General features: G+C 38.1%; 2 protein-coding genes, 2 long non-coding RNA genes and 1 pseudogene across 10 annotated transcripts; 1 reads left to right on the plus strand and 4 right to left on the minus strand.

Moving 5' to 3' along the window:
* Positions 1-8991: 8991 nt before the first annotated feature.
* TTC33 (tetratricopeptide repeat domain 33) lies at positions 8992-41394 on the minus strand. Of its 3 annotated transcripts, none has more exons than XM_082382480.1 (5): positions 41210-41394; positions 38120-38341; positions 15907-15988; positions 13975-14106; positions 8992-11026 (listed from the first exon to the last, which is right to left on the minus strand). In XM_082382480.1, exons 2-5 carry the CDS (start codon positions 38338-38340, stop codon positions 10673-10675), a joined length of 789 nt encoding a protein of 262 aa, XP_082238606.1. In that variant the 5' UTR covers position 38341; positions 41210-41394; the 3' UTR covers positions 8992-10672. The 3 variants fall into 3 exon arrangements, with proteins under 3 accessions (XP_082238606.1, XP_082238605.1, XP_082238607.1); XM_082382479.1 differs by having other exon boundaries at positions 41124-41392; XM_082382481.1 differs by lacking the exon at positions 41210-41394 and adding an exon at positions 40982-41114.
* A 3606-nt stretch (positions 41395-45000) lies between these two features.
* On the minus strand, positions 45001-89594 carry PRKAA1 (protein kinase AMP-activated catalytic subunit alpha 1). Of its 4 annotated transcripts, none has more exons than XM_082382311.1 (9): positions 89452-89594; positions 62945-63086; positions 61160-61253; positions 57151-57295; positions 55741-55828; positions 53753-53977; positions 50055-50541; positions 49816-49942; positions 45001-47900 (listed from the first exon to the last, which is right to left on the minus strand). In XM_082382311.1, the coding sequence occupies exons 1-9, from the start codon at positions 89576-89578 to the stop codon at positions 47656-47658; spliced, it is 1680 nt and encodes a 559-aa protein (XP_082238437.1). In that variant the 5' UTR covers positions 89579-89594; the 3' UTR covers positions 45001-47655. The 4 variants fall into 4 exon arrangements, with proteins under 4 accessions (XP_082238437.1, XP_082238438.1, XP_082238440.1 ...); XM_082382312.1 differs by lacking the exon at positions 89452-89594 and adding an exon at positions 88122-88245; XM_082382314.1 differs by lacking the exons at positions 61160-61253; positions 89452-89594 and adding an exon at positions 88122-88245.
* LOC309624452 lies at positions 52868-53744 on the minus strand. The gene is made up of 2 exons (XR_014241936.1): positions 53285-53744; positions 52868-52965 (listed from the first exon to the last, which is right to left on the minus strand). It is a non-coding gene; the product is annotated as an uncharacterized lncRNA (long non-coding RNA).
* Positions 71275-75719, minus strand: LOC309624389 (non-histone chromosomal protein HMG-14 pseudogene; annotated as a pseudogene). Its single transcript has one exon. The product of its transcript is annotated as a non-histone chromosomal protein HMG-14 pseudogene (transcript).
* Positions 89595-89802: 208 nt separating the features above from the next.
* LOC309624480 lies at positions 89803-106729 on the plus strand. Its single transcript, XR_014241963.1, has 2 exons — positions 89803-95227; positions 95532-106729. It is a non-coding gene; the product is annotated as an uncharacterized lncRNA (long non-coding RNA).
* The last annotated feature ends 3250 nt before the right edge of the window (positions 106730-109979 follow it).

Consider the following 109979-nt stretch of genomic DNA (forward strand, 5'->3'; position numbering starts at 1 on the left):
GATGGTTGCCTTTTTGCTGTCTTGCCACGTATACACATGCATCCCTGGTGTCTCTTTAAGAGGACACCAGTCAGGAGCTTCCCTGGTGGCGCAGTGGTTAAGAATCCACCTGCCAATGCAGGGGACACGGGTTTGAGCCCTGGGCCGGGAAGATCCCACATGCCGCGGAGCAACTAAGCCCATGTGCCACAACTACTGAGCCTGCGCCCTAGAACCCGTGAGCCACAACTACTGAAGCCCACACGTATAGAGCCTGTGTTCCTCAACAAGAGAAGCCACCGCAATGAGAAGCCCGCACATCTCAACGAAGAGCAGCCCCCGCTCGCCGCAACTAGAGAAAGTCCGTGCACAGCAATGAAGACCCAATGCAGCCATAAATAAATAAATAAATAAATATATTAAAAAAAAAAAAAAAAGAGGACACCGGTCACATTGGATTAAGGCCCACCCTTATGACTTCATTTAACCTTAATTACCTCCTTAAAGGCCCTATCGCCAAATACAGTCACACTGGGGGTTTTAGGGCTTCACCATGTGAATTTCAGGGGGATACAATTCAGCCCATAACACTGTCTTTTTATTGTTGAGTCTGGCTTATTCTAAAAAGAACAACCAAAGGAAGAAAAACTTCAGCATTGTTCACCATCTATTCCACATTTACTTATAAAACTTACCAACTATGTTATGCAAAGACAGTTTTTTTGTTGTGGGAAACTTGTTTCTGATCATTTAGAGTGTCCAACTTTCCATGCAGGACAGTTCTGATTATCTAACTGGCTAGTATTAAATCCTACCTGGTCCCAGTAGGATATAGCAGACAGGAAGATAATTTTAACACCATCTCATAATCTTTAAGACAATCTCATAATCTAACCAACCAGGTCAAGTGTATTAGAAAAGATTGTGATATTGGTACAGCTATTAAAGTGGTACTTTGACTAGAAGACCATGGAATGCAAGAGTCTTTTCCCAAAGTACAGCCACCCCTCTGCACAAGTTTCTTATTGGAGCCACAAACACAAAGGGCCATGGAAAAATCAAGGCATAGTAGTATTCACTGTTAGCTATACCTTTGGCCTGAGACTTTAATGCAGAAATATCCGCACTACATGAAACAGTCATTTTTCCTAAACTACTTGTCATAGTTTCAGAACAAAACAAGCCATGAAGTTTGCTCTCTTTTCACTGCTTCCCCACCTCAGGCCCTTCCTACCACCACCGAACCTGAGTCTAAGATGCTGCAAGTGTGATCTTACGATTGCTCTCAAGGTACACCAGAAGTGGAACCAGAGAAAAATAGACTCAGCTCGAGAGAACATTCGACCCTATTGTTTAGCCTGAGCTGCCCTAGGCCACACATGGGGCTGTAGCCCTAGGTTGGAAGTGCTTTGGAAGAAAAGAAGAGAGAAAGATAGTTGGGCTTCTTGTCTTTGTATCAATATCAGCATCTCTACCATTCATTCACAACCTTATATTTACCCTCCCAGGTCATCCACCCCATTCCACACTACAGAAGAGGAGGACAGAGGAGCACACCAGACATAGCTGTGTCCTAACAACTTTCTACCACAGCAAGTCCATACACTAAAATCTGAACAACTGGGTAAATATTTCTCTTTCTTGAGTTCAATACAAGGAAGAAACAAAGAGAATTCCAAGAACAGTGATGAAAGAGAACTCAAGGCAACAGCTCTGCAGTAGAACACAGTGAAACTAGCCTAAGGCAGGAGAGGGGGTTCTGGATGTCTCTAGGTTAAAAAAAAAAAGAAAGAAAAAGAAAATCAATGGATTATTTTATATTTGGAATACTGAGGGGAGTATTATATTTCTATTAGAGGGGATATTTGTAATATATACATGGAAAACTAAAGAACAAAAAAAAAGGCAATTATTGACTCCATGAAAAACAAAGAGAAGTATAAGAAAGGTAAAATAAAAATAATAGACTAGGTGAGACTAACTATGTGTAATAATTACATAGTCATATTAAACAATGAATATAGATTGAGGCCAAAATTATAATCAACTGTATTGGAAATAGATGCAGAAGTAGTAAGTAAATATATTGAGGAAATGTAAGAGAGCCAAATCATATTCCAAATAGTTCATGTCGTAAATTTCTAAAAAAAAAAAAAAGAAAAAATGAATAAGCAGTGAAATCGTTTAATTATATATACACACACATACGTATCTATGCAGTGAAATCACATGTGTGTATGTGTGTGTGTATATATATATATATATATATATATATATATATATATATATATATATATATTCACACCCTTATACACCAATCATATTTGTAAAAACTTTATAGTATGAAAATACCAAGTATGCTTTAGAAACTCTAATACATTGTTGGTGGGGTATAAAATTAGAACCATTTTGAAAAAATGAACTTGGCGTGATCTACTGAAATTGAGGATGTACACAACATCAATACGAATAATAACTGCAAGGACTGAAACATATATGTCTCAATGCATGACTTCATAATGATACAAAAACGAAACAGAACACCTCACTCATCACCTTTGGAGGGTGCTAGAGAACCAACGTATTATTTTGAAAAGTGCTACATAAAGGGGAAGAACAAAGCCTCCACTACATAAACTGCCTGTACTACATAAATTGTTTCCAAGGTAACAAAATAGTTGATGAGGGGAAGTTTTTCTTCAAAGATGTTTTCTAGCACCAGAATTCTAACAATTATCACCATTTGTAGCCTCTAATGAAACAATGAATCTAGGCAATGATAGTCAACAGCTGCTGACATTACAAAGAGAAAGAAATAGCCAGAAATATTTAACTTCTGGTCTAAATATCCAAAACCACCCATGATGTATTCTTACCAGAAAATTGAAGAATTCTACACATTTTATAGGAAATGTAGGTACAGAATAACATTAATGATGTTAGGTGGGCTGCAAGAGACAAAATACAAAAAGCAGAAAATTCTAAAGGACAAACAACTCAGTTTTGAAAAAAATAAACTGCAAGGAAAAAATGAAAGGGAACCTATAGATTATAAAAGACTAAGAGACATATCAACAATGCAACAAATGGACTTTTTGGGGATCCTAATTTAATCAAATCATACTATCACTCAATGTGACACAACTGACAAGGTCTATGTTGTAGCTATTTTTGACACTTAATTTGTAATTTTAAACTTTCCCAAAAAGGAAATGCTAGGTCTAGGTGACAATGCTTGTTAGTTCTATTAAACACTATTGAACAAAATACCAGATCTGTAGAAATTCTTTGAGAAAAGAGTAGGTGGAAATGCTTTTCAACCTCTATTTTTAACGAGGTCAGCATTACTCTGATTCAAGAGCTAAAAGAGTATTACAAGAAAGCTACAGACCAATATTTTTCATGAACATAGACATAAAAATCCTTAATAAAGTATTACCACATTGAATCAAAAGGATCTAAAAAGGATAATCCATCATAACTAAATAGGGTTTATTTTATCCCAGAAATGCAGTTGATTTGACGTTTGAAAAATACATGTAATTCATCATATTAACAGAATAAAAGAGAAAAATCATATGATCTTCTGATGGATGCAGGAAATACATTTATCAAAATTCAATCCCCACTTGTTATAAAAGGTGTTCAGCAGACTAGAGAAGGAATTTCCTCAATTTAATAAAGGACATATATAAAAACTACAGCTACCATCATACTTAATGGTGAAAGACCAAAAGATTATAAACAAGGCAAGAATGTCCATTCTCACAGCTTCTGTTTAACACTGTGCTGGAGGTTCTAGCTGGTGTAATAAGGCAAGAGATGGAAATAAAAGGCATTCAGTTTGGAAAAGAAGATGGAAAACTGTCTTCATTCACAACATGATAATATATGTAGAACAGCCTAAACAATCTACAAAAAAGTCAATGCAACTAAGAAATGAATTATCAAGGTTGTAGGCTACCAGGTCATTATTCAAAAATCGATTATATTTCTATGTAATAGTATCAAACTGGAAAATGAAAATTTAAAAACACCTCTTAAAAGCATCAAAAAAATATGAAGTACTTAGGGATAAACTTAACAAAAATATAGGCAAGACTTATTCACAGAAAACTAAAAAACATTACTAAGAAATTAAAGATCTAAAACAATGACAATTATGCTGTGATCATGGATTCAAAGATGTGACATTGTTAAGATGGGAATTCTTCCCAAACTGATTTACAGATTCAATACAATTCCAATCAAAATTCCAGCAGACCTGCAGGTAGATAGAGACAAATGATTCTAAAATGTATATAAAAGAAACTAGAATAGTTAAACGATTCTTTCTTTGAGAAAAAAAGAACAAAGTTAGAAAAATCACACTGATTTTTAAGACTGTAGGACAGTGTGATATAGGTATAAGAATAGACATATGGATCAGTGTAACAGAATACAGAACTCAGACAGACCCTCAGATATATGGTGAAGGTATTTCAATGGGAAAGAGCATTTTTTTAAAAATACATAGTACTTGAATAACTGAAAATCAAAAAACGAACCTAGCCCTTCACCTCATACATTACATAAAAATTACCGTGAAATGAATCAGACCTTGATATAAAAGCTAAAACTGTAAAACTTCTACTAGAAAACATAAAATCTTTCTGATCTTGGAGTGAGCACAGATTTCTCAGCACACAAAAAAATACAACCATAAAAGAAATATACTGGACTTCATCAAAATTAGAAACTTCTGCTCTTCAAAAGGTATCATTAAGAAAACAAAAAGGCAAGCCACAGATGGGGACAAAATATTCACAATACATATATCTCAGGATTTTTATCCAGAATATAGAAGAAGTTTTTACAACTCAATAATAAGATAACCCAAACTAAAAAATGGGCAAAATGTTTAAAAAGGTACTTCCCAAACGAAGATATACAAATGTCAAATAAGCATATAAAAGATGCTCAGCATCATCAGGGAAATGCATATTAAAACCACAATGAGATACCATTACATATCCACGGAAGTCACTAAAGTGAAAACGAACAGCAGTACCAAGCACTGACAAGGATACGGCACAACTGAAACTTTTTTAATCCATTGCTGGTCAGAACGCATAATGGTACGGATACTTCGGAAGATTCAGTTTCCTCTAAAGCTCCACATATACTTATCATAAAACTCAGTAACTCCACCCCCAGGTACTTAAACATATATCCACACACAAACTTGTGACATATGTATATAGCAGCTCTATTCATAACAGATCAAAACTTAGATGCTCATCAACAACTTAGATGTCCATCAACAGATATGAATAATTGCAAATCGTGATATCCATACAACAGAGTAAGAGCAATAAAAAGGAACACATTACTGATATACACAATAGCGTGGATGGATCTCAACATGGATGGATTTCAAAAGTATTATGCTGAGCGAAAAAGGTCAGAAAGAGTATATATTGTATGATCTATTTGAAATTCTAGAAAAGTCAAATCAATTTATAGTCACAGAAAGCAAATTAGTAGCTGACTAGTGCTGGTTGCTGGGGTGGAGGAGAACTGGCTATAAATGAGCATTAGAGAACTTTCTGGGTGATGGAAATACTCTACACCTTGATGGTAATGGTGTCAAAGCTCTTACAATGAATGCATTTTATTACACGTAAATTACACTCTTAAAGTTGACAGGGCAGGCAGAGATATTGTTTCATATTCTTCCCTTCAAATTAAATCTAGAGTTGATATTGTGGTCTAGCACAATGCTAAGTCAGCAGACCTTTTAAATACCCTGAACAAATGTTTACATGTTGCCTTGTAATTAACATTACAATAGAACTTCCATGATTAAAAAAAAGTTAATGTAATGAACATTTTCAATAGAACTTCCATGATTAAAAAAAAATCTAACATTAGAAAAAATTTGGTTTTTGTCTCATGCTTACACTGAAATATAATCTGCATTAATCTTTGTTAGGGTCTGAGGGAGCCATAAAATAACACCCTTTTCTCCTCCTGACTTTTTGAGCCGCTTGAGAGACAAAAAGTCATGTAGAGATTTAATATGTCAGATTTAATGCTGAAAAAGTCTAGGTCAGAGGATGTGATTTAGGTTTGTGACAACAATGGCCACCTAATATCAAACCCAGAATTAGACAGACCTGCTCACCAAGGCATGGGCAGTCCTACACAACTACAGGTCTCCCCTCGCAGGGACAGAGAGTCTTCACTGCAAAACCTACAACATTTCTGGCAAGAGACCACAACATAGGCTCTCTGCAGGCATGACGCGTCCAAAAAAAAAAAAAAAAAAAAAAGGCAGAATGGGGCTTGTAGGTCCAGTTCTTTATCTTAAACTCCCTTTACTGGTGAGGTGGAGAGGGGAGGGAAGGGAGAGACTGGAATTCCTTGGTTAATGAATGTCCAAAGCAGCACCATCCCCACCCTCTGCCTTCCCAACAAAATGTAGACCAGCATTTCTCACCCTTTCTTCCACCCTGCACACACAGCAAGTGAGGTTCACACACAACACATATTAAGGCACAATTCATGGTACACTGGCTATAAGGGCCATCCCTTCTCTTCCATTCAAGTGGACATATTTAATTGCATGTGGCAGAAGTGACACATTTCACTTTACTTTGGTAATGAGTAAATCATTTACAAATTTGTGTATTTTATTATTGGTTAAAAAAAGAAAAACCTTACTTTCTCAATCCTAAAATGTCAATTACAAAATACACCATCAGTTTCATAATAACCTCTGAGGAAAAACACACTTAATATACCTATTGATTTGAAGATAATTATAGAACTATGGTTTTTGTGTCAACTCACAGCTCATTTAGATACATGTATGTCATGAAATCAAAGTCCAGAGTCAATTTAGAAGGGCTTCTGACTCAAGAAACCTGAAATTAAAGAAATGACTGACAATTTCCTACTGCTGGGGAAAGGAAGGGAAACAAGCTTCTGACATCATTACATAAAGTATAATTTTCAAACTGGTCAGTTATAATCCTGGAAACTCTAGTTTTCTGAGACAAAGCTTTTTTTAATTTAAAGTCTTCATTATAGTTGTGACATACAACATCAATTTAAAAGCTGATTTCGTACTTGAGTACCATAAAATTTTGTACATAGGCTCCAATTAAAGTAGATCCAACTAATTATTAGAGAAATGCAAATCAAAACTACAATGAGGTATCACCTCACTCCTGTTAGAATGGGCATCATCAGAAAATGTACAAACAACAAATGCTGGAGAGGGTGTGGAGAAAAGGGAACCCTCTTGCACTGTTGGTGGGAATGTAAATTGATACAGCCACTATGGAGAACAGTATAGAGGTTCCTCAAAAAGCTAAAAATTGAATTACCATATGATACAGCAATCCCAGTACTGGGCATATACCCAGAGAAAACCATAATTCAAAAAGACACATGCACCCCAATGTTCACCACAGCACTATTTACAATAGGCAGGTCATGGAAGCAACCTAAATGCCCATCGACAGACGAATGGATAAAGAAGATGTGGTACATATATACAATGGAATATTATTCAGCCATAAAAAGGAACAAAATTGGGTCATTTGTAGAGACGTGGATGGATCTAGAGACTGTCGTACAGAGTGAAGTAAGTCAGAAAGAGAAAAACAAAAATCGTATATTAACGCATATATGTGAAACCTAGAAAAATGGTACAGATGAACCGGTTTGCAGGGCAGAAATTGAGACACAGATGTAGAGAACAAAAGTATGGACACCAAGGGGGGAAAATGGCAGGGGGTGGGGGTGGTGGTGTGATGAATTGGGAGATTGGGATTGACATGTATACACTGATGTGTATAAAACTGATGACTAATAAGAACCTGCTGTATAAAAAAATAAATAAAATTAAATTAAAAAAAAAAAAAGTAGATCCAGGTTCTGTGATCTATACCTTGCATGACTTTTCAACGTTTATGTAGTGTTAGCACATTTAAGATAAATACTCTATAATCTAAGAACCTGTTGTCGGGACTTCCCTGGCGGTCCAGTGGTTAAGATTCTGTGCTCCCACTGCAGGGGGTGCAGGTTCGATCCCTCGTCGGGGAACTAAGATCCCACATGTCACTGGTGCGGCCAAAAAACAACAACAACAACAAAAAGAACCTGTTGTCTAGAGAATAATATATGATTCTCAAATCATCAGGCATGGTCTGGATGTGTACTGTTCCGACTAATGAGTGTCTATGCCAATACAATTTTCAAACAAGAATACTACAAATTATGTTCAATATAATATTAGTGTTTAGTGCTGTTTCAGAAAGTATATTAAATATCTTTAATTATATCTTTATCATGAACATCAATTGTTTTTCTCTCAGATTCAAAAGCATTTGCTATTATAGTTACCAAGCTTGGTAAAGATCTATCGGTATTCACATCCTTATAAAATAATGTATGCATTCTTCTCTTCACACACAGAAGAGTGTTAGCTAAGTATCTTTTGGGGCCTGAAGAAATGAGCTGCCTTCCTTCTGCATAATTCACTATTTCTTTCTCTCCTCCATCCTGCATCTAAACCATCTTATGTCTTATCTCTGTGTAAGGAAGAGACAAACCTGGCCTACTGATGTCAATAAAGAGGAAACGCTAGGTTCATAAACAGAATTTAGTGGCTACATGCACTCCATCCTGGGTCTTGCTTCTTTTGGGTTGAGGTATAGACCTTACACCAAGAAGAGTCCTCGACTGAAAGCCATCTGTCCTACAGTATCAGAAGTAGTGACTTCTCACTTTCACAAAAGGAAAAGATTACAAAGTAGTTCTCCTCCTTTCTTAAAATCAGAAGAAAGTGAGGTTAAATAAAACCAATTCAAGTTCTTCATAGAAATAGCTAGCATTTACTGAGTACTTCATACACAAGACACCATACAAGGTGCCTTACATATTTTATTTTCATATAAGAAATGAATTAAATAAATCAATCTAATTTTTCAAAAGCTAACAACACAAAATAATAGGCAAACCTTTAAATGCAGAAAAAACCTATTTATTCACAAATTATACAATAAACATCCATTACTCGAAACAACGTACGAAATAGTAAGTGCTCACTTCTCTCGATACCCAACTATCTGCCTTTTGAGAATATGCCTTATTAAACAAAATAAAATATAATTAATATTTGTTTTTTGGATCTTTCTAAAACTAACTTCTTTAACCGAGCTAACTTTCTGATACAACTTTGGGGAAAAAATATAATACTTTTCAAGGCAAGTGCTGGCTTCTCCAACTCTGAAAAAAAGAGGTAAGCATTCCACTAAAAGAAATGTTTTTAAATCATCTCAGAAAAATGTACACTATTACATGTACATGCCCTCAGAGGGTAAGATTCTTTAAAATAACTTACTTCCTCTCTAACAAGGATAAAATTAATTTTAAACCAATAATAGCTTCCTGAGTTTCAGAAGTTAACAGTACACAGCAGTTCTACTGTACTAACATATATGTGGCATAAAAATAACAATTAACATTAGCAATGACAGTATTGACTTGTGGATGTGACTGTGGCCTTTCAATGAAATATATTCTGCAATATATCCTTTCTACTCATGGGACTGAACCATAAATCACATTTCAGTTTCTATGTATGTTGTGCCTAAGGTATTCACTCATTGGCACTTTAATAAATCTCTACTTTTTTTTTTTTTTTTTCCAATTTTTAGAAAGGTATAATTTAGCTATTTAAAACTGTGATTGTTTCTCATTTCACTGAGTAGTTCCAGAAAAGTTAACTAGAAAAGGAATTCCAAACCATCAGCTGGAAAGTTATATCAAGAGATAAGTTATTTTCAAGGTTTTTAATCTTGTAAAAGTAAGGAAAAGAAAATAACTGCTTTTGACTGGGACAAAAGCAGTGCAATTTGTTATGATGTATCTATAAGAGCCATTCGTTTTAAAAAATGCACATCTTAAAAATGACTCACTTGGTGCTAAGGACTACTCTATCTACTTTAATAATTTAAAAAATAAAACCATGATTCTGACATTTATCAGTATTTCACACATCTAACAAATACTGAAACTAGCAACTACCATTGTTATAAATAGAGTCAAAACAAAAGCACAAATCAGAATTAAGAGAAACTTCAGAAAGTATTCAGAATGTACACATTTGCATGCATTTTCAGTCAAACTTTCAAGGATCCCACATATAACCAAATGACAACTTTGAATCAGAATGAATGTCAAAAAGATTCAAGCTTTGTGACAGACTTACTCTAATGAAAGAAGAGAAAAAGAAGAGTGAATAGTAACAGCAGTGTATTTCTAGCAGGGAAAGAAGCCTACTTCCTTTATCATAAAAGCCAACAAGTCAATATTTTAATAACACTGGCCATCAACTTATTCACTCTTTGAGAATTTATTTTTCAAGTTGTATCTTTAAAATGCATTCACTTATGTATTTGGATTAAATTAAGCTTATTAATCAAAAAACCAATGTACCCAGAATTTTAATCTTAAGAAGCTGAAATCATAGCTTATCAAAGTAGAGTCCAAACGCTACACAATAATTCTTCCATTTAGTTTTTATATGCCTCATCTGAAAAACTTATTTTACAAACAGGAGTTTTGCCCTGTTTCTCTAAACGCCCCCACGGCTAAAATTTAGGTGGCAAAGATAGATTCAAATGATTCCTGCTAAGCTTCATCGGGCTTTGATAAAAATAGAGCCATCTGGTGGAGCAGCACCATCTTCCTTCTCAGTCACAGTCTCTACAGTCCCAGAAGCCGACACAATAACCATTGTTTTATCTGCTGCAACTGTCTTCTGTTTTTCAGCAATAGCTGCACAAACAGCTACAATCTCCTCACTTTCAAAGTCATACTCAGGAATTGACTTTGGTGAGAAATGTGTTACCTCTGCTGGTGCTTCACTTTTTTTAATCCTCTGTGCTACCTTCTGCTGCTCCTGGAGCGTTCTTGCCCAAGAAAGGTCTTCTTTCCATATTTCAGGGTTCATTGGATAGATGTGAAGGGCTACTTGAAAACTTCGAATTGCCTAGGGAGGAGAAAAGGTCAGACTTTTTTGTTTGCTTAGTTTTAATAAAGGAGTGTATTTAATATAATCCACAATATCCATCTCTCTCTCTTTTTTTTCCTCAGTGTATTAGAATGTAAAGATGAAAGTTAGAGCTGTTCTCTACCCACTAGATGATGGTTACGGTAAAAAAAAAAAAAAAAAAAAAAAAAGAGTCAGAGTGTAAAAGAAAGTGGCTGACAAATTGTTGATGAGGACTAAAAGTCTATTAAAACAGAGGTACTGATATTATGGCTCAAAACAAGGCAAATGCATTGGTCAGCTTCTGCAGATCAGCAAATATATAAATCTGGTGATTTCCTGGGCTAACCTATGATCAGAAAGGTATCAGGAATGCATATCTTTGAAGCCAAGAGTTTAGATCATAATAATGATAACATGTCTTGAGTGTCACAGGAGACAAAGAAGGACATTATATAATGATAAAGTGTCAATTCACCAGAAAAATATAATGATTATAAATATATATGCACCCAACAGCAGAACATTTAAGTATATAAAGTAAACACTGACAGAACTGAAGGGAGAAATAGACAGCAATAAAGTATTAGTAGGAGACTTCAACACCCCACTTTCATTAATGGATAGAACATTCAGACAGAAGATCAATAAGGAAACAGAAGATTTGAACAACACTATAGACCAAAGGGACCTAACAGACGTATATAGAATGATTCATACAACAGCAGCAGAATACACATTATTCTCAAGAACACACAGAACACTTCCAGGATAGATCACATCTTAGGTCACAAAACAAGTCTTAAATTTAAGAAGACATACCAAGTATCTTTTCTGACTACAATGGAATAAAACTAGAAATCAACAGCAGAAGGAAACTGGAAAAACTTACAAATACATGGAAATAAAACAGCACACTCTTGAACAACCAGTGAGTCAAAGAAGAAATCAAAAGAGAAATTAAAACATATCTTGAGACAAAAATTAAAATGTAACATCCTGATACTATAGGATACAGCAAAAGCAAAACTAAGTGGAAGTTTATAATGATAAATGCCTATGTTAAAAAAAAAAAAGATCTCAAGGAAAAAAACCTAACTTTATACCTCAAAGAATTAGAAAATGAAAAACAAACTAAGCCTATGAACATTTTCCAACATACACATCCAGCTCCGCATAAAAATCTAAATACTCATAGATGTATATACAACTATTGACTTTTAATTTACTGCCTGTTCTATTTACCTATGTATTTTCTTATGTTTTTGTCCATATGTATATGTAGAAAGAATTGTGAGATGTTAGAAATTTTAGCTTGTTTTCAATATATTTTTTACAGTATTCCCTTCATTATGACAATGAGTAAAGTTATTTTTTTAACCATTCTAGTATTTCAAAAGAACAGCTTAAGTTTACATAAAAATTACAAATTTAGATTTTTTTCAAGTAGAGCCCTAAAACTGTATTAAATGGGGGAAAAAACACTTTTAATTCCATGAATTTCACAATATAAATAGAAAGAAGTGTATCAAGGGGAAAAAATAACAGTTGAACAACTGGTACTCCTATTTTGAAAACTTAAAATATTGAATAATTTTACTTTTATTGGTTTACTCAAAGTATCTCTGTTGTCTCACCTGCAGTTTATTTTCTTTCTTTATAGGACAATCTTTGCTAAACATTATGTCCTAGAGATTTTTCCCATTACCATAGGTACTTATAAGCAAAACAGATAATGATTTGTAAGTTTTTAATAAAGGAGAAATGGGTAAAAAGTATCATAGAATAGACTTTTGTTTTGCTGTTAACCTGTTAGAAAACTAAATTCCTTGAATTTCTTTTTCCAACTCTGATATGATTTAAGTCTTCAGATAAAAAAGAGGAAAGATGACTATGTTAAATGGCAAGGAAAGAAAACAACCTTTGATTTAACTTGTTTCCATCACTGTGAATTTTATTTCAGATTATCATTTTTAAGTTACCTTACTTTAAGCAATCCTTTTCTCATCAAAATTCCTTATGATTTTTGAGAATCTGATAAATACCTTTTTTGGTAATTAGAAATAATGATATATTTACAAGAGTACCAGAAAATCTAAGTTATCTACAACTGACTAAAGCCATTATTAGTAATGTTAAATTCAGGATTTACCAATAATTTTAGCCTTTAAAGAAACTTCTTTGGGATTTTTTGCTTGTTTTGTTTTTTAACTGTAAAAAGCTAATAAAAGCATGAAAAATCTTAATTTTTGATGACAAAGAGCAAATCTGGCACCACTATATTAGATTTACAGAAGTCTTTTAGGAAATTAGCTGTCAGGTATATCTAGTTCAGTCAAAAGAAAAACAAAAACAGGACAATGCTCACAGCCGACTCTGACCTACCAAGCCTTTGCTACCTACAAGGTATAGTCCAGACAAGGTGAGAAATGCATCAAGTACCAGTTTAGAGTAAACTTTACACAATGAGTATTTCATTTTCATAAGCTTCTACCCTTCCCTATTTCTCCCCTCACTAAGCCTAGCAATTTTTCAGTCTGAATATTTATCACCATTATTCTCCCGTATTTCACTTTCTTCCTTCCTCAACATAATCTTTTAGTGGTTTTTGTCTCCATGGTGATACTAATACCACTTTATAATGTGGTAAATTTAATGATGCAAGGAACTAACCTAAAAGTTGTTTTATATTTAAATAAGGTTTACCAAATGCCTACATTTCACGTTAATATTTTTTTAATTCCCATGAGGCCAAATACCTGAAAAATATTCTGATCCTGATATAATTGATATCTGTAACGGAAAAAGATGTTCAGTAATAACTGATCTGTGTTTATGGGTTAATACCTTTAAAAGGTTATTTGCTATTTACTATTTACTTTTTGGTTCAGCTGATGAAAAGCATGTCAAAATAAAATGTCATCACTGTAATAATCGGACGTACTTACCAAGACTATCTCTCCTAATCCAAGCTGAGCACGTCCCAAAGTTTGCCAAGATTCCCATGAATGTGGATTTCTCTGGACAGCCATTTCCGCAGCATGAACTGCTGGGAATGTTTCATGAAGAGACATTAGGACCTATAGCCAAAAAAGAAGAAACAAAACCCATCAGTAATATTCATAAATTAGCAAACTAAACACTAGCCAAAAAGAAAAAAATGGATAATTGCATGTAAACAACTCTTTTCATTTTTAAAAATATATTTTTAGTCTGGAAAATATAACATTTTAGTGGGTTTGACCGCCTTCTCTGCTATTCAGGGTGAGAAATTATATTCTTCCTACTCCTGAAATAACTATGAAAAATATAAAGCATTCCCTTTTCAACTGCTCAACCCTACTGCCCATCTGGTCAACACCAGGTGGGCATATTCTGGCCATGGTGGCGCACAGCTATTTGAACCCCAATTCTCCTTCTATTTATTCTACTTACAATGTGTTTTTTTACGGAACTCCAGGTCCTGCTGTCAAACTAGGTAAATTTAAATTTGTTCAACTACCCATCCTGTTCCTAGTGAACATCTTTCTGCTCTAAAAATCATTTAAACACTCCACCAGCCTCCCCACAACTGGGTTCTTCAAATCATACACGTCAGAAAAATCAGGGAGTTCCAGAACCCTCTACCTCAATTTATGGGAAAGGGCTGGCTTTGATCTATAATATTTTGACCATCTGCATTTTACAAGATTTGTGACACCATCATTATCAGGTTCCAAATAAAACAACTCATTTCATATAGCTTGCCACAAATCCTATCTTTAATATATACATATTTAAGATTAAAAATTAAAGACTTATCCAAATGAAGGTCCTCATGGCACTCCATTCAGTGGAAATAATTTATTTGGGTTTTTCCTGGATAAACTACAATCAAAGCTGAAAAAGGATGTGCCCTATGTTTGGGATCATCATCTGAAAGATATGCTAGGTGTGTGGATCAAGGCTGAACTGCAACCATTCCCTGCCAGAAGTATGTTTAATTCTCTCTTGGAGATTTTAAACATCTTTTGGATAATCTAATACAAGTGCTCAGAGGTTTTCTTTATGAACTTTCCCACAAAATATTAAAACTGTATTTTTAAGTAGAAATGTTATTTTTATACTAATAAATTGAGTCTATTCTGACCTTTTGCTATGGACTAGGCCATTTTTAGAGAAATATCATCATCTAGAATCCAATCCATCCTCATTCTGAAGAGACTGAGTTATTGCTAAGCCCACTACAATTAACTTCCAAGGAAAGCTAACACATTTCATTCATTTAAGGGATCACCAGTGACTTTTTAAAAGACATCCACCTGCTCATATCTTAAGCAGTTAGGTTGAAATGAAAGTTAGCTTCATTGTGAAGTGTTTTAAACAAACTTCTAATCTGATGCATGAGGAAGAGCCATAAATAATATGGTGACATATGTTTTTCCCAAATAAACTATATTTTTAAAAAAAGAAAATGGGGCTTCCCTGGTGGCGCAGCAGTTAAGAATCCACCTGCCAAGGCAAGGGACACGGGTTCGAGTCCTGGTCCGGGAAGATCCCACATGCCGCGGAGCAACTAAGCCCGTGTGCCACAACTACTGAGCCTGTGCTCTAGAACCTGAAAGCCACAACTACTGAAGCCTGCGCGCCTAGAGCCTGTGCTCCGCTACAAGAAAAGCCACCGCAATGAGAAGCCCGCGCACTGCAACAAAGAGTAGCCCCCGCTTGCTGCAACTAGAGAAAGCCTGTGCGAAGCAATGAAGACCCAATGCAGCCAAAAATAAATAAATTTATAAAAAAAAGAAAGAAAATGGGAGGAAATGCTCTTTTGGCTCATCACCGCTCACCAGACATAGTGAGTGCAATTTCATAATGAAAGGGAAATTCTTCATAATTATTACCTGTGATTTCATCTCATACAGGGTAGCATCATTTGGGGTTAACTGCAGTGCTTCATCCCACTTCTGAATCGCCTCTTGGTATCTATGGTTGTTAAAGTTACATTAATATTATATTTTCAGTATGTCTTTGAGAGTACATGACCAAATTTAAAAATCAGAAAATAAGGAATAATTGTTTACCAAGAAATATCTCTATTCAAGAACTGATAATGGTGATGTTACAAAAGCAGGAAAATTTAAGACACGAAGGGAAAGGACAGCAAAAGAGAAAAAAGCAAAACCTAAATAAAAAAGACTTTTGAAATTTTTCAAGATTTTATTTTCTGGCCTAAGAAATCACCACCAGAATTTCTTTTTTTCACCAACCTCAATGTCTGCATGTGTTGTCACTCATTTCAGATGTATTACAAAGGATTTCTCTCAAGAACTTACAATCTAATTACAACCCTTGGCTCTACTGCAGCAATCTAGCTGACAGAGATGACAATTTAAGATGTTGCCAGGTCATTCTGTAAAGATTCTTCAGTTTTAAGATTTTTTGTCTATAAGCTCCAAGAGCACAGGGACCATGTCTTATTTATCACTATCAATAAATGGTAAGTTTATAAGATATGGGTCACATGAATGAAAAACAGTATGAAGACAGTGATTTCCACTATGACCTTTTCACTGATGTTCTCCCAGTCACAACTCTCTTCTGAGCTAACATCTCTACCTAGGTTCCCTATAGACACCTCAAACTGAATATGCCCCAAACTGATCTTAGCATACTCCATGCCAAATCTGCAGAAGCACAGTAGCACTTTCTTTTTTTTTTTTTTAATAAAATTAAGGAATGATTAAGTCCTGCACATTATCCAAAGCAGTCACCTTCACAGCATCCTTCCCAAGCAGTTAACTCATGTATACCTGATTATTTCTAGGAGGACAAAGTTCAAATTACTAGAATATTCTTCACTATAATGAGCTGAAGCTTTCTATCCTGTACCTTCCCCTCAATGCTACTCATTCTCCTTTCTAGAGCTAAACAGAAAATATATAATCCACCAGTTTTCATTCCTGGCTACATACAGATGATCTAGGGAGGTTTTGGAGGGGAAAAAAATACACGTGCGTGCACCCACACACACATATGCTGGTCCCTGTCTCAGATCAATGAAAACAAATTCTTGGAGTAGGGCCCAGGCATCTGTATTTTTTTAAAGTTCCCCAAGTTATGCTAATAAAAACCAGAGTTCAGAACCACTGATAGGATCTCTCTTGGGATATTAAGCCCTATCATGTACTGTCTTCTCTTAAATCTCTTCTTGCTACCCTTCCTTTCCTCTATGTATTCTAGTGTATAATTTCCTACCTTCTATGTGAAGATCCAAACCAATCATAACAACCAAAATGTGGGCTAACCTGCACTGATTATTACTTAAGCAGGGAGCAGAAAACTAAAGAAATAAAGGCAGAATTTGGTAGAAAATACAAAGCTGAAAAACATAAAAAAGTACATTCTCTGTCTCTGCTTCCACCTTGCTACAGCACTCCTTTACTAGTAAATAATACAAATGGCAATACCATTTCCAGGGTCCTGTGCCACCGTGGCCACAGCAAAAGGGCGGCAGCTATCTTAGAAGAATTTTGCCACACTGCCAACTCCACGGCTAGCAGCAGGGGTGAGGGTGGGCAGGGCGCAAGTGCACTACAGAAAGCCTGCCTTAACTGCCACAGGGGTTGTAGCAATGGCTACTGTTATTCTGTAGCAGCAGGCTAATGTATCAATGTAACAATAAGCTGAAGATTCACCCCACAATGGCTGGCAGTCTTTGTTTCTAGACAAACCACATCTGAATATGCAGAAATGATTATCAGAACCACTGTTAATATCTTCTTCCCTAACAGCGGTCCCAGCTGAGCCCCGAGGAGATATTTGTTTGAAGACTGTTAAACTCTGGGTGAAAGACTACTCAAATTTTAGGAACTACCAATGACCTGAAGACAGAGCGACCATTATTCACCTCATTTTTATGATGTGTTACCACGATGCTGTATGTTTTCCCCTGTCTCTGCCTGCAACAGACCTATTCTTAGGACACAAATCAAATCTTTAAGAGCTTCACTAAGTGAAAATTACTTCTCTATCAAGGATTTTGCCAAACTCAAGCACCTGTCTAGAGCCAGGGTCCCCCAAGTGGGAAGTAATAGTGGAGACATGCCGTCTCACTGGCCGCTGTCCTTCAATGCTCCTCCTTCCGTCTCACTCAGAGATCCCTTTGGAGTGCTCCATGCATTGCTCTGCTTTCCACGGGCCCTGGCACGTCCGTGCAGAGTCAGGCTATGCCCACTAGCCTGGCCTGCACAGGCCTGAGTGGCTGGCACACAATTCTCCACACAAACTGTGCTTAGCACGTGGTATACACACGTTGGCTAAACCACTGTGTCCCACCGTTACTTTCTAGTTACCCTGAATGGGAACCTGAGGCTCACAATTATTTTAAAATAATTGTCATGTCAGTGTTAGCTTAGACCCACCAAATGCACTTCAAAGTAAGACATTTAAGTATCTTTTCAGGTACCATTAAAATTCTTTATTTATGAATTCCAATTATTCTATTAAAATACTATCAACTCTACAGAATTAATTAACTAGCTCCTTCTGTAGCATCACCACCTATCAGGTCGCACTGCTTGGATTCATATACTAATGCCTAAAGGGGCCCATTCTTAGTCTTTCCTTTCCCAGCCCCTTCAGATAAAGCAGCTTCCTTTAAGTCAAAAGTCCCTCTAAAAAGGATGGACTTTAAAGGATATACAAGGATTTCACCTGGTATTGCACTTAGCAAAAAAAAAAGAAACACACAGAAAAGGAAAGAGAAAGTCTGAACTTTACTGGCAGACTCTTAAACAGGGATAAAAACCACAGCTTGCAGAGAGGAGGAAAAGGGAAGGAGAAGGAAGACAGGGCCTGCAGATTCCAATGGACCTCTTCCTTTCTTCATCTGCACATGTACATCTTTTAAGGCAACTAAGACAGCAAATCTGTGCTGGCAACTATAAATTGCACTGGTGGCTTATATTGGGTATTCAGTATTTTTTTAAACAAAAAATATTCTTAAATCAGGTCTTCCTTATATTCTTTACCTGAGTAAATGATACCTATTTTGATATAAAAAATTTTTCCCTGGGTATACAAATAGAGAAGAACCAGATAACAGAGGAAAGTGGGCATGGGTACGTGCGCACACGCACACACACACACAGAGAAATTAAAGACACAATTTCACCACCCAAAGATCATAACCATAGTTAATATAGTTAACATTTTATTGTATACCCTTCCAGTATATTTTAATATAATATATATAACACACACACAAAACATCTTCTCAGGTCCTGAAATCATCAAATGCTTCCCTCTACAGCATAATACTTAAAGACCGATTACTACTGTTCCAAATGGATCCTCCCTTGTTAGATATTAAAAGTAACCCTTTGGTACAAACTTCCAGTTATAAGATGAATAAGTTCTAGAGACATAATGCACAGCATGGTGTGGTGACTAGTTCACAGTACTGTATCACATACTTGAAAGTTGCTAAGAGAGTAGATCTTAAATGTTCTCACCACACACAAAGTAATTTTATGAGGTGATGGATGTGTTAACTAACCTTATTGTGGGAATCATTTTGAAATATATACATGTTCAAATCATCACACTGTATACCTTAAACTTACACAGTGTTATATATCAATTATATCTCAATAAAGCTGGAAAAAAGTTACCCTTCGGCCATTACAATTCTCTTTTGGAAGAAAGTGTGCCACGAATAATAATTATTAAAGAAGAAAAAATGTATTTTGGAGGTCAAACAGAATGCACAGACTATATCTGATGTAAAACTGACTGGAAATGAGATCACCTTAGAAGGAAGGTTGTATAACTCAAGATATCACTCACATTGATTTCTTTTAATTAAGAAAAAAAGCCACTGAGGGAAAAATAAGTATTATATTTACTTGTCTATACAACTCCCCTTCAGATTTTCTATTAATATGCCAGACGTACAAGGGACAGTTCCAGGTTGGTTTAGTTATCAGAATTAGCAATCTCTAAACTAATCAAAAATTCAAATGACACTAGTACTTTTTAAGTATAATAAGATTATATCTAAAATACAAATCATATTCAGGTTGTTTAATCCTCTGAAACTAGCCTAGGTGTTTAACAATTAGAATTATAATTTTAAAATTTTGGTCTTAGAGAAAAAAGAGGAAATCCTTATAGTGAAAAACAAATACAGCAGCAGCCTCTCATATCTTCTCTCCTCAATCTAGTATCCAAAATACACGCAGGTGCATGCACGCACACACAAACATACACTTAAAAGCTCTGCTTCAAATGAACAACTACTTTTAAACTACTGTAAACAATAGGAGGACATGTACAGGAACACTATTTTCAAAACCTTTGTAAGGGACAAAAAACTTTTTTCCTTCAACAACTTAAACATAAAAATAAACCTCTAAACAAATGCTGATGAAGGCAAGTTCTTAACGGGGGAAAAAAACAGCTAATAAATGCAGGAGAAATATTAGAATTTTAAAAATCATCACTTATGAAATAATGGATCTAGATGGATCTAAACGAAGACCATCAGTGGATGCTAAAACCATTAGGGAAAAGATGGATGCGGAACTGTACGATGGAAGATAAGGCTGATATTCCCCTGAATGCTGTAACTGATCTTAGCATCACTAAAGGGACACTCAGATATTATATATGTCATGATGTGATGCAACAGAAAGTAAACAACACCATGAATATTCTAGCAAAAAAAACCTGAACTTCAATTGAAGCTGCTTGACTTAACTTCCAGTTTACAGAAAATACAAGAGATGGAGGGAAAAAAATTAAATGATCCAGAGGGAAATAATCAGGCAAATCCAGAGTGTGAGACAGTCTACTAAGCAATTTGCCTAGTTAATTCAAAAAGTCAATGCCATGGGAAAAACTTTTAAAGGTCAGAGAATTGTTCTAATGTTCTAAATAAGGGTCCACAGACTTTTTTCTGTAAAGGGCCAAACTGTAAATACTTTAGGCTTTGGAGACAAGACAGTCTCTGTTCCAACTACCTGACTCTGCTGCTCTAATGTGAAAGCAACCACAGACAACACAAATGAGTGGTGCTGTGTATCAACAAAACTTTATTTAGAAAAACAGATGGCATACAAAGTTTGATCCACTAACTGTATGTAGTCTTAGACCCGGCTCTAAATTGAAAGAGACTAAAAACACCTAACAACCGGTAACGATGTATGAGTCTTGATTGGATCTTCAGCCAAAAAATCAGCTATAAAAAACATTTTATGGACAACTGCAAAACTAAATACGTATGAGATACTAACATATATTAGGAAATTACTGTTGTCTTACATGCTAGTTATATTATGGTTATTTTGGAAATGTCCTTATTGATAGAAAATTCATATAGAAGTTTTCAGGGATAAGCTTTCATGATGTCTGCAACTTATTATCAAATGGTTCATAAAACATATACAGAGAAAGCAAATATGGCAAGATAACAACTGCTGAATCTAGGTGGTGGGTAAACAGATGTTCACTGTAATTTTCAACTTTTTTGTATGTTTCAAAATTTTTACAATAAAAAGTTAGAAAACAGTTTTTAATGGAAAGTTATAAGCATGTCCCCTATCTTTCTACATACACACATGCACACAATCATTAAAAGCCAAGTTTGCTGCTTGATAACAATATACTCAAAAACAAAAAGGGAAAAAAAGTAAACTATGTTTTTTTAAATGCACATCCAGTTTGATCTAGCAATTCCATTTCTATAAACCTTTCTTGGACTGACCTGTATGTGTGCACACTTATATCTTTGAAAGGATACCCACTATATCATTTGTAAAAATTAAAGATGAAAATGTTCTTTTTCAAAAGAGGTAAGGTTAAATACATTTTAGAACATCATATAATGAAATACAAGTATACCTTCATATCCAAATCTTTCCGGTTCCTGATTTCAGATAGTAAGAGTCTGGATAGTAAATGACCTATGACACAGCCATTAAAAAAAAAAAAGGACTTTCCCTATGGCACAGTGGTTGAGAATCCGCCTGCCAATGCAGGGGACATGGGTTCGAGCCCTGGTCCAGGAAGATCCCACATGCCGCGGAGCAACTAAGCCCGTGCGCCACAACTACTGAGCCTGCACTCTACAGCCCGTGCACCACAACTACTGAAGCCCACACGCCCTAGAGCCCGCGTGCCCCAACAACTGAGCCCACGCACTGCAACCACTGAAGCCCATGCACTCTAGGGCCCATGTGTCACAACTACTGAACCCGCGTGCTGCAACTACTGAAGCCTGCGTGCCTAGAGCCCGTGCTCTGCAACAAGAGAAGCCACCGCAATGAGAAGCTTGCGCACGGCAACGAAGAGTAGCCCTGCTCGCCACAACTAGAGAAAGCCCGTGTGCAGCAACGAAGACCCAACACAGCCCCCCCAAAAAAAAGATCTCTAAGATGTATTAAGTTAAAAAGACAAGGGAGAGAATGGTATATAGATTATATTTAGAATGCTACCATTAATGATGTTTTAAAAGCTCTATAGACCCACAAGCTTATAAATATAAAGATGATCTTGGCAGGATATCAAGAAACTGGTGACTGTGGCTGCCTCTGGGAAAGTGAAATAAGAGGCTAGGGGACAGGAGTAAGGGCAAGCCTCTTCACTGTGCATCCTCTGTTATTACTGCATTTGCTTTTTAAGAATCATGAGTATGTTTCATTGCCTTTTTCTTTTCATTAAAAATTTTAAGAATAAATTAAATAAACCATGGATCTGGGAAAGATCACATACAGAAGAGAGTAGATAAGAAAGAGAAAAGATACCACGGCTGGAGTTTTCACAATCTGGAGGTCAAGCAAAGAAGGAAGGACCAGCAAAGATGACTGAGAAGCAGAGAAAGAAAGGAAGGAGAAAATTCAGGAGTGTGTGTGATTTTATAGAAACCAAGAGAGAAGTCTGTCATGGAGAGAGTGACGAGTTGTACTGAATACTTCAGAAAGCTCTAATATCATGCAGGGCATTGGGGACACTGACCAAAACAGTATTGTTGGAATGGTGGGAATGGAAGCCAGACTGAATAGTGAAGTGGAAGTAAAAAGGTAGGGACAGTGAATGACTCACTTGGGAAGTTTTCCTGTGAATATCAAAGAGAGAAATGAGAAGATTACGCATATAAGAATATAAGATCAAGAGGTGATTTATAGGGACTTCCCTGGTGAAACAGTGGTTAAGAATCCACCTGCCAATGCAGGGGACCTGGATTCGAGCCCTGGTCCGGGAAGATCCCACATGCCACGGAGCAACTAAGCCCGTGCGCCACAACTACTGAGCCTGTGCTCTAAAGCCCGCAAGCCACAACTACTGAGCCCACGTGCCACAACTACTGAAGCCTGTGCACCTAGAGCCGGTGCTCTGCAACAAGAGAAGCCACCGCAGTGAGAAGCCTGAGCCACAGTGAAGAGCCCCCGCTCGCCACAACTAGAGAAAGCCCGCACGCAGCGACGAAGACCCAACACAGCCAAAAATAAATAAATAAATTTATTTATTTATTTAAAAAAAAAAAAGAGGTGATTGACATATCTCAAACACAACGTGTTCAAACTGAACTCACCATCATCTCCTACTCCAAATTTACTCTACCCGTATATCCCTGACTTAAAGAACAGCACCACCGAGTCATTAAGAAAATCCTGAAGCCATTCTTGACTATACTTTTCCCTGCTCTAGGTCACATTAGTCTTCAATTCTCTAATTCAATTCCTTTAATCCACTGTCACTGCTACTAGTGTAGGTCCTCAGCCTTCCAGGGTGGTCAAAAATTCAATAAACCAGTCTTCCTGAGACCAGTCTTGCCTGACTCCAATCCATTTTCTACTCTATCTCAGAAAAAAATTTCCAAAACATAGTTTTAATGAGTTCACCTACTGATAAAAACATTTCAATAGCTCCTGGTTACCTTCAAGACACTCAAGTTCAGGCCTCTTACATTTAACTAGATATCCAATAGACATGTCTTGGCTCCAAATCCCCATTCTCCTCTAGACACTCCTTTCACTGACGTTGTACATTATGCTCCTTCCAGTTCTACTGAACTATTGTTGATACTCCAAAGGGAGAGATTTTCTCTGGCCTCTTCTTGGCTTTGCACATGCAGATTCCTACGACTGGAACATTGTTCTGCCCCTTCTTCAGCTAATTTCCATTTATCTTTTATGACTGTTCTGATGCTATCTCCTCCCAAAAATCTTGTAAAACAGGCTTTAATTCTTCCATTCCCCCATTTAGTTAAACACCCCCCTTTTATATTATCCAAGGAACTCTCTAAAACAGTACTCTTTACTCCATATCAAAACAGCTTCCCTCTTTGTGTTGTCCCCCAAAAGATGCTTATCTAATATTTTCTTTGTGGCATCAATGCCTAACAAAAGCACTAAATAAATGAGTAAAAATAGATACAAGACATTAATATACTAAGTTAATTTGAGCGAAGGGAGAAGAATATGAAACAACAAATGACAAATGATGTTGAACATAATTTTATCTTTGCTGAATCACACTGCTAGATTTTATGCAGCTTTAAAGTAAATTTTAATTACTTGTCCTGATTAAATTCTTGACAAAAGAAAAGATGCATACATGAAAACACTGCTAAACTCCAAAGCTTTATTCTAGATATAACTGATTCCCATTCCCAGTGGTTTTGTTCTATAAAGTCACCATAAAGACTGAATTAATGAATACTGAATCATTGGTTCTAAGGTTAAGTTCCAGCAAGCCTCTGGTCACATTTTTATCAACTGATTAACATATAACCCTGTTTATGTCCGTTTCTGTTTAAAGACATCTTTAATACACATTGCTGATTCACTAACACTGAACTCGTGGCCAGCAGCACTGTAGCTCAGGCCTGGATGAAGCTTACCTAACACGCGTATTTTCTCCACATGGCACATCACAGCCTTCTTGGGCTTAACAACACTAGACAGCACTTCTGCGCTACACTTGGGGGCCTTTTTAAACAGCAAAATCACCAAGAAAAGGCAAAAAAAAAAAAAGTGCAAAACATAACACTCAATAGACCACAGAGAGCACGCTTGTTTTCACTATGAGAGATAAAACACAAAGGCAGAGGGAGCATTGCCTTGTTTGACTCAGCTGGGAACTCAGATGGGAAAGCACCATGAGTATTGATTTTGGTGTTGCAAATACATTGTACTGAGTAAGTGAACTCACAAATCCAAAATCCATGAATGAGGACTGACTGTATTTAAGAAGAAATCTTAGAGCATTTTTGTCAATGTCAAATAAATTGTAACTAAACACATTGATCACCACTTTCCACTAATATCATGACAGACTTCTATCATACAATTTTATGTGCTCATGTGGAAATACCAAAACAAATTGAAAAGCTATTCCTATACAGCTACATTTCAGTAAATCAGCAGCTAATATGTGATTCATCATTTTATTTCCTTACTAAAAACTATATCATCAAGAACGTTAAAGGGGACTTCCCTAGTGGTCCAGTGGTAAAGAATCCGCCTTACAATGCAGGGGACGCAGGTTCGACCCCTGGTCAGGGAACTAGGATTCCACATGCTGCGGAGCAACTAAGCCTGCGTGCCACAACTGAGCTCGCGCCCCTCAATTAGAGCCTGCGTGCCGCAAACTACAGAGCCCACGCGCCCTGGAACCTGCATGCCACAGTTACAGAGCCCAGGCACCCTGGAGTCCGCACACCACAACTAGAGAGAAGCCGGAGCACCACAACGAGGAGCCCCCGCACCACAACGAAAGATGCTGCATGCCTCAACGAAGATCCTGCGTGCTGCAACTAAGACCCGACGAAGCCAAAAATAAATAAATTAATTAATAAATAATAAATAAATCTTTTTTAAAATTTTAAAAAAGAATATTAAAGTTTTCACCTTATTTTATATTGTTTTCTAATATTTATAATCATTGTTTCCCCAAAATGTTTAACGATAGAAATAACTTTTCTGGCTTAGTTTAGATTTTGTTATTGGAAGTTCAGTATATAATATTTGAAATTAAAGTTTAGTTTGCTTCCTTGATTTTGTGGGAGCTTTCATAGAGAAATTATAATGATGTTGAGATTTGACTGAAAATCGTGCGATTTCCAATGTAGGTAGATCAGGTTCCAAGTTTTAGACAAAGGTCAATTCCCTGAATTAAACCACACACCCACAAAAAAACCCTCCATAAATTACTTTGAGTTTTTCTGTCTAGAATTTAGAATAACATTCTGAAGAAAGCAAGGAGAAAATAATGTGCAGTTCCATACAATGAGCATTCAGCATAAGGAACTTAACTTCTCGCAACTTCAGATAGGCTCAGAAAGGAAGAAAAAAAGAAGCAAAAACAAAGAAAGAAAAAAATATACTGCCTAATTGCATATTCTCTCAAGACAGTCATATTGAAGGAAAGGGGATCTAAAACAGGAAGAAGTATTGAGATGATGCTCAGACTGGAGTCCCAGTATGTTTTACGAGGCAAGAGCAAGAGACACGATATAAATATACTTTAAAAATAGGGCTTCCCTGGTGGCGCAGTGGTTGAGAATCTGCCTGCTAATGCAGGGGACACGGGTTCGAGCCCTGGTCTGGGAAGATCTCACATGCCACGGAGCAACTGGGCCCGTGAGCCACAACTACTGAGCCTGCGCATCTGGAGCTTGTGCTCCGCAACAAGAGAGGCCGCGATAGTGAGAGGCCCGCGCACCGCGATGAAGAGTGGCCCCCGCTTGCCGCAACTAGAGAAAGCCCTCTCACAGAAACGAAGACCAAACACAGCCAAAAATAAATAAATAAATAATAAAAATAAAGGAATTCCTTTTAAAAAAAAAATAAATAAATACTAAACTGCTCTGAATTTTAGTCACTATCAATTAATGAAATTATGTGGACACAGGATTAGGTTAAGTCATAAAGTCTACTCTCACTAATAATTTAAACAATTTACCTACACAAAAGAACAAACATGTCTTTAAAAGTTTCTAATTTATTATAGACAAGAACAAACAATTTACGGCAGATCAATTCACTCTGGAAACAGTAGGAAGGTCCTCTGAAATTACATGGAAGTGCACACACACGGAATAAAGGTCATTTTCCAAAGCAAACTGAAACAACAATGCCAACGTCTAACTAGTACAGGATGTTTCTTAGTTGTTACTGTATTGAAAGCAATTACCCTGTTCTACTCCTTGCTACACTAGGCAATGAGAATTTTCTGAAAAATTTCTAAAAAGTCATCATTTTACTATCCCAATTTTTACTTTAGATACAAAAATCATTTGAAATATTTTACCACCTATATTACTCATTCGTTTAGCATACACATACATGTCACAAAATAAAATTCACCAGAAATTAATTCTAGTATAATTTGGATTAAATAAAAACATTTAGAAATAAATCAGTAGTTCCCTTATTTTAATGATAAATATGATAAAATCACAATAAAGGCAAAACAATAAGTAGAACTCCCTTCGCCTGGATGAACTCAATCATTTGTCTTCTTGCTTCCTTGGAGAAGCCTTCTGTGACCCCTTATCTAAATCACTCTGGCTCATGGTACCCGGTTATTTATCTTTGTAAAACTATTTGGAACTTTATATTTATCTCTGTGCTTATTAAACTAAAAGCTCTATGTAGACAGTGCAAGAGGTATTTTGCTCACCAAAGTATATGCAGCTGTATCAACTAACACAGGACGAACTGGGACAATATGGGAGGGGCCCTGACTGGAAAATAGCAGCCTCTGCCTAATCCAAAATTTTAAATTCCACAATTAGAAATGTAGTCTTAAGAGTCCTAATGCATTTCAGCATATTTGGAGAATCTAGCAATAAAAATAGAGTACACTTTTGTCCTAAGAAAGATACATTATTTGAGAAATGAGAATTAATCCTAGTGATCACTGAAGAATTTTTAGTCCATAAGATAAATGTAAAAATCCTAAATAAAGGATTAGCAATTAAATCCAGCAACTTGCTAAAGTACAAAATCTACATGACCATGTAGGGTACACCTCAGAAAAACATTAGAAAAGGTTTCATATGTAATAGATAATGGAGAAAAAAAAGTATATGACACTCAACAATGCTTACTATAATTCAATACCCATTTTTTATTATTCATAGCTATCACCTATAATGTTTTAACAAAATGTATATACAACATTAAAGAAATTTAGTTCCCTGGTGCTATTATCCACTAAGTATTAATGGTATTACCTCTAAAAGCATTAACTGTGTCACCTAAAAAAACGCATTTGTACTTCTTAGGCATATTACAGGTGATTATAAACTTGTCTCTAAATAATATTTCCAAATGTTACTATAGACACAACATGAAAAACTTTGGAAGTATGTTATGTTCTACCTTCTTTCTCTGGAAAATTAAATTGTTGCTTCATAATAATCTTTATACTCATAATTTTCTAACTAATAGCATAGTAGTAAATTCCACAGGATTTAACAGTAGCAAGTCTATGTCTCCCAGTCTTAGCCTATCTGTCCAGTCTTTTTTCTCCCCACCACACCTCTGCTTCACTTAGCTGTGTCTTTGCCCTGTCTCTACCTACATATCACTCCTTTGTTCGTGTGGGTTCCTCAGTGTACAAACATGTGAACATTTAGGTTCCTGTTCCTCCCCCTCCTCACCTAGTCAAAGGCTCTCTCTCCTCTAAGACCAAGTGAAAATCCGCTTTTCTCATGAAGACCATGAGTACCACTTAACTGACCACACAGTCACACTTATATTTCTAAAGTAATTTATGTTTTACAAAGCAGTTTCCATACAATTACTTTACAATTATTTTCGTAAAAAGTTAATTCACTCAGTGCTCACAAAAAGTCCTATAAGATTGGCATTACTTGTTTTCATTTTACTGATGGAAGAAACAAAAGTAGAGAGCAACTACAGGACTACTTCAAAGGCACATGGTACTAAGCCTACACAAACCAGGATTTGAAGCTAGCTCTTATAACTACATGACCAATGCTTTCTCTAACCACCCCAATATTGTTTTCGTTTAATTTTTCTCTAATTCTTCCATGTATTTCTATCTTCTCTTTACTAATGAGTTCAGGGACCAAAGGGTGGGTTTGCTTGTATTCTCTACAACACCCAGAACATGAGCGGGCACACAGAAGGTGCTAATATCACAGATTCTACCTATCTCATTTGTCCTACCTTCTCCAAGAGAAATCTTGGAAAGCAGCAGAGAGAAGCATGGAAGACATGAAAAGAGGACAGAAGCTAGCATGCTTACAATACATTAAAAAAAAAAAGATGGAAAGACGTAAAAACAAATTCTACCCTAAGACAAAAGTAGCAAACACCTTAATTCTTACTTTGTTTCACCTCACCATTCCATGCACAGAAATTACAAGAAATTCCGAAGACTAGCGGAATAGAAATATGGGTAGAAAGAATCAAGAGATTAGAATTATAGGTACCTTAAGACCCTGGGATGTCTGAGGTTTCAGGCATCTTTGTGGCTTTTGAGGAAGGGCCTAAAGCCAAGGTCAGCATAGTAATGGTCCATACAATGAATATTTTAGGCTTTGTGGGCCATATTGTCTCTGACACAACTACTCAATTCTGTTGTAGCACAAAATCAGCCACAGACAATACACAAACAAAAGTACATGTTTGTGTCCCAGTAAAACTTTATTTATAAAAATAGACTAAGGTTTGCCAACACTTACTCTACTTGGGCCAACTACTGTTAAACTGCCACATTTGTCAAATGTCCTTTTTTCTTTCAGTCCTATTTTCTGCCTACCTCAAGCAGGGGCAGTTATCACCCCATGGAGGGCATGTATGGCAATTTATAGAGGACTTTTTGGTTGTCACTAAGACTTGGAGGCACTAGTGGCAGGGGTTCAGGGATGTTAACATCCTGCAAGGCAAAAGGCAATCCTGCACAAGACACTGTCCTGCCCAAAATGCCAAGAGCGTTATTCCTAAGAATCAGGCCGGCTCATCCCACCCACTGCCACAAAGCTGCTTATGCACCTAAGTTTAAGTTGTCCCAAAGTACAAAATAAACTAAGAAGTTCAAGATGACACTGACCATCCCTAGTTCTGTTTTCTCTTTTCATTAGGCAGGCATGCAAACTTGAGGCAAAAAGAAAAATGTCCTCTTCCCGTTGCACTGCTTTGGTTTTGAAAACATAGCCACTGCTGTTAGCAGAGGCACTGCCAAATGAAACGTGCTTTGTTCACCAAGGCATACAAAGGTTTAAAGGAACAAGCGAGCTGCTTTCCACTGGCTAAAGAGAAGCAAGAACTGGTGGGCATTTACTTCACTACTGTGGGCTTGGTGAATTCCCTCCCCTCCCTCATTTCTCATTTCCTCTTTGATTTACTTCTCCTGGCCTACAAATAAAAGGTGGCACCATCTAGTTCCTCCACTTCTGGATCACAGGAAATTTGGCACCTAATAAATCAATGGTCTCTCGTAAGCTCCACAGCATATCTCTTAATTCAACTTTGGTTTGGAACAGACCGAACAGGCACAGCCCTACTGCAGCTGCTGGATAGGAAACATTAAAAGATAAAAACTTGGTTTAAAGTCACTCTGGTTAATAAGTGACCAAAGTCTGATTCAGCCAGTTTAAAGACAACCTTAACAGTATGCAACCGAACTAGCACAAAGAAGGAAGCAGAGTGAATAGTTCCAGGGACTGCCCAAGGGTGGGGTGAGATAATACCCTACACTGAGGTAAAGAACAGCTGGTCACAAAGCACCGAGCTGACTTTGTGACCACCTAGAGGGGTGGGATAGGGAGGGTTGGAGGGAGACGCAAGAGAGAGGAGATATGGTGATATATGTATATGTATAGCTGATTCACTTTGGTATAAAGCAGAAACTAACACACCACTGTAAAGCAATTATACTCCAACAAAGATGTTAAAAAAAATTTTTTTAATAAATTAAAAAAAAAAAAGAACAGCTGGTGACCAAGCCAAATAAGTCAGCACGCTTATCACCAGATAGAAATATCAAAGTGTTTAGCTACTTTGCTCCCAATTATATTTGTAATTTACTGTAGCATCAAGTTTAATGAGCTATATAGTTACCAGCTTATTTATTTAATAAACGTTTATTGAGCACCAGAGCAGAATACTACTCTGGGTCAGGTAGTATTCTAGGTACTGAGGGTGCAGCATTCAATAAGACATAAAAGGACCCTACTACTCTTCTAGAGCTTACATTCTAGACTGTATATGTGTGTGAAGAATGCACAGAAAGACAACAAACGTAAGTTAAAACATGGTTAAGTGCCATGATGAAAAACACATGGACGGATGTGACGGGGGTGAATGCATGGTCAGAAAAGGTCTCTCTGGGAAGGCATCTGAGCTGAGAGCTGAATGACAAAAAGCGGCCAGCCAATGGAAAATCTGGAGAAGTTCATTCCAGACAAAGGAAGAGCCCAAGGCAGGATCAAACACCCCATTTTTTGAGGCAAGAAAAGAAAACGAGCATGGCTATAGAAGAAGGAGGAAGGGGATTGCGAGGCCAGAGAGGTAGTCCAAAGCCATGATCATGAAACTAGTAGTCCATAGTTGTGAGTGTGGATTTCACTGTATGAGGGATGAATCCATAAAGTTTCCATGCAACACAGAGACATGAATTGCTTTACATTTTGAAAAGATCAGTCAGGCCCAGGGAAGGAGAATGAACTGTAGGGGTACAAGAATGAGCACAGGGAGGCCTGTTAGTTAGGAGACTACCAGAGTAATCTAGGTAAGAGCTGACAGTAGATTAGACTAGGATGACAGCCATGAAAACAGAAGGGAGGATAAAAGTGATTTAGAATATATTAAAAAGTAAAATCATCTCAACTTGGATTGGATATGAGGAGTGAAGAAAAGAAAGGAATCCAGGATGATATCTTAGCTTGGGTTACCTGGGAAATAAAGCCTGAGGCCTAAGCTATATTATAGGCTAACGCTGTGTTGGGAGTAGGATCCAAGGGAAGCAAGAGTAAGGGGAAAAAAAAAAGAAAGAAAAGTGAGGCAGGAAGGAGGGAGAATAAATATAAGGCATATGTTAAGCTGACAAGAGCTTCAAAACAAACACAGATGATTGTTAATCTTGTAGAACTTCTTCAGAGACAGTATGAAACCTCTTTGTATTGGAAACAGTCCAGTGGGGAAAGGAGGAAAAAGAATTTATCTGCAGCCTCCCTCCCATATCCTGTCTCCCCTAGATCAAAGTCAGCCCCACAAGTCTTTAACCCACTCACACTTGTGGGTGTGTGACCCAGTCCCTCTAAAGCACCTATAGGTCCAACCTGGCCAGTGTCAAGGTGTGATGGTCTTTCATTATCAGTTAGCACCGTACATAGGGGCTCTCTGGTCTGTGCTGACAGCAGCAGCTGCCAGGACTTTATGGTAATAAGAATATTTGTAAGAACCTATAATGAAAAATAATCTGAAAAAATATATATATATATAAACTGAATAACTTTGCTGTATTCCTGAAACTAACACAACATTGCAAATCAACTGCACTTCAATTTTTAAAAAACATAAAAAAAAAAGAATACCATGAGCTGTCTCAAGGGCAGGGTTTTGGAGGTGAGTGGGGCTGATTAGCTCTGGAATGGCACATAAACCAGCAGAGATGACTCCTGGCTTTTGGGCTTCAGTAATTGGGTAAATGGTGGCACCTTTTATTACTGACATGGGCAAGACTGGAAAGGACCAGATGTTGGGGAGAAAATTCAAGAGTTCTGCTCGGTACATGTTAAGTTTGAGATACTAATCTGACATCCAAGGGGGTATAAAGCAAGCATGGGAGACAAAGAGTCTGGAATTGAGGTGGGAGGACAGCACTGCAGGCTGTAGTGATTGGCATAGAGATGGTACTGAAAGTAAGAGACTACACAGGTTCAAGAAGGACAAGAACGTATACGGAAAAGAAAAAAGGTATTGTCTAAATACTGTGGCCCACTAATATTTAGAAAATGAAAATGAGCAAAAGAAAACAGCAAGCAAAGAAGATTAACAAGCAGTGGACACTGAGACAAAAGGAAACTCATGAAGAGTGTGGTGTTGCAGATTAGAGGGCAGTATATTTAAGAAGGGAGTGCTCAGCTGCGTTGAATACCAAGAGGCACACTAAATGAGAACCAAGACATGATGACCGGATTTGACCATGGAGGTCATCAACAACCTTTAGAAGGGTGGTTTCAGTGGATTAGTGGGGACAGCAACTTGCCTGGAATGGACTGAGACGATGACTCATCAAGAAATGGAGTCTGTTGTGAAGGGGGAGCAAAGAAATGGTAGAGTGTGTGGAGTCAAGGGAAGGTTTTTAAATGGATGCTATCAGGGTATGTTTGTGTACCAGTGAGAGGGAGCCGGGGGGCGGGGGGGAGGGGCAATAAGGGGTAGGGGAATAGAAGGTACAAACTGTTATGCATACCACACAGGGAATACAGCCATTATTTTATAATAACAAATGGAGTACAACCTTCAAAACTTGTGAATCACTATATTGTACACCTGTAACTTATGTAATATTGTACATCAACTATAATTCAGTAAAAAAAAAAAAATAGGGTAAAAAAAGAGAGAGACAGAAGACAGCAGATGACATGAAAATGAAAGGGGGTTTTAGGAACAGTATTCCTGAAAAGGCAAGAGAGATGAAGTGTAGTGCACAAGTGGAGGGGTGGGCCTTTGATAAAAGAAGGGGCACTTCATTACAACACAGTGAACGCAGATGGCTTGGATGCAGACGCACTCAGATTGGGAGATGTGGTGGTGAGAAAATAAAGGCATTCTACGCTGACTCCATCTATTCTCTTCCAAAGAATAAGAGGCAAGATCACAGTAATTAAATATATTCAGGTTGGCACTCAACAGACTGCGTTTCACACAGCCAGGTCACCTTCAAGTTCACTCTGGTAAGTATGCTTTTCTAGACAAGGAACAAAATTCATGGTAAATTCTAATTATATGCTAGCTTCACACACATACACACTAATACTCAAAAGAAAAAAAATGAAACCATTTAGCTACACAATCAAATATCACCATCTAGTGGTTGAAACCTTAAAATCCAACATATCAAAGCTGGGACCCACACTGTGATTCTTGAGAAGATATATCCTAGTTAGAATTAATTCAAGAAAAAGCTGTTTGAACAAAATAACTTATAAAAAAAACTTTAATACTGCATGAAATATACCAATCACATATAAAATCTTAAAATAAATTACCTAAAGTATATTTACTGAGTGCTTACTAGGTGCTAGGTGGCATGCTAAGCTCTTTTACATGGACTTGCTCCTTAATACCCCAATAGTCTATGAGATAAGTGTCACCATTTTCATATAAGGAAACTAGAAATTGACCCTTGAAAGGTTAAGAATGTGCCCCAAGTTTATACAGATAGAAATGATAAAACTAGGATCTGAATGGAGTTAAACTAACTTCAAAATCCACACTCGTAACCACTAGACTTACTATACTGTCTCTATAAGGCACCAACATTACTTAGGGCTTGCGTAGAAAAGTAAACTAGTCTTCTGTTACAAAGAATCATGAATACTACAAGGTAGAACTTCAGAACTTAAAAACCAATCCACTGCAAACCGAATTTTTCTAAGAGCAGTTATAGTTTGTTACTAACGAAATAAACTGGACAACAGGAGACTCTGATGCTCAAGAACTATGCCTCCTTTGGAGGAAGACTGACATTAACACACTTGGATCATGCATATTCAATGCGTTCAGAAAACTCTCTCTGTGCTAAATAAAACTAAATAAGAGAATCTTGAGGGCAAAAATGAAGAAAATCACAAGGAGGCAAAAGGATGTATCCCAGGAAATAGAAGGTGCTCCCTCCTCCCTCTCTCCTTCTGTAGCAATTCCTCCAGGGGCATTCCCTACTTCTCTACCATTCTAAGGATTATTACTCATTCCAAGTTCAAAGGTGTTCCATATTTTGTTACTTAATCCTTACCATCATAGGTTATAGGGAAAGGAATAAGACTCAGAAAAGAACAGTAATTTTCAAGTGTCATATTCTCATACAGATAGGAAAATTCTATTCCCAAAGGTCCTTTGTGGTTGGGATATGAAATAAAATATGTTCTCAGAATACTGTGTTCTAATCTGGAGTTTAAAATATATATTCCTATAGTACAATGCAATATATGGTAGTTAATCCACAAAAACCTATTTAGCCATAATATAGCAAAACACAGCAGCCTTATAAATATTCAATAAATATTTACTGAGGGCCTGGGAAGTGCCACAAATTGGTCCAAGAGCTGAAGGTAGAGGACAAAAGTCTGTCTAGACAAAGTCCCTACATTCCTGGAGCTTACATTTCTACAGAAGAAAGACAACTAAATATAAACAACTAAATAAGTGTATAAGGTAACTTCAAAAAGGGAGAAATACTATAAGAAAATTTAATATGCTGATGTGACTGTGGTTTTTCATTACTTTGTTAAAGTCATAAAATTACTTTTCACCATTGCCAATAGAATATAATGAAAAGGGTCTTACTGTTGCATATAAAGAGATCAGTCTAGTTTTTTTTCTTCAGCAGTATTTACTGCAAACTTATTTGTATTTCTTTGCTCCAGCAATACCAAGTTGGTAGAATTTTCCTAAACATGTAAAACAATTTCTTTTACATGTTTAGGAAAATTCTTTGCATTTCCATATTCTGTTCCCACTTTCTTGAAATGCTTCCCGCCGCTACTGGTTTGGCAAAATACTACTCCTTCTTTGAAACCCAGCTGAAGATTGAACTTATCTGTCAGAATTTCCTTGATATACCAGACAGAACTGGTGGCTCTATTCCCTGTGATTCTAAAATATTCTGTATGAACTAACCTGTCTTACTGCATACACTACTCTGCAATGTATTGATAATTATCTGTATTCTGTGCATCTTACCAAAGGCTGAGCTCCTTAACGTTTGATAATATATCTTACCTCTCTTTGAATGTATTTTTTAAAGAAGGATGGATGGATGAATGGATATTTGATGTTATATTTTAATGATGACATTACACATTTCTTAAAAGTTGACTAATTTTATAGAAATTGGTACATCAATAAATGTCTAATACTGTTCCTGAACCAATAACTGCCACCCTAGCAACTAAATAACTTCCTGATCTGTCACCATAGGTGAGATCAACTTAATGATATCCTTTGAAACACAGATTTAGAAACATACACGTAAGTCATGAGTAAAGAATTTTATTTTTCATTCATTTGTAAGGTTTATTTGACTAGTATTCCTTTCACCTAATCACAAAATAGAAGTTTAAAATTCGTTTTTGTTTTTTTTCTTGGCCACACCGTACGGCATGTGTGATCTTAGTTCCCTGACCAGGGATCGAACCAGTACCCCCTGCAGTGGAAGAGCAGAGTCTTAACCATTGGACCACCAGGGAAGTCCTAGAAGTTTAAAAATCTTTAAAAAACAACAACAAAACCATGACTTCCCTGGTGGTCCAGTGGTTAAGAATCTGCCTTCCAATACAAGGGACACATGTTCGATCTCTGGTCAGGGAACTAAGATCCCACATGCCGCGGGTCAACTAAGCCCACACGCCACAACTAGAGAGAAGCCCACGCGACACAACTAGGGAAGCCCACGAGCCGCAACTAAGACCCAATACAGCCAAATCAATAAATAAATATTTAAGAAACAATAAAAAAGGCTGATATAACGGAGGAAGAGGGAGTATGGGGTTGCTGGGTAGTCAGAGAGGGGTTCGCTGAGAAGAAGACATGTGAGCAGAGATCTGAAGGACAAGACGACAGACATCAGAACACAGGAAATAAGAGCTTTTCAGACGGAGTCATAAGACAAAGTTGTATTAAGAACTGTGTTCAAAAACACAGGGAAGGCCAATGTGGCTAAAAATGTAGTGAAAATGATGGTGGTTTAAGATAAAGTTGAAATAAAGTTTGGAAGACAGGGACTGAGTTTTATTTTTCTTAATTTAACTTCACTATTCTTCCTTATATTACTTCCTATTCCTTATATTACTTTCAATCAAGTTGAATATTCTCTTAGATATTTTTAAACCGTTATTTCTATTTATTTTTGGCTTAGAGTAGCCGAACGACTCATTTCTACCAGATTCCTTTAATTCTGTTATCTTTTAAAGTTGTGTATACATTACTCCAAAAACAAATGCTAAATAGCTAAAAAACTTAATCATCTCACAGTGTTCTCCATTCAAAATAAAGCATCCAATCCAGCTGATTTCAGTGAAATGACTCAGTGTTTTGACATGCAGGAAAAAAAAAAAATGAGTTATTTTGTTTATACACAAAGTTGGTATCTCTCATCTACCACAGGAAATTCAGAGGGAATCCCATGGCAATAACTGAATAGCTTTTCCCTTCTACACACTAGTGTGGTCTAGAGAAAAAGATAAAAACAACAAAGTTAATGAACTTTTAACAGGCATTTACAGGAATTTCTAAAGATGTTTTATGGATATTCTGAAAATGATTTCATAAATGTGGAAAATTTATAGTTGGTTTTCTTCTGACTAAGACAGAATGGCCAATCTTGCAAAGTTCTACAAGAGAAAAATCTTTGCCTAAAACACTGCAAATGAGAATTCACAATCTAACATTAGGCCATTAAGCTGTTAGTTGTCCTTGATTTATTGTCTACCCTTCACTCCCAATTTGAGGCGCTAATATACTATAGCTTAAGCATTATTTTATGTTTTACATTAAAATGCATTAATAAGATTACTCCCAGAATCAAAAATAATAACATGCCTAGAAACGAAAATGCTGGTTCCTCAACTTTGACTCAATCATGACAAAAATGATAAATAAGGAATCTTATAACCATCCTTACCAATAGAAAAAAAAAAAAAGAAAAAAGAAGATAAAGAACAAAGAAAAGAATTTTTAAAAAGTGCTTCTTGTTCAGCACTACTTTTAATTTCTCAAACTCTTCAGCACCACAAGGGAGATACCAGTCAAAGGCACAAAGGCCTGACTGTAGATCTCTGGATGATCTGAGGAGTATTCTGTCCTACCAAAGACCAAAACTGCTCTTGAGAAGAAAACTCTAAAAACATACCTTTTATTTTCAGCCAAAGTGGCTCCTTCGTCCTTCAGCTGTTTACTTTTCTCAGCACAGCCTTCAAGGAGAATTTCTTTCCTCCGCTTAATGGCATGAAGCCAGTTCCCTTCATCGTTCTCAACTGCATCCTTCTCATCAGCAGCTTCAGCTTCAAACTGCTGGGAAGTGACCTTTGAGACCTTCTCTCCAATCTTCCTTTTCCATCCAAAGGAAGCCATTCTGGAAAAATTACAAGGAAAGAGCTTTAAATTTCAAACTTGGCCTTTTATAGAAGTATTCCAACAAATAGGTAAAGAAAGGATAATAGGATTAGACTGTCACCATTTTTTGACCCCTAATTAAAATAGTGGATCTAGGCAATAATCACTGAAGGCTGCTAACATCATAAAGAAAGACAAGTCCACAATTGTATCTCCTGAAGGAAGTGACACAGCATCCAGGAAGTACTTCTGCCAAAAATTAAAGCTAAATCAGATCAAACCTCTACCAGTTTACAAGAAATATGGGATACAGATGAGCATGCCAGATAAGATGTCAGAGATGCAGACAGCAAGAAACAGAAACTAAAGAAAAAACTGGCTTCTTCAAGAAATGAACTGCCAGGTTTCTTCAAGAGGAAAAGAAAAGTGAGACTTAAGAAACACACAGTCTGGAGCCTGTGCTCCGCAACAAGAGAGGCCGCGATAGTGAGAGGCCCGCGCACCGCGATGAAGAGTGGCTCCCGCTTGCCACAACTAGAGAAAGCCCTCGCACAGAAACGAAAAGCCAACACAACAATAAATAAATAAATAAATAATCCCCATTTAAAAAAAAACAAAAAACAAAAAACAAACAAACAAACAAAAAAAAGAAACATACAAATCAAATATAATGTGTGGAGCTTGCTTAGCTACAGGTTCAAAGAAGCCAATAGGGAGGAAACCTTTATGAAATAATAGGGGAAATCAGAACAATGATTTCATATTTGATGATATTAAGAAGTTCCTGCTTTTTTTTTTTTTTGGTATAACAGTACTGTGATTATGTTGACAAAAAGAGTGCTTATCTTTTAGGAATACATATTAAAATATTTTACATGAAACTACACGGTATCTAGGAATTGCTTCAAAGTAATCAGCGGGAGTGGGGAGTGCAATAGAAGAGAGATATAGATAAAAAGATTGCTTTGAGCTGATAAGTGATGAAGTCAGGTGATGAGTACACAGGATTCTTTGTACTTTCCTCTCTCCCTTCATATAAGTTTGAAATTTTCCATAAAAAAAGTTTCTGAAAGATTCAAACTTGGGAAATGACTTAATTCACAGAACTATAAGGTTAATCAGAATGATAAGAAATGGTAAACTGCTTTGTAAATCTGCAATAATATACAAATGTAAGGGCTAAGCGAGACAGCATAACTGATGGAACAAAGTTAAAGGAAACCCTGGAAGAACTGAACAAATATTTATTTAGAGAAGGGATTTGCTGAGGGATCAAGAGCTCTTGCTAGTTACATGGATGGGTTTAAAGATACTGAGAAACCCTTGGAATTCTATATAAATTTTTATATGCTTGTGTGCTATCTGCACAAGAGTCTCTAAGCTTTCATTCCATTCTTAAAGGAGCCTATAACCCCAAGAAGATTATGATCAACTGACTGATCAACTATCGAGATAAGGAAAAGCAATGAACCAGAGGTCTCCATAAAACTATCAAAGAATGGGCATTGTGGGAGTAAGGGAGGGAGAGAAATGAAATAGCAAGTAAGTTCTAGCAGATATCAAGATCTTTATCACTAATGCACATGCTGAAGTAAAGTATAAGCAACCACTAGAATGAAGGAGACAAAAAAAGTGAGGTTGGCCACTAACATGGAAAGGCCCAAGATAATGGCAGATTTTGGAGGCGTAAGAAAATTGTGGGTCATGTGCCTAAGTTCTTAATGAATATGACAAAGTGCCAATAAATTACAGCAACCAAGAAATGTACAGGTTGATACGGGTAAACCACATGCTTTCCACAGGAGCAGAGATTTCTAGAAAAGCCTGTAGGAGTAATGGATTATAAGCTATACTAGGGAATCAGGACAACGCCAAACTCTCTCCCCAGACCCATTATAAGAGAGGAGAATGAGTTTCCTCTGTTTGAGGATGACTGCAAGTAACTTAGGGAAAGAACCAAGAAATGGCTGAAAATATAAGTGTGGTTACTAAGGAACAGAAGTCCGGAGGCCCAGAAGGAGAACAACATGAGAGAATGGATCGTTAGGAAGGTCTCACGAGATAACAGAATAAATCAAGATAAGAAAGAAGTCTTGTATTTATGACTGTCCCTAAAGGTGACAAGGATGAGGATGATTAAGTTTTCTGGCTTCAAGTTTCCAAGTTGGCAATGTGAGGGACCAACCAAGTGTGGGAACTCTAATAATACAGACATTATACCCTGCCACAAGCTAGAGAATGCTTCTCTTCCCTGCGACGTAAAATGCAGTACCCAAGACGAGAAACCTGATGAACACAAACAGGTAATCACAACAGCATCCTTCCGGGTATAGGGATGTAGTCGGAGGTGAGGAATTCAAGAACCGATTTACCCGAAAATGTTACCGCAAAAGAGAAACCAGCATTAGCGATTTCCCCTCGTTTTGCACAACAGTAAAGAAGAGCGAAGTTCATAAAGGCTGCCCAGGACTTCACCCGCGAGTTCACAGCCCCGCCCGCGGCCGCGGGCCCCTGCCACGCTGGGGGCAAAGCCAGCTCGCTTCCGCTCCTCCCGCCGCTCAGGGCGGGTCAAAGCCGACCCGCCCGCCTCGGAAGCCGCCCCGGGCGCGGGCGCCAGGGAGGGCCCGATCCCCAGACTTGCTGGTCCCTAGAGACCAACCTTAGCGTCCTGGCTCTGCCACACCCGCGGTAGGCCTCAACTCCGACTTCTGAAGCTCCTGTCTCTCGTTACCCCAAGACCCACCAGCCTCGCTTCCCTCAACTTCCTCCAGCTTCCACCACAGCCCCGTAGCCCCTCTTACCTGATGACCACTCCCCGGGTGCCGTGTTTACATTCCGCTTGCCCTTTGCCCACCGGAAACGGAAATTACCGCGCCCGACCTCCTACCTGCTTGCCGTAGGTGCAGGGTCTCCCAAGATAGGGGGTTGCCCGATCTGGGGCGTGCGAACAGTCCAGAGAAGCTGGCAGGGAAGAGGCGACTCTTAGCGCTTTTCTCTTCCGCAATCCTTTCCCCGGGACCACAAATCCCAGAAGTCACTGCGGCCGCCCCCACCCCATTATTACCCTCCGAGGCTGGTAGTCCTGGCCGCCCGGGCCGGGAGCGCCCTCTATCGGCAGACGAGAGCGTCGGCGCGCGGGCGCCCACAGCTCGGGAGCGCGGGAAACTGCGGCTGCGCGGGCTGAGTGCGCGTGGAGAGGACAGCCCTGGCGGTAGCACGAGGTCCATCCGGTCAGCAGGTAAAGCAGAAGAGGCGCGGGAAAACGATTTGGGGGGAATCCAGAGCATCGACTCACGACTCTCCCTAAAGGAGTTTACAACCTAGTTGATGAGGTCGTCCAGACGCTGAAGACAGAGGCAAACCCGACTGAAAAGGGGTACGGCCGTGGCTCAACTGTCGGGGAAAAAAAAAACCCAAAACAGTTGGACTCAATTTCTCTAAAGAAGAAAGAATTATGGCCCGAAAGTAGCTGTCTTGAAAATAAAAAAAAAGTGGGGACATGTAATACAGGGAAGTGTTTAGGAAATTGAAAAATTAAGATCGTTTTGATTTCTCAATGTCGTTGTGGCTCATTTTCGTAGACCAGTTTTTCTCAACCTCAAGGCTGTAACATTTCCAACGGGATGATTCTTTGTTGGGAGAAGGGGGCCTCTCCTGTGCGAGGCAGGGTGTTTAGCGGCACCCCTGGGCTCTACCCACTGGATGCCATTAGCATCCACTCCCACCCCACCAGCTGTGACAAGCAAAAATGTCTCCAGACATGAGAAAATGTCCCTGCAAAAAAGATGGATCCCCCACCCCTACCCCATTGAGAACCACTGATGGGGAGCAAGGATTCTCCAAAGGTGATCCTCAGACCCCCTGAGGGTCGTCAAGATCCTTTCAAAGTCAAAACTATCCTTATTTTCATACTAACATGAAGACATCATTTACCTTTTTCACAATGTTGACATTTGCGCTGAGAGTGCAAAAGCAATGGTGGCTAAAACCACTGGCACCTCAGCCCGAATCAGGGCAATGCTACCAAGCTGTACTAGTAGTCATTGTATTCTCCACCACTGTACACACTCATTGTAAGGAAAAAAAGATGCAGTCCCTCAATGTCCTTGAAGAAGCAGTAAAAATTATTTTATTAAAATGACCCTTGAGTACACACATTTTTTTTTAATATTGTGACAAAAATGGGAGGGGGGCTTCCCTGGTGGCGCAGTGGTTGAGACTCCGCCTGCCAATGCAGGGGACACGGGTTCGAGCCCTGGTCTGGGAAGATCCCACGTGCCGCGGAGCAACTGGGCCCGTGAGCCACAACTACTGAGCCTGCGCGTCTGGAGCCTGTGCTCCGCAACAAGAGAGGCTGCGATAGTGAGAGGCCCGCGCACCGCGATGAAGAGTGGCCCCCGCTTGCCGCAACTAGAGAAAGCCCTCGCACAGAAACGAAGACCCAACACAGCCATAAATAAATAAATTAATTAATTTAATTTAATTTAATTTAATTTTAAAAAATGGGAGGTACAAAGTACTTTTGCTGTATATTGAAGTATGATGTCTCAAGATAAAAGCACTCGTGAAATTGCGTTATAAACTGAAGTAGATGCTTTTTTTGTGGAATACAACTTTTACTTAGAAGGGCTGACACCCCTGCTGGTTATCCAGGCTTGGGTCTGACAGGCCTTTTCGTGAAAATGAACAAAGGGAGCCTGTTACATCAAGGAAAACAATCGAGAGTTACCAATGATAAAATTCAAGAATTTAAGCAAAAATCATCATTCTGGAAAACATATATTTGCCACAGTGATCTTGCCAGCTTCCCAGTACTTTCAGATTTTTCCGATGAGATCAGTGGTGGTATCAGATGCGATTTTTATTTATAATATATTGTTGGATTAAATGTTTCAACATTGGTAAGAACTGTGGAAGTGAACCAATTTTTTCAAAATGAGCAATACGCAATTGTGGTAGCCAACCTCCAAGATAGCCACCTATGATCCCTACCTGGCATTCATACTCTTGTGTAGTTCCTTCCCACATCATACCAGGATTGTTCTGTGTTGCCTGTAGGATAGGGCAGAAGTGATAGTATACCACTTCTGATATTATATCACTTCTGATATTAATAAAAAAGACACTACTAAGGTGGTGGCAATGTTACTTCCTCTGGGTTAGAGGTTTACATGGCCATGTTCATTGCAAACCTAAAACACTGAAAATACATCAAGCCAAATATTTTATGATTTGTGCACTTTTCTGTATATGTTATACCTCTATAAAACTCTTTAAAATATATGTATCTCCCTAACAAGGCATTCAGAGCAGGATTTATGCCTTATGGTCACATTCGTAGTGCTTGGTTCATAGTTGCCTTATGAGGGGATATAGTTTGCAGAGTAAAATAATTAAACGGTGCTTGAAGCTGTACCCCTTTCTAAAAAGAGTCTTTCCTAAATCTCTCAAATAACTTAATCTTGATCCACTCTACCCTAGTAAAGGCGACCTCCAACACTAAGTTTTCACACTTCACCCACCACTTTCCTACTTACTTTGGTCTATGATCATATGCATCTATTTATATAATTTCCCATGCTGTCTGTATAGACAACATGATCATCTTCCAAGCTGCTAGAAATCCTCTACATTTGTCATAGTTAACGTTTATTGTCATCCACAATAAATAGAGCAGCCTACTTGTTTACAATAAATAAAACAGTTCAATAACTATTTTTCAGACAAGAGAATTTCTTGTACAATTTTGTTCAGTCAGGGTACTTAGAGTAATTTATAAGTTCCCTAAAAGAACAATCTATGTGCTGTTCATAACAGTCTAGTACTGTGTTCTGTTAAAATTATCAAGCTATTTTAAGGATTCAGAATGTCAGCAATCTAACACAAGCCCTGCCAACAATGCCATATAAGATTTCATACTGATTGAATTCTAACAGTAGTGGAATTCTAACCAAATCTAATGTTAGCAGCCAAAGATAACTGCTCTGATTTTTATTGTATATAACTTAATATTTTGTTCAGGTGGTTAATTTTTAGATGAGACAAAAACTCACTAATTTAGATGAGACAACAATCACCACGTTCAAGTGCTAAAATTTGTTCAAGCACTATACTTTAGGCACATTGTTTAAAAAGTGCACAGATGGTCGGCCATAACAAGTGCCTTTTTTTTTCCATGTAGTTTTCCCAGAAGTTAAAAAAGTTAAGCACATTGTAAGCCGATGAAAAATGATGTTTTTCTTTATTATCCATTTTCCAAATCAAAGTATTTGAAATTGTATCCTTAAATATACTCTGGTCAAGACATACATGAACAAGTCTCAGAAATATTGTACCACAAAGATTGATTTCTACCATACTACCAATTTATAGTTATGTTTTATGTGGACTTTCATTCATCTAGTGAAGAGAACTCACGATGAAAATATGATTTCTCTTGTGGATGGGGGAGATGGAAGGAGTTAAGGGGAAAAGATTTAAATACATTTTTTTCTTTCATTCCAAAGGTTCATGGAGTTCTACATCCACCCATAGTCCACCAGTCATTAATTCAGTGTGAATGGTATCACTACAAGGTCAAAAAGTGGGGGGGGGGGGGGGGGCAGGGTGAGAGGGCAGGACTTTTTGTACAAAATCATTTAAAACTCTGAAAAACTACAGAACCATCCAAAGAAAAAATATAATCAAAGTAAAAGCAATGGAGTTTATTTCAGTGAAATTATTTTAAATTAGATATGATATATTAAGCTCCCATATCCCCCAACCTGGTAGAAAAGTTCCTCTCAGTGAGAAATCATTTATTTTAATGGCAAAAATTTTACATATCAGTAAAATCTGTTATATTTAAAACTATGTATACAGTACATTTCTGGCAAAAACCTTATACATCTTTCAGTTGTCAAGACAAAGTAAAAATATGGTTGCATAAAATCACAAAAAATATAAATTGCTGAAAAGATAATAAAAAAAGATTAAAAATCATTTGCATTGACTCCCTTACATCTTCAATTAGTAAGAATTTGCAAACAACAGTAAATTTCTGAAAATTCTGATGCAACCTTGATATACTCAACCAAAAGTTGTCATTTCAAATATCCCAGCTTAAAAAAAGAATTTACTGCAATAGTCTGTGCATTTATTATACTATTTGTACAAGTGCAATATTTAAATATCTTCAAAATAAAACTCAGTAACTAAAAGGAACCACAATAACTTAAAAGAAGCAGTTTACAAAATTAACAGTTTTTAGAAGGTCCTATTTAATTGGTTCCTCTTTTTGTTCCCTGCTCCCCACAACAGGTTATAGAGACATTACAACGATGTCTTAGTTCTATATACAAATCTGTAGCTTTAAAAATACAGCCTTCTGTTCTTAACATTAGGAACATTATGCTGCATTTAGAGCCTACACGAAGTCAATATCCTCAAAACAGAGGGCCACATACAAGTTATAAATACAGTTTGAACTTATATTTAAATGGAACTCCTATAATTTTATACAGCTTTCAGATTCTAAGTTGAATAGAATAAGCCCTGGACAAAAGGAAGCAAGGTTTTTCTTTTGAATTCAGTGCATGTTTCTAGGGGTACTGGAGCCAAATCTACAACTACAGTAACTATGCAAGCTATCATGACATTTGAGTACATTATCATCTGGTTACAGAGGAGCCAAAAACAATACTACAATACAAAGAGTCTTAAAAGAGAAAAAAAGATAGTTCCATTGCAATGGAAAAATAATTAATACCAAAAAATTTTTCTTGAAGTTAAAATATAGTATAAGGCAATTATGGGTGACACAGTAATTTTTTATTACCATACACATGATACGAATTTTATCTGAGGTGACCCTAAATTTTTTTCTTACACCTATTATGTAATGCATTATACTAAGAGCAAGAAAAAGAAAATATAAATCAGAGCTCTTAGGAAGATTAAGCAACTTTAGGCAGTTTCAATAATGCTACTTTTTAAAAAGTAATTAAAATCCAAAGCAAATGTGACTATTTAGAAGAACTGATCTGTTCCATATTTTATCGAAACAATAATAAAGTAATAGCTGATGAAGGAGACACCAAATGCAATGTATAAACTTTAATTGGAGCCTGGTTTGAAATAAATTTGTAGGACAACGGGGGAAATCTAAATATGCATGATTAGATGGCATTAGAGAATTATTAATTTTTAATGGTATTATGGGGTTTTTTAGGAGAATGTCATCATTTTTTAGGAGATGCTTGCAGTGTTGAGGGGTGATCAATATGTCTGCGAAATCCAAATGGTTCAGGGGAAAAAAGCATATACACACACACACACATATATATATAACTGTATCTATATACAGATATAAAGCATATATGGCAAAATGTTAACAAATGTTGAATCTAAGTGGTAGATACACATGTGATCACCTTACAGCCTTTCAATTTTTCTTTTAAAAAATGTCCATAATGAAGCCTAGGAAAAAAAAGTCATATCTTTTTTCAAATAGTTGGTAAGATATGTTCTATGCACTGAATCAATTTAAAAGATACATGATTGAATGACTAGAACTTTTTGCATACATTTAATACTGACTGACATGATGAGCAGAGGACTTTGTGATATTGGCAAAACCAGCATGATTTATTTACAGTATATGCAACGCAGCTCTTGTGACAAAAAGAGCAATTTATGTACAGAATATAGTGGGACAAATTGTAAAATTAAACTTAGTGCTTAGAGTATCTGAATATATAAGTTCTGGACTTACCAAACGAAAGAAAAAAATTTAAATGTGTCCAATATCTTTAAGGTGACTTACCATATACTACAGAATATTAAGAATATTAAGGAGGGGATATGGAAGAATCATCCAGGCTGTCCCTACTGTTGAAGATACTTGCTATTTAAGAAGCCCAGAAAACAAAATCACGTATAAAGTTCTCTGGGGATTCTAGGCAAATATTTATTGAATAAATTTATAAAGCAAATATATAACACATCAACACATAATTAATATATGAAGGCCTTTATGGTAAATTAATATTTGACAAAGCCCTGTATACACTAAATATAAAATAGCCAAAAATCAAGTGAGCCTGAGAGAACTATAATTCATTGTGTATATTATATTATTCTATATGCCTACTGAACAATGAACAAAATTATCTTAATTCATTTCTGCACATTATGCTTTTAACGATTAATCATGTTCCAGTCCCTGTGCAAACTGCATTCCGAAAGGCCAACCCTCAGTTATAATTATGTATAACTTGATTATAAATGGAAGCATTTGGCTATGATTTATTATGCATGCTTATTGCTATCAAAGAAATAAGCAAAGTTTTAGGTTTACTGTGCAAGAATTTTAATTAGATTTGCACACATCTCAAAAAATTCTATTGTGTGACTTCCAGGTCTTGGAGTTAAGTCAACAGGCGAAGAGTCAAGTGAGGTTACAGATGAGGTAAGAGAAGCTTCTGAGGATTTTCCTTGAGCCTCAGCATCTGAATCATTCCTCTGGCAAGCTCGATAGCTGCTAACTGAGCCCGATCTCTGTGGAGTAGCAGTCCCTGATTTGGCTTCAGTAATTTCATCTGGGTAAAAAAAAAAATTCAATTTATTATAATCCATGACACCCTGCCCAAAATTTTAATAGTATTTAATTTGCTTCTTTAAGTGACATCACTGACCAGCTATCAAGAGCATGTTTATTTTGAATACCTCCTAAAATAGAGGCAATGAATCTGTATTATGCCACTTGCCTTTTTCACACACAGCAATGTATGCCCCTAATGACTTACTAAGACTGGGTACATATTTGGCTACTCATCAGTCTTGCAATCCAGGATTAAGAGAGCCCAATAAACTAATAATGAGGCTTAATAAACATCATTCCCTAGCAATAAAAGTCAATCTTTCTATATTAAAATCATAGAATAAATGCACTTAAAATTTGAATCCTGGAAATCATCTCATCTAACTCCTCGTTTTATTGATAAGAAAACATAAACCCCTTTAGAGTTAAGTGACAAATGAACAGAGAGGTAAATCTAGAACCCAAGTCTCCTAACTCTCATCTTGGTGCTCTTCATTCTCCCACTTTGTCTTCATATTTGATTTAAGATCTTATAAAAGAACAACAATTCCAATGAACAAAAATCAAGGAAAACCTAAGTTGGGAACATAATATAAAAACAGTAAATGTCCGTTCAGTTGGTAAACCCAGGTACTAATAAACCTAAGGTTCATGAATTTAATCCAAATACAATGGAAAAAAATAAAACCCATTCTGTATCTCAGACTGCGTTAGTAAGTGTTAGAAGAAAAATACCATCTAGACATAGACAAACAGGTTTAGCCAACATATCATAGCTCAAAACTGTGTCTTTCTGATACTATGTGGGTACTATCTTTGAGTTTACAAAGAAGACAAAAAATTCACAGGTAAATCTCATCTAATAATTCCATATAATCTTAAATGAACAAAAGTGGCAACACGTCTTAATTCAATTGATTTGGCCAATGAAGAAGTGCCATAAACTTCTACTTAATTAAAGTTCTGGGGGGCTTTCCTGGTGGCGCGGTGGTTGAGAACCCACCTGCCAATGCAGGGGACACAGGTTTGAGCCCTAGTCCGGGAAGATCCCACATGCTGCGGAGCAACTAAGCCCGTGCGCCACAACTACTGAGCCTGCTCTCTAGAGCCCACGAGCCACAACTACTGAGCCCGTGTGCCACAACTACTGAAGCCCGCACACCTAGAGCCTGTGCTCTGCAACAAGAGAAGCCACCGTAGTGAGAAGCCCGCGCACCACAATGAAGAGTAGCCCCTGCTCGCTGCAGCTAGAGAAAGCCCGCGCACAGCAACAAAGACCCAATGCAGCCAAAAATAATTAATTAATTAATTAATTAATTTTTAGAAAAAGGTTCTGTTTGTGAGAGAACATTTATATATATATATATATATATATATATATATATATACACACATACATACACAGCTATAGCCTTTCATAATGCTGGGGTAGAATTATTATTGATACTTATTTGAATTATGAGTCAAATGTGTTCCATCAGGCTTTTTAATAGATGAGGTAAATTAGTTTTAAGAGTGTATATGCATGGGAGATCTGAATTAATGTACATTTCAAACCATGGTATGATTTTGCACCATTTACTAGAAGTCAACATTTATTCTAAATAAAACATTTTATCTTACCAAAATGAACTACAAAAAACAGAAATGTAGCAGAAACTAGTACTTTAGGATCAGGCTGTATCAGGCTTTAAGGATTTTAGAAGATAATCTTAAAAGGACAATAAACTATTCACAAGATACACAAATGTTCACGTCAACAAAGGCACAAAATCTTATATTCTGTGTTCTTTTGCTATTGAATTACTAGGAACAATTCAAAAAGCTTCAAAAGAATCAAAGATTTACTAAAATGCCAAATTAGGTAACAAGGTCTAATATGTCATCTATGTTGTTCTGTTTGATGTACATACCATCAATACTACGGAAATCCAATAAGTATGTTCTACTGTCCACTTGGTACAACTGTAGACTCATTTTGGAGAATGTACTTGTCACAGGATTCTTCCTTCGAACACGCAAATAATATGGGTTTACAACCTAGCATATGGTATGGAGAAAAACAAAGTCAAAAGGAATTCTTCTATAAAACATTATACAGACTACAGGTTTGTCAAATGTGCTAATAATCAGAATGCTCTTTCTTTCTTACCTTCCATTCATAATCCAGTTGTTTAATGGCTCTACAAACTTCTGCCATGATATCATTTGGTCGACTTTGACTTCTAATTCCCAAATGCCATTTTGCTTTCCTTACACCTTGGTGTTTGGATTTCTGTGGATTTAATTCATCGAGGGTATGGCGTGCCCTTGGTGTTTCAGCAACCAAGAATGGTACTCTTTCAGGATGGGGCCGGGTCAAGTGGTGATCATCGAGAAAAGAATCAGGTGGGCTTGTTGCCAAGTAAAAATCTTTGGCCTCATTCATTATTCTCCTGTTATCTATTATGAGGTGGTAGGCAACTGCCAAAGGGTCCTGGTGATTTCTGTTATAAAGGCAGCTGAGAACCTCCTCTTCTGAGCATTCAAATTTTTCACATACTTCTTTTAAGGCTTCATCATCAATCATGGTTGAACTATATGATGGATCCTCAGGAAAGAGATATTTTGGAAGGTCCTGTTTAAACCATTCATGTTCCCTGAGAGAAAACGGCAGGGGTCAGAAGGACTTCGAGGAGAGATGAGACTGAAAGTAACAGTTTGGGGGAATTTAGGATATGAATTCATTTATATTTATACTCATACTGTATTATCATTTTTTTAAAACTGAGATTTTCCTCTTCTGGCTCACATTTCATGGTATATGTTAAAGGAAATTCTCCAGCCTTCCTCTGATTTTAAGAGGGAGAAAACACTGCTGGAGCAACCAGAAACAAAGTGTCTACACTTTAAGGTTTTGGAACAAATAGCAATGACAAACAAATGGCAAAGACCATGTTATTTCCAGCTCAGAAAGAGAACAAAATTAGTCTGTGGATTCATTATAATACTCTTTGGATATAATGTTAAGTGAAAAAATATATAACAACAACAAAAATAGACAACTATTATTCATTGAGTGCTTACTATGTGGTAGGTTTTAGGCTAAACACTTCTTATATATTATCTCACCTCATTTTCAAACAACTCTGTGAAGATAATACCCCTTATTTTAATGAAGGAACTGAGGATTTCCTAACTTCATATATAAAAGGATATTTTTGACTTGAACTATGTAAAAAAAAATATGCTAAAACTAAAAACATTAAAAGAGGAAAACACCCAAAAGAACAATGATTATATTCTGGGTAATGGAACTAAAGATCACTTTAATTCTCTTCTCTAATTTTTTTGGTGTTTTCTAAGTCTTTTCCAATTGTCACATATTTCATTTAAATTGGAAAAAACATGTAAAACACAAGAAAAAGCATCTCTCACTAAGATATTCTGAAATATAAATTTTACAGAATGACTAGTCCTTCTCCTCTAGTGGTAAAGTCATGCCCTGCCACTCACAGTCTGTTTTTTAGCTAGTCTGCAACATATGGAGTAAATGGAAAGGAATGAAGCTTTTTTTTCTTTTTTTTTTTAAATTGGAATATAGTTGATTTATAATGTTTTGTTACTTTCTGCTGCACAGCACAGTGAATCCAGTTATACATATACATATATACACTCTTTTTTAGATTCTTTTCCCATATAAGTCGTTACATAGTATTGAATAGAGTTCCCTGTGCTATACAGTAGGTCCTTATTAGTTATCTATTTTAGGAATCAAGCTTGAAGTTCTACATATGATCTTTCTTTCTTCTTCATTACCCTAATGCTTTCTTCTTTACTATTCCCAGATATACATCTGACTTCTTTCTTCCTTCTCCCTCCATCTCAGAGAAGTGTGCTGTCTAGCCACTGGAAGACCAAAAGAGAAATTTCCATAAGGGAAAAAAAGGAAAGAAAAATGATGGTAGAAGAAACAAAATTTGCAGTTTTTAAAAAAATGTTCATCAGAGGGCTTCCCTGGTGGCGCAGTGGTTGAGAATCTGCCTGCCAATGCAGGGGACACGGGTTCGAGCCCTGGTCTGGGACGATCCCACATGCTGCGGAGCAACTGGGCCCGTGAGCCACAATTGCTGAGCCTGCGCGTCTGGAGCCTGTGCTCCGCAACAAGAGAGGCCGCGATAATGAGAGGCCCGTGCACCGCGATGAAGAGTGGCCCCCCTTGCCACAACTAGAGAAAGCCCTCGCACAGAAACGAAGACCCAACACAGCCATAAATAAATAAATAAATAAATAAATAAATAAATATTAAAAAAAAAAAATCTTCATCAGAAATGACCTGCCCAAATTTGAGAAGGAGATTTGTTATCATCACTTTTGCCTTATTTAAACTATTCCGTGGAACCATATGCAACTGGCAAAATTGATGGACTTTTTTACCTACAATACAGTAATTTCATATGTAATTCAATGTATACTACTACAAAAACAAACATGTCATTGATTGAATTAAAATTTTCTCATTCCTTGAGATGAACAAAAGGAAAAAATACAATAATTTATAAGATCAGAACTCAAATAGCAACACACAAATTTACTACGAAAAAATATTAGTCCCCATGAGAATATGTAAAAGTCAAACATGAAGCATACTATAGAAAATCTTAAAGAATCACTACCAAATCTAATACCCAAACAGGGTCCTTTTTATTTTTTATTAGCTCTTTTTTTAAATTAAAAAGTAATACACTGACAAGTACAGCTTTCTGGTAACTGACTATACTGTTGAACTGAATGAATAAGCATTTTCAGAACTCTAATGGAAAACTGATGAATTCATAAAAGTGCTAACAAAAGATCAAGATGAAAAAAAATATTAATTACATGGGACTGAGTGAACTGATGAGGATGATTATAATTTTTGTGACTTCCTGTTTGAATTAAAAAAAAAAAAAAGTTAAAAAAAATGTTAAAAAAAAAAGTACTTACTGGTGTCCTAAGAACTAGTGAGGAGTGACAAAACTGACAGCTCAAAGCACCCTTCCTCCACTTCTGACTTTAACTCCTCCACTTTATTTTATAAGCACCTATTTTTCTTTTTTTTTTTTTTAATTATTTTATTTATTTATTTATTTTTGGCTGTGTTGGGTCTTTGTTTCTGTGCGAGGGCTTTCTCTACTTGCTGTGAGCGGGGGCCACTCTTCATCGCGGTGCGTGGGCCTCTCACTGTCATGGCCTCTCTTGTAGCGGAGCACCAGCTCCAGATGCACAGGCTCGGTAGTTGTGGCTCACGGGTCCAGTTGCTCCGTGGCATGTGGGATCTTCCCAGACCAGGGCTCGAACCTACGTCCCCAGCATTGGCAGGCAGATTCTCAACCACTGCGCCACCAGGGAAGCCCCCAGCACCTATTTTTCTGATCAGATATTATCCTGTTTGAAATGCCTAAAAGAGATTATATTTTCCTTACTGAACCCCAAGTATATTATTACAATACTTAGCTAAGAGTGAATTCCCCTCTATTTTAGTTACAATATACACATTTACTTTAATAAGAAATATTGTATTCAGAATTTCATTAAAGCAACTTCGTAGATGTATGGAATAAAAAAAAAAAGTAATATAATGTTCACTGCTACAATTTCAAAACAAATAAAGAAACAAAAGCAAAAAAGTGAAAGCCCTTCCTCCTACCAATCTTACTTCCCTAAAGCAGCCAGGTTAGTATGTGTTCTTAAATATCAAAATAAAATAAATGAGTCTATACACTATTTTTAACATAAAAACAGGATTACATTGTACATACTGTTCTGCAAAATTTTCTTTCACTTATATCACTGATACTATTAGATCTGATAATCAAGTTGCTTTATCACCTGATATCTTTGATTGTGGCTCTCTTCATGGGATCCACCTGCAGCATATGTTTCAAAAGGCTAATCACAGAAGGGTTTAAATACTGAGGGGTATAAAAGATCCCATCACATATCTTCTTAAAAAGAGTTGGCACATGATCGTCATCGAATGGAAGTGTTCCACATAATAAAGCATAGAGAATAACCCCACTGCTCCATATATCTACCTCTGGGCCAGCATACAATCTGTAACAGGAAGTACCAATTGGATTAAACACTCATTAGTAACTTAAAGAGCAAATCAATTTATCATTTTAAATATAGATACTTCATAAAGAATTATTAGTCAGAATATGGTTTCTGTAAGTCACTGCTGTGAACTACACGTACAGATTCTATACTAATTCTATCAGTATTACCTTTGAAAACAAAAATTAAGAATTTTTTTAAGTTACAGACTATAGCTAAAATTCTCTCCATGCTACCTCACAAGGTTCCTCATGATATCCAATCAATAGGGCCAAACTTTGAACAAACATATCATTACTGAATTTAAAATCATTGTTTTTTGGTTACAGAGGAGAGGTTAAGCGATCTTTCATCAAGTGAGAATGTTCTTTAGTGATGGACTCTAAACCCACTCTCCGCAATAACCCAAGACCTCATACCAAGGTAAAAGGGGCCTGAGGCTGTAGAATGAAGCCCAGCTAACTAATTCACAGAAGATTTTAAACTCTTATTTGCAATACACTGTAACCTACTGACTTTACCAGCTACTGACTAATTAGATAACCCATTCAAAGTCTGGCTTCAGGGAAAGGATTTCTTTAAATTGGTCAAATAAATTACTGAACTGATCAATAAATACTATTTTGAAAGTAAAAGTTTCCATACATCTAGACCTCACAGAAAGACCTTATCCAAACTGGGAAAATTAGACTTCAGTAATGGCCCATTACATATATGCACAATTACGTTTCTTTTTGTTTATTTAATTAACACTGCCCCCAGTATCCAGGTCCTAAATTGTTTTCTTCCCAAAATAATTAGACAACCCACATGAAATAATAAACATTAAGTTAATATAAAAAGGTAATGATGAACCTTGATAAATCTAAAATTAGATATTTCTGCCTTACTCATAACCATGCCTTAACACAAATATAATTTCTCTGAGCAGTCTAGGCAAGCAAGCTTATGCAAATAGAAAGAAAATACTACTCTATTTCTGCATTCTAAATTAATCAGGATGTAAGACATTCAAACAAAGAAACATGGTTTGAATGAAAAGTTATTAAAAGTTAATTATAAAAACTAGTAAACAAACTTTAGCTTCTTTGTGTTCCATTTCAGTAGTATAGTGAAGAACAGTTACTCTTCAAAAAATTAAATTTTCCTGTTATCTAAACTATTCGAAAAGCTGCCCTATACTAAGATCCTCATGTTCTCAATGCTGGTGGTTAGTAAATTGAGAGATTAGAATTCTTAAAATATTTCAGTCGCCAGAAGATTTAAAGGATGAAAATTAAATAAAATCTGAGGACTTTATCAATACTTCAGTCCAATTCCCCAAGGTACTTTATCATAAAAGCTAAAGCTAATTTGAAAAATTAAAGCTACACATTACACTTTTAATTCTTCATCTAAGCAAATAGTACACTATTTCTTACTACTAGATATTTCTGTATTATTCAAGTTTTTAATGTCTCACCTTTAAAACTTGCTAGGTTTAAACCTTCAGTTTCTTCCACCAGGGGAAAAAATGAAAGTACTCTCATCTAACTAATATAATTTTGACTTGCAAACCAACATCCTCCTCGATAAATGGAGTCCTTAATCCTTATTCACTTATAATGTTTTATTCTTAAAATAGAATACTTTCTGGATAAGAAAAGAATAAGCTTTAAATTCCTTTCACTAGAATTGAATATTACGCTATAGACTAACAAAGTCTAGGAAAAAAAGACAATTACAAATATATTGGGCGGGGAGGAGGTGGCAAACACTACCTTCCTGAAATTACTTCTGGTGCAGCATAGTTGGGTGAGCCACAACTTGTTCTTAAAAATTCACCATCTGACATCATGTTTGAAAGACCTGAAAATGCACAAAATCCACTGCTCAAGATTTCCCAAGAACAAAAATAAAAACAAAACTCCATTAAACAATAAAATTGAGTTTGCATTAAAGTGATAAATCATCATTTTGTTCTTTGCTTCAACAGAAGCCTACAGTCTTTATTGTTCCCAAATATTTTGCCTTTATGCCATAAAATCTGTAATCTGTTTCAACATATAAAGTTAGTGCATTGTTGGAGTTTAATGAGTACATATTAAGCTATTGGTTATTTTGCTTAACAGAATAAACTGGGCATGTTTAAGTTTTATTAATATAGAAATTACTAGAAAAAATGTAGAACAGAATTAAAATTCAAAGTTTCTATTAACCTCCATTCTGATTCTTTAAAAAAAATAATAATAATTTTTAATATCAAAGTTCCTTCATAGTTCTACTACAAAAAGAAAACTCGGGAATTCCCTGGTGGTCCAGTGGTTAGGACTCGGTGCTTTCACTGCTGTGGCCCGGGTTCAATCCCTGGTGGGGGAACTAAGATCCCGCAAGCTGCGCAGTGCGGCCAAAAAAAGAAAAAAGAAAAAAAGAAAACTCTGCCTCCTCAAAAATACAATGTATAAAAAATAATGACAACTAAAGAATAAGAAAGTCAAATAATTTAGTCAGTTACAAAAAAACCCAGTAGCTCAGAGCTGTTGGGCACGATTTAGTGAATCTCTATAGATTAAAATATATAAACATATACAAAACTGAAGAAAATCTAAGTATCTCCTCTGATTTGAAATGAAACTAAAAAAAGAGACTTGTAGATATTCATTTTTATCTTAGGTTTAATAATGTCAATGGCAATTTATATAAGAAATAAAGGAAAAATAAATTCATTAAATTTCCCTCAAGCTGAAACTATGCTTTTCTATTTAAGATATTTTACTTTCTTTTTTTAAAAATAATTTTGTTCATATGGTTTGCCTTCTGGCTTTCAAAGTTTGAACAACTCCAGCCCAGTCTCTTTCCTCTTGCTCTATACTTGATCAGAAGAACACACTGGAAATAGTGTGTTCTATTGATAACACTATTTAGCAAATAGTTAAATAATGGTCTCTTTTCAAGTGATGTCGCTAATGCTGCCAATTTAAATTGTTTGCCTATGTCATAAAAGTCAATTTTAAAGACATAAAGCTAAGAGAATTCCTTATTTTTACTCCTTTTTGTAGCTCATAGACAAATGGTGAGGATATGCTACTTTGGGATACTCAGTCTATTATATAAAAGCAAAAGTTATCTGAAGAATCCTACTGACGTTTGTTAAACATAATGAATATATGAAACTATAAAAATCTCCTTACCAAAATCCGCAATCTTTGCATTCATGTGTGCATCAAGCAGGACATTTTCAGGTTTCAAATCTCTGTGGACCACCATATGCCTGTGACAATAATCCACACCAGAAAGGATTTGTTGGAACAGACGCCGACTTTCTTTTTCATCCAGCTAAGAAAAGTAGAGAGGCAACTTAAACGTGTGTCTTTCAAAAGAAATTATTCTACCTATAATTCTCCAACCTATAAAACTGTGAAAATGGAAGAAACCTTCCAAATGAACCTCACTCATGAGATACTTTTGAAACGGGGAGGAGATATAGGCAGCACAAAACAGAAATGCTAGGAGGATCTTAGAACCCAAATCAGTAACTCAGCTTCCTAATATTATCACTCTCTTGACTACACTCTAATAACTTGCTTTCACTTAATCTCATGCACTATTTCAAATAATTTCAATTTCTACCTGAAAGTAGGCATGTTTTCTCCTGTAAATTACAAATATTTAATCCTTGATTCCTTTAACAAATATTTATTGAATACCTTCAATGTGCCATGCACTGTTTTAGACACTCAAGATATAGCAATGATTTTAAAAAAGGCCCTAATCTAGTTAAAGAAAATAGACAATAAACATATAAATATCAATATAAGGAGTAAGAGTGTTTTGAAGAAAAACAAAGCAGGATAAGGGCACAAAGAGTTATGCTGGGGTGGGGAATACTGTTGTGGACTATATGAGAAAGCAACATTTAAGCAGTGTTAATGAATTAGCAAGCAACCATGTTATCATATCTCCTGAAATAAAAGATGTTTTAATTTTAACAAAAGAAAAACCTGAATTCATTTGTTTTATAAAATATAACAGCATTTATCTTTACTCTGCTTACTGAAAAAATTATACCTTATGCTGTAATTACATTTTAAAAAATATTCTTTAAAAACTTCTCTGTCCATTTATCCATATTTTCTTATTTTATGATGTTTTTTCCATAAATGAAAACCATTACTTGGGTATGCCTGCTCCCAAGAAGTCATATTTAATAAATAACGTATTAATTCTCTACGCAAAGGACTCTAATATGCAGTTCTCTAACACAGGTCACAAATTAGCATTCTAAAACCAGGTTCCTACACCTTAAATGGTATGGATAATCTGGAATATGAACCAGTAATTTCTTTTGAAAGCAAAACTAAAACTCTCGAAGTATTCAGAGATACCCTTCCTCTAGAGAAAGTAATAATGCGTTAGCAATCTAATACCTTTATTTCTAGAATATAGGTTCATTTTTTAATATGACTTCATATCAAATACACTAAATGAAAAAAAGAATGTGTTCTAAATGTGAAAGAGAAGAAAATTTAATTGGTTAAGCAAAATACAAGAGATAAAATAACTGGATAGGCTACAAAAATGAAAATTATACTCTATTAATAATAAATAGAGTACAAAGGATCAAGGAGGGGAAGTCTACAAAGAAAGATTAGAAAAGTCAAAGCATATTTCCATTTAAGCATGGCAGATGGAACCTTTTGTCTCCACTCCTTGAAACATCACTAAGGTGACAGCATATAAAGACAAAAGAGCAAGAGAAGAGACAGCAGTAATCAAGAGGAGTCACTAAGCTAGAGAGTAGATGAACAGTGATAAAGACTTGGCCAACCACAGAAAGCTGAAATCTAATAAGCCTTTAGGGGTGGAAATCAATGATAAACTCATCTGCACACAGACTCCTGGAAGGGCTTAGATATTGGAAGTGTTGGGAATTTCTGAAGGTAGAAGGGAGAAATGGACTGAAAACAGAACAACTGATGGAAGAAAGAAGTTTTAAGCTCACCCTTACTGGGGAATAAGACCCACGACTTACTCTTTAATAAGGCTGAACCAGCTGTTCTCAAGGACACCAGAGTAGGAATGAGGCACCAGAAGGAAAACATGGGGATAAAATGAAAGTCAACATACTAACCAGTGAGGCTTGTGGGCCTTTCCCCATTTAGCTCGCAGAGCACTGGCAGCTAAGCTAACACGCTCAAGGAAACTGGAAGGTTTCTTCTGGAGCAACTTTCTGATCCAAGGAAAAATATTTGTAATTGTTAACATTTGGTGTTTCCTAGTAAAACAAACAGGTCCGTACCTATTCAACCTATGGGAAGCCCCACCAATTAATAAGTTCCATCCTCATGAGCCTGGCTTTTAGAATCTCACTCTCAAATATGAGTGGACAACCCAGAATCACCAGGTATCTGAGCAAGGGTCATGCACAAAAGACAAAGACCAATAAAATGAATAGAAAAAAAACAGGGAGCAGGGAGCACAGAAGGTACAGAAGCAATCCAGGGAAGAGAAGAAGAAAATATTTTGAAACTAATTGTCATCCTCAGACAGATACATTTATTATCTCTGTGGAACAACAAAAAAAAATAGTCTATTTAAAGAAAGACAACTTCAGAAAACAAGAAAGAAATAAAAAATGACAGCTGGAATTTTAATATGCAACAGATAAAATTGAGGAAAATTCCCATAATGTAAAGCAAAATGATCAAGACATGAAAAACAAAAGATAAGAAAGCAAGATACCAATTCAATTTGTGTCTGTTTCCATTTTTCTAGGCAGAATATTTGTGCGGGATTGCGGGGGGTGGGGAGTGGGGAGTGAAAAGACAAGTGGAATACCTGAAATCGAAATGAACCATGTTAAGAAATGGTAAAATCAAAATTAATTTGGTTAATGATTTTGATTTTGATGAAAGTAAAGAGATATGCTACATAGAACAAATGAGTGAATGATATAAAGAATGTTAGATTGGGAGGGAAAAAAATTGGCTTCTCAGTGCTTGATGTGGCTCTTCCAGAAATAGGTTTTTGCATACCACATACCCTGGGTGTAAGAAAAAGTATGGGCGGGGGGCAATGTTCAGTTTTTGTATCTGTAACTTAAGACACTGTTCAAAATGTCTTCTAAAGTTCCTTCCAACTCTAAATTCTTTAAGTCTAATTCCTCTAATTCCTACCTCCTTCATGGAGCCTGTTCTTACTATTCCAGGTACATCAGATTTCTGAAACCAAAAAATGAATGCAATTTAAATGTGACTAGGGTTGACTAGCAAGGCCTAGATCTTTAAGTATTTAATAATATATTTTTTAAGGATTACATACATAATTTAAGATATATATTTAAAGGATTTGTATGCCCCAGAAGCAAAGTCTGAAGATCGTTAGTTCTGGAGTCTCAATCCAACTCTGTCATTAATAAATTACGTGACCTTGAGCATATATATAAACTGTGAGTCTCGGACTTCCCTGGTGGTCCAGTGGTTAAGACTCTGCACTTCCAATGCAGGGGGCACGGGTTCGATCCCTGGTCAGGGAACTAAGATCCCACATGCTGCAGAGTTTGACCAAAATATAAAAAGTAAATAAATAAAAATAAATAAACTGTGAGGGACTTCCCTGGTGGAGCAGTGGTTAAGAATCTGCCTGCCAATGCAGGGGACACGGGTTCGAGCCCTGGTCCAGGAAGATCCCACATGCCACGGAGCAACTAAGCCTGTGCACCACAACTACTGAGCCTGCGCTCTAGAGCCCACGAGCCACAACTACTGAGCCCGCGTGTCACAACTACAGAAGCCCATGCACCTAGAACCCATGCTCTGCAACAAAAGGAGCCACCGCAATGAGAAGCCCATGCACCACAACGAAGGGTAGCCCCCGTTCGCCGCAACTAGAGAAAGCCCACGCGCAGCAATGAAGACCCAATGCAGCCAAAAATAAATAAATAAATAAATAAAATAAATTTTTAAAAAAATAAATAAATAAACTGTGAGTCTTGGTTTCCATATCTGTGTAAGTAGGCTAAGGAGATAATCTTTAAGATCTTTCTTAGCTCTAAATAGTCCATGATTCTAGGCAAATACATGACTAAGGGAGCTGGTTATTAAATAGACCTCTTAACAGAATTGCTTTCTGATATTTTGATGCTAGTAAGGGATCAGGGGAATTACAAAACATATACAGGATTAAAACAGAACTGCTTACCCTTCCATTTTTACAGATATAATCAAATAGCTCTCCTCCTGAGACATATTCCATCACCATGAAAATATCAGATGGTGTACTGATGACCTGGTACCTGGTGAGAGAAAACATTATCTACCGGTATTAAAACATGTATATTCATTCATTCAATAAATGTTTACTAAGCACCTATAATACACCAGGCACTGTACTAAACGCTGGGAAAACTGTAGGGAACAAAACAAATTATCTGCTCTCATGGAGTTTATTTTCCAGAAGCCAGGAAACAGACACTAAATAAAAAACAGTATCTCAGGTGGTGGAACATGCTATGAAGAGAATCAAAGCAAAACTAAGGGAAATCTTTCATACAGGGTATTCAAGGAAGGCCTCTCTGATAAAGTAACATTTAAGCAGAGCGTAATGGAAATCAGGGAACAAACTATGCCAATATCTAGGAAGAAGGTGACCCAGGCAGAGGGAACAGCAAGTGCAAAGGCCCCCAGGGGGAAACCTGCCTGGCGCATTTGAGCAATGGTAAGAAGGCTAGAGCAGAGTGAGCTAGGAGCGAGAAACAGGATGTGGGGTCAAAGAGGTAACTGGACAGCAGAGGACACAGAACCTTAAAAGCCATGATGAGGCTTTGGCTTTTACTCTATGGGAGAAAGAAAGCTATTGAAGGTTTTAAGCAAAGCAGTCACATGATCTGGCCAAGTAAAAGGGTAACTTTAATTGATGGCAGCAATGTGAAGAACTGACTGGGCAGTAGGGTGGAAGCAGGTGGCTACTGCAGTAGTCCATGAGAAAGATGAAGGGGGCCCACGCTGGGTTGATGATAATGAAGGAACTAGAATGAGATCTTAAATATATTTTTGAAGGAAGAGATGGAATGGAGGTTGGGAAGTGAGAGAAATAGGAAAGTTAAGGATAGTTCCTAAGTTTCTGCCCTGAGGAACTGATATTAACTGAGATGGTGAAAAGACCAGGAAGACCAGGCACGGGAGGGTAATAAAGGGTTCAGTTTGGGCCATGTCGAGTTTCACATGCCTCATGGTCACCCAAATGGAGATGTAAAATAGGCAGTGTGCATATTCAGGGAACAGGTTTCAAAGCAGGAGATGTATATTAAGGGTTGTCAGCATAAGGATGGTATTTAAAACCATGGCACCTCAACAAATGAGAAGAGGTGAGAGTGAAACATATTCTGAGTCACCAGTTCAATACAAAAGCCTAAATGGTTTTAATTTATAGCCTGCATAATAAAGCTGAGTAGTAAATAAGTTAACTGTAGATCCTACAGTTGTCAGCTGTAAAACAACAGTAATATTACTGCCTTTTGAAATTTGGATTCCTGAAATTCTGTTATTTGGATTTGGATTTGGATTCCTGAAAATCTATTATTTGTTATTTGTTTTATCAGATATAAGCAGTGTGGGGGAGTGGAGACCCTACTGCATTGTCTCTAGTGAGGCTAGCTGATATCATCTGGAAATTTGGAGGGCAGGAGTTTTTACTAGCAAATCATTGTTGGTTCTACAGCTGTAGGGGCACTGAAACTTATCTATCAGAAGGGCATCAGTCCCGAGAATGAGAAAGATAACATCTGATCATCACAAGGGCAAAATGTGAACTTAGGCTTAAGTGACCGTGAATGGGGTTAGATAAATACATGAACAGGAAGAAATTTTAAAACCCTCAGGAACAGACCAAAGCAATGTCACTCATCTTTCTCACTTGTCAGATTAAGAAGGTTAACAACAATGATGCAAAAATGATATGACTATATTTAATATAATCAGATCTTACAGTTTAATTATATGAGGATGCCTGAAAAGCTTGAGGTTCTGAATTTCTCTGCGGATTTTTCCTACTACATCAAGGCTTCGAATCTTCTGTCGATTGAGTATCTTCACAGCAACTTTATGCCCAGTCAATTCATGTTTGCCAACTGTAGGAGAAATAATTTTAATAAATTAGTGCCAGGTTTGATTAATAACATATTTAGAACTATTTGAAGAGTAATAATCTTAGCATTCTCCAAAAGTACTTGAGCAGTTCCAATTTCCTTTTTAAATTTTTACTGGTGTATAGCTGCTTTACAATGTTGTGCTAGTTTCTGCTGTACATTAAAGTGAATCAGCTATAGGTATACATATATCCCGTTTTTTGCATTTCCTTCCCATTTAGGTCACCACAAAACACTGAATACTATTCCCTATGCTATACAGTAGGTTCTCATCAGTTATCTATTTTATACATAGTAGTGAATATATGCCAAGTTCCTTTCAATTCTGCCTGATTTACCCCTGAACGTTTAGATGTTTAAAGCTGGAAGGCTAAGGGAGAGAGAAAGAAAGAAACTTCTTTTTGCTCTCTACCTTTTTGTACTTTTATATTCTCTTAATTTACTTTTCATTTTTTAAACTATCATACATACAAATTGAACTTTTTTCTTTTGGTGTGCAGTTCTATAGATTTTAAGACATGTAGAAGTTGGTGTAATCACCATTATAATCAGATACAGAACAGTTGAATCATACCAAAAACCACCCTCATGTTAGACACACTTTCTCTATAATCTCTTGAACCTTTACAATTTTGGTTCATGAGCATGTAGTTTCTGTTTTTAAAAATAAGAAAAACATTTTAAGTGATTACCCTTCAATTTTGAATGCTATACCCAGATAATCAATGGTTATAATACAATTTAGACATTTTTTAACAGAGACAAAGTCTCCAAAAATTTAGCTTCTATTCACGCTTTCTTAAGGACCTAGTGGAGAATTAATATTCCATCAAAATCAGGAAAGAAACCAAGATGGTAAGAGGGCAGACGGCAGAAGCAAGAAGAACTACAATTCTGCAGCCCGTGGAAGGAAAACCACATTCACAGAAAGATAGACAAAATGAAAAGGCAGAGGGCTTGGTACAAGACGAAAAAACAAGATAAAACCCCCCAGAAAAACAATAAAGTGGAGATAGACAACTTTCCAGAAAAAGAATTCAGAATAATGATAGTGAAGATGATCCAGGACCTCGGAAAAAAAACGGAGGCAAAGATCGAGAAGATGCAAGAAATGTTTAACAAAGATCTAGAAGAATTAAAGAACAAACACCTAGAAGAATTAAAGAACAAACAAACAGAGATGACCAATACAATAACTGAAATGAAAAATACACTAGAAGGAATCAATAGCAGAATAACTGAGGCAGAAGAACAGATAAGTGACCTGGAAGACAGAATGGTGGAATTCACTGCCGAGGAACAGAATACAGAAAAAAGAATGAAAAGAAAAGAAGACAGCCTAAGAGACCTCTGGGACAACATTAAACACAACAACATTTGCATTATAGGGGTCCCAGAAGGAGAAGAAACAGAGAAAGGACCCGAGAAAATATTTGAAGAAATTATAGTCGAAAACTTCCCTAACATAGAAAAGGAAATAGCCACCCAAGTCCAGGAAGCGCAGAGAGTCCCAGGTAGCATAAACTGAAGGAGAAACACGCCGAGACAAACAGTAATCAAATTGACAAAAATTAAAGACAAAGAAAAATTACTGAAAGCAAAAAGGGAAAAACGACAAATAACATACAAGGGAAACTCTAAAAGCCAGAAGCGAGTGGCATGATATATTTAAACCGATGAAAGGGAAGAACCTACAACCAATATTACTCTACCCCGCAAGGATCTCATTCAGATTTGACGGAGAAATCAAAAGCTTTACAGACAAGCAAAAGCTAAGAGAATTTAGCACCATGAAACCAGCTCTACAACAAACACTAAAGGAACTTCTCTAAGTGGGAAACACAAGAGAAGAAAAGGACCTACAAAAACAAACCCATAACAATTAAGAAAATGGTAATGGGAACATACATATTGATAATTACCTTAAACGTGAATGGAATAAATGCTCCAACCAAAAGACACAGGCTCACTGAATGGATACAAAAATAAGACCCACGGCTTCCCTGGTGGTGCAGTGGTTAAGAATCCACCTGCCAACGCAGGGGACACGGGTTCGAGCCTTGGTCCAGGAAGATCCCACATGCCACAGAGCAACTAAGCCCATGCGCCACAACTGCTGAGCCTGCGCTCTAGAGCCCGAGTGTCATGACTACTGAAGCCCGTGGGCCTAGAGCCCGTGCTCTGCAACAAGAGAAGCCACTGCAATGAGAAGACCATGCACAGCAACGAACAGTAGCCCCCGCTCACCACAACTAGAGAAAGCCCGCATGCAGCAACGAAGACCCAATGCAGCAAAAAATATATAAATAAAATAAATAAATTTAAAAAACAAAAAAAAACAAGACCCATATATATGCCGTCTACAAAAGACCCACTTCAAACCTAGGGACATGTAGAGACTGAAAGTGAGGGGATGGAAAAACATATTCCATGCAAATGAAAATGAAAAGAAAGCTGGAGTAGCAATACTCATATGATATAAAATGGACTTTAAAACAAAGAATGTTACAAGAGACAAGGAATGACACTACATAATGATCAAGGGATCAATCCAAGAAGAAGATATAACAATTATACATATATATGCACCCAACATAGGAACGCCTCAATACATAAGGCAACTGCTAACAGCTATAAAACAGGAAATTAACAGTAACACAGTAATAGTAGGGGATTTTAACACCTCACTTACACCAATGGACAGATCATCCAGACAGAAAATTAATAAGGAAACACAAGCTTTAAATGACACAATAGACCAGATAGATTTAATTGATATTTATAGGACATTCCATCCAAAAACAGCAGATTACACTTTCTTCTCAAGTGCACACAGAACATTCTCCAGGATAGATCACATCTTGGGTCAGAAATCAAGCCTTGGTAAATTTAAGAAAACTGAAATCATATCAAGCATCTTTTCCGACCACAACACTATGAGATTAGAAATCAATTACGGGGAAAAAAATGTAAAAAACACAAACACATGGAGGCTAAACAATACGTTACTAAATAACCAAGAGATCACTGAAGAAATCAAAGAGGAAATAAGAAAATACCTAGAGACAAATTGCAATGAAAACACGATGATCCAAAACTTATGGGATGCAGCAAAAGCAGTTCTAAGAGGGAAGTTTATAGCAATACAAGCCTACCACAAGAAACAAGAAAAATCTCAAATAAACCATCTAACCTTACACCTAAAGGAACTAGAGAAAGAAGAACAAACAAAACCCAAAGTTAGTAGAAGGAAAGAAATCATAAAGATCAGAGCAGAAATAAGTGAAACAGAAACAAAGAAAACAATAGCAAAGATCAATAAAACTAAAAGCTGGTTCTTTGAGAAGATAAACAAAATTGATAAACCATTAGCCAGGCTCATCAAGAAAAAGAGGGAGAGGACTCAGATCAATAAAATTAGAAATGAAAAAGGAGAAGTTACAACGGACACTGCAGAAATACAAAGCATCATAAGAGACTACTACAAACAACTCTGTGCCAATAAAATAGACAACCTGGATGAAACAGACAAATTCTTAGAAAGGTATAACATTCCAAGACTGAACCAGGAAGAAATAGAAAATATGAACAGACCAATCACAAGTAATGAAATTGAAACTGTGGTTAAAAATCTTCCAACAAACAAAAGTCCAGGACCAGATGGCTTCACAGGTGAATTCTATCAAACATTTAGAGAAGAGCTAACACCCATCCTTCTCAAACTCTTCCAAAAAATTGCAGAGGAAGGAAAACTCCCAAAGTCCTTCTATGAGGCCACCATCACCATGATACCAGAAGCAGACAAAGATACTACAAAAAGAGAAAATTACAGACCAATATCACTGATGAACATAGATGCAAAAATCCTCAACAAAATACTAGCAAACAGAATCCAACAGTACATTAAAAGGATCATACACCATGATCAAGTGGGATTTATCCCATGGATGCAAGGATTCTTCAAGATACGCAAATCAATCAATGTGATACACCATATTAACAAACTGAAGAAGAAAAACCATATGATCATCTCAATAGATGCAGAAAAAGATTTTGACAAAATTCAACACCATTTAGGATAAAAACTCTCCAGAAAGAGGGCATAGAGGGAACCTACCTCAACATAATAAAGGCCATATACGACAAACCCATAGCAAACATCATTCTCAATGGTGAAAAACTGAAAGCATTTCCTCTAAGATCAGGAACAAGACAAGGATGTCCACTCTCACCGCTATTATTCAACATAGTTTTGGAAGTCCTAGCCATGGCAATCAGAGAAGAAAAAGAAATAAAAGGAATACAAATTGGAAAAGAAGTAAAACTGTCACTGTTTGCAGATGACATGATACTATACATAGAGAATGCTAAAGACTCTACCAGAAAACTACTAGAGCTAATCAATGAATTTGGTAAAGTAGCAGGATACAAAATTAATGCACAGAAATCTCTTGCGTTCCTATACACTAACAACGAAAGATCAGAAAGAGAAATTAAGGAAACACTCCCATTTACCATTGCAACAAAAAGAATAAAATACCTAGGAATCAACCTACCTTAGGAGACAAAAGACCTGTATGCAGAAAATTATAAGACACTGATGAAAGAAATCAAAGACAACACAAACAGATGGAGAGATATACCATGTTTTTGGACTGGAAGAATCAATATTGTGAAAATGACTATACTACCCAAAGCAATCTACAGATTCAATGCAATCCTATCAAATTACCAGTGGCATTTTTCACAGAACTAGAACAAGAAATCTTAAAATTGGTATGGAGACACAAAAGACCCTGAATAGCCAAAGAAATCTTGAGAAAGAAAAATGGAGCTGGAACAAGCAGACTCCCTGACTTCAGACTATACTACAAAGCTACAGTAATCAAGACAATATGGTACTGGGACAAAAACAGAAATATAGATCAATGGAACAGTGCAGAAAGCCCAGAGATAAACCCATGCACCTATGGTCAACTAATCTATGACAAAGGAGAAAAGGATATACAATGGAGAAAAGACAGTCTCTTGAATAAGTGGTGCTGGGAAAACTGGACAGCTACATGTAAAAGAATGAAATTAGAATACTCCCTAACACCATACACAAAAATAAACTGAAAATGGATTAGAGACCTAAATGTAAGACCGGACACTATAAAACTCTTGGAGGACAACATAGGAAAAACAATCTTTGACATAAGTCACAGCAAGATCTTTTTTGATCCACCTCCTAGATTAATGGAAATAAAAACAAATATAAACAAATGGGACCTAATGAAACTTAAAAGCTTTTGCAAAGTAAAGGAAACTACAAACGATGAAGAGACAACCCTCAGAATGGGAGAAAATATTTGCAAATGGGGCTTCCCTGGTGGCGCAGTGGTTGAGAATCTGCCTGCCAATGCAGGGGACACGGGTTCGAGCCCTGGTCTGGGAAGATCCCACATGCCGCGGAGCAACTAAGCCCATGCGCCACAACTACTGAGCCTGCGCTCTAGAGCCTGCGAGCCACAAATACCAAAGCCCGCGTGCCACAACTACTGAGCCCATGTGCCTAGAGCCTATGCTCCACAACAAGGAAAGCCACTGCAATAAGAAGCCCGCACATTGCAGTGAAGAGTAGCCCCCACTCAACGCAGTTCGAGAAAGCTCGTGCGCAGCAACAAAGACCCAACACAGCCATAAATAAATAAATAAATAGGCAGAAGACCTAAATAGACATTTCTCCAAAGAAGACATACAGATGGCCAAGAAGCACATGAAAAGCTGCTCAACACCACTAATTATTAGAGAAATGCAAATCAAAACTACAGTGAGGTATCACCTCACACCACTTAGAATGGGCATCATCAGAAAATCTACAAACAACAAATGCTGGAGAGGGTGTGGAGAAAAGGGAACCCTCTTGCACTGTTGGTGGGAATGTAAATTGATACAGCCACTATGGAGAACAGTAGGGATGTTCCTTAAAAAACTAAAAATAGAATTACCATATGACCCAGCAATCCCACTACTGGGCATATACCCAGAGAAAACCAAAATTCAAAAAGACAGATGCACCCCAATATTCATTGCAGCACTATTTACAACAGCCAGGTCATGGAAGCAACCTAAATGCCCATCGACAGACGAATGGATAAAGAAGATGTGGCACATATATACAATGGAATACTACTCAGCCATAAAAAGGAATGAAATTGGGTCATTTGTAGAGACGTGGATGGATCTAGAGACAGTCTTACACAGTGAAGTAAGTCAGAAAGAGAAAAACAAACATCGTATATTAACGCATATATGTGGAACTTAGAAAAATGGTACAGATGAACCGGTTTGCAGGGCAGAAATTGAGACACAGATGTTGAGAACAAATGTATGAACACCAAGGGGGGAAAGTGGTGGGGAGGGGGTGGTGTGATGAATTGGGAGATTGGGATTGACATAGATACACTAATATGTATAAAATAGATAATAAGAACCTGCTGTATAAAAAATAAAATAAAATTCAAAAATTCAAAAAAAAATTAAAAATAAAAAAATTTTTCTTTAAATAATAAATAAATAAAAAGAAACCAAGATGGTATTCAGTAAGAAGGGATCCAATGTAGGAGAAAAAGAAGAGAATCCCCAATAAGGTAATGAAGCAAAGTCCTAGGTAACAGCTGTGTAGAAGGCTGGAAGGCAACAAATCCAGACAGAAATGTTGCAGAGGAGCTAGGACGGTTATTTCTAGGGAGAAAAAAGAATAGACAAATAAATTATCTTACAGGTTTGAAAGTACGAAATGTTACATTGAGAAAGATCTTACAAAAGCATTTGAAGATGTGGAGAATTTAGCCTTAGGTTAGAAGAAAACTAAGCAAATGAAAAAATGAGGTAAATTAATAACTCCAGGAAAAATGAAAAGTTCTATAAGTAAATATAGTCATAGTATTGGCTTAGCAGATAGTTTTTACACAGTCACAATTATGAAAACACCAAATATGGATTTTTTTTAAAGTATGACATAATTATATTAGGAGAATGAGGGTGTAGAGGAAAAGGTACAAAAGAACTAAAATCTTTGACATGGAGGTTATTATACTTAGTGAAGTAAGCCAGACACACAGCCTCCTCAGCAAGTGGTGTTGGGAAAGCCAGACAGCCTCATGTAAATCAATGAAGTTCAAACACTCCCTCACACCATACACAAAAGTAAACTCTAAATGGCTTAAAGACTTAAATATAAGACATAATACCATAAAACTCCCTAGCAAAGAACATAGGCAAAATATTCTTTGACATAAATCATAGCAATATTTTCTTAGATCAGCCCAAAGCAAAAGAAATAAAAGCAAAAATAAACAAATGGGACCTAATCAAACTTATACACTTTTGCACAGCAAAGGAAACCATAAACAAAACAAAAAGACAACCTATGCACTGGGAGAAAATATCTGCAAATGATGAGACCAATAAGGGCTTAATTTCCAAAATACACAAACAGCTCTCTCAATATCAAAAATATAAACAAGCCAATCAAACAATGGCGGAAGACCTAAATAGAAATTTCTCCAAAGAGGACACAGATGGCCAATAGGCACATGAAAAGATGTTCAACATCTCTAATTGTTAGAGTAATGCAAATCAAAACTGCAATGAGGTATCACCTCACACCAGTCAGAATGGCCATCATCAAAACATCTACAAATAATAAATTCAGGAGAGGGTGTGGAGAAAAGGGAACCCTCCTACACTGTTGGTGGGACTGTAGATCAGTGCAGCCACCATGGAAAATATAAGGGTCCTAAAACAACTAAAAATAGAACTACCATATGATCCAGCAATCCCACTCCTAGGCATGTATCCAGAGAAGATGAAAACTCTAATTCAAAAAGATACATGCAGACTTCCCTGGTGGCACAGGGGTTAAGAATCCGCCTGCCAATGCAGGGGACACAGGTTCGAACACTGGTCTGGGAAGATCCCACATGCTGCAGAGCAGCTAAGCCCATGCACCACAACTACTGAAGCCCGCATGCCTAGAGCCCATGAGCCACAACAAGAGAAGCCACTGCAATGAGAAGCCTGTGCACCACAATGAAGAACAGCCCCCACTCGCTGCAACTAGAGAAAGCCCACACACAGCAACAAAGACCCAATGCAGCCAAAAATAAATAAATTTATTTAAAAAAAAAAAAAGCATAAGAGGAGAAAGGCAAGTTCCTCCTAAGATGACATTGTTCCCAAAAGGCCAGAAAAAAATTTAAAAAAAGAAAAGAAAAGATACATGCCCCCCAATGTTCATAGCAGCACTATTTACAATAGCCAAGACATGGAAGCAAGCTAAGTGTCCATCAACAGATGAATGGATAAAGAAGATGTGATACACACACACACACACACACACAAAACAATATTACTCAGCCATAAAAAAGAATGAAATAATGCCATTTGCAGCAACATGGATGGACTTAGAGATTATCATATTGAATGAAGTCAGACAAAGAAAGACAAATATTATACGATATCACTTGTATGTGGAATCGAAAAATAATAATAAAAATGAACTTTTTTACAAAACAGAAACAGATTCACAGACATAGAAAACAAACTTATGGTTACCCAAGGGGAAAGGGTGGGAAGGGATAAATTAGGAGTATGGGATTAACAGATACCACTATATATAAAATAGATAAACAATAAGGATTTACTGTACAGCACAGGGAACTATACTCAATAGCTTATAATAACTTACAATGGAAAAGAATCTGAAAAAGAACATAATATGTATATATATCCACAACACTTTGCTATATGCCTAAAACTAACACAGTATTGTAAATCAACTATACTTCAATAAAATTTTTTTTTAAAAATTTAATAAAATAAAACTAGTGAATATAACAAAAAAGAAACAAACTCACAGATAAAGAGAACAAACCAGTGGTTACCAGTGAGGAGAGGGAATTGGGTAAGGGCAAGATAGGGATAGGGGATAAAGAGGTACAAACTACTATGTATAAAATAAATAAGCTACAAGGATATGTTGTACAGCACAGGGAATATGACCAATATTTTATAATATCTATAAATGAAGTAAAATCTATAAAAATTTTGAATCACTATGTTGTACATTGGAAACTAATATAATACTGTAAATCAACTATACCTCAATATAAAAATAAAATAATTTAAGAAAGAACTAAAATCCTCATCAACCATAATAAGAATTTAACAAAAAGTCTGTCAACAAGAATTAAGATAACTTTTATGCATGCATTATCAATTAGAAATGTGGAAGTTTAAAAAAAAAAACAGATAGGGCTTCCCTGGTGGCACAGTGGTTAAGAATCCACCTGCCAATGCAGGGGACACAGGGTCAAGACCTCGTCTAGGAAGATCCCACATGCCGCGGAGCAACTAAGCCCGTGCACCACAACTACTGAGCCTGTGCTCTACTGCCCGCGAGCCACAACTACTGAGCCCACGTGCTACAACTACTGAAGCCTGCATGCCTAGAGCCCGTGCTCTGCAACAAGAGAAGCCACCGCACTGCAATGAAGAGTAGCCCCCGCTCGCCGCAACTAGAGAAAGGCCGTGCGCAGCAATGAAGACCCAATGCAGCCAAAAATAAAATGAATAAAATAAATTTTAAAAAAATAAAATAAAATAAATAAAAAATTAAAAAAAAATTTTTTAAAGATAAATACAAGAAGAAACAGCTAAGAGTTGAAAGTGGGGGTAGGAAATTCTGTTTTATAAATAGACCTCTTAGCACTATTTGACATTTTAAAATATACATGTATTACTTTTCAAAAACATTTTTTTTTCAATTTTTAAATAAGTGATTTAGAGTTTTAGTTTTTCAGGAAGAAAATGTTCTCTTCTAAATTAGAACACAGTTTGTAAGACCAATATCAAAGAGCTTTCCCTGGCAATCTTCATAGTTACCAGCTGAAAATCAAGGATAATGATAACAAGAAATCCCTTATGGGCTGAATTGTGTCTCCCCCCAAGTTGAAGTCCTAATCCCTAGTACCTCAGAATGTGATAGATAGTATTTGGAAATAAGGCCTTTAAAGAGATGACTAAGTTAAAATGAAACAGTTGGGGTACGTCCTGATCCAACCTGACAAGTGTGCCTTTAGGAGGAAATATGGATACACAGAGAAAGAGAAGAGGTACACAGAGAAAGAGCAGAGGTACACAGAGAAAGAGCAGAGGTACACACAGGAAACCATGTGAGGACAGTGAGAGAAGGCAGCCATCTGCACGCTAAGGAGAGAGGCCTCAGAAGAAACCAAACCTTGATCTCAGACTTTTAGCCTCTAGACTGTGAGAAAATAAATTTCTGTTGTCAAAGCCATTCGGTCTGCAATATTTTTGTTATGGCAGATTAATACAATATTTTTTACTATTTCCAAATTGAAAACTCAGCATTGATATTTTAAACTCCTTGTATTTAAAACATTATTTTAAACAAAGAATTTTTCTCATTATTCCAATCTAAATAGACTTTCCTGCTTGATCTGGGACTTGGGATGGAGCCGAGCCTGACCATCCTTTAAAAATCCCCAAGGATTAGGAACCACTGCTGGTTTTTAATCACGGGAGCAATGAGATTATTATTTTTTCTAAAAGAAAAAAAAAAAAAAGCATTGTTTGCTCCTCACTAAATATGTGCTCTTGACGATTTAACAATAAGAAGTTTAGAATTTTAGAACTAAAGAGAACCTTACAGATCATCAGGTCCAATGGTTTTCAACAATTTAACATTTTTTCCCCCACCAAGCTAACAAAGACAATGAGTGAAGGGATCTTCTGCCCCATGAAACCCCCTGCAATTGAGAGGGGTGGAACAGGGGATGGGATGGTTCCTCATTATTTTGAATTTTTTAAGCATTTGCTACTTTGCTTAAATATTTTAGTTAATTATACTAAATTTAAGGTTAGGTTACACAGATATTTCACAATGGAAGAAAAAGTCTTTGTTAAATAAGACTCAAAGAAAAGTGTTCATATCAGAGTCCTAACTCAGTCCCTTTCAAGAATGTAATTTACCACCTAAGTTCACCTTCCATTTTGTCCAGATCCTTTCTTTTTTTTTTTCATAAAAAAAAATTGAGATTTTACTGGTTGTTTTGAGGATCAGCACAGACATTTAAATTGTATACAATTCTTTTTTTTTTTCTTGGCTGTGTTGGATCTTTGCTGCTGGGCGCGGGCTTTCTCTAGTTGCGGCGAGCGGGGGCTACTCTTCGTTGCAGTGCACAGGCTTCTCACTGCGGTGGCTTCTCTTGTTGCGGAGCACAGGCTCTAGGTGTGCGGGCTCCAGTAGTTGTGGCACATGGGCTCAGCAGTTGTGGCTCACGGCCTCTAGAGCCCAGGCTAAGTAGTTGTGGTGCATGGGATTAGTTGCTCCAAGGCACATGGGATCTTCCTGGACCAGGGCTTGAACCTGTGTCCCCTGCATTGGCAGGCAGATTCTTAACCACTGTGCCACTAGGGAAGTTCCTAAATTGTATACAATTCTTAACATACGTACCAAAAATCTAAAAAATCATGTAGTTGTGATTCTTTTCTGAACAGTTATTCCAGTGACTTTCCAGCTTAAAATTTGGAGGCAAATTTTCCTTGACAGGATATCAAGTACCAATATCTTCAAATACTGAGATGCTGTTACATTGTAACACATAATTCACAATTTAATATCATATACACTACATACTCAAATTGTCAGTCGTTCACAGCACATTAACAAAGTTGCGAGAAGAACTGGACTACCACAACCAAAGACGTTACAGAGTACACAAAATTCTGACCAGGAGAGCCAAGATCAAGGAGTGAGTGGTTTGCTTTAGGAAACAATTCAACCAAAAACAACATGGGAAAAGAAGTAATTTAAAGTGTTTAAGACATTAAATGCACAACTGACTCCAAACTGCCATTTAGTATGCTTTGTATTATAGGATATAAAAGCTACCCCTCATCTATGGAATGTTAAGCTGACACCTAAGATAATCAAAGCCTTCCATATTCAATATCCCACTATTTTCTGGTTGTACCAAAAAATAAACAACCAGCAAATGATTTCACCTCTTAAAAAAAAAACGCATTTACACTTAAAAAATGGGATAAGGTGGGATTCCCTTTTTAAAAATGTTTCTAGAGCTACTAAAACACTTGCATTTACAAAATAGTTGATAAAAATATTCCTCTGGATTGTACAAGAAGGGAGACAGGGACCACTGATAGGACCGGATGTGTGATATTAATCAGAGTTGCTTCTTTATCTCTTGCTTCATCAGAGGCTGGGCTCTTCTCATTTTTAGTTTCTCTGTTTTCTGCAGGTAAGTCTTCTTTAGTCTCTTGGTTAGCCACTTCAGCCTGTTTTCCCTTTGCTCCCCTTTTCCCTTTTGTCTGCACTTTTTTGGCTAAAGATTTATCTTTTCCTGCTGCCTTTTTTGGCTTCGTTTCCACTTTTGCGGGAGCCGGTTTAGCTGACAACCTCACCGATCTCCTCTCGGGCTCCTCCTTGGCTGCCCCCTCCTTGGCGGAGCTGACCGTCCTCTTGGGCATTGTGGCGGCGGGGCGGGCGTGTGCCGGGTGCCTGTGGGCCGCAGCGCGCCGAGAGCCTTCGCGAAGCTGGGCTGCCTGGCCACTGCCGCTCTTCGCGCTGCCCGAGCTGCTGGGACCCGCCCAGATCCTTTCTTAACCTTCACAATACTCCCACAATACAAATCTTCCCAGCAAATGAGCGAATGTTCAACTGCAACATAGTCTAACCCGAAGGATTATCAGGGAATCATAAAGTAAAAGTGCCATTTTTTAAAAACATCTTTGGAGTATAATGCTTTACAATGGTGTGTTAGTTTCTGCTGTATAACAAGTGAATCAGCTATATGTATATACATATATCCCCATATCTCCTCCCTCTTGAGATTCCCTCCCACCCTCCCTATCCCACCCCTCTAGGCGGTCACAAAGCACCAAGCTGATCTCCCTGTGCTATGCGGTTGTCTCCCACTAGCTATCTATTTTACATTTGTTAGTGTATATATGTCCATGCCACTCTCTCACTTTGTCCCAGCTTACCCTCCCCCCTTCCCATGTCCTCAAGTCCATTCTCTATGACTGCGTCTTTATTCCTGTCCTGCCCCTAGGTTCTTCAGAACCATTTTTTTCTTATATTCCATATATATGTGTTAGCATACAGTATTTTTCTCTTTCTGACTTAATTCACTCTGTATGACAGACTCTAGGTCCACCCACCTCACTACAAATAACTCAATTTCGTTTCTTTTTATGGCTGAGTAATATTCCATTATATATATGTGCCACTTCTTCTTTATCCATTCATCTGTCAATGGACACTTAGGTTGCTTCCATATCCTGGCTACTGTAAATAGTGCTGCAATGAACATTGTGGTATATGACTCATTTTGCATTATGGTTTTCTCCGGGTATATGCCCAGTAGTGGGACTGCTGGGTCATATGGTAGTTCTCTTTTTCGTTTTTTAAGGAACCTCCATACTGTTCTCCATAGTGGCTGCATCAATTTACGTTCCCACCAACAGTGCAAGAGGGTTCCCTTTTCTCCACACCCTCTCCAGCATTTACTGTTTGTAGATTTTCTGATGATGGCCATTCTGACCGGTGTGAGGTGATACCTCATTGCAGTTTTGATTTGCATTTCTCTAATGATTAGTGACGTTGAGCATCCTTTCATGTGTTTGTTGGCAATCTGTGAAACACAAAAGACTCCGAATAGCCAAAGCAATCTTGAGAAAGAAAAACGGACCTGGAGGAATCAGGCTCCCTGACTTCAGACTATACTACAAAGCTACAGTAATCAAGACAGTATGGTACTGGCACAAAAACAGAAATATAGATCAATGGAACAGGATAGAAAGCCCAGATATAAACCCACACACATATGGTCACCTTATCTTTGATAAAGGAGGCAAGAATATACAGCCTCTTCAATAGTGAAAAGACAGCCTCTTCAATAAGTGGTGCTGGGAAAACTGGACAGCTACATGTAAAAGAATGAAATTAGAACGCTCCCTAACACCATATACAAAAATAAACTCAAAATGGATTAAAGACCTAAATGTAAAAAAAAAAAAAATCCTAAATATAAGGCCAGACACTATAAATCTCTTAGAGGAAAACATAAGCAGAACACTCTATGACATAAATCACAGCAAGATCCTTTTTGACCCACCTCCTAGAGAAAGGGAAATAAAAACAAAAATAAACAAATGGGACCTAATGAAAAACTTAAAAGCTTTTGCACAGCAAAGGAAACCATAAACAAGACGAAAAGACAACCCTCAGAATGGGAGAAAATATTTGCAAACGAAGCAACTGACAAAGGATTAATCTCCAAAAAGTGCCATTTTTAAACTACTACAATGTAAAGGGAATCTCTAACTTTTCTTGTAAGTACCATTTATATAGTTCAACTAATCTCAAAACCATCCATGGCTGGCCAATAGGCACATGAAAAGATGCTCAACATTGCTAATCATCAGAGAAATACAAATCAAAACCACAATGAGATATCACATCACATCTGTCAGAATGGCTATCATCAAAAAGTCTACAAATAACAAATGTTGGCAAGGATGTGGAGAAAGGGGAAGCCTTGTACACTGCTGGTGGGAATGCAAATTGGTGCAGCCACTATGGAAAATAGTATGGAGGTTCCTCAGAAAACTAAAAGTAGAACTACCATATGATCCAGCAATCCCACTCCTGGGGTATATATCTGAAGAAAACAAAAACACTAATTCGAAAAGATACATGCACCCCAATGTTCATAGCAGCACTATTTACAGTAGCCAAGACATGGAAGCAACCTAAGTGTCCATCAACAGATGAATGAATAAATAAGATGTGGTATAGATATATAGATATATATATATATAGATATAGATATAGATATATATATATCTCCAAATACACACAATGGAATATTACTCAGCCATAAAAAATGACATTTTGCCATTTACAACAACATGGATGCACCTGGAGGGTATTCTGCTATGAAATAAGTCAGACAGAAAGACAAATACTGTATATCATCACTTATACATGGAATCTAAAAAATAAAACAAACTAGTGAATATAACAAAACAGAAACAGACTCACAGATATAGAGAACAAACTAGTGGTTACCAGTGGGGAGAGGGAAGTGGGGAGGGGCAAGATAGAGGTAGGGGATGAAGAGGTACAAACTGTGTATCAATATGAAATAAATAATCTACAAGGATATATTGTACAGCACAGGGAATATAGCTAACATTTTATATTAACTTTAAATGGAGTATAAATCTATAAAAATTTTGAATCACTGTTGTATACCTGAAATGAATATAATACTGTAAATCAACTATACCTCAATTAAAAAAAAAAAAAAAAGAACCATTCATAGCTAAGAAATTATAGAAGCTTCCTGAAAGATGGCACGGTAACAGAATACACTGGATATATTTCCATCAAAACATCATTAAAATATATATGAAATCAGTGAGGAAGAAAAACCTATAGTCACAGCTGAAATGAACTGTAGAAATCAAGCACATTCTAATTTCTGATAAGGTTTTCTCCAGTCTCCAGTACCAATCAGATGTGATTAAGTGGAGTCAACTTGACTGTTAAACCCAAATTCAGGAAGTATCTTCTTTCTGAGACCTAATTTATTTATTTATTTATTATTATTTTTTTTTTTTAAATTATTTTTTATTTTTTAATGCTATTCTTGTCTGCTTACATTCTTTTTATTTATGTATGTATGTATGTATGGTATGGCTGTGTTGGGTCTTCGTTTCTGTGCGAGGGCTTTCTCTAGTTGCGGCAAGCAGGGGCCACTCCTCATCGCGGTGTGCGGGCCTCTCACTATCGCGGCCTCTCGCTGCCGAGCACAGGCTCCAGACGCGCAGGCTCAGCAATTGTGGCTCACGGGCCGAGTTGCTCCGCGGCATGTGGGATCTTCCCAGACCAGGGCTCGAACCCACGTCCCCTGCATTGGCAGGCAGATTCTCAACCACTGCGCCACCAGGGAAGCCCCGACCTAATTTATTGATACCGAGTAAGTACTCATCTCATCTGTCCCAACTACCCCCCAAAACTCCAAGCATGGCTTGGTAGGAACCTTTTCCCATTAACTGCACAACTGAAACAGAACTGGGAAACAGCAACAATACCAGTTAATATTGGCAGAATCCATTTGGGTCTAAACTCCAATTCATCACCCAATTCATCAACTGGTTGATGAAACTCAAATTCATTGACCACTCTCCTCTTATACCATACTCTGCTTAACTTATTTTCAACCCCAATTAACTTTAATAAACAATCAGGGCTTATCTGAAACTCTTGATGTACATTCTGTCATTAAATAAGGACCTGGAATAGGAGATTCAAAGCATTCTCTCAAATTCATTCATTTGGCCTTATATATGGAGCATCTTCTATACGCCAGTTAACGCTGCCAGGGAAAGTACCAATGGAAAGCAGTCTGGGTCCCTGGGACCTTCCTGGCCTCTGAAGAGGACCAAAGTAACTGTAAGGTAAGAAACACCAAAACGAGTACAAAAGAATTAAACAAGCAAACAAAAAGAATGGACATTAATAATGCTCACTTGAGAAATATGTGAATGTTTTAGGAAAATTATTAACTATTTCATGGTGATAAGAAAATAAAGAAGTTATGAAATAAGAGAGTGCAAGACAAACTACAACAGAACAACTAAAATCATTTAGAAAGCAGTAAGTTGCAGCAGATATGTGACAGAAAATTTTATGGAGCACATACCAAAAAGTTAGGAAGAAATTAGCAAGAGTAGGAGGGAAGGTGATGGACAAGGCATAGGGAATCAAGTAAAATTCAACTCATGAGTAATAAGGAGTAGAATATCATTCCACCTATAAATAACAGACGTCCCCCCAAAGAAAAATAAAGGCAGAATAAACAGAATGAAATCAATCACAAGATAATCAAGGTATAGCTCAACTTTTTTCTAAAACTTGAGCATTTCATCAAATTATAAATTAATTAGAAGTATAGAGGCATAACTTCTTCACTTTTGAAACAGTGGAAGAAATCACAAAAGTGTGATTGCATAAATATTCAAACAAAAATTAAGACAATGTCAGGGAGGGGGAAGGTGTCACGACAACAACTGTAAAGATATCATTCAAATTCTCACACGTACACAGACATTCCAAACTAAGTCAGTAGGCAGAGTACATGATCAGTTTGGTTTTTTTTGTTTTTGTTTTAATATTTATTTATTTATTTGGTTGCACTGGGTCTTAGTTGTGGCAGGCAGGCTCCTTAGTTGCGGCATGCAAACTCCCAGTTGCTGCATGCATGTGGGATCTAGTTCCCTGACCAGGGATAGAACCCAGGCCCCCTGCGCTGGGAGTGCAAAGTCTTAACCACTGCACCACCAGGGAAGTCCCAACAGTTTGGTTCTTTTAATGGAATGTTAGTATAATAATTCCTTTTTCATGGCTGTGTAAACCAACAGTACATTTTAGGGCAATAAAAGGGCAATTAATGTCCTAGAATAGCATTAAGGGTGCTATTTCATTTTTTTTTTAATTTGTTGTTCCTCTACTTGTAATTTAACTTAGAATTAAGTAAATGAAAAAATGTGCATAAATATGTTTATTACAGTGTCTTATGTAAGAACAAATACTGCAATTAACCTAAATGACCAATTTCAGAGAACGGTTTAATATATTGTCATTCCAACATAACAGACTCTCATAGAAAAACTACATGAAGTGCTCTCATAAACATGAAGAGAACAAACAAAAATTGTATATGTATTCTACATTTTCCAGCTATACAAAAATATTTACATAAAAATGATAATGTATCATAATTAAAAGTTATTCTACACTGATCTTTTTTTCAATTTTTACTTACTTTTTAATATTCTTTTCAATTAAGAAAAATTTCAAAGAGAAGGAAAAAACAATGATAGGTATTAACAGATTCATCTTTTTCAGGAGTAGGGCTAAGCACCCAATTCCACTTCCACATGAGAAGGCAACCTGCGTACAGAGCATGGGCTTTGCCGTCACAAAGACCTGGGCTTTGGTCCTGCATGAAGGTATTTACTAAATGTTTGACTTGAACAAGTTAAATTACTTCAACCTTCTATTCAAAATCAGAATACCACATACTCCATAAGGGTGACATGAAGTAGGCTTTGTAAAGAACTTTCCATAGTGACCGACACAGTTAAGTGCTCAATAAAGCAAAGGATGGCTATTGCTATTTAGGGTTATTTGTTTTCCATTGCTCCCAAACCTGTCCCCCATTCCTAGCTAATCAGTCCTAAATTTTCTGTTTTAATCCTATATAGCCAATCTTATCTCAGCTCTTTGATTTGTCCCTTTTATCCACTTAGATCCAGGTATATAATAAGTACTAAATAAATAATAGTTGTAATTTCTATGCATCTAGTTTCCATCCCCGTAAGCTTCAATTTCACTAACCTGCTCCATCCTCCTCCATCCCATCAATACCAGAGATTTCTAGCTTCCAAAGTTCAACCCATTTCCTAACTTTGGTTAATTTTCAACATAATATTGCTAGACATATATATACATAGTGCCAAGTCCTTGACAGGGATTTCACCTACTACACAAAAACTATAGAAACACTTATTCTGTCATAGAAGAGCACAGAGGTGAAAACAGGTTCATTTGACTTAAGTTGAAATCAGATTTTTTTAAATTACTACTTTTTAAAATATAAATCTAGTTGATTTATAATTAAGGTATACAACTCACTAGTTAATATTCATGACATACCCACTTTGTACCCAAACATACTGACTCTAACTCTCAACAACCCTGGAAGACTAGTATTATTAGCAACACTTTACAAGTAACTGAGGCACAGGAAGATGAAATAACTTGCCCAAAGTTACACAGCTAGTGACTGACAAAGCAAAAATACAAAGCCAGATCTGTCTCAAAAACTTGTGCTTTTTCCAAAAAGGGTAAGTGAAATGTGATATTTTTTAAAAGATAATCCTCAAAAGAATATTAAATAGTATAATAATACTAAATATCCTTTTAATAAAACATAAATAGTAGAAGTTGAACATATAAGCAGAACCCTTAATTTACAGTCTTATAGTTTTGAAAAGAATAATAGACTGAATTCCCCGTACTAATAAGACTTATTCTAAAAATTCATTCATATATTTAAGAAATAGTTATTGAGCACCTGCACCTACTATGTGCCAGACACTGCTACTATGACCTTTTTCTTGTATAAGAAAAATAAATCCAGTCTAATAAAAACCTGCTTCCTATTGATTTCAATGTTTTAAAACAAGATATCAAAGAAGACATTTTATTCATTCTATTAAACCAGTTTGAAAGTTACTCAGAAAGTACAATTGATCCTTGAACAACACGGGTTTGAACTGCAAGAGTCCATTTATACTAGGATTTCTTTCAGTAAATAAACATTCAGCCTCCCTATCCCTGTATGCAGAACCTGAGGGTATGGAGGGCCGACTGTACTATGTCACTTAATATAAGGGACTTGAGCATCCACAGAAATTGGTATCCTCAGGGACTCCTGGAACCAATCCCTCACAGATACTGAGGGATGACTGCATCATAAGGGAGAAATTAAGAACATAAAACTAAAAGCACATAGGGATTTCCCTGGCGGTCCAGTGGTTAGTACTCAGGGCTTTCACTGCCAGGCCCTGGGTTCAGGCCCTGGGTTCATACCCTGGTCAGGGAACTAAGATCCCACAAGCTGTGCACCACGGCCAAATAAATAAATAAATAAATAAAAGCACATAAACTGTAATGGCAAGTGCAGTGGGTTGAAAAGTGTCCCCCTCCCCACAAACTCACATCTACTATAACCACAGAATGGGATCTTATTTGGAAATAGGGTCTTTGGGGGTGTACTTAGTTAAGGATCTCAGGATGAAATCATCCTAGATGTAGGGTGGGCTCTATGTCTAATGACTGGTGTCCTTATAAGAAAAGGAGAGAACACAGGCACACACACACAAACGGGGCCATGTGAAGACGAGCAGAGAATGGAGTTTTGCTACCACAAGCCAAGGAACACCAGGAGCCACCAGAAGCTGGAAGAGGCAAGAAACAGATTCTCCCCTAAAGCCTTCAGAGGGAGTGTAACCCTACTAAACCCTTGATTTCGGACTTATGGCCTCCAGAACTCCAAAACAACTTCTGTTGTTTTAAGCCACCCAGTTTGTGGTAGTTTGTTACTGCAGCCCTAGGAAACTGATAGGTTTATGATATTCAACATTAAAATCAACAAGTTAACAAAAGTAATCTTTTTTGAAAACAGGTTTTCTAAACTGAACTACACATGTCCAAGAATTCTTTTTTTTTTAAATAAATTTATTTATTTTTGGCTGCGTTGGGTCTTCATTGCTGTGCGCAGACTTTCTCAAGTTGCGGCGAGCGGGGGCTACTCTTCATTGCAGTGCGTGGGCTTCTCATTGTGGTGGCTTCTCTTGTTGCAGAGTACGGGCTCTAGGCGCGTGGGCTTCAGTAGTTGTGGCTCACAGGCTCAGTAGTTGTGGCTCACAGGCTCTAGAGTGCAGGCTCAGTAGTTGTGGCACACAGGCTTTGTTGCTCCGCGGCATGTGGGATCTTCCTGGACCAGGGATTGAACCCATGTCCCCTGCATTGGCAGGCGGATTCCTTTTTTTTTTTAAAATAAATTTTTTTATTTTATTTATTTATTTTTGGCTGTGTTGGGTCTTTGTTGCTGCACATGGGCTTTCTCTAGTTGTAGCGAGCAGGGGCTACTCTTCATTGCAGTGAGCGAGCTTCTCATTGCGGTGCACGTGTTGCGGAGCACGGGCTCTAGGCGCATGGGCTTCAGTAGTTGCAGCACACAGGCTCAGTAGTTGTGGCTCGCGGGCTCTAGAGCACAGGCTCAGTAGTTGTGGAGCATGGGCTTAGTTGCTCGGCAGGCGGATTCTTAACCACTGTGCCGCCAGGGAAGTCCCATCCAAGAATTCTTAAATGGAACACAGTGATGACGGGGAACCAAGCAAATGTTCACCTTGTATGAGCATCAGTTACTCCCTATGCCCTCACACAGTGACATCCATGGGAGTTACTTCTTGCTCCCAGGCTATTATGTTCCAGCTCCTAGGGTTTTCTGCTTTTTGAAGTTGTGTCTCATCCTTCACAGCCTATCAGGAGTCAACTCACAGCCTCCTCTCCAATGTTCTAAGTTCAGGATTCTAAGTTTCTATGGGCTAGAAAAAAATCATAAAACTAAAATTATTAGAATAGACTTTCTAAAGTATGCTCTACAAAACACTAGGACTGGAGACTCTCCACAGAAAAAGAGTTCATAATCAAGGAGTCTGGGAAAGGATGTCTGCTCTCCGTTTTGGAAACTCATTATACATATTAACACAGTAATGGCTCTAAAGAGCCCTGCCATAAAGAAACCTATCAAACGTTTAACCTGGTATTTCCCAGTCTTAATTGGATACAGGTTTTTCCCTCCAAAGTTTTAAAATATGTCCCAACACTGATGACTCTAAGTATTTTCTCTTTCAGAGTAGGCAGTATCTCTTATTATTTTTCTCCCTTTTTCTTCCCAGCAAAATCTTACTAATTTAAGGCCATAAGATATGTCATGTTTTCCTTACTTGTAGGAACACAGATATCTGCCTTGAACCCAACTGCCAATATACTTCAGCATTAGAATTTCAGTAGCATAATATTTTTGAAAATATAGTTACCTTATTTTAGCTTAGGAAACACATTATCACATTCGATCCTCACGATAAACCTAGGATGCAGGTAATATGAGGCTCTGGGAGATTAATTTGTTGAAGTAAAGCTATTAACTGATCAAGTTGGAACAGGTCTTCTAATTAGGAATATTCCAAGCCTTGCACCTCTCCGCTCTACCCCACCATCAAAGTGCAGTGGGAAGGGAAAAAAAGCCTTGGCACAATATCAAAACCTGAACTGTTTTCTCAAAAGTAGGCTAAAGATCCTCCAGTGACTTAACTCAGTTGCAGCCAAATTAACTGCTGCTCCGTAAGTCAATCAGTGCAGTAAATGGACTTTGTCAGGAGTATGCGTTACTAAGATATTTCTCCCCTTTTCCAAAGCTCAAAAAACGTGACTCTTCAGACTGTCACTGTTTTACAGTAATGTTAAGATGTCGCTTTTGAGTGAAATGGAAGACAGGTATTTCTGCCATGGAAGACTTGAGTCATTCACAGCAAAGGTTACCAGAACTCACAATGTCTCCCGCACAACAACAGCAGCAGATGAGTCAACTAAATATTAGCTAACAACCCGTTATCGCTTTCTAAAGGGAACTTTGTCTAACTGTAGAACAGTGTAACAGATGCTCTTCTAATCAGATATGTAATCCTGAAGTAAAACAAGATCATACTTTGAAAGAGAGAATTTTAAATACTGATAAAGAGATGCCACAAAGATGGAAATATTCACTAAAGATATTCTAATCACCCAACCATTTCATTCTCACTCTAAAATTGAAAAAAATAAAAATCTCACTGCTAAAAGTAGCAGGGAAATAACTTAATCCTAGAGAGGGATGAATTTTAAAAGCTATAGGTGGAAATGTGAGAAAGGTACCTTTTCTTAACCAAACATTTCAGGCATCCCAAAAGGCAAACCAAATACCCATGTTCCACCCAACAGCAGCTTAAGCAGTAAAACATTACAGATGCAACTGAAGCCCAATCTGACTCCTCCCAGATTCCTTTCTCCTTTCTCTCTCCCTAGAGGTTACCACTATCTTGAATGTGGTGTTTGTCTTTCCCACAGGTATGAAGCCATAAATGATACAGTAACAATGTTTTTCATACGGTTATTTTACAAATTTAATTTTATATATTCTTTTGAATACATAATACCTGCACTACACAATTCAAAACTATAAAAAGATATACAGTGACATGTCCCCCTGCTACCTAGTTCCCCTCCCCTGAACAATTAATGTAACAGTTTCGTGTGTATCTTTAAAGAGACACTCTATACATATGCAAGTAGTTACACTTACTTTAATTTGTTCCTGCTCTTTATACACAAATGGTAGGAATACTATATACTTTGTTCTACTATCCCCTTATTTTTTCTAACAGTAATGCATGAGTGTTTTTGCATGTTTTTAAATTTTATATGAATAACATGACTGTATATATTCTTCAACCTCTTGTTTTTGTGGCCTGACCTTATACACTTGAAATTCACCCATGCTGATATATATAGCTCTAATTCACATATCGATTTTTTACTTAAAGAAGCTTTTAAGTAACTTCTTTGATTCATTAGAAGAGTCACCTATTTATCTGAAATTGCAGTTTTATATAGAAATACTCACCAAATTAATAAATCCATTGTATGTATAAACAACTCATTTGCCAAAGGCTACCCACCCTACTAAAGAGGCATCTTCTTTTGGAAAACTAACAAAAACTGTCATTTAAATTTACTGCAATAGTAACATGACTCTGTTCATCCATGCTTTTATAATTGTTCTACCTGGGAGGAAAGGAGAGTAGACACCACAAGGGAGTGGAGACTAACACCCTGACAACCGGAGGGGGTGGGCGGGGAAGTATCTTGGAAATAATAAGATAATTCAAGCATAATCCCAAACTAACCCTAGTTGTCTATTTAAAGTTTCCCCTCAAAATGTTACCATTAAATTACCAAAGGATTTTTTTTAAACCTGTAACAAGAAACAAAATAATTCATATGAATTTAAAGTCCTCTCTGCCCCCCCAATAAGTTTCCTATAAGATGGAATACCATATCGGGAATTTTTCTGCATATCTGTATCACATCCTCCATTAGACTCCTTTTCTATGTTAAATTTAGCAATGTGTATGACTAATTTTAAAACCTCTATCTAATCCAAATTGTTTCCATTGAAATATGTAGCTAATCATATAATTTATAAGAATTCTTGTCAAATTCTTGGCTACTGTAAGTTACCATCGTCACCACTACAGTGGCTATTTTTGCTTGCTCACTGGGCAGCTATGTCCCCCTTCCTCTCTTCTAAAAAAAAAACCATTTCTGTGTAGGTATCTACTCTGTCCCCCCATACTATTCAAGTACTTCAGAAGAAGATGTCCCCCACACACAACACACGCCCAAGAGTGGGCCATATTCCTCTAAGGGTAATACCATCTCCCCTGCTAGTGCCTACTTATAGGAACACAAACCTAAGCCAGTTAGCACATGGTATCCCTGGCCAGAGGGACTGATTGAGCCAATGAGACTCATGAGGGCTATGCTGGGGCTTCCTGGCTCTGGACAGAGAACCACAGAAAGAGATGTTCTTGGCTAGGCTGAGTTGCATTTTCTTATTCGGGGCAGAAAGCATCCCAACTGTTTAACAACTTTAAAAAATACACTGGTTGAAGATTTTGACCACCATCAATTAATGTATTTATGAACAAATGAACCATATCTGTAAAACCTATGATCCTTTGACTAATACTGGCCTTTCTATATTTGGAGAGATTGTTGACTTTGACAGTGTGTGGTATTTCAAGAGAAGCACATGTGGAGGAGTGAAGGTTAAGGAATAGCAGTCGCTGGAGGGATTCAAGGCACAGCCACATCACAGATCAAACCCAGGAAATGAGAAATATCCTCTTGCTTTCCTATCTGCCAGGCCAAAAGCCACCTAGCCAATAAGAAAGTGAGACCTGACTCTGCTCAGGTCTATATTGGGAAAACAATGAGTATCCTAATCCAAACAGAACTCTGGGAGGGGTGAAGGCATCAAAACTGTCATTACTATTTGGGTGGCGTTAATGAGTATTTCTTACAAATACTTATAAACTGAAAGTTTGTAATTGCTAACAAGTAAAGAGACAACATCGCCAAAAATAAATAACTTCAAAAGCACAGAAACATCTTACTGGCCTAATACAGACCCACCCTAATGGCTGTTATTACCCTATTCTGGCATTTGCTTCTTACTTTCTTACATTGTTGGCCTTGCTGATTTTCTTAAGAAGGTTTAGGCAGTTGCTTCCCTGTGGGCTATACAGCAATTTTCCAGTTCTATGACTCAGAAAGAGCAAGAGAAGGAAGGGCTCTCCTCTTCCATCCCTAGATAAAATCAGAAAATGTTTATTTAGCTCCGATAGAGCAAGGCTCAGTTAGTTAATTCACTGTACAGACTTTCACAAACTTTTTTCCCTTTCAAGTCAAATATTTACCAAGAGCTTAGTATATTCAAGTCACAGGCTATTTATCCAAAGCCAATGCATGAATTATTTCTATCAGTTCCATACTTCCTTCCTCTACATCCCTAATAACAACGTCAAATATTTTGAAGAAAAAATATTTATGCCTCACAAAATTTGCAATCAAACTTTTTGTGCCAGCATTGGTGGACTGGAGAGCAAGTTTGTTATTTCCAGAATACTGTATTGAAACAAGGGTAAGCGATTCCACTTTTCTTTAAAAAAAATTTTTTTTTCAAGTAATGTACATAAAACTCTTTATTAAAATATAGATATCCTGTGAAAATAAATGGAAACTAACTGCATCAATGAATTAAGAAACACTATCTGGAAGCAAAATCTGCACTGCCTACCAGGTTTGGTAATTCAGAAACACTGAAGGCACGGCGTCTGCATTCAGACCATAAACCAAGGATCGCAAATACATGGAGGAACAGTTACATTCATTAACTGCTCCGAAAAAAATTAGTGATCCTTTCCGACGAGATGGCCTTTTTTTTTTTTTTTTTTTTTAAACTCTGTAAACTACTCCCCAAAGCAACCTTACTTCGGGGGAGCACATTTCACACTTGAGAATCAGCCAGGGCAGGTAAGTCAACAGCCTTCTGAAGAGGACGGAAATATGGACAATGCCGAGGACGGCCAGGGAACCGATGGGCTGGCCCTGAGCCGAGGGATCACAGCTAGGACGAACGGCGGGCCGCCTCGCCGGGGTTCCCGGCCAAGACCCCGGCGCCCCCACCCGGCTAAGGGAGCGGGTAGTGCAGCCCCCGACCATCCGGCCTGGGAAAGTTCGCACCTCTGCATCCCCGCCCCTCGCACGGACGAGCCCCTCTGGCCGTCGCACCGTCGCCATGGCGACCAGTCCCCACCCCACCCCCGCCCGCCCTGGGGGCGCCGCTCCGCAGTCCCGCCGTGGCCTCCGGCTCTACTCCGGCAGGAGCCAGGACAGGGACTGCCGAGCCCGGGGGACGAGGAACGCAAGGGGCGGGGGAGGATGAAGAGATGCGAAAGGCGGAAGTCACCCGGATCCCGGGCTGGGGCCGAGCCTTGCCCCAGAGGTCCTCACCCTTCACTTTGCCGAACGTCCCGACCCCCAGCGTGTCTCCCAGGATGTAGTGGCCGATCTTCACCCGCCCGTCGTGTTTCTGCTTCTCGGCTGTCGCCATCTTTCTCCAGGAACTGAGTCTGCGCATGGCGTCGCGGGAGGGGGCGGAGGGGGCGGGCAGGGCCGCGCCGGGGGCGGGCGGGGAGAGGGTGGGGACGCGGGAGGGGAGCCGCGCCGCCGAGCCGCCGCCCTGCGCCGTCCGCCGTGTCCCCGCAGCCGGCCGTCGGGCGCAGACGCTCCCCCTGGCGGGGCTGGCGGGGGTCTCTGGGAGGGGCCCCGGTACCCCGCTCCATGCCCTGCATCCTTGCGGCATGGGACGCCCGCCCACCTGCGCGCGGGAGGGGGCTTCCTGGATTGCAGAGAAGGGCCGCAGCCCGTCGGTTCCTTTCCTCTGGCGGAGTCTCTGCAGGCAGTGGTCTCCCCTAATTATTACTCCGGAGTCGTGGGGACCGCTGCCCTTCCTGTTCCAAGGTGGGGAGATGGGCACTGGGGAAGTTGCTTGGGTAAGGCAGATATGTGGCTTGTTATCAGTGCAGCGTGAATTGAAACATGGCTGGAGACACCACCCTGCCACTGTTTTCTAACCTTTTCGTTTTTCCTGTTCGGATGGAATCTATAAGCCCCTGGGAGTTGTCCCTTGCATCTTTGATGAAGTTTCCTTTTCCTCCACCCCACCCGCCACCCGCGCTGCTCTTTTTTACTTTGAGCCACTAAGTTGCTATTGGGCACCTCGACAGCTCAAGAAGCGAGAGATGTTGGTCTTTCCTCCTGCTGGATGCCCTCCTGAAATGTCCTCCCCACGACAAGCTCTGTTGGAAGGAGCAGGTTGGGGTTAAGGGTGAATGTGTGTGTGTTCGGGAAGCAGGATGCTACCCAGACATTTGAATGTATAGGAATTAATATTTTTAGATTATCAGTAAAATGTAGACTTTGAAAACAAGGCTTACAGTTGCATCAACCAAATCAATCGACAAATATTTATTGTACTTTCAGTGAGTAAAAGTCTATACAGATGGGATCATGGCATATCACAGGGGGAGTAAAGAAAGTATGCTTATTTGTAATAGAATTTTAAGTGAGTGTGTTACTCAATTATATTCCTTTAACATGGGCAAAATCAAGTGTCCAAAAAAAGTTTATGTGATCTCAGTTTTGCAGTGTCATAGCATTTGGACAGGTGTCAATGGGCAAAGAGTTAGACTCTTCATGAAAATAATATAAAAGAGAAAAAGACTAAAAATGTTCTTTTTCCTTCCCAGTGAAAGTTACTCAACTCTTCTGGTTTTTATATACTTTATATTTATGAAATAAAAGTAATATGCATTAAGCACAGCTTTGTTCCAAGCAAGGTACTGCAGGAGAGGCAAAAGCCTTTGAGCTTAGAATTACATCAGATAATCAGAGGACATTTACAACTAGCCTTGGATAGATAATCAGTTCCTACTGTATTATGGACTGCACATATTTTGAAGAGCCAAAAAGTTAAGAAATATTTGATTACTGAGATATTTGGGCGGCAGGCAGTGGTTACTGTTGTAATTTTTGCTCTGTTGTTTCTTCACCTTTACTGTTTGTCATGTGAGTTTCTGCAGTTTTTTTTCTTTATTTATTTTGGGGCTGTGTTGGGTCTTCCTTGCTGCGCGCAGGCTCTCTCCAGCTGCGGCGAGCTGGGGGCCACTCCCCGCCGCGGCGCACGTGCTTCTCATTGCGGTGGCTTCTCCTGCTGTGGAGCACGGGCTCTGGGCGCACGGGCTTCAGCAGTCGTGGCAGGAGGGCTCAGTAGTTGTGGCTCGCGGGCTCTAGAGCGCAGGCTCAGTAGCTGTGGCGGACGGGCTTAGTTGCTTTGCAGCATGTGGGATCTTCCTGGACCAGGGCTCGAACCCGTGTGCCCTGCATTGGCAGGCAGATTCTTAACCACTGCACCACCAGGGAAGTCCCTAAGCAGCTTTTATTGCTGGGTTTTTTTTTGGTTTCTTATGTTGAGTTAAAAATGGAATTCAATTAACAATTTCTAAGAAAGTAAATGATAAACCTCCTTTATTCCTTTGCTTTTTCTCTTTCCTTCAGTCCTTTTTAAAAGTTTTTGTCACATTTTCTTCCACCCAGACACTATGGGTAGACACAAAATGAAAAGTCATGGTCCCTACCCTGGAGGAGCTCATAATCTAGGAGGGCAGTTCTCTGTATCCCCCCAGCCCCACAATAGATAACATTCACATGTTCAGCATTCTTCCGGGGGGGGGGGAAAGTAAAGATAAGGTAAACTGTGACTTATACCCAGTTTCCGGACCCATCAGTTGTACCCCTATCTCAACAAAGTATATTGGAATAGAAGTGGGCAGGAGTGACTTTGTAGAAGTAACCTTGAATCCAGTCTAGTTTAGGAGGGGGGAAAAGTAAATTGTTTTCAAATTTCAGTACTTTAACTTTTATTAGCGCAGATAAGTTACAATACATCTCAGCACTGATGAAGACAAACCAAGATGACCCAACACTGTTGTGGAGAACCTCTGGTCTCATGGGGAAACTCACTAGTTTGTTGTCAGCTGCTTCCTCTTTAGCCCTTCAGAGATTCTAAGGGAGCTGTGCACCCTCTTAGTCTTTTCTTGTTAAGGCCATCACAGTGTTTAGTAAACCATACATTGTCAGGGAGATGCTATACTTCCTCAACATCTATCTGTATATGTGGTGGCCAGAACTAAAAATTTTAAGTACTGTGTTGCTATTAATGCAGCCTAATATATCCTTAGTAGTAGTTACATTGTAACTAATATTCAATATTTATTCAACAACAACTAGGTATTAGGCAGATTGCTAAACTCTGAGGACTCAAAAAACAAAGGAACATACTACTGCCTTTGACATGGCCAAGCAATGTGATAGGTGCTATAATAAAAATATATATACATATGGTCCTAAAAGGGCTTCATGAGACAAGGGCATAACCTTTATCTGCAGAGGTCCACAAAGTCTTTTAAAATTGAACATATTTAGAGGAGTATTAAGAGTACTTTGTACTCAAAGAAAAGGGTGGCATGGGGGATGAAGGAACTTGGGGAAGGCATCCCAGGTGAGAGAAACAGCATATACAAAATCACAGAGGGAAGGAAGCCTTAGGCTTTTTAGGGAAGAGCAAAATGCTTACAGCAGACAAAATCTGGATGGATAGAGGGACTGACTAGAAGAAATGAGAGAGAAACAGGACAAAACCCTGAGAAGCCTCATATGTGCTTCTCAGTTTCACCATTTTCTTACAGACAGTGGTGAGCCATGGGAAGATGTGAAGTAGATGCCTTTTAGAAATGCAATCTTGGGCTTCCCTGGTGGCGCAGTGGTTGAGAATCTGCCTGCCAATGCAGGGGACACGGGTTCGAGCCCTGGTCTGGGAAGATCCCACATGCCGCGGAGCAACTTGACCCGTGAGCCACAACTACTGAGCCTGCGCGTCTGGAGCCTGTGCTCCGTAACAAGAGAGGCCGCGATGGTGAGAGGCCCGCGCACCGCGATGAAGAGTGGCCCCCACTTGCCACAACTAGAGAAAGCCATCGCACAGAAACGAAGACCCAACACAGCCAAAAATAAATAAATAAATAAATAAATAGAAATACAATCTTTACCAAGGGAATTGATAGCTATGGTGCCTTTGGGAAGGCAAACTGGGTGACTGAGAGGTGCAAAGTGCAGACTTTTCCCTATGTACTCTTTTGTAACATTTTGGTTTTAAACTTTATGCATATATTACAGAGTTGAAAAAATTAACTGTTAGAAAAAAAATTTTTTTAACTCTGACTTTAGTGTGGAGGATAGTTTGGAGAAGAGCAAGACCAATGTGTGTAACAGGAGACTTGCAATCGCCTAGTGAAGGAATGATGAGGCAGGCACGATGTATAAAAAGGAAAAACTCAAGACCTATTTAGATATGAAATTAGTGAGGTACAGAGATTGGTGTGGACAGAGGGGGAAAGGAAGGAATCCTAATTACCTCCCAGGTTTCTGGAGAGATTGTCAGGAGGATGAGGAATGGAGGTTCAACAGAAATAATGAATTCTATCTGTAACATTAAGGCATCTGAGAGACCTTCAGGAAAGATATCCAGGAATGTACGGGTAATACAGGTCTATTAGCCCAAAAAAATGTCAGTGTAGAGATACAGATTGGGTGTCCTCACCAAACAAATGGCAGAGTAGGGCGGTGAATTTGGGTGAGATCTCCCCAGGTTGTAGCATTAAGGGACCCAAGGACAGAATGCTCACTTAGAGAATATGGATAATTAAGAAGATGCAGAAGCAATGTGAGCCTATGAAAGAAACAGGAAAAAAAAGCCGATTTATGTTAGACATTCTCTAGGAAGTTACAGTGATTAAAATCAGTTTGTGGATAGTTTCCCCCTATTTATCTAGGGTAGATGATTCCCAACTCCTGGTTTGAAATATTTTTAGGTTAAAACTTTTGCAACCCCCTCATGATGATGAATTTTAAGCTTCAATTACCCTTGTAAAAATAGGCCCAGAGCTGTTTTCTAGGGAAAATCTTAGCACTGTTCACAAGGACTCCCTCGGTCCATCTCTAGGTAAATGTGGTTGGTCAGTCCTGGTTGGGTTCCTTGCTTTTAATAAGAAAATATCAACCCTGCCCACCTCTCAGTTGATTCACTGAGTATCAGGCACGTGAATCTGTCCGTGATCAGCAGCACGAAGAATAGTCATTCACCAAAAAAAATGTAACTCCAAACTCTTTGCTGCCCTATTCTTATCAGTTAAGGGAAATAATGTCCTTGGATGGTTGCCTGAAGGGTAGGCTGATCGTCTAAATTGTGCCCTTGGATCATCTGAGACTATCAGAGAGAGAGGTCGTTGGACTGTCCGGCTCTGGTTACTGTTAGATTCGTTTTTACTCAGTTTGGTAATACAAGGGGCTGATGACATGTGGATGCCTTGAATAGGCTAATAATTGTGCTCTCTGTTCCAACTAGTAATTCGGTTCCCTTCAAAACTGTATTCTTGAAAAATTTATTCAACGTTTATTTAAGTGGAAAGGCAGAGAAAGAGGATGTCTGGAGCCGTGTCCCGAGAAGCAAAGACCCTGCGGTTCCCAGACCCTAACTTCTTAGGCAGCAGCCCACAGGCCATCTGAGCATGCATTTTGTGGCGTGAGGAGGTCTTATCCCACCCCAAGTGACTTACCAAAGTAGTTCTTTTTAGCTGCATCCTTCCAAGAAGAACTCAGGTAAATAAAGATTAGAGTGACGTTTTGGCGCCCCAGAGATGTGCAGTATCCTTTATAGACTGGCTTCCGGGCCGCAGGCCAACTCAGCTCCCTCTGCTCTACGGCTGCTGTCTCTGTCCTCAGTGCAGGAGCGTGCTGAGGGCTGCTATGAGACACAGACATGCAAAGCTTCTTTACTTCTGCGGACCCAAATGTACAGCCTACCTCTAACCAAGCACATCGTTGCTAAAGGCATGCATGTTAGTATTCTAACCTCATCCCTGGATTAACGTATTTTCCTTCCCCTCAGTTCCTTATTTATTTATTATTTACTTTGCTGGATATTATCACTCTCTAGGCTTCCCAGATGCTTTTTTTAAAGTAAACTTTATTTTTAGAGCAGCTTTAGATTTACAGAAAAAATTGTAAAGATAGTACAGAGTTCTCATATACTCATGCCCAGCTTCCCCTATTATTAACACCTTACATTATATGGTACATTTGTTACAATTAATGAAAAAAATAAACCAGTGTTGATATTATATTATTTTTTTTAATTAATTAATTTATTTATTTATTTTTGGCTGTGTTGGGTCCCCGTTTCTGTGCGAGGGCTTTCTCTAGTTGCAGCGAGCGGAAGCCACTCTTCATCACGGTGCGCGGGCCTCTCACCGTCGTGACCTCTCTTGTTACGGAGCACAAGCTCCAGACGCACAGGCTCAGTAATTGTGGCGCATGGGCCCTGTTTCTCCGTGGCATGTGGGATCCTCCCAGACCAGGGCTCGAACCCGTGTCCCCTGCATTGGCAGGCAGATTCTCAACCACTGCGCCACCAGGGAAGCCCTATATTATTGTTAACTAAAGTCCATACTGTATTCCAATTTCTTTAGTTTTTACCTAATGTGCTTTTTCTGTTCCAGGATCCCGTTCAGGACACCACATTACATTTAATTGTCATGTCTCCTTAGGCTCCTCTTGGCTGTGACAATTTCTCAGATATCTTGGTTTTTGTTTTTTATGACTTGGACAGTATTGAGGTGTATTAGTCAGATATTTGCTGGAATGCCCCTCTATTGGAATTGGGTGTTTTTCTCATGGCTAGATTGGCGTTACAGGGTTTGGGGAGGAAGAACACAAACAATGGTCTATCTTAATCACATTACATCAAAGGTTTATTCGGGTTTCTCTGTAGTAATGTCACTCGTTTTTTCCTCCTTTCCATCCTGCACTCTTTGGAAGGAAATCACTAAGCACAGCCCACACTCAAGGACTGGGGAGTTATGCTTCCTCTCCTTTGAGGTGGGATATTTATTTAAATTATTTGGAATTCTTCACAGGAGATTTCTCTCTTCTCTCCCATTTATTTATTTGATCATTTATTTATAGCAGTATAGACTCATGAGTATTTACTTTATACACTGAGTTATAATCCAATACTCCTTCATTGTATTGCTCAGATTGTTCCGGCTTTGGTCATTGGGTGCTCTTTCAGTTGGCTCTTGTATCCCTTTGACATGCCTCCATCAATGTTGTTTTTGTTGTTTGTTTGTCTGTCGCTTACTTACTGACACTACAAGATGCTCAACTTGTATATTTCCTGTCCTGGTCCTAGGATCAGCCATTTCTCAAAGATGTCCTTGTTACTTTTATTGGAGAGTGGTATTAGAAACCAAGATTTGGTATTTGGAGTGTAATTGCTTCTAGACCCTCTCAGCTGACAGAGCAAGGAAATATATGTGTGTATTCTAACTAATAAATATACCCATATCTCTATTTCTCTATGTGGAACCACCCCTGTCTATATTAAGCTAAGCATGACTTCATACTGATCCATACAACCAACTCTAATTCATTGCCGCATAGATTATTCTAGCCATTCCCATTGCTTATCTGTAAATTCCTGCTCCAACAGTGAGACACCTAGCTTCCATCATCTAACATCCATTTACCTAATTGCTCAATTTGAGTGTACATTTATGGAAGTATCAGAATTATTAACCCTACTCCTGTGGATAAGTTTTATCAACTTGAGTCCAGTGCTTGTGTGCAGTTGCTTTTGTCTTTAGTTTTACCGACTTCACTCACTTCCAAGTGGTAATCTTGAATGCCACCATTTCCTTAGGTAATCACCTATTTCCTCCACCCTCTTCAGTGAGGTGGTTTCATATATGTACAATACAGACAGATTATGTTGTCACAATCTGCATTCCATCCTCAGGTCCCCCAACCTCTGTTTTAACTGCCTCCTAGTCACCCTGCTGGTGAGGGAAGAGTTCCCTCCCTAGGGTTTTGGGAATAGCCAAACACACAACACCCGACACAGGACAGATGACATCAACAGCAGTCTGTTGGCCACATATACTCACAGTCTCTCGGGCAGGAGGGTACCACATAGAGAAGGCACTGCCACACGGAGGTCGCACTCAGGAACAGAAGGAACAACCAGAGGCTGTGGGAGAGAGTTTTGTAGTACCAAGAGGATGAGGTGCCCTCTGGTTCCTGTGAAGAATTTGATTAGTTGTTTGAATAATTCCACAAGTTGGCAGGGAACTGAAACTAACTACTCAGGGATCAGCACTGACTGTGCCTGGTCCGTTCAGTACGGAGAGTTAGAGGTTTAGCTAGAGGAACTTATCTATGGGAAGAGTGGGGAGAGGGACATACAGTTAGGCCACTGTAGGCCCTCCCAGTTTTCCCCGGTAATAAACATGACTGTTAAGGCAACACATAATATTGAGACTTTATATTAGCCCTTATACTACGACTTCCCATATGATTTTTAAAAATTTGCATACATTAAGCTTCACTCTGTGCTGTAAATTTTTGTGGGTTTCGACAATGTCATGTATCCACTATTTTTTTTTTTTGTATCCACTATTATGGTATCATACAGAATAGTGTCACTACCGTAAAAAATCTCCTGTTGCTTCACACGTTCAACCATTCTCCTCTTTTTCCTGTCTCTATAATTTTGTCTTTTTCAGAATATCATATAATTGGACTCATACAGCATGTAGTATTTTCAGACTGGCTTCTTTCCCTTAGCAATTTCCATTCAGGTTCATCTATATCTTTTCTGTCACACTTAAAGTCTTTTGAAACAAGGAAAATGTAAACTATTTAAAAAATTTTAAAAAGATTGGTCTCCATTCTAAAATATTTTCTTCAAATATTTTGAAATATTTTATACTTTCTAAAAGAATCTTACTAGGATAGAGATTTATTAAAAGTTATGTAAGGGACTTACCGCTTCCACTGCAGGGGGCATGGGTTTGATCCCTGGTCAGGAAACTAAGATCCCGCATGCCATGCAGCACAGCCAAAAAAAAAAAAAGAAAAAAAAGTTGTGTTAAATGTGTTGAGGATATACTCTGAAGAACTGAGCTGTAATATAGCTTTGGTGGATTTTTTTTTTAATATTTATTTATTTATTTGTTTGCGCCAGGTCTTGGTTGCGGCTCACTGGCTCCTTAGTTGCAGCATGTGGGCTTCTTAGTTGTGGCAGGTGGGCTCCTTAGTTGTGGCACATGGGCTCCTTAGTTGTGGCATGTGAACTCTTAGTTGTGGCATGCATGTGGGATCTAGTTCCCTGATCTGGGATCAAACCCAGGCCCCCTGCATTGGAAGCACGGAGTCTTAACCACTGCACCACAAGGGAAGCCCCTGGTGGATTCCTTAAAACTAATAAATTATATAAGAAAGAAAAGAGAGTTAAAGACCTGATTTTTTTTAGTAAAGAATATTATTCCTTACCTATGTGACCATCATGTGAAATTACTATTGTAATTCTCATATTCTCTATCTCTATTATTTCTCTTACATAAAATAAAGCACAATTAAAGTACATTGTAACATGTGTAGAGTGTTTAATTTCAAAAATTAAGTTGGTTTTATATGGGAATTCAGGAGTTTTTAATATGTTAGGAATTTGTTCTAAGTCTAGTATATTTTATTTTTACTGAAATGCTTCTAGCTTGCTTGACTCTGAAATTTTAACATGGAGAATGTTCTAGGTGCCTTACTGGATTATGTACATTATAATTGACCTTTATAAAAGGCTTTTTGTTTTGCCTGGAATTAATGCTTTGTCATGGTTTTTACTTGCTTAGATTTCTAAGTACTTATTGATTCAACCCGAACTTCCACCAATTGTCTAAAATCTCTCAAAGACATGGAACATGTGATGTGTATTATCAGTCTAAGGTTCTTGAACTCTCCTAGAGCTTTCTTACCTGCTTCAGTTGTTTACCTTCTATACCTGTCTCAGAGTTCTCATCTGAGAATCCCCTTCAATATTGTCCTGGAGAGTCCCTTCCCTTTCTCCTATGTTGGGTTTATTGTTTCCTAATGCCGTGGTTTCCGTTTTTGTTGTTTGTTTTTGTCCTTTCTCCCTGGTTTTGGTGGAACAATCTCACCAGTAGTTTTATGAGAAAGCCTCAGGGAAGTAAAATTTTCTGAGAGCTTATGTGTTTGAAAATGTCTTTATTCTACCCTTATACCTTATGGTTTGGTTTGACATAGGGTTTTAAGTTGTAAAGAATTTCCTTGAGGGTTTTGAAGTCATTGCTCCATTGTCTTCTAACTTCCCTTCTTTTTTTTTAGACAAGTTTTTTGAAGTGTAATTGACATAAAATAAATCTCACTCTTTTTAGGTGTAGGTTTCAATGTTTTGAAAAATGTATACTATTGTGTAAGCATCACCACTATCAAGATTTAGAATAATTGCATCACCTGCCAGAATTCCCTTTTGACCTTTTAATTTCTGTAACTATAATTTTGCAGTGGCTTCTCTTGTTGCAGAGCATGGGCTCTAGGCACACGGGCTTCAGTAGTTGTGAAATGTGGGCTCAGTAGTTGTGGCACACGGGCTTAGTTGCTCCGTGGCATGTGGGATCTTCCCAGACCAGGGCTCGAACCCATGTCCCCTGCATTGGCAGGCAAATTCTTAACCACTGTGCCACCAGGGAAGTCCCAATACTACACTACCTTGACTACTGTAGCTTTATAGTAAAGCCTTTTTTTTTTTTGGTTTGTTCTGTTTTTAAGCAGTTGTATTGCTCTTCCATTGTAAAGATGTACAGTAATTTGTTTAACTCAGCCTCTACTTAGGGGATTTAGTTGTTTCTATTTTTTATATTACAGATAATGCAACAAATGCCCATGGGCATATAACTCTGTGCCCTTGTGATAGTGCTTGTGTGGGGTACGTGTTTAGAATTGGGAATGCTGGATCAGTGTTTGCCCACATTTTCCCCTAGTAATTGGGTCTAGTTTCAGGTATAGATCCATTTGGGTAAGACTTATAGTGTAATTAACTAGGCTGTGCTTGGCTGTGTTCTAAGACACTATCTGATCTTGAGCAGTGCCTTGTGGCCTATGTATTAAAGCAAAGATTTCCTGCTTTCCTCTTTGGTCAGTTCATGTGAGCTATAGAAAGATGCTTCCTCGAGAACACAAAAATAAGAGTGCTGTCAGAGTTAGAGAGTGTCAGAACATCAGGGGCATTCTGCCTGTTTGACAGTTATACTTTTGATCAATTGGCAAGCCTATTTTCAAACAATTATTAATTTAATCTGGGAGTGGATTAGTCAGTTTGCTGATCAACCACAGAGGCGGGTGAAGTGCATGGTGTGGTGGAGAAGTTGAGTAGATGGAGAAATTAAGGCCTTGAGGTTGAAACTGAGCTCAAGTGGTAGGCATCTCAGGACCATGCTTTCTCTGCTCCCTCTGCCTTTCAACCTAATGCACAAGTAGCTTCTGAACCTCAATCAAAGATAATCCCCCAGTGGTTAACCCACCCTACCTGAATAATGAGTTGACTGTAACTTTATTTTAAACATGACTTGGGCTTATGCATGACCACTCTCCCCTCTTCCTACCCTTCTTGGTTCACTGATATATTCCCAATGCCTAGATCAGTGGCTGGCACATAGTGTACAGTTTACATTTGTAGATAGAATGTTGTTAAAAATTAGTTTATTGAATATACATTTATCTTGATGATTTGGTTAACAAGAGCTTCCCCTGAGAGATAAGCCACCCTCATTGTTCTGATCAAATCAAATTTCTGAGCCTACAGTGCTGTAGAGTCTCTAGCATATAGCAGACACCACTGACCACGGTGAATTCACGAAGATACATGTTGTCTTATAGGGTTTTGTCTTCCTGCTATTATCAGTGATACCCATTATCCAGGAGTATTACCTATATAGTAATAATTATGATCACTAACATTTATCAGACTCTTACCCTGTGCCAGGCACCATGCTGAACACTTCATATGCACCATCCCATTTTATTCTCACAGCAACACTTCACAACGAACGTTATGAAGTAGGTACAACTGTAACCGAAAGTGGGGTCCGGCTGCTCGCCACTCAAAAGCAATAAAGAGGTAAGGTTGGTGGAAAGGAAACTTTGCTTTATTTTGGACGCCGGCAACCCGGGTGGGGGGGTGGTGCGGATACCTGTCCAAAGGCCGACTCCCCCCCCCAGCTGATAATCAGGGGGCAAGAGCTTTTATAGGCTGAGGGAGGGGGCTACGTGCAGAAACAATACAGTCAGCTCTGACAGTCATCGGTGGTCTGACCAGCGTCATATCGATTGTTTTAAGTACGATTAATCTTCAGTTCCAGGGTTGGTTTGTTCCCATTTCCTTGAGGCCAATTCTCGGAATTGTGGCAGCTTATGTCATGGCTACAGTCTGGCCATCACGTAGTTAACTTCTTCCTCCTGGTGAGGGTTTCAGTATCTATACGACAGCTCACAGGACATGGCTCAGAATATTATCTATAGCCCTTGAGGGGGAACTAAAGGTCCTTGACTTTGCTTAATGACTGAACTATTATTATTTAGTCTTGTTGGACTGTCTTTGTTTCTGCATTTTCTCACTTCTCTGATTAAACTTATTCTTTGGCTAAAGTTTTTCACAGACCAAAGGCAGGCTGAGGACATGGGGGGCAAGGACCACAGGGTCCTGCTCCGTTTCACAACTTTTGTACCATTTTACAGGTAAAAATCTTGGCTTAAGTTAATTGACCTAAAAGCTAGTAACTTTGTTTTGATTTTACCTATATACTTACATGGTGAATGCAGCATTATTTTACTTTTTAAAAAATATTTATTTTTTTATTATTTGTTGCACCGGCTCCTTAGTTGCAGCATGCGGGCTCCTTTAGTTGTGGCATGCAAACTCTTAGTTGCAGCATGCATGTGGGATCTAGTTCCCTGACCAGGGATCAAACCCAGGCCCCCTGCATTGTGAGCATGGAGTCTTAACCACTGCGCCATGAGGGAAGTCCCGGCATTATTTTAGATGAAGACAACTTTACCAAATGATGACTCAACCCCAAAACACTAAACTTGTTATTGTTTAGGTTTGGGCTACCCAGTAGGATAGCCACCACCACACGCAGCTATTGAACATTTGAAATGCAACTAGTCCAAACTGAGATGTGTTGAAAGTATAAAATACACACTATATTTTGAAGACTTAGTATGAAAAAAAATATATAAAATATCTCAATTTTTTATACTGATTACAAGATAAATAATACTATGCTGGGCATAACTTTAAATAAAACATACTATTAAAATTAGCTTTACCTCTTTTACATTTTTAAATGAGGCTGTTAGAAAATTTACAACTACATATGTGGTTTGCATTTGTGGCTCGTGTTATATTTCTACTAGACAATGCTTGTCTAGCACATTTTAGACATTTATATTGGCCAGTTCAGCACAGATTTTACTCAGATTGAATCTGACAAAGAGCTCTAAGCTGTATCAAAATGATTCTTGGTGATTCAGAAAGAGGCCTACGGTTTCTCCAGGACCAAGCTCCCAGAGTATGGGGGCTTTCCCAATGCCAGGCCCCTGCAGTGTTGGTGGCTTCTCCAGTGCCAGGTTCCTGCCCTGTGCACTGGCTAGGTGCCCCTAACGACCAGAAGCTTTCCCTGGACCCCCTTCAGGCAGCTTCAAAACAGAACATTGTTGGGCAAGGCACCTCCCCATGAATGGCTTCCCCGCCATCATCCTTCTGGTGGCTTCCCAGCAAGTCCCAGAAACAAAACACTTCAACATCCAGTGAGCTATGCTGCATCTTCTCAGACATCTGGATCTCGACTCTGGGGGTGGGGAGGCCTCTTTCCTGGGTGCTCTATCTCTGCTCTAGTAGTGGCTGCTTATTTCTGCTCTTCCTCAAGAGTTCACTTCAGTTTTTCCTAGCCAATCCCTTATTACCCTAATCCCTTAATCTTTTCCTGTTCAAGTTACTATGTGACTTCTGTCTCCTCATTGAACCCTCACTGGTATACCAGCTATTTTAATTGGATGTTTGTATTTTTATACTCTACATGTTATTTGTTTATATATGTATATAATTACCATGTTTTGAGCAATAACTGAAGTTTTCTTATTTTGCAAATACTAAATGACTTTCTGTGCTTGCATCTGCACAGATTTTAGCATTGGTCTAAATTCAAATAATTGAAAAATACCAGAAGGCATCATGTGATAGTCTTTATTTTTTTTATTTTTACTTTTTGGCTGTATTGGGTCTTCGTTGCTCTGTGTGGGCTTTCTCTAGTTGTGCAGAGCGGGGGGCTACTCTTCGTTGTGGTGTGCGGGCTTCACATTGCGGTGGCTTCTCTTGTTGCAGAGAACGGGCTCTAGGCGCGAGGGCTCAGTAGCTGTGGCTCACGGGCTTAGTTACTCCGCGGCATGTTGGATCTTCCCAGACCAGGGATTGAACCCGTATCCCCTGCACTGGAATTCTTATCCACTGCGCCACTAGGGAAGTCCCATGTGATAGTCTTTAAATCTGCCTATAGTTCATCTACTTAGATTCTAAGAGTTGTCTCTGATGAATGTGAAATTTATTCAAAATTTAGCTGTTCAAAATTTTAAACTATTGATGATTTTACTCTGTAGTATATTCTCATAGGACTTTTTCTGGGGGGAGAGGGCAGGAATCAGGAAACGGCAGATTTGCTCTGATCAAGATGACCGGAAAATGGCTTGCTATTACCTTTAAAGAGTTAATCCAGTGCTAAAATTACATGTTAATGAGATGTCTGTACTATATGATGTATGACTAGCACTGTGGTTCCACACCTAGGCCATAGATGAGTAAGTATTCTATTTAATAAAGACAAATTTTCTACAAAAGGAATCTTACATTGTACAATGTCTGTATTAATTAAATGCATTCCAACAACACTTGTCAGAATCCTTATTACCAGAAAAAGAAAATATATACCTTTCACAATCTCTCTGTGCGTTAGTTTGCTCCTCTCCAAAATAAAGTTTTATTACACCATCTCAAGTCTCTTGCAAATTTAAAAGCACTGCGCCATGCTGTGCTACCTCAGAGGTGTATGTTCCCAGAGGTTTCTCTCTCCAGAGTCATCCTAATTGAACAGTACTTCTCTCTGAGGCTTCCTGCTTCCTGCCTCTCTCCTGCCTTGGGGAGCTGCTGCTTCTCTGAGGGCTGCTCCCCTGCAAAACAGGGACCATAAACAGTTTCTGCTCTGACTACGCCCTCTCCACTCCTGAGGTGGCTGAGCCATTTACTGACAGGCCATCCTTCCTCCCATTTGCCCAAGATGGTCATGTTTCTGAAACAGTACTATTGGCCACCTGGTATTAATCCCATTTGCTTCTTCCTCAGCCACGTCTACCACTTGCCGTAACTTAAGGAAGCTGGACCTTTCTCCAATACCGTTTTACCAGTTGTCTTTTTTTACAAAAGACCTTTCCTCTAAAGGCCTTAATTTCCTCCACATAATAACTCTAGAGTTCAAATCATTTTAAACATTTTTGAGGGCAAATCACACACTTTCTACATGTGCTAGATGTTTATTTGCAGAGCTATATAAATGTAACACTATTAGATTAGGTCTCTGAATTCCCTGGTGGTCCAGTGGTTAGGACTTGGCACTTTCACTGCAGTGGGCCCAAAGTACCAAATTAGACAGATACACGCACACACACACACTGGAAATGTATACAAGAACCATTTTTTTTTAAATTGAAGTATAGTTGTTTTACAATGTTGTGCTAATTTTTGCTGTACAGCAAAGTGATTCAGTTATACATACATATGCATTCTTTAATATTCTTTTCCATTATGGTTTATCAGAGGATATTGAATATAGTTCCCCGAGCTATACAGTAGGACCTTGTTGTTTATCCATTCTGTAAGTTTACATCTGGTCACAGCTTTTAGAATCCTCAGCCAGATCAAGGATATAGGGGGGTCCAAGGTAAAGACTGATAAAGAAATTTAAGAGTTAAGTATTCAACTCAACCTTCTTGGAAAAGGGGGTTACTACCTTCTAGCTCTAAACCTAGGGAAGGAAACTTCAAAGGAACCACTCAGAGAGCTTGGAAATTTGCTTCCTGCCACTGTTTTGCTGGGGGGCCAGGAGAGCTGCTGCCATGCGATCTCCCTGCACTTAAGAACTTGTTCAGGCCAGGGAGGTGGGAATGTTTCCTGTGGACTAGATGTGGGCCACTCAGGAGAGAGGGAAAGCATGGGATAATTTTGAACCCTGTCCATAGGGCCCTCAGAGGTAGAGAAAACCTCAGGAGAAAGAGGTTGGAGCCTAGGGGCTAGGAAGGAATCACAAAAGACTATTCTGAATTAAGATGGGAACTACAGGAAAGGTCATACAAATGCCCAAGAGAGGAAAAGTTTAATAATCTGCAGGGTCCAGACATTGTTTACCCACCCAACCAAGGCAGAACCAGCCCCCATCCCCCCACCTCTCCTTCCTCCTCCTGTCTACTCTTTAACCCCACTGAGGAGTGAAATTGCAGCTCACAAGCCCCAGAGAATGTATACAGGGAGAAGGCTGAGATCAGAGGGACCATGCCCCCTTCTCCACTGCTGGCTCCAACCCAAAGGAGGCCCAAGCTGGAAGATGTGAGATAAGGTTAAGTCAACTTTGAAGTTTGACTATAACATAGGACTGGAAATTTTATTTGAAATAAAAAAATAACTTACTGAAATAAAACTGTTTTTACAACTAATCATGACTGGAGGGTATTTTTTGTTATCTGTGAATAATCCAAAAAAACAAGGGTCAGACCAAGTCTTCATCCTGGGGCACAGGAACGTATTTCCACTGTATAAAGATGAGGACACAAAAATAAAACTGTGTTTTTACCTCAATCCATACTATGCCTGTGGTAATCTACATGCCACCTGCATACATGAGAACCATTTTTATTCACTGGTATTTTCTTTGAACAAGACATACCATACCATACAAGGAAGCTTTTGCTTCAGATTCCATTCTTGGTTCCTGAGGTTGATAGCCTCTGCCCTGTGCTTCTCTTAGATTATGATCCGAACTACCTTTTGTTTTGAGGAAAAAAAACAACAAAAATATGAAATCCACACGTAGTATGAATGAGAAAGAGAAAGCTCCTTATCATTTAACTTGGTAAGAGTTAGGGTTGGGATCTTAGTTCCCTGACCAAGGATTGAAGCCGGGCCCTCAGCAGTGAAAACAGAGTCCTAACCACTGGACTGCCACAGAATTCCCATAATTTAACTTTCTTAACCACCTTTCTAAAGGTTCCTCCACTCCCAATCTATCACACTCTTTATATCTTTGTCTTCACAGCACTTATCACTACCCGAAATTGCTTACCTGTTCTAGGTCTGTCAACCCCCAACACACACACACACATGCTATCGAAATCTTAGTCAGACAAGGACCCTTGTCTGCCTTGTTTTCCACTTGTATCTCCTTGGCCTAGAACTGCTTCTGGCACATAGAGGTCACTAGATCTGGTTCATAAGGGGCACTGTATCAATAGAAATGAAAGGGAATCATAGAACATCTAGGTTCTTCCAAAAGTGTCTGTTTAATTTTAAACTCTTGGTTTCTCACTGCCCAATCTCCCTGAACCTCTAGCAGGTTGGCTTTGTTCTTGATGCTCTATTGAAACAAGGTTTATGGAAGTAAACACTAACCTAAATTTTGCAAATCCCGGAAGTCTTTTTTTTTTTTTTTTTTTTTTTTTTAATTTTAAAATATTTTTCTCCTTGGCCTCAGCCACATACAATACTTGGTTTGTGTGACTCAACCCTCTCCTTGGTCCTGGGCTATTTCTGCAACCACTAGAGTCAACTGTTAACTTCAACCATGTCGGTTGTTGCTCCCACTGCATCTCTAACATTGCCTAGCACATAGTAGCAACATATGTATTATGTTGAACAAATTAATGAACCACTCTCTCTCGTGTCTCCTATGGACATCTCCCCAAATCGTTCCTTGAGCCTCTCCAAATTGTCTTTTCTTTCTAGAGTATCTGTATTTTCAAATGGTTTCAACCATTACTGAGTCAAGGATGGTTTACTGAAGTTCATCAGTCAAGAAACTGAATCCTTAAAAAAAGAGAAAAAGAAAAGTTCCCTTTCACAACTCTCTGGTCATTACTTCCAAATGCAGACCTCCAGCCCAGGCTTCCCACTTGAATAGCCACCAGGCTTACTCACTTCTTCCAATGAACTTCCTCTTGGTATCCCACAGGCAACAAAACCTAACTTTAATATTTTCCCCCTTGTTGCCTCCACCCTATATTCCCTCAGTGAATGCACCACCTCCTTGCCCCCTAGTCCAAAACATCCAAGACTCCTACCTCCAATATTTCTGAGGCCTACCGCACTAGACACAATGCTATGTTTTTTAAGTTATTATTATTATCTTATTCATTTTTGACTGCACTGGGTCTCCGCTGCGGCTCTCGGGCTTAGTTGCAGTATGTGGGATCTTAGTTCCCTGACCAGGGATTGAACCCGGGCCCCCGGCATTGGGAGCATGGAGTCTTAACCACTGGACCACCAGGGAAATCCCGCTATATTTTTATATATGTGATCTCATGGAAGCCTCACACAGCCTATGATACAGAAGGAAGAGGGGGCTTGGAAGCTACTCCCTTTGATTCAAGTTTTACATGTTCTCAGTAGACACATCCCCCCTACAGCCAGCCCCACTGCTACCTTAGTCCACGACCTCATGATTTTCAGACTATTTAAGAACCTGTTGCCTGGTTTTCCAGCTTCAAAACTTATCACATCCATACCATCACCTTCATATTAATCTTGCCAATGATAACTAATCATGCCATTGTGTATGCTTGAAACCTTCCAATGATTTATCATTGCTTCAAGCTAAAGTCCAAACTCCTTAGTATAATACTCAAGACCTTCCACAATCTGATCATCCTCACCCCTCTAGATTCTTCTTACCAACCCCCTCACATTCTCTCGACCTGCCAAACCACAGATACTGTGATTGAAAGGCCAAGTAGACACACAAAACATTAAGACATGTTCCTCGGTCTCACTTCAGATACCCTTTGGCGACACCCATCTGGTCCTGAGTATCCTCTGCCCAAGAAACACAAACTCCTTAGTTGTGGCATTGGCCCCAGGCATCTTCTGTCAGATTGAGGTCCACTGTCCAAACCAACTTTGACCCTCAGGACATGATGAGATACGTCAGATGTGAACTTCCTGCAAACTAGTATTCAATGAACCTTAATCCACCTGCTTGCATTCTATACTGAATGTGTTAACCCAGCTCCATCTCTCTCCCACTGCTGCTCCCTGAGTCTTAAAATTAATTTTAACTGTGATCGGAGCAGCTTCAATTGGTCTGTGAGCCACCTATGATCTATGGAGATAATTACCATTGCATCAGACAATTTCCCACTGAAACCCAACCTATTTGTCAAGGGTCATAGGCACTGGCAAACAAGAGATAAGCTCACCTTACACTCAAACACACTTTCTTAATGCATCACTGCCCACCTCTCTCACAACCCCTTTGTGCCAACTGTTTTCTGGCCCAGGATTTAGAAATTCCACGTCTTCAGGTCAGTGCCCACTCACCTCAAGGCCTAATATTTATTCCATCCTGGGCATTACCTATCTTAATGGGCCTCTCCATCACTCAGGAACCAACCATTAGTAACACTGGAAGATTTCAGAAAGATCTTAATACCAAGTCAGATTATTTCAGTACTCTGAAGCCAAAGTATATTAAAACCACTATTTTTGTAGGTCAAAAGCAATTTCATAAACTTGAACCTACCATACCAACTTCAGGCCGCAGCCACTGTAGAAGCACCTTCACTCACTTAACTCGGAAGCCCATAATGTTAAGACCTCCAGCTTACAACTGCACAGGCACAGCAGTAAAATCACACTAACAAATGTCAACTGGATCCAGGAACCATGCTCTCAATTATGCATCCCTAAAGTACAGAGTACTGAGTCATTATATTGAGTCTCACATATTGGGAGGAAGCCCAATGTAGATTTAGATCAGCAGGGGCTTCTGTAGAAGTCAAGTGTAAGCTAAGACCTGAAGGATGAGTTAGGAAAAAAGCGGGAGGAAAGGAATTAGCTAGAATTTTGTGAATGCATTCTAAAGGTAAGGTTGGTGAGGCAGTGATGATCATGAAGACCCCTTCAAGGTCAGGTTAAGGACGTGATACTTAATACAATGGGAAGCTAAAAGCTAGGACTGCACAGCATGGCCACACTGCTACTTTATGCCAGTTGTTCCAACACTTACGCTGTTTAATTAATGTTCTGTTCTCTCATTCAGCAGTCCAACAAACTCAGCCTTGTCTTCACTTCAAAAAACTGTATGGCAGTAACACCAGAACTGGGAAAGCAAGGCAAAAAAATTCAGAGCACTGAAAATCAATGATCACCCAGCTAAGGGTTAAAATAATTCCAGGGATCTATTTATCATTGCCTTTAGCCTACAAATATTAGTTTATACTTGGCCTTCCTTTACATTCTACTCAATCCACTGCATTTGCCCGTGGCCCTGCAAACTTTCTTCCATATTTTGTTGTTGACTCACACTGAGCAGGTTGCCTTAGTTTTTCACTTAGCTGACCACCTTAAACGGCATGCACAGCCTATAACCTAGATGCCAAGCAACAGTTAAGATCACCTTTCCAAAAATCTGAAAAAGTATATGCATAGGTGCATCACTTTGCTATACACCAGAAACTAATGCAGTACTGTTAACCAACTATACGCCAATAAACATTTTAAGAAAAAAGAAAAAATCACCTTTCTGAAATAGAATTCATTGAACTCCTATCCTTCACATTCTCACCGGTACTCCAAAGCCTATCGTACACAACTGACAACCACTCCCCAAAGACCACAGATGTTACTAAAAGAGATTAAGTTATGCTCTTTCACTTAGTCTAACATTTTAAATATCCGTATGTGTTGTACTAAG

Source organism: Balaenoptera borealis (genome assembly GCF_965194805.1).
Source record: "Balaenoptera borealis genome assembly, chromosome: 2".
NCBI classification, from domain to species: domain Eukaryota; kingdom Metazoa; phylum Chordata; class Mammalia; order Artiodactyla; family Balaenopteridae; genus Balaenoptera; species Balaenoptera borealis.

Coding starts and splice junctions, on each gene's coding strand:
- TTC33 (XM_082382480.1), bottom strand. CDS start 38,340: ATGGCTTCCTTTGGATGGAAAAGGAAGATTGGAGAGAAGGTCTCAAAG. Junction 15,989..38,119: donor ACTTTGGCTGAAAATAAAAG/GTATGTTTTTAG, acceptor TAACAACCATAG/ATACCAAGAGGCGATTCAGA. Junction 14,107..15,906: donor TGTATGAGATGAAATCACAG/GTAATAATTATG, acceptor TTTTGGCTATAG/GTCCTAATGTCTCTTCATGA.
- PRKAA1 (XM_082382311.1), bottom strand. CDS start 89,578: ATGCGCAGACTCAGTTCCTGGAGAAAGATGGCGACAGCCGAGAAGCAG. Junction 61,254..62,944: donor CATCCTCATATAATTAAACT/GTAAGATCTGAT, acceptor TTCTCTCACCAG/GTACCAGGTCATCAGTACAC. Junction 49,943..50,054: donor AACTGGATTATGAATGGAAG/GTAAGAAAGAAA, acceptor ACCATATGCTAG/GTTGTAAACCCATATTATTT.